The sequence below is a fragment of the Strongylocentrotus purpuratus genome, unplaced genomic scaffold, assembly GCF_000002235.5.
Source record: "Strongylocentrotus purpuratus isolate Spur 01 unplaced genomic scaffold, Spur_5.0 spur5_scaffold_5, whole genome shotgun sequence".
NCBI classification, from domain to species: Eukaryota; Metazoa; Echinodermata; class Echinoidea; order Camarodonta; family Strongylocentrotidae; genus Strongylocentrotus; species Strongylocentrotus purpuratus.
Genome location: NW_022145611.1, coordinates 5,471,276 through 5,593,325, shown reverse-complemented (window position 1 = coordinate 5,593,325; position 122,050 = coordinate 5,471,276). Strand labels below are relative to the sequence as shown.

The window sequence follows — 122,050 nt, the reverse complement described above, 5'->3', positions numbered from 1 at the left end:
CCCCCCCCCCCCCCCCCCCCCCCCCCCACTACTGAGCGACTTTTCGGTTGGCTGAGTCGTTGCGATTTTTTTTTGGACTACCAAACAAAAACAAAAAAAATGTCCGCTTACCCCCCCCCCCCCCCCCCCCCCCCCCCCCCCCCCCACTGAGCGACTTTTCGGCCGGCACGATTTTCAAATTAGCAAAATATTTTGGGCCAGATTTTAAAACCCCCCCCTTGAAAAAATCCTGCGTACGCCCCTGAGTTGGCATGTATAATTATGGCAAAGAAATGCCGGGTTATAAGGCGTATGTCAAAATGACGGACATTTAATGAGTTGAGCAATATTCTAAAATGTCATCCGCAAACAAATTTGTCTCCTAATCCTGTTTTTGTCATACATGTCAATCGACACAAATTCAGATATTCAGTAAAAAAAAAATGACGGACATTTAATGAGTTGAGCAATATTCTAAAATGTCATCCGCAAACAAATTTGTCTCCTAATCCTGTCTTTGTCATACATGCCAATCGACACAAATTCAGATATTCAGTAAAAAAAAAAAAAATTAAGTCTGGGATGCAGCAAAGGTTAGAAAAAACAGTAATGGGCTGCATCCCTAATGATACAAGTAAAAAAATATATACCAAGATACAAGATCATAGAATCACTATTTGAAACAATGAAATACATCTTTAAAAAAATAATTAAGCAGGCAATGTTTCAAATATGAATACAAACACTCAATCAAATTGCATAGAATGCAAATATATCAGAATATCAATATAAGAAAACAAACATTAAACTGATGACAGCAAAAGTTAGCACTATAAATTACTTAAAGAAATGGTCATTGAATTGCAAGAAGAGGTCATTATTATCACGTAGTATTATTTCAGATAATTTATGAGTAGATGAATGGATAACTGAGTATATGAATACAATGTGAGAGAAAATATAATAGTATTATTTCAACAAGAGGAATTCGTCCCTATTTTCACGAAGTGACGGTAGTGAGGAAAATCGTAACGCAAAGTGAATGCAATTTTTTTTTCACTACCGTCACTTCGTGAAAACAGCGACGAATTATGTAATTACTTCTATCAAGATATCCTTATATAATATTATGAAGGTGGATTTTTAGAGATGTTTTGAAAGTTGAGAGAGTTGGGCTATTTATTACATTAGATGTGAGCATGTTTCAATCGTTGGCAGTTCTTACGTAAAACGAGTTCTTGTAGTCAGTCATTAGGGGGGGGGGGGTGGCACCAGTCTTTATTCTACTTCATCAGTGTTTGCCAACCCTTTGTGTGTTTGTGGGTGTGTGTTTAGTCACGGCACCCTTTTAGTAGTTGCAGTAATTAATCACTTTCTGCAAAAGGTACGAACATCACCTTGGTTTGGTCATTTCTAACATTTTAAAGGAATGTATTCTGGCGATTCATTAAAGAGTTAAATCAATATCTGTTAACTGCTTCTTTACATGCCTTGTCTTGATTTGATATTATGATTGCAGTGGTATCTCTATTTGGCAGTGCGACCATAAACTTAAACACGGTCGCAGCGACCTTCATAAAGTCGTTACCATTTGTGTTTTCTATTGAAGTCACGTTCGGATTTACGTAATAATCATTGCCATGTTCGCATATTTTCATAATGATGCACACGGCTATTGAATTATTGAGAGTCTTTGCGACTCCGTTCTTTTCAGAATGAACTGTTACCCGGATGTAAATGCATATGAGTTCTGGGATGCTGGATGGTCATGATGGTAGTCATCGTCACTTCTGTCAGATAAAATTAAGATCTTGTTCCATTACAAGGGTTTCAAATTTGGTCAAGTGGTGGACTAGCTCTCTGGTGCACACCATATAAACAACGACGTTGCAGACAGGGTTCGATTCAAGGACGGTGTTCAGGTGACTCCCATTTCCTCTCATCTTTACTTCGCCTCACCAACCTAGAATCTTAATCTTCAGATGATTCTTGACCGCTTTCCTCTATTTTACATCGCTGATGATGAGAATACCCATTTTACACATCCATAGAAAGAACGTAAGATCATTGACAAACAATATGGCATTATGATTTACATCTGCCAGGTAGAAATATGTAAACGTGGTGATCACCAGTGACATGATAAGCGACAGAAATCCAATTTTCACCAGGTAAACGACGTTTAAAAGCCCTCTGATTATGTTCACGATAAGCAGCAGATGCTCTGTCGCCATTGGAATGGTCGCGACCAGGAATGGTCAAAGCGACAACCTGACGATTCAAGCGACTTTGCTTGATGGCAATTGAAATAAGCGCAAAGTTCAAAGATAACGTCAGGATGTTTGGAAAGGCAAGAAATCCTACTCCCATACCCACGTAAGGCAAATGCGAATTCAATGTATTTCTTATACTGAGAAAGCCGAGTAACGAACATTCATCAGTCAGACCAGTAAAGTGAAAGTTTGTGAAAGGTAGAATGGCAACAGTATTGAGTGAGAATGCCCCGCTCATCGCGAAAAGGCAAACCATTCTTCGCAGTGTGACTATACGGAAGTACCTTAATGGGTACTTGATGAAGATGAAATTGTTCAAAGCGATGGCAAACAGCATCCAAGCAGACAAATTATAGCTTAGCAGATTCAGGAATGTCAGGCAAACTTCCTCACTTATATTTAAAAATCTTTCAGACAATCTGTATTTAAATTCCAAAAGTGTGATAGACAATGGCTAATACGATATGAATGGAAGCGAGAGTGTGGTATGAAGGGATGACCAAAGTTCGCACAGATTTTGACAATATCATAAAATGTGATATTCGATCTACACAAAATGATACACAAATGTTATTCATTTTAATTAATTACCAAATGGATGGCAAATCTTTGTACTTGTAATTCAGTCCAACTAAAGAAATTTATCGTCAAAGGATTTTGGAGATATCGCGATCTCAAAATTCGATTTCGGATCGGCGTACGCGCTGCACCTAAAAAAGTCATAAAAACAACGAGACCTAACTTCACGCACGGGGGTTTACAGCTTATTTATCAGAAAATGCGATCCATCAAAATGAGGTATTATCGTAATTTGCAAGGTAAGATATCATAATATCAGTTGGTACTACTTTTTACTTACAACTTTGAGGAAATCTGCTCTCAAAATGAAGATTTTCAGACCCTTGTCGGTAAATTAATAATTTTTCGGAACGGACGCAAATGACGGCAAAATTTGCCGATCTTTTGTCAATATCTTAATAATTCCCAACTCCAAAGAAACGTTTTATGTTTCTCTTTCCATTGGTGATATCAGATTTTCGAAATCTTACCAATTTTGAGATAGCGAACTTAGGTCACGCGCAAACTTTGGTCACACCGCCATACAGTATTTGTCCAATCTGCGTTGAATAAACGGCGATAATGATACTGTTCAAAGTCACTTCGATCACGAAATAAACTGACTTGCTAATAAGGAGTAAGATATCAACAGTATTCAGAACTGGAGGATCAGCTTCTGTTCCGTTAGCCATGTGAGAAAAAGTTTCGTCCATTCTGAAGCTTTGTCTTGTTAAACTGGAATGCTCCGGTCAGGTCATCGGTAAATAAGAATCGGTCGCCGCCAAAAGTTCAGTGTGCGAGATGGTAATCGGTCCCCTCGAATTACTTGTAAAGACCTGGGGGTGTTTCCCAACGATTCGAAGTCGAACTTAACTCTAAGTTGAACTTCAATATTATGGAGAGCCATTTGTAGCCTTAAAATACAATATATTCAAAAGCAAAATTTCAAGTATTTTAGACTCTTCATAAATTCCACACCTTGATGATATAAAATATGAATGATTTGATTCAACATTTTATGCCATTTAAAATAATTTTTTCTAAATATTTTCAAAGATGCTAACGTCTTTCCATAATTGTTAAGTCCAACTTACGATCTTTGTGAAACACCCCAGGAGTGTCAGATAATAAGGCCATAGAAAATGAGGGGGAGGGGGGGGGGTAGCTAAACAAATATACAGGACAGTGTCCATCCAGGAAAAGTCTATCAACGATGACCGTTGGCCATAAAGTCCATGTTCTGCCTAAGTTTTCCCCATGCGTGAAATTATGTGATACCATGAAGTAATCGTTGGTAGAATGTGTTCAATTTCGAAGTGAGTCAGACGAAAACTAATTCACTTGAGCAGAAATATAGATATCTTATCGATCAAAATGACTTCCAAAGCAACCATAATGGACATTCAGAACCTGATGTAAATCCTGCGTATAAGAGTTTGAGTTGAAACGAGTGGTAGCCGTCTGTAGATAAATTAGTGTGAGGTGTATTGTAAATGAAGATTGGAAAGCGTGTTCATTGATCACACAACATAACTCTATTTTTTTTAGCTACGAGGAAGCAAGGTTGCACAAACAATAAAAACACAAGATAAAATGTATTCCCTTTTCGTTATTTATTGAGGTACTGTATATCCTGTACACTTGCAAGTGGAGTCAGGCAATATAAATGACTCGGAATGAGAATGACATAAATGAGAAATGAGAATATTGCACGGAGTTAAATTCGTCATGTACTAATAAGATAGACATGAATATAATGCAGTGAATAAATTGAGCTTACGACAGAGTAGAAATGACGTCGAAAGTCCAATAAAGATGATAACGGGTGATGAACGAGGAAAGGGGCTCATGCGATGATAAAGCGGAGACTTGATGGCGGAAACGCGATTTCATTGTCGTGACTGAAAAGCCGCGAAGAACGCGATATGGACGCCGACGCTCGTGATGATGGTGAGGCTCTCGGACGAGAAGAAAAGTGAAGAAATGTGGCGCTCGGAGACGAAGCAGTGAGACGCTCGATGTCTGAGGCCAAAGTAGAAAAGATGAAACCAGAGTCGGTGCCGATGCGAAGCAGTGAGTCGCTCGATGAGTCGAACGTTGATGTGAAGTTCATCAGTGCTGCGGTGAGTCGAACTCGTTGGTGAATGTTCAGGCGAGCGGCGGTGAGTCGAACTCGTTGGTGAATGTTCAGGCGAGCTACGGTGAGTCGAACGTTGATGTAAAGTTCATCAGTGCTGCGGTGAGTCGAACTCTTTGGTGAATGTTCAGGCGAGCTACGGTGAGTCGAGCTCGTGAGGATGAAGAACTGCCGGACCAAAGTGACTGGCAGCTCCCAGTGGAGAATCAAGCGCCATGTCGGTCCTGATTATAACGTTCAACTGGAAGACTGCCATCCCACTGGAGAAGGCAGTGAAAAGGTTGACGTGCCATGCATGAGGTGCATGAGGCACGGAAGTGCGGAGAAAAAAATCACATAGATGTGCTGACTCGATTGTAGATGTTAGCAGGAGTTGTTGAATAGTATTAATGAAGATGATGAGAGTGAACATGTTAACGATAAAGCACTAAAAAGCAAATTCACAGTCGTAGTTATTATGTATATTCCTCTCTTATTCGGTTGAATACCTCTTTATCAAGTCTCAGCACTTAAGGATTTAAAAAAAATCGCGTGCTGGGGGCGGCAGTGCTATATTAACTTTGTACCAATTCTTGTAAAAATTATATTCAATCAAACTTCTAGACTTTTAACTTTAATCTTACAGTATTTTACCGATAAAAAAAATTCCTGGCTGCTTTTCGCATCTTCACATCACTGATCATCAGAACACCAACCTTACTAAACCACAACAGCTTTGGAATATCATACGCAAATAGAGCTGCCTTATAGCTCACATTTCCTGGCTGAAAGAATAAAATACAAGAAAGTATACCCGTCGAACTTAGTAAAATTGAGGCAGTGTTTAGAAGGTAAAGAACGTTAAGAAGGCCTCTGCGTTTAACACGGTTCCGTTCACGTTCGGCTCGAGTTTCCTTTTTACTTTTGTCAGGTTGAGTAGGAACCATCGCCGCTACCCGACGATTTGATCTAGCCTGTTTCAGGGCCACGGCAATGAGTGCAAAGTTTAGTAGGACTGTTGCGACGATGGGTATAGAGAAATCGAGTAGGATCAAAACGATGTAGACAAATAGGCCAGGTGTGCTGTTTCTGCCAAAAGATTGCAAAAAACCAGATACAGAACAACGGACCATGTCCGCAAATGGAAAACCCTCGAAGGGTAAAACACCAATTACACATAGGGACAGAATCCCGCCTGCAACTAGAAACCATATCACTCGACGCTTTGTCACCATACTGTAGTACCTCAAAGGATACTTGATGAAGAGGAATTTGTTCAAAGCAACTGCACATAATATCCAGGCAGACAGTTGTAAACAAAAGAAACACGTGGCCAAAAGTGTCATGCAGGCATCAGCATCGATATGAAAATACTGGCCCAAAATGAACGCAGAACTGAAGGCGTTGTATAAAAGTGACAACACGATATCTTGATAAGCGAGAAGTTTGTAGAGATATTTGTCGATCTGAATGAAATCGATGTCGCGATCACTTGCAAGGACTGCGACGATAAAAATGTTGAGAGCCACTTCAATCACGAAAGAGGACTGCAAGCTGAACAGTCGAGCTACATCGACGTGGTCGATGGTTGAACTTTCATCCTGTCCAACAGAATAATTCGAGCTGTTGGTTATTGCATCCATGTTATTGTCTAACTTGATATGACTGCTTGAAGATATTATATGGAACAAATCCGCAAAGCTCTCCAACTCGTCTAAAGGCCTTAATGACTTCGATGACGTTAGTTTGTACATATACAGTTGTGCATTATTCATATAGTTCTTATTTGGATAACGTGCAGACCAATCTTACCTTTAAAAAATACACAAAGTTGTCTGCTTCTTGCAAGTAAATGTAAAATCCTTAGGTTTAGATGAAGATATCTGTAAACTTTAGCCGAGGAAACATGCCGTCAAAGCTGATAAAATCTTTAGGTTCAGATGAAGATATTGACAAACATTGGGCAAAAGAATTATCTATCGATAATATCACATCGCTATAGATTAAAAGACTGTAAAAATAATGTGCAAATGTGACGAAGAAACATACTATTCAAACTGTTGAAATGGATAGGTTTCAGTGAAGATATCATATCAGACGAAGAAACATACGAACGAAAATTATTAAACCGTCAGGTTCAAATGATGATCGATGAATGTCACGTAGACTAACGAATGTTCCGTACGATTGATTAAATTCCTTACGGTTAGATATACAGTTCTATTCGTTCTTCAATCCTCCCTCGCAATTGGGATGCGACGGAAATCAAGGTTTTTTCATTACTATATTTTTTCCCCAATGAATTGTTTTCGTGATGTGGATTCATCACGTTTATGTAGTTGCCATGACGACAACCGACATAAAATGAAACTTTGAAGCGTTGGTCAATCCTCTTGTCAAACTTGGAGGTTTAATATGAGAAGAGATAAGTTTGATGAAGTGATGTTCGTGCATATTTGAGAGTCACCAACATGTCTTCCACTGCAATTTCCTGTTTAAACTAACCACTCCAATCACACAGCAATAGGCTCATCACCAGGTTGACAACCTAATGAATACATCTAGAGTATCATGATGCAGATTGTTTGCCAGAATTGAATAAAATTTACTTTTCTGCTTAATGAGCGATAAGACATAATCATGTCATACTCAATGAGTTACATGTATTTTCAAGTAAGTGACGTACATGTCACGAATCAGCAAATATCGCGTTCGTATTAAAGGAGAATGAAACCCAACAGACATTAGCTGATATTCTTATTCAAAATTGTTCATAAAGTTTCGTTTATTAAAGATAATGATGTCAGCGAAGTACACTTTGTGATGTACCCACTAAGCCTTATATTTTGGCACTCTCTTGCGAAATGCAGCTATAACAAAGGTTCCCTTATGATAGACCATTGCGGTAAATGAATGGATATTTCCTCTTAACATATTGTGACAAGATATTTGATTCAGGTGTTTCAAACAGTAGCACTTTCTTTTGTTAAGCAAAATTTTGCGTGCATAATTCGATGCTTGGTCAGGCAAAGCTCCGTCAATTATTCAAAAGAGGAACAAAGGCGTACATAGGCGAACTTATGATGGCTGCTTTTTGCATCGATGGCTCTGGTTGTACAATAATGCAACACCATATCCATCACAGAGGGTTTCTGAATGTTATAATCTAGTAAATGTAGCCGTACTCGTACTACTGGTAGCAAATATACGCCAGTTAATGTTGATCCTACGGCCAAAATATACACATTCTGAAGTATTGTTAGGTTTTAGTGATATCTCAAATTTTCTATGGATGAGTCAACTGGGTGTTCACGTTATCAGTGATGTAAAGTTACCGAAGAGCCGCAAAAAGGTTTGCCAGTAATGTGTTATTAAAGATAAACTTGAGTTCTGGTCGTGCTATTGCATTGTGAAAGAAAAGGTGTGGAATGGGTCAGAAAAAGTTGATCATGTAGCATGTAAGTATTGATGTGTACTGCAAGGTTCTGGATTCATCAAAATCATTATAGATTTGGCCCAGTCTTGGTAAAGAAGCACTGTACACAGAAAGATGTATATGGGACTACACAAATGGTGTCGGGGTTACCTACCTTGATTTCCTTATCTGTCTATGCTCATTATTAAGCCAGTTTACATTTTCTACCAAAATTGTTTGGCAAATAACATTTATTTATAATCTTGAACATTCAGTGTAAGTTTCATTTGATTTTGTGAGAAATATATATATATATATATATATATTTTTTTTTTTTACCAGAACTCAAGTTTATCTTTAACATTACTGGCAAACCCTTTTTGCGTGGTCTCTGAGACGGTAAAGAATAACGTTTAACTGCTGTTTTTTCGATGCTTTTTAACCCCCCCCCCCCCTGGTTCTTTCATTAGATCCCCTCCTGACTCCTTTAAGAGATCGGTATATTCCACTTCACAATTATTGCTTCTTCTTTGGCATGCGACTCGGCGATGATAATTATTCTCTGTGGTTGGTATACAAAACGATCAGTTCCAATTTGCAGTTTCCAGTCTGAGTCATTGAAAACATTTACTGCGTCGTGATTGTTAGACGCATATCTTTCTCTTATAGAGATTTGACATGTAATTTTCTTTCGTTGAGATTTGACATGTTATATGCTGGGTTTTTATGTTTTTGAAAGGTACACCTTTTTTCTTATAAAAAAAAAACATGTTTGTTAAGTATATTATTCTCCCGCTGACACTATACCTATCGATGCTTAGCGGAAATTGGCTCGTCAATTTGAAAGACGGAGAATCGTAGTTTGTCATAATCTCAATTGATAGGAAGTAATTACATATTATTGTGATCGAGGCAAAATTTTGCACGGACCTCGAGTATTGCGTAATACCTACAGGCGTCAGGTTTTTTATTTTTATTTTTTTGTTAAATCATTTTTTTAAATCATATGCATCATAATAATATTGTATGCACAAATTACATGCGTTTCAATAGGCATCACAAATTGTTTGTTTACATATTTTTATCATTTTGTATCATAACAGAAAAAAACAAAAACTGACAAACAATCCAACGTGTTATTCAAATATAGAGGTGTCGTGGTCTAGCGGATACGGCACTGGACTGCGGATCACAAGGTTCGCGGTTCGAGTCCTACCACTTTTACCACACTCGACCCAGGTGAGGTAAATGATTACCTGGCAGGAATTGATTCCTTGAAATGCTAGAGCGCTTTCTAAAGCCGGGCTAATAACCGTGGAGCACAAGGAGTGTACTGTCTGACAGACATAAGCACTGTGCAAGAACCCATTACATTTATATATTTCATATACACCAATTATTAATAGTATGGGCAAATGCATGATATAGATGTAGAACATGATAGATGCACAAGTTCCCTCGCAAATATAATGCGTAGACAAGCGGGATTTTTGCTTCAGTGAAAATCAACTTGAATTAACAGCAATCTATTTTAGTCCTCTTAAATCATCTACAGTGACGTTCCCCAACCTTTAACCCCGGCTTTAGCAGGCGCTCTAACATTTCAAGGAATCAATCCCTGCCAGGTAATCATTTACATCACCTGGGTCGAGTCACTCGAGTGTGACATGAGTGGTGGGACCCGAACCGCAAACCATGTGATCCGCAGTCCAGTGTCGTATCCACTAGGCCACGACACCTCTATATTTGAATAACACGTTGGATTGTTTGTCAGTTGTGTTATTTCTGTTACAAAATGATAATAACATGTAAACAAATAATCTGTGATACCTATAGAAACGCATGTATTTTTTGCATACAATAATTATGATGCATATAATTTAAAATAAAAAAATGATTTAACAAAAAGGACAACAAAAAAACTGACGGCTGTAGGTTTTTTACTCGAGGTCCTTGCTAAATTTTGCCTCAATCACAATAATGTCTAGTAACTTCCCATCAATTGAGATTATGACAATCCACGATTCACCGTCTTCCAAATTGATGAACCTATTTCCGCTAAGCATCGATAGGTATAGTGTCAGCGGGAGAATAATATATTTTACAAACATATATTTTTTTATAAGAAAAAAAGTGTACCTTTCAAAAATATGAAACCCAGCCTATAACATGTCAAATCTCGACAAAAGAAAATAACATGTCAAATCTTTATAAGAGAAAAATATGCGTTCAACAAACACGGCGCAGTAAATGAAGAGTACGGCTACATTTACTAGATTATAACATTCAGAAACCCTCTGTGATGGATATGGTGTTGCATTGTTGTACAACCAGAGCCATCGATGCAAAAAGCAGCCATCAGAAGTTCTATGTACGGCCTTTGTCCCTCATTTGAATAATTGGCGAAGCTTTGCCTGACCAAGCACCAAATTATGCACGCAAAATGTTAGATAGTGCTTGCTGTTTAAAACAGCTGAATCACAATATGTTGATAGGAAATATCAATTCATTTTAAATTATTACCGAAATGGTCCATTATAAGGGAACCTTTGTTATAGCTGCATTTCACAGGAGAGTGCCAAAATATAAGGCTTAGTGGGTACATCACAAAGTGTACTTCGCTGACATCATTATCTTTAATAAACAAAACTTTTTGAACAATTTTGAATAAGAATATCAGCTAATGTCTGTTGGGTTTCATTCTCCTTTAACACGAACGCGATATTTGCTGATTCGTGACATGTACGTCACTTACTTGAACAAACATGTAACTCATTGGCCCGAATTCACAAAGCAAGGTTTGAGCTCAGACCAAGGTTTGAGCTCAAACCTCCTTTTGTTTCGCCAAACCTCCTTTTGTTCTTTACAAACCAGGTTTGTAAAAAACGCGTAAAACGCGTCATATGACGTACGAAAACCAAGGTTTGTCGACAAACCTCCTTTGTGAATTCGGGCCAATGAGTATGACATGATTATGTCTGATCGCTCATTAAGCAGAAAAATAAATTTTAGTTCAATTCTGGCAAACAATCTGCATCATGATACTCTAGATGTATTCATTAGGTTGTCAACTTGGTGATGAGCCTATTGGAGTGATTAGTTTAAACAGGAAATTGCAGTGGAAAAACATGTTGGTGACTATCAAATATGCATGAACATCACCCTCGTCAAACTCATCTCTTCTCATATTAAACCTCCAAGTTTGACAAGAGGATTGACCAACGCTTCAAATTTTCATCCATCATCAGCAAAGCTTTTAATTTTATTTCGGTTGGCGTCATGGCAACTACATCAACGTGATGAGTCCACATCACGAAAATAATTATTTTGGGGAAAAATCTGGTAATGAGAAAACCTTGATCTCCGTCGCATCCCACTTGCGAGGGAGGATTGAAGAAAGAATAGAACTGTATATCTAACCGTAAGGAATTTAATCAATCGTACGGAACATTCGTTAGTCTACGTGACATTCATCGATCATCATTTGAACCTGACGGTTTAATAATTTTCGTTCGTATGTTTCTTCGTCTGATATTATATCTTCACTGAAACCTATCCATTTCAACAGTTTGAATAGTATGTTTCTTCGTCACATTTGCACATTATTTTTACAGTCTTTTAATCCTATCGATTAGATATTGTCGATAGATAATTCTTTTGCCCAATGTTTATCAATATCTTCATCTGAACCTAAAGATTTTATCAGCTTTGACGGCATGTTTCCTCGGCTAAAGTTAACAGATATCTTCATCTAAACCTAAGGATTTTCCATTTGCTTGCAAGAAGCAGACTACTTTGTGTATACGGTTTTAAAGGTAACATTTGTCAGCACGTTATCCAAATAAGAACTATATAAATAATGCACAACTGTATATGTACAAAAACGTAATCTAAGTCATTAGGGCCTTTAGACGAGTTGGAGAGCCTTGCGGATTTGTTCCATATATCTTCAAGCAGTCATATCAAGTTAGACAATAACATGGATGCAATGACCAACAGTTCGAATTATTCTGCTGGACAGGATGTAAGTTCAACCATCAACCACGTCGATGTAGCTCGACTGTTCAGCTTGCAGTCTTTTTTCGTGATCGAAGTAGCTCTTAATATTTTCATCGTCGCAGTCCTTGCAAGTGATCGCGACATCGATTTCATTCAGATCGACAAATATCTCTACAAATTTCTCGCTTATCAAGATATCGTGTTGTCACTCGTATACAACGTCTTCAGTTCTGCGTTCATTTTGGGCCAGTATTTTCATATCGATGATGATGCCTGCATGACGCTTTTGGCCACGTGTATCTTTTGTTTTCAACTGTCTGCCTGGATATTATGTGCAGTTGCTTTGAACAAATTCCTCTTCATCAAGTATCCTTTGAGGTACTACAGTATGGTGACAAAGCGTCGAGTGATGGGGTTTCTCGTTGCAGGCGGGATTCTCTCCCTGTGTGTAATTGGTCTTTTACCCTTTGAGGGTTTTCCATATGCGAACATTGGTCATTGTTCTGTAGCTGGTATTTTGCAATCTTTGGGCGGAATCACCACATCTGGCCTATTTTTCTACATCGTTTTCCTCTTTCTCGATTTCTCTATTCACCAACGAGTTCGACGTACCGCAGCTCGCCTGAACATTCACCAACGAGTTCGACTTACCGTAGCTCGCCTGAACATTTACCAACGAGTTCGACTCACCGCAGCTCGCCTGAACATTCACCAACGAGTTCGACTCACCGCAGCTCGCCTGAACATACACCAACGAGTTCAACTCACCGCAGCTCTGATGAACTTCACATCAACGTTCGACTCATCGAGCGACTCACTGCTTCGCATCGGCACCGACTCTGATGTCATCATTTATTCTTTGGTCTCAGATATCGAGCGACTCACTGCTTCGTCTCGAGCGCCACATTTCTTCACTTCTCTTCTCGTCCGAGAGCCTCACCATCCCGCCCCCCCCCCCACTCAGTGTTATTTAGGGTACGCATATGCTCGTTCCCTGTTTTTGAAAGCACCCCCTATCTGAGGACTGCCAACATTTCCGAACCCCCCTTTCGCGGGCTTTTCGCGGGCTTTTCCTGCCTTGGAGACCCCCCTAAATCATGAAAAATGGTCAATGTACCCCCCTTAATTCGGAATAATTTCTTAGGAGTGCACAGAGATGAGAGAGAAAAAGAAAAAAACACCCCCTTTTTAAAGAAATCTCCGGGTGAAAAGTCAAATACACCCCTTTTTTTTACAATTCTCGGGCCGGACTTTGTCGCACGAAAAGTACCCCTTTACCGGACATTTTGGCAACACACATGCGGTCATTTCGAACCTTGAGTGGGGGGGGGGGGGGCCGGGCTCACCATCATCTCGAGCGTCGATATCGCGTTCTTCACGGCTTTTCAGTCACGCCATCAAGTCTCCGCTTTATCATCGCATGAGCCCCTTTCCTCGTTCATCACCCGTTATCATCTTTATTGGACTTTCGACGTCATTGCTACTCTGTCGTAAGCTTAATTTATTCACTGCATTTTATTCATGTCCATCTTATTAGTACATGACGAATTTAACTCCTTGCAATATTCTCATTTCTTATTTATGTCATTCTCATTCCGAGTCATTTATATTGCCTGACTTCACTTGCAAGTGTACAGATTATACAGTACCTCAATAAATAACGAAAAGGGAATACAATTTATCTTGTATTTTATTGCCTGTGCAACCTTGCTTCCTCGTAGCTAACAAAAAATTGAGTTATGTTGTGTGATCAATGAACACGCTTTTCAATCTTCATTAACAATGCATCTCACATTAACTTATCTACAGACGGCTATCACTTGTTTCAACTCAAACTGTTATACGCAGATGATAATCTCGATGAGATATCTATATTTCTACGCCAGTGATTTTTTTTCTTCATCTGACTCCCTTTGGAATTGAACACGTTCTACCAACGATTACTTCATGGGATCACAGAATTTCACGCATGGGGAAAACTTAGGCAGAACATGGACTTCATGTTCAACAGTCATCGTTAATAGACTTTTCCTGGATGGACACTTTCCTGTACAGGCGCGTACGCAGGATTTTTCCAAGGGGGGGGGGTTAACATTTATAAATCGAACCGAAAATTTCGCAACGACTCAGCCAGCCGCTGAATAAGCGGGGGGGGGGGGGGTGGGGTAAGAGGACACTTTTTTTGTGTGTGTGTCTCGAAATTTGAAAATTTGACATTTCGCTCCACTGAGGGGGGGGGGGGGGGGTAAGGTCACCTTTTTAGGTCAGCCATGGGAATAACTTTTTCTTTTTTTTTTGTCTTGAAATTTGAAAATTTGACATTTCGCTCCACTGGGGGGGGGGGGGGGGGGGGTAAGGTAACCTTTTTAGGTCAGCCATGGGAATAATTTTTTGTTTTCTTCTTTTTTTAATAATTAAAAAAAAAACCAAAGGGGGGGGGGTTTAGGGGGGTGATGGGGGGGGGGGTTACACACATACAAATACCAAAGGGGGGGGTTTAACCCCCAAAACACCCCCCCCCCCTGTGTACGCGCCTGGTCCTGTATATTTGTTTAGCTACCCGCCCTCATTTTCTAGGGCCTTATTATCTGACACTCCTGGGGGTGTTTCACAGAGATCGTAAGTTGGACCTAACAATTATGGAAAGCCGTTAGCATCTTTGAAATATTTTGAAAAAAGTTATTTTAGAATGCATAAAATGTTGTATCAAATCATTCATATGTTTTATCATCAAGGAAATTTCATGTTCTTGATGTGGAATTTATGAAAAGTCTAAAATACTTGAAATTTTGCTTTGGAATATATTTTTTTAAGGCTACAAATGGCTCTCCATAATATTGAAGTCCAACTTAGAGTTAAGTTTGACTTATAATCGTTGTGAAAGACCCCCAAGGTCTTTACAATTAATTCGAAGGGACCGATCACCTTCTCGCACACTGAATTTTTGGCGGCGACCATTCTTCTATACCGATGTCCTGACCGCGGAGTATTCAAGTTTAACCGAGACGAAGCTTCAGAATGGCCGAAACTGTTTCCTACCTGCCTAATGGAACAGAAGCTGATCCTCCAGTTCTGAATACCGTTGATATCTTACTCCTTATTAGTAAGTCACTTTATTTCGTGATCGAAGTGACTTTGAACAGTTTCATCATCGCCGTTCTAGCACATGAACAAGTCTCGAGTCCACGCAGATTGGACAAATACTGTATGGCGGTGTGACCAAAGTTCGCACGTGACCTAAGTTTGCTATCTCAAAATTGGTAAGATTTCGAAAATCTGAAATCACCAATGGAAAGAGAAACATAAGACGTTTCTTTGGAGTTGAGGGGGGGGGGGGGAGAATTATTAAGATATTGACAAAATGATCGGCAAATTTTGCCGTCATTTGCGTCCGTTCCGAAAAATTATTAACTTACCGACAAGGGTCTGAAAATCTTATTTTGAGAGCAGATTTCTCAAAGTTGTAAGTAAAAAGTGGTACCAACTGATTTTAAGATATCTTACCTTGCAAATTACGATAATACCTGATTTTGATGGATCGCATTTTTTGATAAATCAGCTGTAAACCCCCGTGTGTAAAGTTAGGTCTCGTTGTTTTTATGACTTTTTAGGTGCAGCGCGCACGCCGATTCGAAATCGAATTTTAAGATCGCGATGTCTCCGGAATCCGTTAACGATAAATTTCTTTAGTTGGACTGAATTTGTAGTAAAAAGATTTGCCGTCCATTCGGTAATAACTAAAATAAATACAATTTGTGTAGAATATGAGAAATCAAAGATCGAATATCACATTTTATGATATTGTCAAAATCTGCGCGAACTTTGGTCACCCCTTCATACCACTGTCTCGCATCCATTCATATCGTATTAGCCATTGTCTATCACACTTTTGGAATTTATATACAGATTGTCCGAAAGATTTTTAAACACAAGCGAGGAAGTTTTCCTGACATTCCTGAATCTGCTAAGCTATAATTTGTCTGCTTGGATGCTGTTTACCATCGCTTTGAACAAGTTCATCTTCATCAAGTACCCATTAAGGTACTTCCGTATAGTGTGAGCATTAGCAGATAATAGGGACTTTTAGATTCGCACGAAGACAATGTGGATTGCTACGATCGACGTCCTTTTAATGCACTGCTTTGAATGGACGTCACACGTATCAGTCCACGCAAATCTAAAAGTCCCTCATGGTTTGCCTTTTCGCGATGTGCGGGGCATTCTTACTCAATTAGCCAGTTCACGGTTGCAGTCTGAGCATGAGCAGATAAAGGTCATTGCAGAACAAATTGTGAAATACACGGAGACGGAATACTGGGTACGTTCTCATCATTATTCATTATTCATTCATGCACAAGCAGAGCACTCCATGATACACAGGTGGAAGTATTCTTTGAAAAGGGGAAACAAAGGCTAAGTATGTAGCATCTCCATCGCTGTAGGAATGATTATTTCAAAATGTACAAATTGGGACCTCTTCATATTTTGAAGATCTGTGGATATTCGAGGTCATTGCAGCCATGTGCTAACCGTGAACTGGTCTATTGCTTCAGGCTTTATTTTTTAACAGATATAGGTTAGGGTTAATATTACAATTTAGTAAGGTTAGGTTTAGGGTTAAGGCTAAGTGTAATGTTTGGTCCGGGTTGCATTCATGAATTTGGTTAGTATAGTATATTGGCTGTGGAACAATGTGGGGGGGGGGTGGGGGCGGGGGAGCATGTTCCTACAGCCGAAATTTCAGTTTCTGCCAATAGACATCAAATTGGCAACGTTATTACATAACGCAAGTAATAATCTTTATTCCTTTAAATCCCTTTTTAAATGACAGTCTGCTAATGCAGTGGGTGCGTCTCTAAGTCAAGTCAGCGGTACAGTAGACTATGTGGTAAACGTCGCTCAGATCTTACGAGAAGACGCGGTCAGGACCGCGGATGCCAAGGCACGGGGACCAATAGCACCGAGGGGACCAATGGCACCGAGGTGACCAATGGCACCAACGGGACAAATGGCACCAACCGGACAAACGGCACCAAGGTGTCTACTGTGGAAGTAAGCATGATTGAATAATTGATGTCTTGTAAATGATCATTATCCTTGTCCTTGTTCTTTGTTTTGATTTTTTGATCGTTCAATTAACAAGCAAGGATTATTGTTTAGCAATTATGGTTTAATACCTGATACCTTAGAAAAAACAGAGCTATCATGTAATATGGCTCCGGATAGACTAATCCAGTTTTCTCTTTTATTGTTGATTTGTATATTTTCAGCATCCTTGTCCATTACCCATTGGAATACAAGAACATTATAATGACATAATGGGAATGTTATTATAAAGGCGATACAATTGAGTATTGAACTTACCCAGGCTTTTATTCCTTGAAAGTCTTTGTGATCATGAGGTATTTGTTTTCCTTTCATTGACTTGAGTTACAGATCTTATATTGATAGGATGAGGATATCAACATTTTTCACCAAAGCTCCTGTTAGAGGCTTTGTCGGCAAATTACAAAAATCAAATCACCTCTTTTTTTCCCTTAACAATTATTTTCACCCTCTGTCGGCCAATTAAAAAATCTGATTCTTTTTCTTCTTTTTGTCTTTAAATACGAAAATCTAAAGAATGACCCTTTGGCGGTGGGGGGGGGGGGGGGTTGCGTTGAAAAGATTTTCAACTAACTTCCAGCTAACAAACCAGTCTGACAGCCACCCTCCCCTTCCCACTTTTAAAATAATCCAGCAACGCTCTGTGTGTATTGTTATTTTTTTATTTTTTTATTTTTGTTTGTTTGTTTTGTTAGATGTTCCTTCCCTCGATTCACAAGAAACCCTTGTATCCTGCAGTCTTGGTTAGTGACGGTAGTCAACAGTCCATGATAACTGAGGCAGCAAACTCAGTTCAGGTTGAAAACTGTTTTCGTAATGTCGTCGGAGGTCAAATGGGGTAAGGCTAAACGTTAATCCACTTTTTGTTTGCCATCTGTTTGCCATCGACAATGTCGATCTCGTGGGCTTTAAGTGGTGTGGGCTTTTGATCTGCTGGAAGGCCCATCTTTAAATCACTGGTAGTCTGGTACTATTGAAACCATATAGCCTAGTTCTTTAAATTGAGTAGAATTTTGAATGGGAGCTGCAATCAACACAAAGTTAATAGGTCTTTAAAAGGAAAAAGAAGTCTGTGATGATGTGTAGGCCTATTTATTCCCCGGGTTTATCTGTACTTTTATCTAGTTTCTTTAAACAAGGTAGCTCCATTTTCAGCCTACCCAAACTTGACATCTAGTCAAGAAGTGCCTAAAATACAATTGTTTAAAGATTAAAGTTGTAACACTTTCTCAATTCAGTTGTCGATGTTTAGTTCCAATTTCTTGTCAATTGTGACGATAACCGGGCGAAAAAAATTAATCCGCATTGCACTGATTTGCTTTCTGTTATCAATATTCACAAAGATGTTTGGGAGGAGTGGCCTTTGCACCACTGAGCGCAGAGGATATTTTAGCCACAACTGTACCATACTCCTACAGCCGTGCCTGGCATCTGGGTCATGTAGTGATGTCGTCCCAAAGCTCTAGCTCTGACCCGATCCAGGCCATCGCCCGGGCTGGCAACGGGGTGCTACTCATCAGGGGCAAGGTGAGAACGGGTGGTTTTCTGTCAGTTATGTCACATACAGTTATCAACTATTAAAATTCCTCACACCCTTACCAAATTTTGTTTTTAAAAATTTAGTAATGAAAAATTGACTTGTCCCGATTCATGTTTATTGAGAATGTGATATATTAAAGCTTACATCTAAAAGTAATCAACAAAGGCCCTAATTCAACCAGTCCACCTTTCAACCTTAAAGATAAACTCCAGTACTGGTAAAAAAAAAAAAAAAAATTCTCACAGAATCAAACGAAACTTACACTGAATGTTCAAGATTACAAATAAATGACATGTGCCCAACAATTTTGGAAGAAAATGTATACTGGCTAAGTAATGAGCATAGAAAGACAATGAAATCAAGGTAGTACTAGCCCCGACACCATGTGTGTTGTCCCATATATAGCTTTCTATGTGAGTGCTTGTTACTTTACCAAGACTCGGTCAAATTTATTATGATTCTGATGACTCCAGAACCTTGCAGTGCACACCAATACTTACATGCTACATGATCAACTGTTTCTGATCCTTTCCACACCTTTTCTTTCACAATGCAATCGCATTACCAGTACTAAAGTTTATCTTTAACTTACGAAACACAAACAAAAATCTAATCAAAAAGGGGAATGAATAATTTAGTTGTCTTGCAGTGGCAGATGCCGGCCCCACCCACTGCCCTCCGAATGAAAATGAATTTATCTGTTTTTCGTTTTCATCTTTCATTTGCCTTCTTTTTCCATTTGTCTTATAATTTATAGCCCCCTAGTAAAAATGTAAACCCTTTTTTTTTTTTTTTTTACAGGGTTCGTTCCTTTCCTTTTGTTGCTTTTGATACTTTACCCATCATGTTTATTCTAGTCAATAAAGCTAATAATATTTGAAGACAAAGTTGTTGCTTTTATCAGAAGAATTTCAATACTCAAGCAAAATTTGTGGAATCACGTCCCCATTTCAACTGGTTAATGATCTAATGAATTCTATACTACAGTTAAATTACTCTTGAAAGAAATGTGGTGTTCATAAAAATTCATACTCCACAAGTGATGCCGAAATAATGATAATAAATAGTAACGTCAAATGTTGAAAACAAGTCAATAAGACTTACTATGTGTAAAATTGCGACGTTTCACGTCTACTCTGGGACGCTTCATCAGGCGGATTGGTCTTTGGCGGCAGTTGGTTAATAAATGGTGTTATTGATTGATATTCCACCAAAGATGTACTAAATTATCTTTGCTATCACTTGCAGATAACCAACGTAAATCGCGAGACTACAGGGGGTTTTGATAAGGGAAATGTGCTGGTAGAAGGATCAGGAGAGTACTCGGGAGTTTCCTTTCTCGTTTGTTTCAATAACGAGAATTTTGTTGCTAAGGAACGGAAAATCGTTGACGGCGTGCTCCAAGAAAAGGTGTGTATTATTTCGTTTGTGAAGGAAATGTTAAAATTCGGCATTCAAAATTGCTCTCATTTTTCAAAGGTTTTCTTTCTTTCCGAAGAGTCATAATTCTAGAATGATATAGGGGCAATTATTCCAAAGGTTTGTTATTCTGAAACCAACAACTTATTTAATCTAAATTTCGAACGTTCATAAGAACGAGCCTTCGTTCAATTACAAACCTTCGAAAATAACATGCAACCTAATGAATGACAAAACAGTAAGGTTCCTTTCAAATGTAATATTTATTTGGCAAACACAAGACAAGATTAGTAATAAAATGATTAATACGATTGGATAATGCAATAAATCGTTTGGGTATGAAAAGGAAAGAAATTGTTCACATTCTTTATTGAATTAAGATGTAGCACTATGTGCAGTAATACTGATGTCATTCACATGTCAAATATTGATGAAGTTTCTCCTTTTCTCAATGTTTTACTATTGAAAAATACAATTATGAAAACAATTTTGATGCACTGTACAGTTCCACGGTATCATTTGTAGTTGTCATTCATCTATTAATAAAATATTCCTGTTTATCAAAATGTTCCGCAAGTAAATGAGTTGAAACATACATTCTGTACAGGTCGTTGCCATGACACCTGACATCATCACCATTACCGACGCTGACAAGGGTCATGCTGTCCAAACAGAAGAGTTTCGTTACGGTCTCCGTGTAGCCGTCATCGCCCTGCCCAGCCCTACAGCTCTACGATCACCACAGGCCCTAGAATTCATCGGCCCCACAGCGTTCAATTACGATGTTGATTTTGTTCCCATAGCCGAATATGTGCCACCTACCCCCATTCCTCCCCTACCGTAAAAAGGGGCAAGCTCTTTCAACCTTTTGTAAGGATAAAACCTTTTTTAAACTTAAAAATATATAACAAAGCAGATTAACATTGAATTTTATCTGAAATATTTGCTGTTATATTTTCGAGGAAAAACTCTTTTAACATTTTTTAAGGATAAAACCTTTTTTAAAACTTAAAAATATATATATAAAGCAGATTAAGATTGAATTATATCAGAAATATCGGCCGTTTATATTTTCGAGTAAGGTTTTGGAGAGACTGTAAATTGTAGATTTCGGATTTAACTTTAATAGACAGCTCAAACTTTGTACACGAGTTGTGAATCATTTTTAATATGAGGCTGAAGATTATGCCTGTATTGAAGATATATTCTGTATTTTATTTTATTTTCTACTTTAAAAAAAAGATGTATGTGTATTTTGCATAATTTTATTGTATTACTTTCAAGATAACTAATGTCCTTTGGCAAGAAATTGATCTACATTTGCCACACTCAACCCAGGTGATGTAAATGGGTACCTGGCAGGAATTAATTCCTTGAAATGCTAGAGCGCCGCAGTGGCTGCCTTGCTAAAGCCAGGGTAATAATCGGGGCAGCGCCAGGAGCGTCACAACGTGACGCACATTTGCGCTATATAAGAAGCCACCATTATTGTTATTATTATTATTATTATTATTATTATAACCAAAAAGACTCCTTTGTCTTCTTGTTGGCGTACCATGCAATCGTGTGTTTTTTCTTCAGAATTCTGGAGAAAAACTGGAGTACATCATTTCATTTCATGAATCATGTATTTTACTTATTTTACTTGTTATCAGAAAATATTCTGAAAAACAATGAACAAAATGTTTTTGATTTCATAAAATGATATGGAACTATGTACTTGTCATGGATTAAGAAAGAGGTTTAGAAACAGACTGACACTCGAAAGTGTTACCGAAGTACTGATCTGCATTTTGGCTTGAAACAATCGATTTGCAGTTCAACTCAATTCGATTCCGTTCTCGTTTCTGTAGGCATCCCCCTTTTCCCCCTATTTGTAGTTCCTTTTTGTAGTTACGAATTTGCTAATTTAATTACTCATTATTCCTTAGTATAATTTGAGGGGTCCACAATTGTACAATCATTTCAATATTTATTTCTTAATTGTTGTAAATGAAAAAAATTGAATTGAAATTAATTAAATTGAAAATTGCTAAAGGTTGAATTGTATTTCCCAGTTTGCATTAGCCGTCATAATGTTCTGGTTGTATATTCATATTCTTTTTATTTTACGACAAAATGGTGTACTCATCGCGTTATGTCATTTTTATATTTATAAAATGTTATCTAGACTGGTGAATTTGATCAATGAAGATAAAAATTTGTATTTTTGGAACAATACTTTTTAGCCATTTGTAATGTGGTCATTGTACGATGAAATAAAATATATAGGCATTTGTAAACAAGAAATCTAGATTATGAAGCTACTGTAAACTGCAGGATGTTTAGGACAAAATCATTTAAGTCCTTTTTTCAAGTACAACCAATGCTCACCAAAATATTGTAAATGACATCATTAATTTTCAAAGCGCATAACAGTGATTGTTTTAAGCCAAAAAGACAAAGTCAAAAAGACAAAGTCAAGAACTCTCAGACAAAATGAATAATGTAGCATTCAAATACTTCAATGGGATATTGATTTTTTTCCTTCTAATAAGATTAAGTCTGGCTGTCTTTACCGTTCCATTTTCGTAGCTTTTCTTGGTATTGCACATATTTTGAAGCGATAGGGGCTGTGCGTTATTCCGGGGCGGCCTTCGAGGCATGGTTGGCGTTCGTTTGGCGCGAAGCTGACGTCGTACTTGATGAAGATATGAGTGAATGCGAGAAAGAGCTCCATGCGGGCCAACTGCTCTCCAAGACACATGCGACGACCTGAAAAAATATATATATTTAGGCCAAAACAATTGCAAAGGAATCATTGATTGCTCTATATTTTTTCCAATGGGAAAAAAATTAAGAAAATAACTAATTTTATTCGAGTTCGGTTTGCGTTTCACGGGTGACATAGTATGGCAAATTATATTCATTGTTTTTCATGTCTACTTTTTAATGATAAATATGGGGATTAATGTGATAACGCTCATAATGAGGGTGATTACTGTGAGCTTATGGATCGTGTTATCCTAAAGTGGGATCGGCAGATACCCATGGGCATAGAATGGAGTATGTACATGTATCACCTCCCCCCCCCCCCCCCCAGGAACCAGAGACAAAAATAATTTGCATCTCTACACATGGACATATGGCTAGTAGGTATTTAGAAATATTTGAACGCACCACTGGGATGGGGTAAATTGTGCTTGGGACCAACACATCAACTGCGGCATCTTTACCTATTGAAAAGGGCATGAAGTGATCAAATCGCTTTGGATTGCCCTCCGAATCTAGGAACCTCTCCGTCCGGAACTCCCTGGGGCTTTCCCAGGCACTAGGGTCCATGTGACAAGCGTAGAGGTTGGACAAGACAGTGGTCCCTTGGGGGAGATGACATCCATTAGACATTGTGACGTCACGGGTGGTCACATGAGGAATCGCAATGGGGATGACGTTGCCGAGGCGAAGGATCTCCTGCAGACAAGCCTTTATCATAGAAGAAATAAGAAAAGATCCTTGTGTATATGCAATGATTTTAGAGTGGCTGTAGGAATTGTAGGAATTGCAAGAATATTTCCTTAATATAGGCAACTTTATTGCAGAGGATTGTCTTGAGTAGATCTGAAATTAGTACAATGTACTACCTGTAGGCTATACCCATCGTGACCTAGGGATCTTCAAAAGCATTTTGAGGCCGAATCGGCAGCGCTAACAAGCTGTTCTTTTAAAAAAAACCTTCTGAGATTTGATATAAGTAGAAACTTTATGATATTCATCATTTATCCTTATAATATTAGTTCTTTAATAAATTCAATTACTTTGACAACTTTGGTATGATCTCAGCGTCACTTCCTTTCTTGTAATATCAGAAATTAAAGCCCGTGAAACAAAATTGAATACGATAGGTTTGACAAAAACATAAAATTATTATGAATCTTGAGTCTTAAATTCATTTACTGCAGAATTTAAGAAAAAATCAACATGACATTAATCCCAGTGACTGTGCTTGTGGACACTTTTATGCAATGGTGCCCATGGTAGTACAGAACTTACCTGCGTGTATGGAAGATGATGTCGATCGCTCCAAACCGGCAGATGTTGGTCACCAACCATATCATCAAGTTCCTTTTGCACCCTAATCTGAATGTCTGGGTAGAGCACCATGAAGGCAATAGACCACATCACGCCTGCATGTGTTGTTTCGGCTCCTCCTATAAACATATCGGTCGCTACGTATGTCACATCTTCGCAGATGACTCGTCGACTGTACTCGTCAAGTGTCTCGAGGACATCATTCTCGTCGTCGTTGTCCATTTCTTTGCATGCCGTGCCGTTGCCACATGGTTGATGACAATGGGAATCTGCAGAAGATATGGAGTCATTTTTGTTGTCATTTGTAGTCTCGGCATTTCGATCAATATTTCTGCCTGGCATATCTGCAGAAGTCTTCTTTGATTTCATCTTTACAACATCACAGTTCTTCTTTGATTTGGTCTCATCTAAGCACACATCAATAAACCCACGGTCCTGCATCCTCCCTACTCCATCTTGCTTCTCTTCCACGAGATTCTTCACAAAACCAAAGATACCCTCGTATCCTTCTGCTACAGCCTTGTTTGCTTTCAGCGGCAAGTACCAAAGAATCGGGAAGAAATTCACAGCACTGGCACTTGAAAGGTAGCGGAAGAACTTGTCCGCCATTTTGAGTAGGTGCTGAAAGTCGAGGTCATCGTACGAGAAGCTCTTCCCGAAGCATAAAGAACAGATGATGTTGCATAGAGCCATATGTACTGTCTTGGAGACATCGATTGGATGTCCTTGACTAGACTCTAAGACAGAGAGGATGCGGTCAATGTCATGTGATATCTTGCCCTCCATGTCAAGGTCATAGGAGGTTAAACTTCGCGTGACCTTTGACCACGCCTTGCGATGGGCTTGCCACTTTTTGGTGGGTTGCTCGTTGGCTATACCTGTGTATTAAAGTGGAAAGATTACATGCATCTCTATATCCTAGTTTAGACAGTAATCGATATTATGTTTCCAGCTGCCTTTGGATAAATAGGTATCATCATTTTTTGCAAAGGATCAGCATGATTTTTTTAATTTGAAGGAAGAAAATAACATTTAAAAGAAAAAAGATAATAATACATCTAGCTCTTTCATGTTTTACTTCCCCTGTAATGGCATGAACAATTGTCATTAAACACTTATATATCCAAAATCAATGATATCTGAATCAAAATGTGGTCGCCCTTCCTTCATTTTCGATATGGCATATGCTTAGGCAAAAATGGGCATATTACACATTTTGAAAAAAATTAGTCCCAAACAGTATTGTGCTGTATCATCAGCGAACGTCAAATTGGTAATTATATGTGCTGTGTCCTATCGGATTCATCGATGATGTTTGTTTAAAAATGAGGGAGAGAGAGAAGTAGAATAATATAATGGTATATAAGAAGGAGCATGTGTTAGGCTGATGATAAAAATAACAAAGAATCCTTCACCTCTTCCTTGGTTAACCTTGTTCAGCATCCATACCGGTCGTCCATCAAAACTCGTCGCTTTCCCAACCAAACACTCCCTGATGACGTTAGCGCTATTCAGAACCACGACCGTCTGCGCGCCGATCTTGAGAGAGAAAACGTTGCCATAGCGACGGCCAAGGCTCATCAAGCTCTGATGGAGTCGTCGGCAGTCCAAGAATGGGAGGTATCCCAAGACCGGCACGCCGAGAGGACCCGCGGGGAAACGAGATCCTCTAGGAAAACAGGATTGTTAGAGCCGTATTAATTTTTCATGGGTTTTTTTTTTGGGGGGGGGGGGGGTGTCAGGGGCGGGTCATTGGCGATTATTAATTCACTCCAGTCATTATCAAAAAGCACTACATTTCACTACAGATGTCTGATAAATTAATCGAATACTTAGCTAAATAAATGATGACAAATTAAACACGAATATATGAATGGATTCAAGATAGAGCATATGTAAAATCCATAGATACATGTACTTGATGTATGTGTGTATTGGTAATGATAACGACTTTAGGGGAGCAATCGTATTTGGGAGGAGAAATGTATACTAGATGACAAGATATTTCGCTCTTTATAAAAATAATAATAATAATATTCATTTGTAAAGCGCAATAACTATGTGGATATATTCTATTGCGCTGCAAGAGCTTGTAAATGCTGTGCTATACATACTATTATGAACAAGTGAGTTTTCAGTTTTGATTTAAAATTATCTAGTGATGGGGTTTTCCTTATTTATAGTGGTAATTTATTCCATAATCTAGGGGCAGCACAGAGAAATGACCGGTCCCCGAGGGTTACTTTGGTTTTATATGGAGGTATTTGCAACATAAATGTGTCTTGTGTACTACGAAGGTTACGACCATGAGTTTGAGACTTGATATGCAACAATTGTGACAAACAACCCTGAAGTTAAACAGCAACCAGAGTTGTTCTTTTAGTGATTTACACCAAAAATGTTACATCATTATGAAAACAAGAAAATCCAAAGTGAATTCGACAAAATTAAAAAAAATTAAACAAAGATAGGCCTATATTATAAATGTTTTTAATACTCCTTTAAAAAAGCTGTTCATTAAGCATAATTTAAAAATTTGTGCGAGATTTTTATCTAAAAAGTTTGTCGTTTCATGACAGCATGAATAAAAAGATGAAAATAAAATAATTACCTTGTCTTGATGAAATATCCAACAGCTAATAGGCTGATCATGACCATCAAAATAAAAACTGAGGATAGATTGACAAATCCAACACAGATTGAATATAGATGTGACATATTTCGATCCGACTCATGTAAACGAAACTTTAAAAATGATGCGAGGTTTGATGAACCATGCGAAAGTATACCAGGAATTAATCTGCCGATGCCACTTCGCGAGTTTCTAGATGCAGAATGTTTAGGTAGTCACATAGAAATAAGTAACAAAAGCAGAACCTAGTTGAGAGATGATCACTATTCGCTGAACATCTTAGTCTAATTCATACAGGCAGCTATACAGCTCGTTTTTGCTGTTAAGGTCTGTGGAATATGATAATTCTGTTTATGCTTTACTGAAGTATACAGCTGTAAATAAAAAGCAGCAACAACAGAAAACAAACATGCGTGAGAAAAATTCTAGCTATGCTTTCATGGCCATTAATGGGGAATTGTTTTCAAGTTTTGATGTCCCAAGTGGGCCATATTTCTGAATTACTCTTGAACAGAATCCAGTGGCGTATTCATAAGTTTATAAACAGAGGGAGGACATTCTCCTTACGACAGGGCGAGGTAATTCCGTATACCGATTGCAAGTTTTATTGACGTATTAGGGTCTCAAAAGAGAGGGGAGGGGACTAGTACACCGAATCCAGCCAATGTTGGATTCGCGTCTGATGTTTTAAGGCCATTACTGATGAGCCTTGTTCAAATCCAGGGGCGAATCAAGGATTCTATAGGAGAACAAAAAAGGGGGAACAAAACGGTCTTCAGATTGATTTTAATCACTCATGAGTGAAATATGCATCAAATGAGTTGCATCCAATGAAAGAAGAGGATCTAAGCTTTACAAATATGAGTCATTTATTAATTATGATTGTGATTAAGTTATGATAAAACATCAATTATTCTCGGTTTTTTTTCTTTTCTTGTACGCATTGTATAATATATTAAACATGATATCATTTTGTCAACCTCGAATTCGTTCTGTTGTTGGCTGTCAAAAAAAGTGTTTTCCCCTCTGCAGAAAAATCCACCTTTTCTTTGAAATTTGTCATTCTGTATTATTCTACTCTTTCACCACATCTTTTAGTTTTCATATCGTATATTGAGATTCAGAAGATTTAAAATACGAAATTAACACCTTATATTATTGGCTCTCGGCTCTCTGTTCCATCTATTGACAATCAAGTTCTTTTATTAGCAGCAGGTAGGCCTAAATACATTGATCTATCACTGAGATGTAGGAAATTGTTGATTTATTAATATATCGTGATCCATTGCTGATTGAGATACAAAGAAATTAGATTCTTATAATTATGTTTGTAATAAAAAACAATGCATGAACAGAAATTGTCTTGAAATGCTACTGTGTTTTATTAAATGTACTTCAGGAGTATTCAAAACTAATATGTATGTATTGAATTGGAAGTTATCTTGAGAATAAAATTTATGCAGCATTATTTTGTGCATGCCACTGAAGCAGTCAGCTGAGATTTGAATCCATAACTTAATGTGTCACATCAAGCAGTTCCACCGCTGGACTTTTTAAGCATTTAATAATGAGGAACAGGGGTGGATCTAGGATTCAATCAAATTTGGAAGGGGCACATTCCAGATTCGAAACAAGAAAAACAATAAGAAAAAGAACATCAAAGAAAATTACCACATTTCTAGGTGGCTCTTGGTTCCAAGACATTTGGAGGGGGGGGGGGGCTAAGGAGCTAAGGCATATGAGACGCTATTTGTGCCCCACCCCTGCACACTAATCACGATGAAAAGAGAAGAAACAGATACAATAGGGACTTTTAGATTTGCACAACGACAGCGTGGATTGCTACGATCGACGTCCTTTTAATGCACTGCCTTGAATGGACGTCTAACGTATCAGTCCACACAAATCTAAAAGTCCCTAATGATACGAGAACTACGACGTATTGATAGATTGAAAGAAGGATGGAACGGAGAGAGAGATAGGTAAATGAAGAGATGAGATGATGAATAGAAAGGTTTAATTTATGACTACATGAAAGAAAGAATGCGAATGAGTTGGTTTGGGCATAAGAATGTTAAACTATAGTAGAGGGTGTAGAAGAAAGTATTATTCAATCGTGCTTTAGAACATTTAGAAAGAAGCTCCTGAATACGCCGGATCAATGAATGAATGAATAACTACACAATGATGAAACGCATGTGCTTTGACGAATTCCTGAATGAAATGGAGGTGACAGGTGTATCTTTTTCAGTCTCATTCTTACACAAATAACCTCTCATGAATATGCAAACTTTCAAATGGGTGATTTTTTTAATTAACTATACACAAAATATACAACTAAATACTATATAATCAAACATTTTCTAAGAATGCTTATCTGCGAAATTAAAAAGACATGAATCATTTACAGCACTTTGATTAAGAACAATGTCGTTTCACTTTCACTCCAGCAGTTAATGTGTAATAAAAGTGCCCCTACCCTGAGAAGGGAGGCATTTGAAGGCAGACTTGTATCATCGCCTTGCGTTTATATGCAAAATCTACCATAAATGACAACGGAGTTATTGGAAATTAATTGATCAGTAATGATGCAATGATCAAATCTAAAGAGTTTTGTTGCACATCAAGTATTATCAAAGAAAGTATCTTAAGGAGTTGCAGTTCAAAAGTAAAGTCTCCTCAATGATCATAGTCAAAAGAGCAACCTTCAAAATTCTAGTAGTAGCCATTCCTCCCAACCGCTAGACATGATTGAGAGTAATATAGTATTGGTAGCAGTTTTTTGTTGCAGGTATTAAAAGATATCACCCCTCTGATATTTGCATATCTTCAATAGAATAACAAAACGTATGACCTATGTGTTTGTTATGTTAATTAAAATATTCAAACATCTGCTGACGTATGTGCAAACCTTTCTGAGGGGTGATATTGTTTAATTAACTATACACAAAATATACAACTAAATACTATATAATCAAACATTTTCTAAGAATGCTTATCTGCGAAATTAAAAAGACATGAATCATTTACAGCACTTTGACTAGGACCGATGTCTTTTCACTTTCAGCAGTTAATGTGTAATGAAAGTGCCCCTACCCTGACAAGTAAGGCATTCGAAGGCAGACTTGTATCATCGACTTGTGTTTATATGCAAAATCTACTATGAATGACAACGGAGTTATAGGTATTTTACCATATTGGAAAAAAATTGATCAGTAATGATGTAATGATCAAATCTAAAGAGTGTTGTTGCACATCAAGTATTATCATAGAAAGTATCTTAAGGAGTTGCAGTTCAAAAGCAAAGTCTCCTCAATGATCATAATAACTAACTTTCTAAAAGAACAACCTTCAAAATTCTAGTAGTTGCCATTCCTCACACCTGCTAGACTTGTTTGAGAGTAATATAGTATTGATAGCAGTTTTTTGTTGCAGGTACTAAAAGATGTCACCCCTCTGATATTTGCATATCTTCATTAGAATAACAAAACGTATGACCTATGTGTTTGTTATTTTAATTAAAATATTCAAACATCTGCTGACGTATGTGCAAACGTTTCTGAGGGGTGATTTTTTTAAATTAACTACACACAAAGTTTTCAACTAAATACTATATAATCAAACATTTTCTAAGAATGTTTATCTGCGTAATTAAAAAGGCATGAATGATTTATAGCACTTTGACTAGGATCAATGTCGTTTCACTTTCAGCAGTTAATGTGTAAAGAAGTGCCCCTACCCTGACAAGTAAGGCATTCGAGTAAGGCTTGCGTTTATATGCAAAATCTACTATAAATAACAACGAAGTTATTGGTATTTTACCATATTGGAAGCAAATTTGATCAGTAATGACGCAATGATCAAGTCTAAAGAGTGTTGTTGCACATCAAGTATTATCATAGAAAGTATTACAAAAGAAAGTATCTTAAGGAGTTGCAGTTTCAAAAGTAAAGTCTTCTCAATGATCATAATAACTAACTTTCAAAAGAACAACCTTCAAAATTCTAGTAGTTGCCATTCCTCCCAACCGCTAGACTTGTTTGAGAGTAATATAGTATCGAGAGCAGTTTTTTGTTGCAGGTACTAAAAGAAATCACCCCTCTGATATTTGCATATCTTCATTAGAATAACAAAACATATGACCTATTTGTTTGTTATTTTCATTAAAATATTCAAACATCTGCTGACGTATGTGCAAACCTTTCTGAGGGGTGATATTGTTTAATTAACTATACACAAAATATACAACTAAATACTATATAATCAAATATTTTCAAAGAATGTTTATCTGCGAAATTAAAAAGACATAAATCATTTACAGCACTTTGACTAGGAACAATGTCTTTTCACTTTCAGCAGTTATAATGAAAGTGCCCCTACCCTGACAAGTAAGGCATTCGAAGGCAGACTTGAATCAACGCCTTGCGTTTATATGCAAAATCTACTATAAATGACAACGGAGTTATTGGTATTTTACCAAATTGGAAGTCTAAAAAGTGTTGTTGCACATCAAGTATTATCAAAGCAAGTATCTTAAGGAGTTGCAGTTCAAAAGCAAAGTCTCCTCAATGTTCATAATAACTAACTTTCTAAAAGATCAACCTTCAAAATTCTAGTAGTAGCCATTCCTCCCAACCGCTAGACTTGTTCGAAAGTAATATAGTATTGGTAGCAGTTTTTTGTTGCAGGTACTAAAAGATATCACCCCTCTGATATTTGCATATCTTCATTAGAATAACAAAACGTATGACCTACGTGTTTGTTATTTTAATTGAAATATTCAAACATCTGCAGACGTATGTGCAAACGTTTCTGAGGGGTGATTTTTTTAATTAACTACACACAAAATTTTCAACTAAATACTATATAATCAAACATTTTCTAAGAATGATTATCTGCGTAATTAAAAAGGCATGCATGATTTATAGCACTTTGACTAGGATCAATGTCTTTTAATTTTCAGCAGTTAATAATGAAAGTGTGGTCACCTTGTCTCCAGATCACCGACAGACAGGCAAACAGCTAATAGGGAAGGGCGATTCGTGCTGCCCGGAAATGATGAAAAAATTAATCCGAACCTATGTTTAATTTTGATAGATCCTGATCCTGTTTAAGATAAATCTTTTGTCTTTGATACATTTTACTTTCTGAGAGACTTTCTAACATTTACCATTAGGATAGTATAAACATTTCAAAGATACAGAATAGATTCTAAACCAAAAGTAGCTTGGAAAGAATTAACCTTCTCAAATCTCTGAAAAGCCATCCCACCCACCATCTAGCGAATTTTACTTGATTAATATTAGGATATAATTTTTGTTGCACAGTTAGTAAAACCTCTATCCCTAATTTGTAAATGCTGGCATATTCATCAGAATGAATTTGAATATCGTCTATCATTGGTCGTTGCTGCTCAGTATATTCATCATCATTGTTCTTTCTTGCTTATGATTGGACATGGCTAGAGGTACATGCAAATATCTGTGAATAAATGTGCATACCATTAGAAGAGGTGGCAAAATGTAGTAACTGGTAAACTTAAATGATATGTAAACCATATATAACCAAAAAATTGTAAACTGGTGGGAGGGTTGGTCTACAGCAATTACCCATATAGATAAAGATAATATTCTCTCAGATATTTTCAAACATTGAAGATGATTAAGATTGAAAACTCTTTGAAGAGACTTCTTGTTCAAAACTGATTAGATTTGATCATTGAATGTGACCTTCATAACTTGTTGATTCTCTTCCTCGGAAGATATTTTCTCTTGTTCATAAACATGAATTTGCATAGATGGAAACTCTAGTTCATATCTGACTTGTTGAGTATTACTTGATAGGCTACAGGATAGGGGCACTTCGCATTCACCTCATCTACTGAGTGCCAGAGAGTCACTCATTTGTACAATGTAAAAGCTCATAACTTTTTAGACGTGACTGCATTTTAATTAATTAAGGTAAACCTAATTTAATATAATATTTTGTTGTATATTGTGTGTAAAGTTACTAAAAAATCTCACCCCTCCAAAACGGTGGCATATAGACGAACATATATTTGCATGTTTTGGTCAGAATAATAATACCTTTCCACTAGCATGTATTTGTAATTTAACCAATCAACTACTACATTACAAGTTATGCAGATGAGGAAGCAATGAATATGCAAAGTTGTGCGAGAGGGGTCGGCCTTTTTAGTAACTGTAACAAAAAATTGCTATAAATTATATAATTAAAAAACAGAAGCACAATGAGATTTCTTTCTCTCTTTCTCTCTCATACACACTTTCAAACAATTCCAATTTTGATAGTAAGTAATGAAGAATAAACGAAGTAATCGAAAGCAGGAAAAGAGGCGACCCTTTTACAATTATTGTATGATAACCATCCCATGTCCGAATTGGATTTCTACAGACGTGTATCATCAAGGAGATATGAATATTTCCGTCTGGGGACCGACCTTTTACGTCAACCGTCCGAAGGACGTGACTCGGTTTTAAGCCGGGGTCGCCTGAGCAAGTTTGTAGGCGAAGACAGAGAACTGACTTAGTGCACGTGCTACTGGACCAACCAAGATGCATGCTCTAAAAATATACTTTAGATATCATTTTTGTTTCACAGGTAGTAAACGCTCCACTTTTCAAGCTTAAAGACATCCCACTCGCGAGACTTGTTTGAGAGTAATAGCATTGATAGCAGTTTTTTGTTGCAGGTACTAAAAGATATCACCCCTCTGATATTTGCATTTTTTCATTAGAATAACAAAACGTATGACCTATTTGTTTGTTATTTTAATTAAAATATTCAAACATCTGCTGACGTATGTGCAAACCTTTCTGAGGGGTGATTTTTCTTAATTAACTACACACAAAGTTTTCAACTAAATAACTATAATCAAACATTTTCTAAGAATGTTTATCTGCGAAATTAAAAAGACATGAATCATTTACAGCACTTTGACTAGGACCGATGTCTTTTCACTTTCAGCAGTTAATGTGTAATGAAAGTGCCTGTACCCTGACAAGTAAGGCATTCGAAGGCAGACTTGTATCGTCGCCTTGCGTTTATATGCAAAATCTACTATAAATGACAACGGAGTTATTGGTATTTTACCATATTGGAAGTCTAAAGAGTGTTGTTGCACATCAAGTATATCAAAGAAATTATCTTAAGGAGTTGCAGTTCAAAAGAAAAGTCTTCTCAATGATCATTATAACTAACTTTCAAAAGAACAACCTTCAAAATTCTAGTAGTAGCCATTCCTCCCACCCGCTAGACTTGTTTGAGAGTAATATAGCATTGATAGCAGTTTTTTGTTGCAGGTACTAAAAGATATCACCCCTCTGATATTTGCATATTTTCATTAGAATAACAAAACGTATGACCTATTTGTTTGTTATTTTAATTAAAATATTCAAACATCTGCTGACGTATGTGCAAACGTTTCTGAGGGGTGATTTTTTTAATTAACTACACACAAATTTTTCAACTAAATACTATATAATCAAACATTTTCTAAGAATGTTTATCTGCGTAATTAAAAAGGCATGAATGATTTATAGCACTTTGACTAGGATCAATGTCTTTTGACTTTCAGCAGTTAATGGGTAATGAAAGTGCGGTCACCTTGTCTCCAAATCACCGACAGAGAGACAAACAGCTAATAGCGAAGGGCGATTCGTGTTGCCCGGAAATGATGAAAAAAATAATCCGAACCTATGTTTAATTTTGATAGATCCTGATTAAGATAAATCTTTTGTCTTTTATACAATATACTTTCTCAGACATTTTCAAACATTTACCAATATGATAGTATAAACATTTCAAAGATACAGAATAGATTCTAAACCAAAAATAGTTTGGAAAGAATCAACCTTCTCAAATCTCTGTAAAGCCATCCCACCCACCAACTGGCTATTTGGACTAGATTATTATAGGATATCATTTTTGTTGCACAGTTAGTGAAACCTCTAACCCTGGTTTGTAAATGCTGGCATATTCATTAGAATGTATTTAAATATCGTCTGTCATTGGTCGTTGCTGTTCAGTATATCCATCATCATTGTTCTTTCTTGCTTATGATTGGACATGGCTAGAGGTACATGCAAATATCTGTGAATAAATGTGCATGCCATTAGAAGAGGTGGGAATATGTAGTAACTGGTAAACTTAAATGATATGTAAACCATATATAACCAAAAAATTGTAAACCGGTGGGAGGGTTGGTCTACAGCAATTACCCATATAGATAAAGATAATATTCTCTCAGATATTTTCAAACATTGAATTTAGGAAGTCGTTTTTAGAAAGTTAATTTTGATGATTGAAGATTGAAAACTCTTTGAGGAGACTTCTTGTTCAAGAGTACATTGTGTTCAAAACTGATTAGATTTGATCATTGAATGTGACCTTCATAACTTGTAGATCTCTTCCTCGGAAGATATTTTCTCTTGTTCATAAACATGTATTTGCATAGATGGAAACTCTAGTTCATATCTGACTTGTTGAGTATATTACTTGATTGATAGGCTACAGGATAGGGGCACTTCGCATTCACCTCATCTGATGAGTGCCGCAGAGAGTCACTCATTTGTACAATGTAAAAGTTCATAACTTTTTAGACGTGACTGCATTTTAATTAATTATGGTAAACCTAATTTAATATAATATTTTGTTGTATATTGTGTGTAAAGTTACTAAAAAATCCCACCCCTCCAAAACGGTGGCATATAGACGAACATATATTTGCATGTTTTGGTTAGAATAACAATACCTTTCCACTAGCATGTATTTGTAATTTAACCAATCATCTACTACATTACAAGTTATGCAGATGAGGAAGCAATGAATATGCAAAGTTGTGCGAGAGGGGTCGGCCTTTTTTAGTAACTGTAACAAAAAATTGCTATAAATTATTATAATGAAAAAACTGTAGCCCAATGAGATTTCTTTCTCTCTTTCTCTCTCATTCACACTTCCTTCTCTCTCCCTGTAGTTTATATTGTCTCACATATTTTCAAAAAATTCCAATTTTGATAGTAAGTCATGAAGAATAAACGAAGTAATCGAAAGCAGGAAAAAGAGGCACCCTTTTACAATCGTATGTTAACCATCCCATGTCCGAATTGGATTTCTACAGACGTGTATCATGAACGAGATATGATTATTTCCGTCTGGGGACCGACCTTTTACGTCAACCATCCGAAGGACGTGACTCGGATTCAAGCCGGGGTCGCCTGAGCAAGCTTGTAGGCGAAGACAGAGAACTGACTTAGTGCACGTACTACTGGACCAACCAATAATTAGATGCATGTTCTAAAAATATACTTTAGATATCATTTTTGTTTCACAGTTAGTAAAACGCTCCACTTTTCAAGCTTAAATACATCCATATTCATCAGAAGCTATTTGAATATGTTTTATGATTGATCGTCACGTGACTTCAGATACTCGCAAACGTATGCTAATGAATATGCATGCATGTTGTTTGAGTAGAAGAGATGGAATTTTCAACAAACTGTGCGACAAATGAGATATCTCATCTTCATAAACTTACATCCGGTTCGAAACTTACCATATTGGAAAGAAATTGATCAGCGGCAATGACGCAATGATCAAGTCTAAACAGAGTTGATGCACATCAAATATTATCATAGAAAGTATTACAAAAGAAAGTTTTTCAAGGAGTTGCAGTTCAAAAGAAAAGTCTCCTCAATGATCATAACTAACTTTCTAAAAGAACAACCTTCAAAATTCTAGTAGTTGACATTCCTCCCAACGGCGTGTGTATTGGGTTTTTACAGACGTGTATCCCGGCGTGTATCATCAATCAGATATGATTATTTACCGTCTGGGACGGACCTTTCAACGTCACCATCCGAAAGACGTGACTTAGTTTCGAAACTGCGTCCTCGCCTGAATAAGTTTGTTATTTCCACTGTTAACTGGATTACAGGCGCACGCCACAACGCCTAGACTTGTTTGAGAGTAATATAGTATTGAGAGCAGTTTTTTGTTGCAGGTACTAAAAGATATCACCCCTCTGATATTTGCATATTTTCATTTGAATAACAAAACGTATGACCGATTTGTTTGTTATTTTAATTAAAATATTCAAACATCTGCTGACGTATGTGCAAACGTTTCTGAGGGGTGATTTTTTTAATTAACTACACACAAAGTTTTCAACTAAATACTATATAATCAAACATTTTCTAAGAATGTTTATCTGCGTAATTAAAAAGGCATGAATGATTTATAGCACTTTGACTAGGATCAATGTCTTTTGACTTTCAGCAGTAATGAAAGTGCGGTCACCTCGTCTCCAAATCACCGACAGAGAGACAAACAGCTAATAGCGAAGGGCGATTCGGGTTGCCCGGAAATGATGAAAAAAATACTCCGAACCTATGTTTAATTTTGATAGATCCTGATATAGATAAATCTTTTGTCTTTTATACAATATACTTTCTCAGACATTTTCAAACATTTACTATTATGATAGTATAAACATTTCAAAGATACAGAATAGATTCTAGACCAAAAGTAGCTTATATTATAGCTTCTGATGAATATAGGATAGTATAAACATTTCAAAGATACAAAATAGTTTAGAAAGAATCAACCTTCTCAAATCTCTGTAAAGCCATCCCACCCACCAACTGGCTATTTTGACTAGATTATTATAGGATATCATTTTTGTTGCACAGTTAGTGAAACCTCTAACCCTGGTTTGTAAATGCTGCATATTCATCAAATTGTATTTGAATATCTTCTATCATTGGTCGTTGCTGTTCAGTATATCTATCATCATTGTTCTTTCTTGCTTATGATTGGACATGGCTAGAGGTACATGCAAATATCTGTGAATAAATCGTCGCTGTTTTCACGAAGTGACGGTGGTGAAAAAAAATTGCATTCACTTTGCGTTACGATTTTCCTCGCTACCGTCACTTCGTGAAAACAGGGACGAAATGTGCATGCCATTAGAAGAGGTGGCAAAATGTAGTAACTGGTAAACTTAAATGATATGTAAACCATATATAACCAAAAAATTGTAAACTGGTGGGAGGGTTGGTCTACAGCAATTACCCATATAGATAAAGATAATATTCTCTCAGATATTTTCAAACATTGAAGATGATTAAGATTGAAAACTCTTTGAAGAGACTTCTCGTTCAAAACTGATTAGATTTGATCATTGAATGTGACCTTCATAACTTGTTGATTCTCTTCCTCGGAAGATATTTTCTCTTGTTCATAAACATGTATTTGCATAGATGGAAACTCTAGTTCATGTCTGACTTGTTGAGTATTACTTGATAGGCTACAGGATAGGGGCACTTCGCATTCACCTCATCTACTGAGTGCCAGAGAGAGTCACTCATTATTTTGTACAATGTGCTTAAAAGCTCATAACTTTTTAGGCGTGACTGCATTTTAATTAATTGTGGTAAACCTAATTTAATATAATATTTTGTTGTATATTGTGTGTAAAGTTACTAAAAAATCTCACCCCTCCAAAACGGTGGCATATAGACGAACATATATTTGCATGTTTTGGTCAAAATAACAATACCTTTCCACTAGCATGTATTTGTAATTCAACCAATCATCTACTACATTACAAGTTATGCAGATGAGGAAGCAATGAATATGCAAAGTTGTGCGAGAGGGGTCTGCCTTTTTAGTAACTGTAACAAAAATTGCTATAAATTATGTAATTAAAAAACAGTAGCACAATGAGATTTCTTTCTCTCTTTCTCTCTCATACACACTTCTTCCTCTCTCCCTGTAGTTTATATTGTCTCAGATATGTTCAAACAATTTTGATAGTAAGTAATGAAGAATAAACGAAGTAATCGAACGCAGGAAAAAGAGGCGACCTTTTACAATTGTATGATAACCATGATCATCCCATGTCCGAATTGGACTTCTACAGACGTGTATCATCAACGAGATATGATTATTTCCGTCTGGGGACCGACCTTTAACGTCAACCATCCGAAGGACGTGACTCGGTTTTAAGCCGGGGTCGCCTGAGCAAGTTTGTAGGCGAAGCCAGAGAACGAACTAAGTGCACGTACTACTAGACCAACCAAGATGCATGTTCTAAAAATATACTTTAGATATTATTTTTGTTTCACAGTTAGTAAAACGCTCCACTTTTCAAGCTTAAAGACATCCATATTCATCAGAAGCTATTTGAATATGTTTTGTCATTGGTCGTCACGTGACTTCAGATACTCGCAAACGTATGCTAATGAATATGCATGCATGTTGTTTGAGTAGAAGAGATGGAATTTTCAACAAACTGTGCGACAAATGAGATATCTCATCTTCATAAACTTACATCCTCCTAGTCAATACCCGACATCTGACCCACTGGGTCAGCTCTAGCTCTGTCTACGCCTACACACTGGCTCAGGTGACCCCGGTTCGAAACTTACCATATTGGAAAGAAATTGATCAGCGGCAATGACGCAATGATCAAGTCTAAAGAGTGTTGTTGCACATCAAGTATTATCATAGAAAGTATTACAAAAGAAAGTTTCTTAAGGAGTTGCAGTTTCAAAAGAAAAGTCTCCTGACTATGTCCTCAATGATCATAACTAACTTTAAAAGAACAAATTTCAAAATTGTAGTAGTTGACATTCCTCCCACCGGCGTGTGTATTGGGTTTTTACAGACGTAAAAACGGGGGTGTATCAATCAGATATGAATATTTACGTCTGGGGACCGACCTTTAAACATTACAATCCGAAAGACGTGACTCAGTTTCGAACCTGCGTCCTCGCCTGAATCAGTTTGTAACTTCCACTGTTAGCTGGATTACAGGCGCACGCCACAATTAACACCTAGACTTGTTTTAGAGTAATATAGTATTGAGAGCAGTTTTTTGTTGCAGGTACTAAAAGATATCAACCCTCTGATATTTGAATATTTTCATTAGAATAACAAAACTTATGACCTTTTTGTTTGTTATTTTAATTAAAATATTCAAACATCTGCTGACGTATGTGCAAACGTTTCTGAGGGGTGATATTTGTTTAGCACGTGTAACAAGATGATCAATATTTACAGGGGATTTATGCTTTACATATAAGGAGACAGAGAGGGAAACAGAAGTTTTGGGGAAAATAATGGTGACACAATGAAGAACAAAATATTTCTCTGATAAGATGGCTTCACTTTCAAAAATAATTTATTATACATAATTTCAATCTTATTTACAAAATATTTACAAGCACTCTTAATAATGTGACATCTGTTACACTGATAAGAATAGCACATACATGAAAGGTTTATTGTAGCCTTCTTCCTATATATGCCGTAGTAAACTGCCAGGGTTTTATTTTTTATGACGTAAATCATAAATTCAAGAAAACAATGTACTTTATTATAGACATGTTCAATCTCATTAAAGGTAATACAAAGTTTTGGGAAATTTTGAAAATTGGCTGGATAGTGATTCTTTACAATTTTGATATATTTCGACTCCCATGTGGATGTTTTATTAGCACTAGAAAATTTAGCCCCAAGTACACTTCTGCTTTAAAACAAAATTGAATACCAAAATTTACCGGTGCTCCAGGTAAGTTTTTGTGATAAATTTCAAAAAGCGCCTATGGCCTTACAATAGTAGCTGCGACCATGAAAATCTCAGAATATGTAGTTGTGATATATAATTTCCAAATGGGAATAGCCAATCGGTCAATTATAGTCCAGAAACATTGTTTTATAGTTAAATTAATATCTTGACCTTGAGAGGGAGCTATACAACATAAAGAGTTAATTATTTACAATTTCATCACTTTAGACTCGATTTCAACCGCGACAACGATCACTGAATATTGTAGGATCGCATATGCTTCCAATATGTTCATTCGAATCAAATACCAATACCAAAACTTTTGTATTACCTTTAACAGAATATTCACAAGCTCTCTTTAAATTGTTTAAGTTAGAGTGAGATTTGTTTTACTGTTAAAGTAGCACACATATAAAAGATTAATTATAGCCTTCTTCCCATATGCCCTTTCAAATTGCCAGGTGATTTTTTAATGACATAAAGCGTAATATGCTTTATATTGTTGGATTCTATTAAAGGGATCCGGTAACTTTGTCTCAGATTCCGAAATAAAATTCTGGATTTAGCTCATGATGCAATGATAATTATAAACCTTTAGGTCAGTCAGGAACCCCATGACTTTTACAAGCCGATCGCCTGTCTGATTATCAAGATATTTACGATTGGAATTACATATTTTGAAAAATATTCATTATATATATTATTTATTATATATTAATTATATTCATTATAATTCGCCTGACGGTAAAACCGGTCACTCAAAGATTTTTACTTTTTGAGGCACTTCTTGATCATTTTGAAGCGCAATTTTTTTTAGGGCTTCAATATTACACCATATCACAGACACTGATAACACGTAAGGCTGTGTATCTCAGATTTAACATTGTTAAAGGATCCCTTTAAGACAATGTGCTATGTCATTTGTAACTAAACCCACAGTTGGAATCAAATTCAGTTGTACTAAGCAAAAATTACATGCTAAGCCATGGTAATATTGCGTGAAACTACACCACAATATCTTTTCCTTGATGTAGCAAACTACAACAAGTACTAGAACAGGGGAGTGTTTCACAAAGACTAAGATCGACTTTAAGTCGGATTTACTGTAACTATGGCAGGCCATTCATGCCACTGGTTGCTCTCACTATTGGTCTCCCAATTATAATTTAAAAATAATATTTCTTCCTTCAATAATGAACTCGAAAAATGTAAATTCTTTAGATTTGCAAGAAATTGCAACCACGATTGGTACTTCCCTTGAGAAACCAATGCCAGTGAGTGATGAGAGAAAATGGTGGCATGAACAGCCTGCCATAGTTAAGTCAGACTTAAAGTCAATCTTAGTCTTTGAGAAACACCCCTATGGTGTGACACAAGGAAAGCCCTGGAAAAACATAAGATACAGATCCTTTCAGAAGGGTATTTAATGACGCATACATGTCATTAAGAAAATTGAATTTGTATTTGTACATCCTCAAATCAATACCATACCCTTGCACTAGTTTGGCCAGGAGGGACTAGACCTCCCTGCATGATCACCGACAGGTGGCTATCTCATCAAATCAGCTCTAATTAACATAAGAAAAAGGGTACCATATGGGGGAACTAACGGTCACCGCTTAGGCATTGTTTGCTATATAGAGGGCGCAAGTAGCTATAAGTAGTGCAGTGGGGCTTTAAAGCAATTGCACTATGCCAATTGGGAGATAGAGAACTATGCTAATACACTATTTCTTCTTTTTACCACAGAAATAACAGAAGTGACCTTTCTTGGTTAATTCTTTTTCCATTGCTGCAGCTGCAGTATACCATCTTTACGGCAATAAGGTTTCTAACAAACAACTTGGGGTAGCGGTGGATCCATTTTTGAAATTCAAATATTGTTTTTTGTTTGTCGACAGTCACAACGGAAACAATATTAATTTTACTTGAAATAAAAATGTATAGCTCAAGATGTTATTCATATATTGTCATATCCGTTGCCATCGCTACCTAAATCTCACAGTGATTATCTCAGTCTTGCTCATTCTTCGTTCCTCTGCAAGAGGTTTCTTGGTCCAGTCAAAGTGTGAATACTCCATGATGGATCGCTGCACCGCCCTCTCTGCTACAGCATCCTCAGGTGTCCCCCGGGGAGGGCTGGAGAAGGGAGAGAGAGAGAGAGAGTGGGAGGATGAGAATGGGAGAGCAAGAACATTTTCAATTGGGACATCAATAAGGAATTTGGAGAGAGAGCAAGAGCAAAAGGGGGGAGGAGACAGATGGAAAATGATAGAGAGAGCAAGAGAGAGAGGGGGGTGATGAGAATGACAGATAGAGAGAGAGAGAGTGGGAGGATGATAATGGGAGAGCAAGAACTTTTTTCAATTGGGACATCAATAAGGAATTATGGAGAGAGGGAGAAGGGGGGGGGCAGGGGCGTCGCCAAAGGGGGGTGTGGGGGGGTGCGACACCCCCACCTGTCAGGATATTGTCGGTAAAATTGCGCTGCCGTCGGGAAAAGAGAAAAGGGGGAGGGAAAAAAAGAGAGGGAAAAAAAGAGAGGGGAAGGGAAAGAAAAGAAAAAAAGAAAAGGGAAAGAAAAGAAAGAAAGGAAAAGAAAGGAAAGAAAGGAAAAGAAAGGAAAGAAAAGAGAAGAAAGAAAGAGAAAAAAGAAAAAGAGGGGGAGAGGAAAGAAAGGAAAAGAAAGAAAAGAAAGAAAAGGAAAAAAGAAGAAAAAAGAGTGAAAGGGAAACAAAAGAAACGGGGGATGAAAGAGAGGAGAGAGAGGGGAGGTAAGAGTCTGAGAGAGGAGGAGTGGGAGTAAAAGAGAAAAGGGGGTTGTTGGGTGGAGTCGTCTCGTCGAGGGAGCAAGAAAGACACGGGTAAATATGTTGCTGTGTCGGGTCAGCTGTGTCGGTATTCTTGCTCGATCCTCATCAATGCATAAGTTTGAAGTGAAAGGGAAACAAAAGAAACGGGGGATGAAAGAGAGGAGAGAGAGTGGAGGTAAGAGTCTGAGAGAGGAGGAGTGGGAGTAAAAGAGAAAAGGGGGTTGTTGGGTGGAGTCGTCTTGTCGAGGGAGCAAGAAAGACACGGGTAAATATGTTGCTGTGTCGGGTCAGCTGTGTCGGTATTCTTGCTCGATCCTCATCAATGCATAAGTTTGAAGTCGGTGAGATGTATATTGTCGGTCGGCCGACAAGTTTTTTTCCCTACGAACTGCGACTTCTTATCCGCTGTGACGACTTCGAGAGTGACTACAACTACAATACTTGTATTTTCTCGAAGTTTCACTTTCCTATAATATCAGCTAAAGAAATCAGAGGTTTAAAATTTTCGGGGAAACTAAATTCAAACAAGGTTAAAGAGTCAACAACGGTACGACGAATCATTTTTCCTTTCTTTATATTGTGATGAAACGCCAAAAAGAGGAAAGAAGGGAAAACTTCATTTAGACGAATCGAGAACGGTACAACGAATCGTGTTCTTTCTCTAATAATTTAAGGAAACGTCAAAGCTTCCGCGCTTCGCGCGAAAGTGGGAAACTGAATTCAGACAAATAGGGCTTACTAAAAGTCGAAAACGTTACAACGAATCGTGTTCTTTCTCTAATAATTTAAGGAAACGTCAAAGCTTTCGTGCTTCGCGCGAGAGGGGGAAACTGAATTCAGATGAATAGGGCTTAATAATAAGATTCGAAAACGGTATGAGGAATCGTCTTCCTTTCTCTATATTGTGATGAAACCCCGGAAGGGGAAAACTTCATTTAGACGAGTCGAGAACAGTACGACGAATCGTCTTCTTTCTCTAATAATTTAAGGAAACGTCAAAGCTTCTGCGCTTCGCGCGAGAGGGGGAAACTGAATTCAGACAAAATTAATAGGGCTCATTTAGAGTCAAAAACGGTACAACGAATCGTGTTCTTTCTCTAATAATTTGAGGAAACATCAAAGCTTTCGCGCTTCGCGCGAGAGGGGTAAACTGAATTCAGATGAATAGGGCTTACTAAAAGTCGAAAACGTTACAACGAATCGTCTTCTTTCTCTAATAATTTAAGGAAACGTCAAAGCTTCCGCGCTTCGCGCGAAAGTGGGAAACTGAATTCAGATGAATAGGGCTTAATAATAATAAGATTCGAAAACGGTATGAGGAATCGTCTTCCTTTCTCTATATTGTGATGAAACCCCGGAAGGGGAAAACTTCATTTAGACGAGTCGAGAACAGTACGACGAATCGTCTTCTTTCTCTAATAATTTAAGGAAACGTCAAAGCTTCCGCGCTTCGCGCGAGAGGGGGAAACTGAATTCAGACAAAATTAATAGGGCTTATTTAGAGTCGAAAACGGTACAACGAATCGTGTTCTTTCTCTAATAATTTAAGGAAACGTCAGAGCTTCCGCGCTTCGCGCGAGAGGGGGAAACTGAATTCAGACAAAATTAATGGGGTTTATTAAAAGTCGAAAACTGTACAACGAATCGTGTTCTTTCTCTAATGATATGAGGAAACGTAAAAGCTTGGGGGAAACTGAATTCAGATGAATAGGGCTTATTAAGAGTCGAAAACGATACAACGAATCGTCTTCTTTCTCTAATAATTTAATAAAACCAAAACTTCCGCCTTTCGCGCGGGTGGGGGAAGCTTCATTCAGATTAGGATTAAGAGTCGAGAACAGTACACCGAATCGTCTGCTTTTTCTCATAATGTAAGGAAAAGTCCAAGCTTCCGCGCTTCGCGCGAGAGGGGGAAACTGAATTCAGACAAAATTAATAGGGCTTATTTAAAGTCGAAAACGGTACAACAAATCGTGTTCTTTCTCTAATGATATGAGGAAACGTCAAAGCTTTCGCGCTTCGCACGAGAGGGGGAAACTGAATTCAGATGAGTAGGGCTTATTAAGAGTCGAAAACGGTACGACTAATTGTCTTCTTTCTCTAATAATTTAATGAAACGTCAAAACTTCCGCGCTCCACGCGGGAGGGGGAAGCTTCATTCAGATTAGGATTAAGAGTCGAGAACAGTACACCGAATCGTCTGCTTTTTCTCATAATTTAATGAAACGTCAAAGCTTCCGCGCTTTGCGCGGGGGGGAATACTGAATTCAGAAAAGGATAAACAGTTGAGAATGGTACAGCAAATCGTCTTCTTTTTTATAATAATTTAATGAAACGTCAAAGCTTTCGCGCTTCGCGCGGGAGGGGGGGGGGGAAACTTCTTTCAGCCTAGGATTACCAGTCGAAAACGGTACAATAAAATTAATCGTCTTCTTTTCCTAATAATTTAAGGAAACGTCTAAGCTTTCGCGCTTCGCGCGGGAGGCTCATCACCCACACCCCCTTATGAGCGCGCTTTTAAGTGATTCTCTTGCTCACTACCGCAGTGGCGGATCCAGGGGGGCCGAAACGGCCGCGGCCCCCCCCCCCTATTGGCGGCGCAAAAAAAGGCCGAAAAAAAGAGGAAGAAAAGAAGAGAAAAAAAAAGGAGAAGAGGAGAAGAAAAAAAGGAGAAAAGAAAAGAAAGGAGAAGGGAAAAGAAAAAGGAAGAGAAGAGAAAAGAGAAAAGAAAAGATAAAGAAGAAAGCCCAACCCCCCCCCCCCCCCCTCCCCCTCCCTCCCACTCCGGGGTCGGAGGGACCGAATATGTGTTCCCAAAATTTCCGATAAAGAGTTACTTTTCACGCAACAAGGTCCGGCCCGTAATACACAAAAATCCGGCCCGTACTGACTTACACCGGAGACAGAGGGGTGCTTTCAAAGAGAGCTAGGAACATACATGTGCGTACCCTATAGTAAGTGGGTGGGGGGGGATTCGGTGAGAAAGGGGGAAAGACAAGGAAATGGCGCTATTAAAGTGACAGTAACGACGAATAAGGGAGAACTGTAATCGGGAGATTTGGGGTCATTCCAGAAGGTTTGGCAAACGTTATTGAATAGAGGGGGCCGGGCCGGCCGCATAAAATCTCGAGCCGCGGATTCAAAGTTAAACGTGAAAAAAAAGCCCCCTGCGCTACAAAGGTCATCACTCTTTAGTGAGAAATTTGAAAAGGGCACAATATTTTGGATGTCTTTTAAATAGAAGCTATATACTCAACAGTCAAATTTTAAATTAACGGTTGGGCCGCTTCATTACTCTTATTTTGCCCTTCATTTGGATTCAGCTCATACCAACTCGCTCGTGTTTGTATTTGAACTCATGTTGGTAGTAATCATGGACAGGGGCGGCAATCCTGGGCCCGATAGGGAGACACGTCCCCCAGGAAATTTAGAAATATAGCTAGAAAGAAATATAGCGGAATTTTCTAGAATGCATAATTTCAACATTGCAAAATCTTGCTTGGTTGCTACGCCCCGGCCCTCGCCCGATAACACAAAACTATGATATGACGCTCCCGGCCGTAATTTATCCATGGTTAGTGTAATAGATCTTTTCTCCCTTTCATTTCTACTAACCTAATTGTGTGCTATCACAATCATGATTGTTTCATTTTCCCTTTAAAGCAGGCGCGTAGCCAGGGGCGGTAGGGGCAGGAAGAGGACATAGGACGAAAAAGGAGCAGACAAAGAAAAAAAAAATTCTGACAAGTCGAGTACGGTACAACGAATCGTCTTCTTTAGGCTCTAATAATTTAATGTAATGTCAAAGCTTCCGCGCTTCGCTCGGGAGGGGGGCAACTGAAATCAGACAAGGAATGGTAAAACGAATCGTCTTCTTTGTCTAATAAGTTAATAAAACGTCAGAAGTTTACGCGCTACGCGCGGGCGGGGAAAAACTGAATTCAGCCAAGGATTTATAGAGTCGAGAATGGAACAACGAATCATCTTCTTTCTCTAATAATTCAATGAAACGTCAAAGCTTCCGCGCTTCGCGAGGGAGGGGAAAAACTGAATTCAAACAAGGATTAAGAGACGAGAATGGTACAACGATTAGTCGTCTTCCTCTAATAATGTAATGAACCGTCAAAGCTTACGCGCTACGCGCGGGCGGGGAAAAACTGAATTCAGACAAGGATTAAGAGTCGAGAATGGTACAAAGAATCGTCTCCTTTCCCCTTATAATTTAATGAAACGACAAAGCTTCCGCGCTTCGCGCGGGAGGGGGGGGGGGGGGAACTCAATTCAGACAAGGATTAAGAGTTACGAATCGTCTTCTTTCTCTAATAATTTAACGAAACGTCAAAGCTTCCGCGCTTCGCGCGGGAGGGGGGAGGGGCACTCAATTCAGACAAGGATAAAGAGTCGAGGATGGTACAAAGAATCGTCTTCTTTCTCTAATAATTTAATGAAACGTCAAAGCTTCCGCGGTTCGCGCGGAAGGGGGGGGGAACTCAATTCAGAGAAGGATTAAGAGTCGAAAATGGAACAACGAATCATCTTTCTCTAATAATTTCATTAAACTATGAAAGGCCAAAGTTTCCGTGCTTCGCGCGGGAGGCGGGGGGCTGAATTCCGTCAAGTAATAAGAGTCGAGAATGGTACTACAAATCTTCTTCTTTCTCTAATAATTAATGAAACGTCAAAGCTTCCGCGCTTCGCGCGGGAGGGGGAAAACTGCATTCAAACAAGAATTAAGAGACGAGAATGGTACAACGATTCGTCTTCTTCCTCTAATAATTTAATAAACCGTCAAAGCTTACGCGCTACGCGCGGGCGGGGGAAATTTGAATTCAGACAAGGATAAAATGTCGAGATTAGTACAAAGAATCGTCTCCTTTCCCTTATAATTTAATGAAACGCCAAAGCTTCCGCGCTTCGCGCGGGAGGGGGGGGGGGAACTTAATTCAGAGAAGGATTAAGGGTCGAAAATGGAACAACGAATCATCGTTCTCTAATAACTTCATTAGACTATGAAAAGCCTAAGTTTCCGTGCTTCGCGCGGGAAGGGGGGGGGGGCTGAATTCAGCCAAGTAATAAGACAGAGTCGAGAATGGTACAACAAATTTTCTTCTTTCTCTAATAATTAATGAAAGGCCAAAGCTTTGAAAAGCCAAAGCTTCCGCGCTTCGCGCGGGCGGGAGGAAACTGAATTCAGACAAGGATTAAGAGTCGAGAATGGTACAACAAATCGTCTTCCTTCTCTAGTAACAATTAATGAAGGGTCAAAGCTTACGCGCTTCACGCGTAATGGAGGGGGGGGGGGGACAGCGAGCTGCCCGAATATGAGTTTTTGATATCTTTTCTCGTTTATTTTGGTGATAAATAACATTTTCACAAATTATTGTTGCTCGCTCGCTTCGCTCACTATTTCGAATTGTGAAACCAGAAAATTACTTTCCGGGCAAGAGGCTATAGCCCCCCCCCCCCCCCCCGATGAAAATGTCAAAAATTCTACCGGTATCGTGCTTCTAATATGACCTTGTCAGTATTGGTATTGGTATTGGTATTGGTTGAGCTGAAAAAATGGTCTGCGCAATTTTCAAATTTCCGGCCCCCCCTATTGGAAAATCCTGGATCCGCGCCTGCTACCGCCCCTCCCTAAAATAAGATCCTAGCTCCGCGCCTGCATTAAAATATATAGCTATGATGCTGACTAAATTTAAGAAATAATTCGTATATTAATGTCGTCGAGGAAAATGACCATTTTGCGCATATGCAAGTACTATAGATAGTCCATAGGAAAAACAATTTAGCCTTCGGCCCCAGGTTTATAGGGTTGACTTTGTAGATATTGGAAATTTAATTTTGTTGGTAATTGGTGGCTACTTTTGTCGGTAATCGTTGGCCTCTACACCCCCCCCCCCCCCACTGAAAAACGTCTAGCGACGCCCCTGGGGGGGGGGGGGGGAGAGCAAGAGCGAAGGACATAATGAAAGACTATAGACATATTGACTGACAGTCTCTGTTATAAGCTACTGAAATCCTTGTTTCTGATTGGTTAACAACAGATTTGTCAATGATTTTTGTCATTTGTCATTGAAAAAGGCTTTGTGTAACAGATCCCTGTGCCCTGTTTCATAAAACTTGTTATCAATGACCAATACTAAATTTCTGCGGCAAATTTGTGCTCTCAGCCAATCAAATGCCACAATTTTAGTAGCTCATAACAGTTATTGTAATCTGATAATTAGTTTAATGAAACTGGACCGGTGGACCCTGCTTAATTTGATATTTACCTGAGGAAATGGTTAGCCACCTCCCCATCGGAAACGGTGCTTGAGGAGAAGGAGTGTCTGGACTCGCTGACTACTCCCTGGTCCTTGGCCCTCTGGGCGGGGCACTGACACCGGCGTCCAAACGCGATGGTCTCTAAGAGGGAATGGCGGTCTTGCTGATACATCTTGGCCGCTTCCTCCCTCTCTGATTTTAATATCTCTAACGTTGAGAAAACGTGAAAATAACACAAATGTCAGAATTTTGTATACTGCAGAAAAAGAGTTGTCAATAAAAGTTGGTATTTTAATAATAATTTTGTTTAAATGTTATGGTAGGAATACAGGGTAAATGAATGTGTAAACTTGTAAACTTAATAGAGATGTTGCATGCTATTGCTTCTTCTTCTTATCCTCCGTCTTCTTCTCCTTGTATTCCTTTTTCTTCTTCATCTCCATCTTCTTCCTCCTCTTTTTTTTCTCCTCTTCTTTATCCTCTCTGTCTGTTATTTTCTCATTTATCTTGAAAAAAATTCATTCACTCATTAAAGGGAAAGTCCACCCCAAAAATAAGTTTGTTTCGATAGAGGCAGAATAATAAGAAAATCAGGTGAGTGAAAGTTTGAGCAAATTCTGAATGAAAATAAGAAAGTTATGAATTATTGAAGTTGTGATCGATCAAATACAAATTGGCAACTCTGTGACTTATTATACAAGCTCTCCTTCATTTGCTTTGTGCATAATATTCCATAAAACCATGTTTTCTTCGTTATTGATGACGGAATATATATTTGTTCCTTGCAGGGGGAGTATAGAAACATATTTGCAATTATTATATTTAGGGTGCATGTATGGTTGAAATTTTTCTTGAGGGAAAATGAAAATTTTAGATTTTTTTAGTACTGAGCAAATGGAAGTTGAGCTCGCATGATACGTCATAGAGTTGCCAATTTGTGTTTGATTGATCACAACTTCAAAAATCCTAACTAACGTGACTCAAATGAATTTAAGAAAACATCTTGAATTGACAAGTCAACATTAGAATCACATGTATATAATTCACTGAAAAATTGGTGAAAAACCGACTTAACATTTTCTCCTGATTCCAATATCCTTTCTTTATTTCGAATTTCTTTGATATATTTCTGTCTCGCATTATCCCGTTCATTTTGTGAAAGTATCCCGGTTTTTCTCCACCCTCTATAACATTCTCTCTTGAACGAATAAATTCCCCTTTTTCTTCTGCTGGTAAAAGTTGGCAAACTGGGCTTTATCCGCCATAATACATGAATCTTGATCCTTCAATCGGAGGCGTCTATCCCTTGACCGCCTCACCCCATGTATAAAACACAATTCTTTGATACGCTCTTTAACATTTTCCCACCAATCCCCAATCGACTCAAACCCCGATTTTAACGTTTGCCACAGAGAACATTGAAACGCAAGATAAAAACAAATCGTTCATGAGGCACCGTAATAACAGTATGAACAGCTTCGTGATCTGACAAAGGAAACGCGATTTTTGACGATTTAATTATGCTGAAACCTTCATGTACATAAATCCTATCCAGTCTCGAACTCTGATCCTTCCCGGCATGAAACCATGTGTGACCATTGTAAACTCTACCGAGTTGACTCTCAACCAAGAGTCCACCAACAAAAGAGACTGTATAACAGCACAAAACACCCTACGTCCATCAAAACAGGATGTATTCTGCGAATCACTGGACCGATCTGTGTCAAATGTGTGTCACGCAGTTAAAATCTCCTCCTAAAATTACCGTTGTATTTCCCCTCGTCCATGGGTGTCGATCCGTAACTGATACCTATTCATCAGGGGGGGGGGGGATGATCTATTCATTCACCCCCCCCTGATGAATAGGTATTACGTAAGGATCGACACCCATGCCCTCGTCACTTATACTCAATTATTGAAGAACAAAATACGTTTTCTCGGATTACACGGTGCATAAATATTTATATTACATATACGAACAGAAAATTCTGGAAATGAACATAAAACTGAGACTGAGCGTCCTTCAGAGTCGGACCTCACCTGAGAAAATGAACATGTTAGGCCATGTAAAAAATATGCATGTTTAGCGTCCCCGCCCGCTTCCTTTATGGGGGCCGCCTCCTATTTTTTTTTTAAAGAAAAAAAGCATTAAAAACACTGCTAAAATGGATCTATTTCTGATTTAAAAAACAAACAAAAAATGTCGGCGGCCATCTTGAAAAATAGCCCGATTGACAGGGGAAATGTACCGAGCGGCAATTTTGGGCGGCTATTTTGAAAGAAAGAAAAGAAAGAAAAAAAAGGGCCTCCTCCTTTCTATTTTTCAAAAAAACAAGACGCTAACATGTTTTTTTTTTTATTTGGCCCAAACTCAGGAGAAAAAGTAATTGAGACTCCGAAAAAGCTGAAGAAAAGAACACAGGTCCATTCCAAAGAGATTTGAACGTTTGGAAATCAGATAAATATAAATATGTTTCTTGTAATAAAATAACATCAACAGCAATAGGCGGTAGCGATGACCGGTTGCTCCTTCTGCAGTACTGGCATGAACCTGTCCTTGGCCTCTACTCCCTTGAACGTCACATCATACTTGCTGCCAGGCAAACCTTGTACCGCCGTCAGATAGCATGTCCCTGGTCAGATGCTCCGCCGGCTGGATACCGTTCCCCTTCAAGACCTCGAAAATATTGGCCTTTTCCTCCATCAAAACCACTATAGAACGCTACACCTTCGTTGAGTAGGCTGCATCCTGCTAACCGTTTCCTTGATGATTTAGCCAAAAGGCTCTGTCTTCCCTGAAATGAGCATATCACCCAGAAAGCATAATACTCCTCCCTCAAGACCCTGTAGAACTTGGTCCATGGCAGCTTGGAAAATAGGCACTCCAAAAGGATGTCGAGTATACTTTTAAAGCCCTCGATGAGTGTTGGTCGCCCCCCCCCCCCACTCAGTGTTATTTAGGGTACGCATAATTTATGCGTCTTCCCAGCACACCCCCCCCCCCCTTCAGCAAAAGTCCGGTGTGTAAAGTCAATACGGGTAGACCTTTTTCCTTTGTTACGACCCGGAGAGTTTGGGAACACGCAGGGGGGGGGGGGGGTTGATCGTCAGATATTTGCGAGAATCCTCCTCACGAGTCATCTGCTGATTCATAATGGAGTCCAATTATTCTCGTCGCCACTGTTGTATCTCTGATACACTATAACATGGGTGATTTACCTGAGATTTTAAGGGAGTGTCCTTTCTACTTGGCTGCTAGTAGTGAAGTTGCTTGGAAGTTCACATCAGTGACATTCTTCCTATAGTGGTTACGACATGCTATTCAGGTATCCATCTATTGTCCTAATGTCACTGGCTGGTATGTGTATTAAATTGTTATGTGCATTGTACAGCAGGCATATCTATCATGTTGTTCTATATACATAACATCACTCATTTATTTAAAAATTCTAAAACATACCAGTTGAAAAATCTGGTTTATTTATGTGAAACCTTCACCCCAGAACAGCACCACCTTATGTATGCAATTTGCGTTCTTGCAATTGGAGTACAAAGGATACTAACAGGTGAATGGAATGCTTCAATATCACAAACACCTGGGAAGAAAGCATCCATACAGTTGATAAACGAGTCCGCATAATAATAGTACGTCATGCAATCAAAAAAATGGCTGAGAAACTTTACTTTATTCTTGCTTTATGCCTTTCTCACACACTTTGGTGGAGAATCTTGTATATTGATGGGCAAAAATGCAATATATCTCTCAGAAAAACTAAAGTTACCTTTGGGGTTAGGTTTCCTTAAATAAGGGAGAGGTGGCATGGTGGAGAAAGAAAGAAAAAAAGAAGAAGACAAAATAGTGTGAAAAAGTATAACTACTATGTTAGGACGTTAATAAAGAGGGAATGGGGCCGAGGAGAGAAGGGTGGAGATGTACGAGGCTTAGGGAAAGGGATTCTTTCTTTGGTTTATTATTACCCCCTGAGGGGTGGGCCGATCCCGGAGGTACTGCAATACCGGGCCAACCCGTGACCAGGATGGAGCAAGCCCCTATTCCATGGTCTAGATTCAAAAATCAGTTTAATATACAAGCGACTCGGTGAGTCGCGTTTCAGATATTAAGCTGAAAAGAACAGATACTACACATGATCTTAGCCAAAAGGCCGAGAAGCGATAACGACAGGTAAATTTACCGGACAACACATGAAAAAAGTGTATCTTTTTAGTTCCAGTTGGAGAAAAACAGGAATAACCAAAATGCGCTCCACTTACGTCCACGTGGCGTAAAATGAAGGAAAATACCGACAATTCATCGTGATCTATCCAAAAGTAGATTTTAAAATGAATCGTTTGACAAACAGTTGAAATTAAATAAATCATTCATTCATCTGTTTTTTAGAAAAGTTTCTTAATAATTGTAAGAGACAGGAACGTCTATCAAACAGTTTACAACACGTTTTACATACTGGAGCACGTACGGAAATTAGTCTTAACAATAAGCCGCTATGATGATATCTTATTTTATCATTGGAACTGTTTCATCATGTTATCCTAATTATCCCAAGCAATCTTAGTACAAAATATATACTTGACACCACAAATTTACATTTTTATCTAATACATGTACAAATTATTTTGAATGATTGATATTCGTCCACAAATCTTGCATACAGCGTATGGTTTTGAATACAACACAAGTGAATGGTCGAATGAGCGACCGTTTTACGCACTATATGACGCACGCACAGCGCCGAGACAGCGAGCCGCTCAGGATGCATAACGTGTACGATGCGCTATTCATATGGTAATACAAATCATGCATATGCATTAGTACGACCGCATGGCGATGATGCGTGCGACCCACAGAGATCTATATATCTCATAGAGATATATACTTAATATTAGTAGTATCTCTATGATATATCTCTATGGTGCGACCTCATAATTCCAGCGAATAATTAGATTCACATGCTGCCACATGACAATTTCTCAGACATTAAAGGGGAAGTCCACCCTGAAATTAAGTTAGTTTTAATAGGAGTAGAAAAATGAGAGAAACAAGTCAGTGAAAGTTTGAGCAAATTCCGATTAAAAATAAGGAAGTTAGGATTTTTGAAGTTGTGATCAATCAAACACAAATTGGCAACTCTATGACGTATCATGCGAGCTCAACTTCCATTTGCTCAGTACTAAAAAAATCTAAAATTTTCATTTTCCCTCAAGAAAAATTTCAACCATACATGCACCCTAAATATAATAATTGCAAATATGTTTCTATACTCCCCCTGCAAGGAACAAATATATATTCCGTCAATAACGAAGAAAACATGATTTTATGGAATATTATGCACAAAGCAAATGAAGGAGAGCTCGTAGGCCTATAATAAGTCACAGAGTTGCCAATTTGTATTTGATTGATCACAACTTCAATAATTCATAACTTTCTTATTTTCATTCAGAATTTGCTCAAACTTTCACTCACCTGATTTTCTTATTATTCTGGCTCTATCGAAACAAATTTATTTTGGGGGTGGACTTTCCCTTTAAGTTCCCCTTTATGATCATGACATATATTTTTGTTCAGATTTCATTTTAATAACGAAAGATAGTGTCATACTGGTAGCCTATACCAGGAAGCTGTAATTAATGGAGATCCCGTCCAAGAGGCCCCTTTGAAGTCATCCGTGGCACCGCGCGTCTTTTGTTTCCCCTACCGTAATCCCCTTAACCCCCCTCCGAAACCGTACAGCTCCCTAGTAGCACTAAGTCTTCCCTTTTCACACACAGCCCAGCCCAGCGAGCACGGCGGCTTTTGCTTTGCCGGCCCGTACTGGGGTGAATAGTGGTGATAACTTGACAACTTCTAGCTTTAAATCAATACATGCGCAAACATATAACACAATTTCATTTAGTTCTTTAGGAAGACAAACCTTTGGACTACCTTCCTAGCTATATGTACACATTTCGGAAATTTTCGGAAAATGTAAATAATTAGATGAGAAATCATGATGATGAAAACCTTTTATTTGCTCTAACTCATGATTTCCTAGGTCGATTTCGCTGGCTGAAATGGCAATGTCTTTAGTAGAGCTATCCGAGAACGGAAAAAGCATTTGATGACTAATAGAAAGTTGCATTGGTCATATGTTGTGAATTCTGTATTTTATATGATATAGCTAAATACATCTTCACTGAACATGACTTTATTTTTCGGTGCCACGCATGGCTTCAAAGCCCGATGCTTGCATATTTTTGCAAAAGAGTGAATAGAAAACTTAGGGAAGCAGATGGCGTTGCGTAACATTTCGTACTATTTGGAATTGCAGAGAGGGACTGTGTATTGATATGGACAGCTGTTGATGGAAATGATGCCTGGAGAGGGTTATATTTCTTTTTGTTAAGCCAGGTTAATCTTGAATATTTTTCCCTCGGAAAATTCTTTCGAGACGATATCTCCATTCATTACAGCTTCCTGCCTATACTATAGGCTTACCAATAAGAACTGTTTATTTTCTTTAAAACAACCCGAGTAAACTGTCCTTTTCACCACTTTATCTAAACAATTAGCCTGTCTGGTTGTGCGTCCGGGTTCGGTTTACACATGCCAAATTGTGATACTAAAGTGTCGTAAAAAAAGAAGATATGCCAGCTGTTCATGCAATCTGCAGTTATAAGGGAAAGGGGGAAAAACGAGGAATAATTTCTCAAATATGATCCCTGATAATGTAATAAAAATCATGACGATGTAGGAGTATTTATACCAATGTCTAAAAATGGTTTATTTACAATTTGATCTCATAATAACTTCGTCTACTTATCGTTAATTTGGTCTAATGACCATTTAGGCTAATTGTCATTTGGGCTAATCTCCAATTAGTCTACTATACCATTTTGTCTACCGTCCATAAGGTCCATGCGACAATCATTGGATTATTATGATTAATGTTATGATTGAATGATTATTAGGCCACAAGAATAGTAGTAGACAAACTGGGCATTCGACCAGCTGGGAATAAGATCGAATGAATTTCAGACCAAATGATTAGTAGATTTATTGGACATTGGACCTAATGACTATAGTCCTAAGAGACAAGTGACAAGTAGACGGAATGATTATTAGACAATGCATGTTGGTTGGTTTATTTGTTTTTCCTCACTGCTAAGAAACCACGTTGTATATGCTAGTACGTAATTAGCAACAAGATAGTGGACGTGGATATATATACATGAAGTAGACTTTCGACTTGTTTTTGACCATATGGAAATAGACATTGGTTACTAGACTAACTGGTTGTAGGCCAAACGGCTATAAACCGTCATGCCTATGTGTGTAAGTGTACCTCGCGCTTACATGTATATACATCTGCAGATTGAGGTTAATATGCAGCTATATACATTCGGGAGAATATCTCACAATAATAGGTTTAGTGTCTGTGGTTATTTGTACCAAGTGGATTTATTTAGTGTTGTTTTTTTAATACATGTAGCAGTTTAGACGCCTTCGGCGATTCTTATTGTCTAGTCTCTCGAAGAATCTTCGCATGAGGGAAATGTAAAATATTGAATTAACCCGGGGGTTGGTGAAAAAAAATACCGTTGGCCAATATGTGAAAAAAGAAAGAAAAAGAAGCCTAATCATTGGTTAAACGCCCGAACGGTGTCAAAATCCCCGCGAGAGCCCACGTATACGTGACTTTATGGAAGCATTTGCGATGTCATCAGAAAATGAAATGGTGAATTGTTTAAACTTGCTTAAAAATATGCTTTTCGAAGGTTTGCAAAACTACATGTACATGTAACACATGAACAGTGTATATATTATATAATATATAGTTTGCTGTTCGAAGACAACGTTTTCTTTACGATTCTTTTAAAAGACAAATGTCATCCTTGGGTCTTATTGGGCTCTTACTATATCTAACAAAAGATTACTTAACAAAACAAATCATGAAGTCATATCCAGTCAGTGGCTGGATCGGCAAAAATGGGTAACGATATATCATTTAGGAAGTCTTTTTTTTTTGGGGGGGGGGCAAAGATGTCCGTGTGTCGTGTTAAAGAGGTCTATTCACTCGACTCTAAATATAAGGGTCAGGTTCTAGAATTTCAGGCCAGCACTAATGTTCTTTGGCAAGAAATTTATTCACATTTGACACTCTCCATCCTTGTGTAATCTAGCAATTGCTGGGGTAATAATAATATTGGAGGACCCTATAAGAACAGCATTGATGCTGATGAGGCTTCTCTGGGTAAATAACATTATTGTTATTACATGTACACTATCATCCGGTGTGTTTATATATTAAGCCTACCCTTTGCTTTTTCCAGAGAATCATTAATAGATGCGGAGTAGTCTTTAAAAATCCTGTTTTTGAGAGAAATATACCTCGATGCTTTTGTTAGTCAAGTTTCATTACCAGAATGTTCGTGATTGGTTATCTATATTGTAAGTAGAATTTATTTAAAAATGAATACTTGTATGGTATCGAATGTCTATACAGCCTCTCTTCTATCATAATTAAATATACATGTACCAATGATCTTGTATTATCATGCTTACATAGGCCTAGCGTGTTAATGTCATTTGGCATTTGGCATCACCTTTGCATGGGAGAGAAAAGGCGAAATGTATCACTTTGAGCCCCGTGTCTCTCCTCCCGGTATAATTACTGATTGGGGTGCGAAGGTGGACCACAACTACTCCGGGGTTCCCCCTACACTTATACGAATAAGGTTAGGGAAATACATGTATATCTATCAACATGTACATATATATATATGTACATGTACATGAATGTGTATACATGTGAATAAGATGTAATATCTACATTTTACACGTATTATGTATAATAATACATGTAATTATAATAATACGGGGTTATAATACTGTATTAAGCACTTTTGCCGTCGGTTACGCTGTAACCGATAAAGCGCTAAAACGTATTACCCCCAGCGTCCAAATAAGTTTTAATTCACTCCAAAATAAATGAACATACACATAACGTTTCAGGCGTTTATTAAAGTGAGAATAGTGAAACAGAATAAAATTTCAAAGAATATTCACAAAAATAAAGTAGGCTGACAACAACATATACAGTAAATATACAATATAGTTACGAACAATCGGTCGAAAATAAAAGTCACTACTGCTAGTCCTACTCTTACTGCAGCTACTTCTATAACTGCTTCTTTCTTTTTTTTAATACTTGCTACTACTACGTCTACTACATGTACTACTACTACAACAACTACACAATGCGCAACATATCCGCCCAAAAGAGGGTGTTCAATAAGCTGAACAAGAAACGACGGGCTCACAACTGTACGTTTATTCAATTCTTATTTCCTTAAACAATACATCCCCTAACACTACTCTTTCTTATAACAGGAGATGAAACATGACTACTAACAGAATTTGTTTAAATAATAGGCCTTGTCAAGATAGATGTCTATTGGGTCTCAATAACAAAATCCTTTTTTCCTTTGGTCTAGTTTGACCTTCTATCTTTACGAGAAGGGAAATACATATACATGTATAAGGGATATTCCAGTCTAGCTCTTCCTTGGAAGAGACTCTTCCCTCATTTCTCTGTCACTGTTAACTTATTTGACGGCCTTTATTCAACTCGGTATTTGTTATAAGGTCTCTTTAAAAAAAGAAGACATTTTCCTTTCTATAGTCTAGTCTAGTCTGACCTCCTTTCTTCAGAAACAGAGAGTCATTAAACAACTTGTTCCTTGTAAAACAATCTTCCCCAAGTCTTAGTACCCGAATACATATTTGACCGTGACAATTCAGCTTGGTATTTGTTGTTGTTGCAAGGCAGGCATAAGTTTCTACTCTATAGTTCGTCGGAACTTCTATTGAGGTATAGCACAGAGTTCGTACATGTATATTTAATCGGGCCTGTTCCGAAAGTCTCGGTTTCTAATCACTACCTGCACACCTTTATACATGTATATCATCGGCATTTCTTCACATCGTGGCCCTGTTTCATAAAACTTGTTATCACTTACAAATACAAATTTATATCACAACAAAATTTGCTCACAGCTAATCAAATTCCATGCTTTAAGTAGGTTACAACACTTAATATCAATTGTTATTGATAACAAGTTTCATGAAGCAGGGCTCTGGCTGGGTCTTATTAAACGGCACCGGACCTATCTTTTATCAACGCTTTCCAGTTTCAGTCTCTGTCGTTATTAACGCCTTAGCTCGATCGGTCATTGACCTTTGGGGTTTTTGCATCCATGGTACAGGTAAGTTTCAACAAACTGAAAGTTGTTGGGTACAGCGGCTGATCCATGGCTCGCTGCTTCCGTGACGTCACTTAAGGACGATGTTATCCCTTGACCTTGATCCTGACCTCGATAGAGACAGCAGGGGGTGGACTGGTATCACGTGATGTAGACATGACAGTCCTAGTCTAAATCAAAGTCACAAGATACCCGGACCTAAAGCACAAAGGGAAGGTAAATTAGCAAAATTCTTTTGATCATTGTTACGATTATACCGTTGCTCCCATTTGGGTAGTTAGGCCGAATTACGCCTTTGAAGTTGAACTCTGGGGGTTATGTATGGTATTTTTTTAATCCTTAAAGGCTCCCAATACATAATGTTTTTTTTTAATTTTATATTAAAGGTAAAACTAGTCTTTTCCCCAGACAGTATTTTGAAAATAACCCTCAAAACTTCGGATCTGTTTTATTGGGCTAAAAACACTGATTTTCGAACAGTTAAAGGACAAGTGTCAGGTTTTTGGTCTGACCCAGGATTCCTTTAAAGGATCTCTCCTCGGAACTATCATCTCTATCAGTATTAAAGGTAAGACTAGCCTTTCCACCAGACCTACTCTTTGCAAATACTCATTTCAAGACGTTTTGAGGGCTAAAAACGTTAGTTTTAGGTCATTTTCAGTAGGGATTTCGGGAAATTATGAAAAAAATATTAATCTAAAACGCAAAAATATGGAACGCTTCACGATTTTGCGTGTCATCCTTGCGCAGGGGCCATGCTAATCTTCTCTGTATCGTTCCAATTTTAATAGATGTGTTGCCGAAGCGAACACGAAAGTACCTGAGAACAACTCTCTTTAAGAACTACCAATCCATAAACTCCGAATTTCGCGCAGTGTGCGTGTTTAAGCACGTTTCCCGTACGTAGCAGTCTCCCTCGATCAAGAAATCAATAATCTACTTTTGTTGTCTCTTCATGTGACCTGTAGTTCGACCAATAGGAAGGCACACACAATCCTTTGTGTGTGTGAAACGCTCACGCACGTGGAAACGCGGACACACTGCATAAGACTATATAAATCCCGTCGTCCGTGGCGCCCTTGAACTGTTAGATGACTACATAGTTGAGTCAGCACGTGGCTGTGTAGAGTGATTCAGACAGCATGTACTGAAAGACTTCTGTAATAGGGTGGCCACCATTCCATCATCTCCCGTCGATCTGGTCTTGGCCTGCAAACTAACAAAATATACATCACATTGGTTACAAAACTATATACTCAAAAAAGCATAATACATACATAACTGAATGTATATATATATAATTACATCTCATAATACATAGAGAGAGAGATTTGAGTATTCTTCCTCCAATATACAACTTTGGATCAACCAACATATTTGGAACATTTCACATACGAAACAGTGAATCAAGGGAATAGGACATACTAACCACAGGTTCAACAATTAGAAAATTACTTTTGGCATCTGTAAGACTAAGAACAGGAGGAGGGGATTCAATGGTTAACCCTTCCACAGGATTGAAGTATGCTGTTATGAGACATCATTGTGGTATCATAATCAAATGCATGGTGAAATGATAAAAGGGTGATGAGATTTGCGTGATATCTCGCTGCAAATTTCAAATCAAGTCTGCCACGCTGGAACATAAAGGCGTCCTATACTTTCAAAATAGAGATTATAATCCATATTATATGATATAACACATCGAAATTTATATAACTAATTAACTATTTAATAATCAGGAACACTGGTATCGCAACCCATGCTTTTATCAGTCTTAATACGGGTCAGCTCTCTGTGTCGGCCTACAAACAGATCGATCAGCGTAGTCCGGTTTTAGTCACGCCTTAATTGTGATGGTGACGTTTAAAGGTCGATTACCATACGTACATGAAATAAATAATCATATCTTGTTGATAGTTGATACACGTCTGTGTGAACCAAAAGTACACAGAAATTTCATACACATTACAGACACGGCCATGTAGGCTTACTCTTAAAGTCTTAAACCAATCAAAGAAGCAGTTCCACCCCATCCCACCCGAAGGCGTTTGTAGGCTAAAATTAAAATCACCCATGGTTTGATTTGGTATTACACCATAGAATAGACCTACCACCATTACACTCACCTTTCGTGTTGCCATTAGTGAAGTACATGGTGACTTTGGATTTGGAGGGGTCTGTTAACACTGCACAGTGAGGAATGACCAACTTTAAAGGCTTCTCAAACGTGGTCCCTGAAGGTTCACACACTACACCAGGGGAGACGATAGCTTCATTCTCGGCGAAAAGGACACTTGATGGCTGACGCAGAACCTTAGAGAAATAGCAACAAAGCAGGTACATGAGATTAGGTATCGATACTATTTCTATCAAATCTTACCTCTTTTTTTGATAGGCTTATCAAAATATGAAGTGATTTAAATAAGTGAATCTTAAACAAAACTAAATAGATGATTGGTATTACAAAAACGAAAAATAGGAACGAAAACAGACATCTCTAAAGCTTTTCGTCTTGCCCTCTTCGAAGTTAATTGCAAGAATAAGCAGAAATGTTGTTGTTGTTGGGATTGAGATGGCGCTCTTCAATCTTTAAAAAAGAAAGTCGCCACAAACTTCCAATATTAATTGCATAAAGATGAGTCCTTATAATCTGTTAATTTCTGTCCCATTTTAGCGTTTTCTTTTGGCATCGAATATCCTGTTCTTCTCGCAGTTTTACCTGTTTTGGACATCGTGCAAAGGGGGCTCAATGTATTAGATTACTCATCACTAGTAGCGCAATATTGTCACCTTTAGGGTAATTTTATAATCATCTTGTAGAGCTCAGATAGGTATTAAGAGAGAGAGACAGACAGAGACAGACAGAGACAGAGAGGGAGAGAGCGAGAGAAGGGGAAGGTGGAACCTCCACAAACCCTACAATATAACAACCCTACCTTATAATGGCTTCATATTAAAAATGAAAATCGCATTCTCAGTTTACCACTAAGATAATATTAGCCCTCTCATACGATTTTAGACCGTTTAGAACAAGACTGTATTCTGAACTCGAATCGAACACCTGTTTGACTCGTTCGCCCATGCAGCATTTGTTTTCTCACTCCACCCAGTCCACCGTAACTTTTATGGGAATGTCGCCCCCTACCGTCCGAGGTGCTTTACATCCAGTGGCGTACGCAGGATTTTTTTCAAGGGGGGGGGGGGTTAAAATCAAAAGGAGGGTGTTTTCCAAAAAAACATACATAAAACATACACATAAAAAACTCGAGGGGGGGGGGGGTTAACCCCAAAACCATCCCCTGCGTACGCGCCTGTTTACATCACATTCGTACCTATCAATAGAGGAACTACCGTCTTATCTCTCGGGTTTCTGAACTACCTCTGATGTCGAGAGTGGATTACAAAGAAAATACATTACAAAACTACATGTAATCCTTGACAACTTTGTAAAAGTAACTGAATATTTTTACGGATTCAGTGCTGGACTATTCAAGGATCAGGATCTTTACCGTGGCATTAGTAATGTTTATGCTGGTGAAGCGGGAATGGTCGCTGAGCAGAATGAAATGATTGTAAAAGCCGATCACCACTTACCGACTTAAGGCGTGCAGGGATACCCAGGCATGTATGCAGAAGAAAAAAATTAGACGTGTAGGGATGATGTTCTCAAAATACGTGTTCACTCGCTGAGAAACCTTTGAGACTGTGAGTGTACTTTTGAAGAGAGAAGTGAGGATGAGAAAGAAGATGTTGTTTTGCTCCTTATTGCGAAGCAGGATTAAAACAAAGAGAGTACTATACCAATTCTGGGAAGTGAGAGTGAGTCACTGGTAATAATAACAGTATACAGGGGCATTGGCGCCATTAAGCTGACACTTGTTGATCAATAGATAGGAGTGGTAGTGCCTGGTATATATCAGGGGGCAATGACCTCCCTAATCCATTTTGCAAAATAACAAATGAAATTGAGAAATGAAGGATGAACAGAGGAAATACTATAGGTCCATGATTTAATACACGCGTCAAAATGTAATACACCTGTTCACCTATCAAATTACACTGAGGAATTGAGACCAATAGTGCATTATGGTAATTAAGTGTTATATAGAAGGGGAGAGGGGGAGATGAAGGGAAAGATAACAGGAAGGTGAGAGAGGACGGGAAGACGAGATGATGAGGGAGGGTGAAGATACATGTACAAAGAGTGCAAAGGAGAGAATGATACTGATAGAAGAAACGGTAGGGAGGAGAGTGATCAGTGTGGATATACAAAATGAGTGGAAATAGAAAGGATGTAGGGAGAAAGATATAGGACAGAGAGATTGAAGGGCTAGAATGTGAAAGGGGCAGAACAAAAGAAAGGAAAGAAGAGAGTGAAAGAGAGACAGAGAATGTGAAAGAGAAAAGGATAGAGGGTAGGGAGGATGAGAGAAAGAGAGTGAAAGAGGGATATAATAGGGAGACAATGAGTGTGAAGAGAACGATAGACTGATGTAAAGAGATGAGAAAAAGAAAAGAAATATAGAGAGGTTTGGATAGAACAATATAAGTAAGAAAAGAGAGAAAAGAGGGGGAAGAGAGAGTTTGAAGGAAGGAATAGGAGAGAAGGATAGACAAATTGTAAAATGGAGAGAACGGTAGAACATGAAGAGAGGAGAGAAGAGAGTGAAAGAGGGACAGAGAGTAAGAAGGAGAAAACGACATATTAATGAAAGGGAGAGAAAGACAAAGACAGGGACATCGGATGTGAAGAGAATGATAGAGATAAGATGAGAAAGGAGAAAGGGAGGAAAGATAGAAAGTGTGAAGGAGCTAGAGAACAATATAAGATAGAAAACAGAGAGAGGGTGAAGAATGAGAGTATGAAGGAGCGGTAGAAAGTAAAGGGGGAATGACGGAGAGAAGAGAGGAGGAAAGACATCATGAAGGAGGAAAGGATAGAGGGAATGTGCAAGAGGAGGGATCGAGTCCGGGAAAACGAAACAAATGAAAGGGGGGGGGGGGGGGAGGAATATAGAAAATGTGAACGAGTGAACGAGAAACCGATGAGGAAATGGAAGAGGATAAAACGATATCTAGAGAGAGAGAGAGAGAGTGAGTGAGAGAGAGAAGAAAGCGCTAGAGAAAGGATTGAGAGACTGTGGAAAAGGCAATGGCAGGGAAAAGCGGAGAGAGGAAACATAGCGAAAGAGATTTAGAGGGCCGGAAAGAGAGAGAAAGAACTGAAGAGAGACTGAGAATGGGGAGAAGAGAACTTCCCAGAGAAGGAGAGAAAAAGACAGTGTTCCAACAGCTGGATCCTTATCAAGAGTATTTAATCCATTTTCAACTGTTTCAAAATTATATTAGCAACGAACTATAATCCTAAAGTCCCTGCTATTACATTCACAGCCTATATTTTTGCTCTTGTTTGGTGAAACCACGTGTTGGAGGTCCATGGTTAAACCAGGGATATTTATCCCTGGTTTAACCAAGTAATATCCTCCTTGGTTAAACACGCCTCCGCGTGAAGTTGGACCAGGAACCGGGAGGTTGGAGGGACCCTGGATACACTAAGCCGCGCGCGTTTTCTCGTTTCGCACCGCAGCATAAACACAATGAAAGTAGATTGTCTGCGGTATGTCAATCAGCTGTTCGCACAGCATCGAGGATTCTTCAAGTTCCACGTGTTTCGCACAATCATGATTGTTTATCATCAAAGTTACGGCACTGGCTACTATGAGCGTGCAAGATATACCTCAAACTCCCTCCTCCTTTCTCCCCGTTTCTCTAGCTCTTGAGCTCCGTCTTTCGAGCTCTCTCTCTCTTTTTCTCCCGGTTTAATGTGGGAAGTCGTATAGAGTAGGCCTATTAAAATGAAATGTTGTAATTCTTAAAAAAACTAATCCAGCATAGGGCTAGAAGCACGTACTTCATTTCTCGTGTCACGCAAAGATTAGTTTGAAAAGAGAACACAAGTTGAAGGATATCTTCGGCCAGTCAAACACCACACGTAAATTACAAAGGTTTTAGAAAAGAGAGGAGGTATATAGTCATAGTCATGTACAAAAATTAGTTGAAGGTCAAATACTATGAATAATTCTTCCAAAATAGGAATGGTTAAAGCATATAGAAGGTGTATGTGTCGCATGAGATCTTATAATATCGTAACTTATCCGAGAGAGAGAGGGAGCGAGAGCGCGTGCAGAGAGATGATTAGGCCTGTATTTAATAGCTCATAAATGCAGATCATTACAGTTTTAAAATTATACTTACTAGGCTAAATGCACAGTTGCACATGAGGGTATGACGTAACAACAAGTGATCGAATCATCAACTGAATCTCACCATGATCAATGTTGTATGATAATCTAAATAATACTCCCAAAAGATGTCATTTACTGTACATAAATGTACGAGGTAAATAAAGCGAGGCGCTCAACCACCAACTTTGAGCGGATAGTTGATCCTCCGCATCCCCGGAACGATCGGCCTGGAAGCGCGAAGAGTGCTTGATCATTCCTGCCGTATCACAGTGGTCACTCGATCGTTTGAAGTTTTAGAAGTTGGCAATGTTTTAAACATTGAAATTCTTGAACTTGAATGGCTGCTGCTTTAAAATACAATGTACATGCATCTCTAAACTATCTCCTTTGATTACAATTCTTCTATCCATCGTTCGAGCTGTATAGGTCAACCAGGAAGAGTGTTCCCTGGATTAACACTGAGCCTCCGAGAAACCATCATCAGCTAAGGCAGGAGATGAAAACATTAACAAGTTACGGACTGGTACGGTCCGTGCACGTGGACGACAATGTACTCAGGGGCGGATCCACGATTTTCCAGAGGGGGGGGGGGGGGGGGGGGGGCTGAAATGTATGAAACTGCGTGCGCAAAGCCTTTACGCCATTTCTGAATGATTAAACTGAACATTAATATGTGGACATTTCTTAGCATTTATCATGCTATTTCCTGATAAAAGGGGGAGGGCTTGCGCACCCGCCACGCTCCCGGTTCTTGAGAACCGGTTCTCGAAAGTTATCAGATTAGATAGGAGGGAGGGGTTCTTATTTCGACGAATCGACACCCATAATAGGCCTATCATTATCATAAATATCCCTCTTGGATGAGATATCAAACTAATGATGAAATATAATGAAATTGCAAATTTAAGAATGTTCACATTACGGGAATGGTTTAGGGGGCGGAGCACTGTCGTACTTGTGGGGGGGGGGGGGGGGGGGGGGGGCGCCCCCCTAAATAAAATTGAACCATGACTTATTTTAATTCCATATACAAGTGATGTATAAATGTTCGTGATATCACATGATTTTCAACAAAATGCGCGTTTCTCCATTTCTGTTGAAAACTGGTAGTGAGCACCAATTATTTTTGTTGGTCCTCGAAAATTTGAAAAATTGCACCCCCCCCCCTGGCCCTCCAAGGGGGGGGGGGGCATCTCAAGCAATCAATTTTGAAAATGAATTCAGACAAGGATTAAGAGTCGGAACCGGTATAATAACAAATCGGCTTCTTTCTCCAATAATTTAATGAAGTTCTTGTTCTTGTTTCTTGTTCTTGTTTCTTTTTTTTCCTGTAGGTGTGGTTTTAGGGGTAGGCTTTTATATAAGGAATTCCTCCTTTCTGCCTATCCCAAATGCTCTTATAAATTGCCATTGTTATCACTTTCTTGTTTTTTTTATTATTCCATCCTGTATTTGTATGTTTTAAATGTTTTTATGAAGAGTGTTGAATAGATTTTGAATTTGAAGTGTCAAAGCTTCCGTGCTTCGCGCGGAAGAGGGGGGAAACTGAATTCAGACAAGAACACGATACAACGAATCGTGTTCTTTCTCTAATAATGTAATGAAACGTGAAAGCTTCCGCGCTTCGCGCGGGATGGGCGAAATGAAATCAGACAAGGATTAAGAGTAATAGTTTAATGAAACGTCAGAGTTTCCGCGCTTCATGCGAGATGGGCGAAAATGAATTCAGACAAGGATTAAGAGTCGGAACCGGTACAATGAATCGTCTTCTTTCTCTAATTTAATGAAACGTGAAAGCTTCCGCGCTTCGCGCGGGATGGGCGAAAATGAATTCAGACAAGGATTAAGAGTAATAATTTACTGAAACGTCAAAACTGCCGCGCTTTGTGCGGGAGGTGGGAGGGGGGGGGGGGGAACAGGATCCAAACAAGAATTAAGAGTCGAGAACGGTACAACGGATCGTCTTCTTTCTCTAATAATTTAATGAAGTGTCAAAGTTTCCCCGCTTTGCGCGGGAGGGGGGAGACTGAAAAATAACTTAATTCCCGTCCCTGGGTTTATAATTTGTAGACATTTGGACATTGGCATTTATATATTTGTCGGTATATTTGTTGCTCGTTTTGTCGGTAATCGCGTGCCTCTATATACACCCTCCCCACTCCCCCACTGACACAGATCTAGCGACGCCCCTGATAACGAAACAGTTTATACACTCGAGAAATGTTTTGCAAGTACTACTGATGAAGTACCGGACCACCGTCTTTGTGCATTGTGCGGCATCAAAGCATATACAACGTCTCAAGACGTGACAGATCACTTTTCTCCAACTTCGAGCGGATAGTTGACCCTCCGCATCGCCTGAACGATGGGGCTGGACAAGCGGAGAGTGCACGGTCTTTCCTGTCGCATCACATTGGGCGCTCGATCGTTTGAAGTTTTAGAGGTTGGCGATGTTTTAAACATCGTTATTCTTGAATTTGCATGGCTACAGCTATCAAAGATATATAGCCTAAACAATCTCCTTTCCAAATATTAAAATCCATCTATCGAGCGTTCGAGCTGTTGGCCAACATCCGGGCCAACATTTTCCTGATCGAGGTGGAATCATCAGCTGGGGTAGGCTTGTAATCTGAGATGAACAAATTAACAAGTTACGGACCGGTCCGTGCACGTACACTTGGATGATAATGTACTGAATCAATGGAAAGTGAAACAAAATCTAGTCCCGGTGCAGTGCTAGTGAGGAAGGAGGCAAGTGATTCTTATTTTGACGATAGGCCTAAACTATTCTTTGCGACCGACCCCAAAATGTTTAAAAAATAAGTTTTAAAAAAAGCATTAAAAACTGAAAAATATCAGCCCAAGAGGGGGGGGGGGGGGGGGGATCAGGAGCGTACATAAGGGGGGGGGGGGTTAAACCCCCCTTTGGTATTTTTTTGTATGTAAACCCCCCCCCCCTAACCCCCCTAACCCCCCCCCCTTTGGATTTTTAAAAATTTTATTTATTTAAAAAAAAAAAATTCCCATGGCTGACCTAAAAAAGCTGACCTTACCCCCCCCCCCCCCCCCAAGGGAGCAAAATGTCAAATTTTCAAATTTCGAGACCCCCCCCCCCCCCCCCCCGCTTATTCAGCGGTCGGCTGAGTCGTTGCGATTTTTTTTGGGACCAAAAAAAAAAGTGACCTCTTCCCCCCCCCCCCCCCCCCCCCTTTAAAATATCCTGCGTACGCGCCAGGGGGGATATAGATTTCCGACCGACCGACCCATGTTTTGGCAATACAACTAGGTCTAATGTTGTAGAAGTGAACAGAACAGGGCGTAACAAGCCTTTGTATAAGTTGGAGGGGTGAGGGTAATAGGTGAGCAACCAATTAACAGGCATTTTTTAAATTCAATTCTAAAACTAAGAAGAAAAATCAGAGAAGCAGACTAGGGAAAGTATGAACGAATACTGAGAACAAAATGAAAAATTAAGAAATTTTGAGAGTTGAATAATCACAATTAGGGGTTAACTCATCGTTTTTGCCCCAAAAGTGAAAATTTCCCCTTTGTTTATTTGGTAAAAATAATTATCCCGGAACATCATTAGCTTGGTAAATCCCCAATTATAATAGTCCCCTCTAGGGGCGTTTTAGCATATTTGGGAAAATGTGGAGGGAAAAAAACATCAATTTTTTTGCCAAAATGGCAAGGGGTAAGCTCCAGGGCGGATCCAGCCGGCGGCAGGGGAGGGGGCCCAATATTTAGCGGCGAAATAGGCAGCCGGTGAATAAGCGGGGGGGGGGGGGGGGTAGTGAGCACTGACGTGTTTTTAACTGTATTTTCCCCAGTCCCCCCCCCCCCCCCTGGATCCGTCACTGGTTAGTTCATCGTTTTTGCCAAACAGGGACAATTTTCTCCTTTGTTTATTTGGTCTGAATGAACATCCCGGCACATCATTAGCTTGGTCTTGGGGTCTTAGCATATTTGGGAAAATGTGGAGATTCATAAAATTTGACCAAAATGCCAAAGGGGTTAGCTCATCGTTTTTGCCCATTGGCTCATTATCATTGTATCTTGTAATTATGTATGCTTACATGCATTTCAGTGCTAGCCATTCACACCCTATTTCGAACCCCCTTTTCTCTCTCTCTCTCTCTCTCTCTTTATCTCCCGTTCATATTTTCTTCCCTTAATACCTTTCATTTTCAATGCTATGTAGCCTAAAACATTCACCACTGGTTCATTATTATCAATGTATTGTTTGCACGATCATCATCACCATCATCATCATCACCATCATCACCATCATCATAATCACCATCATCACCATCATCATCACCATCATCATCACCATCATCATCACCATCTCACAATCATCACCATCATCATCATCATCATCACCATCATCACCATCATCATCACCATCATCATCTTCATCACCATCATCATCACCATCATCACCATCATCATCATTATCATCGCCATCATCATCTTCTTCATTATTCTATTCATACAAATTTCAAAACCTTGTTCTTCAAGCATGATTATCATAATCTGATAATTTTCTCCTCATATAACGACTTTTCAACCAGAAAACAAGATGGGGTGAGAAAAATGTAAACATTACAGGTAATATATAGATGATTAAATTTATTTTCAACAGCAATTAAGATCGTAAGAAGTTACATGCGATATAAATATTCCATTATAAAGAAAATACTATCATGAATGCACTTAAATTTGCATAGTTAAGTTGTTTCAACCGTACAGTAGCATGTACACTAAGAAGACTAAGGATTGTTCAACTTCCCATCTCCAAAATAAAAGTACAACTCTGCACCTTCAACCAATGGACGGAATATATATATATATATATATTGATACAAAATAATGCTTATATCTTAAACATTTCATCTTCTAACATTACATGGTGTACAAAACTGGAAAGAAAGAAAGAAGTCAAAAGAAACAATTAATTCCTCTTCCGTTCCCTCAAAGTTAACATACTTTTTTCGTATTCCTCTCTTGAAAAAAGTAAATCTATCAATGAATTACATTTCTCATGAAAGACTTTTTTGACAGGTCAAAGGAGTGTGTTAAAGTATGCCACCTTTGCAACAATATCACATATCAAATTTTGCCCAGAGGACCACAATAAGGGGCACATTTTATTCTTTCTACTTAATAGTTATTCACATGTAAGATATACCAATATTAATTTTGGCAGGGTGTGCTCCCTGTGCCTATCACTGAGTAAAATAGAAATGTCAATAATCATATCCACTTAACACAAATTCTTAAGTTGTAAAATATGTCCAATATACATGAACTTTGGCAAGATAACATATCAAAGTAAAAGAAAGTCCCATTAAAGAGCTTAATCACAAGTTGAACATGTTTCTCAACACCTCTAGAATTAGTCTAAATGACTGCTGATTGTTTAAAATAAATTAAAGGTAAAGACCAGTATTGGAAACGCCCCAATTTCAAAAAATGAAATGGAAGCTCTCATTACCAATCATGTGAAAGAATATGTTTCAACTAATACATGATAAAAAATTTGCCGGAAACCGCCTACTAATTCATATATTTGGTAAATTTATTTCTCTCATGGTCTTTGAGAGATATAGGGTAGTCCCATATACATCTTTCTGTGTATAGTGCTTGTAACTTTACAAAGAATGGGCCAAATTTCTTATCATTTTGATGATTCCAGAACCTTGCAGATGCTAGATGCTAGATGATCAACCTTTTCTGATCGATTCCACAACGTTTCTTTCACAATGCAATCGCATGACCATAACTGGTCTTTACCTTTAAGGTCTAGATGTATGAAGATTCTGAGATAAGAAGAAATTTGATTCAAGTGAATGCAGGAAACAAATCGAGACGTGTAGAGATGACGTTGTCATATTTACGTGTTGACTCGATGAGTACAGTTTTAGAAGTGTGTTTTTGAAGAGAGAAGCAATGATAAAGAAGAACATGTTTAATTGTTCCTTCTTTTGGAGCAAGAGGAAGACAAAGATAGTGCTGATAGAGTGAGTTATTAGTGAGTGCAGTGCACAGGGCCTTTATTTAAGCCGAACACTTGTTGATGAATAGCATGGCAATGTCCTCCCAAATTAGTTTTGTAAAGTTGAGAAATGAAGAAGGATGAAATGAGGAAAATACAAGAGATCCATGACAATTGATCATGTTGATGACAATCCATTCATTCCCATGCTCAGGCAGAAGCAGGTGGTGGTAACCCCTCCCTAAAAAAAAAATGAAATGAAATGGGGGCCGGAAAAAAAAGGGGGAGGGTTTAGTTTGAAGAGGAACATGTAATTAATGATTGGTCTGAGAAGCAAGGCACGTTTTAAGGGGAGGGGGGGGGGGGGGGGGGGTAGGCATTGTCAAAGCTAACTGTTGCCCCCATTATTATAGGGTCCTTGTTATCCTACACTCCTAGCTACACTTCTTTTAAGTAATATGTGAGATTGTACTGTTTAACATGTTGTTGTTTATCTTTTCTCTCGACAGCCTTTTCAAGTGTTCAGGTTCTGAGTGTGCCAATTCTACAACCAATTCACTAGGAGGACATCTACCAACCCATCAGGAGAACTCTGCACATCGTTTTTTCTTCTTTTTTGCTTTCCTTTCCAAGCTCTCTTTTATACAGGTAGATAGTTCTACAGTTTCCATGATGTCAGCACGCAAAATGATATCAAGGCTCGTGGCTAGAGACAGGAAGACATTGGAGGAGGAGACACTTTCCAGAGGGAGCAAGTCTGGACCCGAGCCCCAATCATTTCGAGCAAAAAACCCAACAAGGGAGATGTAAGACCAGGTACGTACTACATAGAAGTTGAATGAGTGGCATTATGAAGGTGATCATTGAGTCTCTATAAAATTAAAATGGTATGAATTGTCATAGGAAACTGCAACTTCTCATTGGATACTGTCATATACAGAAAAGTGCATATGTTTGTTTATATACATATAACATATATATTGTCATTTATCAAGAGAAGTCATACATTTATTTGTTTTATAAACATTTTAATTAGAAATCAATCTGTTGGACATTAAAAGTTGTGATCATGATTAAAATTCCAGCTTCAAATTCATTCGTGATGTCATGAAGGGCAACATGATATATTATTTTTTTTTTTAAACTCTAGTTGAATATGAAGTTGTTATTTTAATTTTTTTTTTTTCTCTCTTCAGGAGTAAACACCCCTCGTTTCCGGTGCCGTCAAGAAGGGGAACTGGAACTGGTAGCTTTCAAAGAGGCGAGAGTGGTGAAGTCGAGTAGGAGAGCGACTGCGGCTGCCAAAGCTGACATCATCGTGCACCGTGAGGCCGTTCAATGCATGCGAAGAGAGGGAGGCGATCCAGCCGACAAGGTGGCCGTTCTGGGGAGCTTCGAGCTTCAGTTTGGCCAGTACTAGGGGTCAACCTTCAAGTGGCTCCTCGAAAACGACCTAGGCTACGCAACGTTTATCGTCAACAGCCTGGTATGTGAGAGGCGTTCGGACAAGCCACTCAGCATGAGCAAGTTCAACTTCAAAGACCACATTGAGCTGTTCAAGGAGGGAAAGAACGCATTGCAGCTGAAGGCAAGGAAGGACACGGAGCAGCAGAAAGCCCTAGCCAAAGCAACACCAGTCGCTTCAACAGCAGCTCCAAATGCGAGTGCTGTGTGTAGGCTTCATACTGTTCTGAAGCCTTCTAGCGCAGTATCTAAGCCGCCTCCAGGTGATTTTAATCATTTTATATTTCTTCATACCTTACACATGTATGCATTTAAATATTCATTCCTGTAAGAGATTTAGACTGATCGAGAGTTTTCAATTAATTAACCTCCATTTCTCCCTCTCAATTTCATAAAATACTTCACTTTTAATAGTGTGGAAATATGTTCGACCTCTAATGAAAAATGTTCAGCAGTTAGTATATATATATATATATTTATTTATACATATATATGTATATATATATATATATATATATATATATTTATTGCTCTTTTGTATTCCCAATAATGCATTCACTAATCCATCCTTTGTTTTTTCTATTTCTCGATAGTGTCTTATGAAGAGATAACAGACGCTGAACTCCAAGCAGACTCTGATCTCATGGAGACCCTGGCAGTTTGCTCTCTTAAAGATGATTCAGGTAATGAAAATGTTTACATTTTTTTCTTCAGAAGACTATATGAATTATTAGACCATTAACATTCCAGCACTTGAGGCATATTGATTGTTTGTCATGACACATGAAAGAAAAAGAAGTGAAAATAAATTCATGATTCATTTCTGTTTTTCAAACTTTGTTATTTCATGTTTTTTTACATAGAATTTGTTTCTTGACCACAAAGGTTCATTTTCATATTTTTCTATTCCTCTTGTATATGCTTTGCCTCCTCTAGAATTATGCACCCTCAAGGATGGATGGAGAGCCACCCTGCCAAAGACCGATCACCAGTGGGTGTCTCGGGCCCTGTTTCACCGTTCAACTAAGGGAAGTTTAAAGTGGACTACAGCAAAGTAAACAGGCTCTGGTACTATCCTCGCCAAACTCCACTGATCTGCAGCCAACCTCCAAAGATGGCGCAGTATTTCACCAGACGACTTCTGCTGTGGATGCCCCGGAAGCTTTGGGCCGTCAAGCTTCTGTGCCCGACTGCAACATGCGCTGGACAGGAACTGACATCAGCAGGGATGCACACCATAGTCAGTCACGTTCTGGACATCGACGGTTGGTACATGGCTTCCGAGTACCTGGAGTGCAAGACATGCAAGAAGTACATCAGCTGGAGCAATGAGATCCTGAAGCAGCTTGACATTGGTCACCGAGTGCAGTTTCCAGCAGTTCTCACGTACCGCTATACCTGTGACCTGAGGTAGTGAGGCTTCTTCGAATGCGGGGTGTAGGGAATAGCTCTCACCTACTCCGCCGCAAACTGGTAGAACAGCACAGCGAGGCGTGGCTTCACAAGACTGCATGTTACCTGACAGACTGCCAGACGTTTCACCAGGCCAGCAGCAGAGGGCTGGTAAACAGACCCACTTTTGAGAAGCCAGTGGAGATGCCAAACTACCAACCACGGCATGGCTTCTTACTGTCTTCTGCAGCGACGTCTTGTCTTGGATAGAAGAGGTGAAGGCTTCCATATCACCTCCATCTTCGGCAGGGTGCTGAAATAGGATTCCATGAAGAAGGTGAGTACATTTAAAATCATTTTCGCAGTGTTTGAAAAATTTAATCAAATTGTGTGTTTTTTTTGGCAGAAAACAAGAAACTTTTCATCTTTAAACTGCCATATTTTGTCCAATATATATATATATATATATGTTACATCCAGGCACCTAGATCCAAGATATGCATTTGAGATGATTTTTCCAAAACTACATTTTGCACTTTTCTATTTTTTAATAGGAAAATTTATTATCAATGTTTATTCCCATGTTCTAACACAGATGGTGAAGAAAATGGCTGGCCATGCAGACAAGACAGCAGCCTGGGTCACAAACGTTGGGAACGAGTACGGGCAGGTGCTGATGTCGGTGCTCACAGAAGGAGAAGGAGATAGCCTTGACCTCATGCTACTAGGTATCATCCGTCGCTACGCAGATGCGGGTGTCGCACCTTAGCTGCTCTACGTGGACAGAGACTGCTGCAATACCAATTCCTGGCTGCAAAGGAAGTTTGAAGCCTGGCCAGACATGACGATTCGATTAGACATCTGGCATCTGATGCGAAGGCTTGCTACCGGGTGCTCGACAGACTCCCATCAACTCTACAGCGTCTTTCTCGGTCGGCTGTCGGCCTGCATCTTCGAGTGGAGTGGGGAGGACCTCAGGCTCCTCATGGAGGCAAAGAGAGCAGTACTCGTTGGACAGCACATCTTTAATCCAACAGACCAGGATGTCATCTCCAGCATCTCACCGAAGGAGATGGCACAACACTGCAGGAGGAAGACCAGGGGAGCCGAAGAGACCACATGGCTCATCAGAGATCTGATTGCAGCCCTGGACAGAGAGCAGGGACTCGACACCCTTCGAGTGCCCCTGTTCGACCATGACCGCATCTGGCACGAGTGGGACAAGCAGAAGAACCACATGGAATGCATCCACGATCCAGATGACATCAGTCTCTACACCAAGATAGGCGAGATGGTCAAAGGCGGGGTCAGTCTCCTGGTCTTCAGGTGTGCGAGGGGATCAACCTCATTGGAGTCTTTCCACTTGCACATCAATTCCTTCATTCCAGGTAAGCATAATTGAATACTAGACTGAATCATTTAATTCTCATTATTAACAACTACAATGTTAAATATAATTCATGAAAGTTACAGTTTTAATACAAGCAACACTTCCAGAATGTTAAGAGTTAAAAATATGTAATATTACACCATCTATATATAATTGTTAATTGCTATCTCAAATTGTAATGAATGCAATAATAATAACATTCTTCCTTATCTTCCTTGTTTTCTTAAACAGGAACTCGTGCGAGTGGCGTCCACTTCCAAGCCTACCTATTGGAAGGAGTATCTAGCTGGAATCAAGACCGCAGCACAAGCCATAAGCATAAGGGGCAGCGGACCCCGTGTGAACACCTACAGTGGTCTGCTGCGACATGCAGTCAACGTTCTTGCGGAGGAAATTCTTCACATGAAGATCGACCCATCCTTTGTTGCCCCCCAGGAGTACACAGGTAGATTTTGATACATTTCCCATTCTTGCAGAAATGGTGAATAAAGCATCAAAATTTAAACAACAAATTATCTGTGATGTAATCATTAGATCAAATGGGGAGCTCTAAAAATATGTCATTTTGTTTTATTTTTACTTATGTGGCAATGAATGAACGAATGAATATAATATTTCATTGCCTTTCGGTTGTTTGCAGTAAATATAGATATATGTATTTATATATTTATTTTAAATTACTCCGTAGGAGAACTCATCAGAGTGGAGTACCTCTATGCTCAGACAAATGCAGTTCTGGGGCTCACAGAGCCAGAATGCATGGAGGAAGCTGTCGTAGTAGACGAGGACTTTGATGAAGGATTTGAGGATGCGAGTGAGGTAGAGGATCTCACACAACCTGGGATCTCTGCTACATCGGCAAGCACCCGCCATTCTGTCAGAGCAGCACCTCCTGAAGATCAACAGACATCTTCACTCGGTAAGTCCTGACTCTAAGTGAATTACAATCTTTAAAAACTGTTTCTAGGGAAACGCACTGAAAGGAAATGAGAATGGTAGTAAAGTGTCTAGAATTTATCTCTTGCAATATTGCCTAATTTATAGAACACATTTAAGTATGATTACGTCTATGCTCATGTATATGTATATACCTAAAAACAAATTCAATGATGTATTTCAGTATATAGTATAACAATAAGCTTCTTCTTTTCATTTCTTTAATGCAGAACACAATGTCAGGAAAAGACCTTACGGAGTCAACCCAGCGATGGAGACTGCTGGAGCATCTTTGGATTCCATCATGGATGAAAGTAGTTCAAGATGTCGCCATCGACAGAAAGTCGCCCCAACCCCCAGGGTAGCCACAACGGCACCCAAAGTCTTTATCGCAATTCCAACGGGTACACCACCTCCACCACCACCACTTCCACGATTCTTCACCCCGAGGGGGGCCGCTCTAGCAGTGCAAAGTGGGGCTACACCATCACCAGCAGAAGAGGTCGAGAGACACACCCCTGTAGGACCAATGGAGACTACTACACCATCACCAGCAGAAAAACAAAGAAGTACAAGCCAAGAACCAGGGGGACCACTTGCTGAAAGTGCTAGAAGCTTCGAGACAACACCACACAAAGTCAGTACTACGTAGTGTGGTTTTGTGAAGAGACTGCAACGGAATCGAAGGAACAGTGGTTAAGGAGTCAAGAAGAGAGGAGACGAGCAAAGAAAGAAGAGAAGGCAGTAGCAGAAGCTATAAGAAGATATAAACCATTGTTTTTAAATTATAAACGTGCCATCATTCAGCTGCAGTAGTGAAATTAGCAAAGACAAGAAAGTGATGCTGGAAATGTCTTGAGATTCATGTGATTGGACCAGTTCTACAGTTTCCACGATGTCAGCACGCAAAAGGATATCAAGGCTCGTGGCTAGAGACAGGAAGACGTTGGAGGAGACACTTTCTGCAGGGAGTAAGTCTGGACTCGAAGCCCCAATCAGTTCGAGCAAGAAACCCAACAAGGGAGATGTAAAACCAGGTACGTACTACATAGAAGTTGAATGAGTGGCATTATGAAGGTGATCATTGAGTCTCTATAAAATTGAAATTATATGAATAGTCATAGTAACTGCAACTTCTCATTGGATACTGTCATATATAGAAGAGGTGAAGGCTTCCATCACCTCCATCTTCGGCAGGGTGCTGAAATTGGATTCCACAAAGAAGGTGATTACATTTAAAATCATTTTTCCAGTGTTTGAAAAATTTGTTTCAAATTGTATTTTTTTTTGCAGAAAACAAGAAACTTCATCTTTAAACTGTAACATTTTCTACAATGTATATGTTACATCCAGGCACCTAGATCCAAGATACGCATTTTTCTATTTTTTAATAGGAAAATTTATTATTAATGTTTCTTCCCATGTTCTAACACAGATGGTGAAGAAACTGGCTGGCCATGCAGACAAGACAGCAGCCTGGGTCACAAACGTTGGGAACGAGTACGTGCAGGTACTGATGTCGGTGCTCACAGAAGGAGATAGCCTTGACCTCATGCTACAAGGTATCATCCGTCGCTACGCAGATACGGGTGTCGAACCTCCTGAGCTGCTCTTCGTTGACAGAGACTGCTGCAATACCAATTCCAATACTTCATTGCCTTTCGGTTGTTTGCAGTAAATATAGATGTATGTATGTATGTATTTTAAATTACTTTGTAGGAGAACTCATCGGAGTGGAGTACCTCTATGCTCAGACGATTGCAGTTCTGGAGGAATCACAGAGCCAGAATGCATGGAAGAAGCTGTCGTAGACGAGGAGGATTTCAGGATGCGAGCGAGGTAGAGGATCTCACACAACCTGGGATCTCTGCTACATCGGCAAGCACCCGTCATTCCGTCAGAGCAGCACCTCCTGAAGATCAACAGACATCTTCACTCAGTAAGTCCTGACTCTAAGTGAATTACAATCTTTAAAAACTGTTTCTAAGAAAAAGCACTGAAAGGAAATGAGAATGGTGGTAAAGTGTCTAGAATTTATATCTTGCAATATTGCTGAATTTATAGAACACATATGATTACGTCTATGCTCATGTATATGTATATACCTAAAATTAAATTCAATGATGTATTTCAGTATATAGTATAACAATAAACTTCTTCTTTTCATTTCTTTAATGCAGAACACGATGTCAGGAAAAGACCTCACAGAGTCTACCGAGCAATGCAGACTACTCGAGCATCGTCAGACTCCATCATGGATAAAAGTAGTCCAAGATGTCGTCATCTCACCGTCTCAGTTAGAGACATCTCCCCACGGCGACGGAAAGTCACCCCGACCCCCAGGGGAGCCACAACGGCACCCAAAGTCTTCATCGCAATTCCAACGGGTACACCACCTCCACCACCACCACTTCCACGATTCTTCACCCCGAGGGGGGCCGCTCTCTAGCAGAGCTAAGTGAGGCTACACCATCACCAGCAGAAGAGGTCAAGAGACACACCCCTGTAGGACCAATGGAGACTACTACACCATCACCAGCAGAAAAACAAAGAAGTACAAGCCAAGAACCAGGGGGACCACTTGCGGAAAGTGCAAGAAGCTACTAGACAACACCACACAAAGTCAGTACTACGGAGTGTGGTTTTGTGAAGAGACTGCAACGGAATCGAAGGAACAGTGGTTAAGGAGTCAAGAAGAGAGGAGACGAGCAAAGAAAGAAGAGAAGGCAGTAGCAGAAGCTATAAGAAGATATAAACCATTTTTTTAAATTATAAACGTGCCATCATTCAGCTGCAGTAGTGAAATTAGCAAAGACAAGAAAGTAATGCTGGAAATGTATTGAGATACATGTGATTGGACCAGTTCTACAGTTTCCACGATGTCAGCACGCAAAAGGATATCAAGGCTCGTGGCTAGAGACAGGAAGACATTGGAGGAGACACTTTCTGCAGGGAGCAAGTCTGGACTCAAAGCCCCAATCAGTTCGAGCAAGAAACCCAACAAGGGAGATGTAAAACCAGGTACGTACTACATAGAAGTTGAATGAGTGGCATTATGAAAGTGATCATTGAGTCTCTATAAAATTGAAATTATATGAATAGTCATAGTAACTGCAACTTCTCATTGGATACTGTCATATATAGAAGAGGTGAAGGCTTCCATCACCTCCATCTTCGACAGGGTGCTGAAATTGGCTTCCACGAAGAAGGTGATTACATTTAAAATCATTTTCCCAGTGTTTGAAAAATTTGAATTAAATTGTGTGTTTTTTTTGCAGAAAACACGAAACTTTTCATCTTTAAACTGTAACATTTTCTCCAATATATATGTTACATCCAGGCACATAGATCCAAGATATGCATTTGAGATAATTTTTCCAAAAATACATTTTGCACTTTTCTATTTTTTAATAGGAAAATTTATTATTAATGTTTCTTCCCATGTTCTAACACAGATGGTGAAGAAACTGGCTGGCCATGCAGACAAGACAGCAGCCTGGGTCACAAACGTTGGGAACGAGTACGGGCAGGTGCTGATGTCGGTGCTCACAGAAGGAGAAGGAGATAGCCTTGACCTCATGCTACTAGGTATCATCCGTCGCTACGCAGATGCGGGTGTCGCACCTCCAGAGCTGCTCTACGTGGACAGAGACTGCTGCAATACCAATTCCCGGCTGCGAAGGAAGTTCGAAGCCTTGCAAGACATGACGATTCGATCGGACATCTGGCATCGGATGCGAAGGCTTGCCACTGGCTGCTCGACAGACTCCCATCAACTCTACAATGACCATCGTCGAGTAAGCACGCTCTTTTCACCGCCTCTCCCCCTTCCGTATCTTCCGCGTATCTTCCGCGTATCTTCCGCGTTATGTCGAAAGCAACCAAAGCAGCCAAGAGGCCACGCGTTGAGACGCCGCCCAGCCCAACCGATACAAGCGCTCTAATACCAGTGATACGAAGACTTTTAGATGCCCAAATGGAAAAATTCGAGAGTCGATTCAAGAACTTTGAAAGCTCGTTATTTACTAAAATTAAAGAGTTGGACAATGACCTTAATGACATTAGAGCTATGCTGGAGTTTCAAAGCCACGAAACAGACCAGCTAAAAGTAAAAATGGCTGACATGGAAACAAACTTTAAACGAAAAGACGAGGAACTTCGAGAGGAAGTCGACAGATTAGCTACGTATGTTGCTAGAGAGAATTTAGTCATCTTGGGATTGAAAGAAGTGAAGGACGAAAATCTCTCCAGCGAGCTGAGTAAATTGTACAAAGATAAGCTAAAAATGGAGGACGATGTTATACAACGAATTGAGTACCAGAGAGTACACAGGGTGGCTGCAGCGGGTGGGGGACCCCGCCCTATTAAAGCGCGATTTACTCGATATGCGGACAAACTCTTGGTGCAGAAAAACGCCAAACTTCTCAAAGGCTCCGACATTTATTTGGCGGATGACCTACCTAAGCATGTGAGGGAGCTAAGGAGGGTGCAGGTACCTACCCTAAAAGCAGCCCAGAGCGCAGGGAAACTAGCGTTTTTTGGTCGTGCGGAGCCAACGAAGCTTTTCGTAGACCATGTCCTAGTTCCAATCGGGGAACAGAAGAGCCTTATAAACAAATTGGAGAAGAGCGCTATTGGAGTTCAAGTCAAGGTGGGGCATACGGCAGCGATCAATGTCCGGGACAACAAGGAAAACGAGGAAACGAAACTGACCGAGCAGGCTGAAGGAAATGTTCTACGAAACCGAGAGGAACAGAGGGAAACGAATGTGACAGGAAATCCTATCAGAGGAGCGGAGGCGCCAATAGAGGTGATGGACACAAGGATGTAACGACCAAGGGAAACATCATTGCAGCGACCAACGTCAGTGGTGACAGGAAGGAGCATGAAGACAAGAAACAGAGGGAGAATAACCGTTTAAGATAAGTAAAAATTCCATATTGATTATTTCAAAAACCAATGTGAGCTGAAATGAGGATGGAGATGGAAACAGAAGGAAAACAGCCATCAAGATGAATGAAATCTATTATTAAATATTTGAGCAGCCAATATGATCTGAAATGGAAACGAAAAAGAGAAGAAGAAGCAAGCAGCTGAACTTAACAATGCATTTGAAAAAAAAAAGAACAACAATAATACCAAATATCTCATTCGGTATTTATGAAGAAGAAAACTTTTAAGAAAAGAAAGACTTTAATGAGATGTTCGAAAATAATTATATTTTGGCTATAGTATGTAGAGCAGAAATGGTTTATTGATAAATGCAAGAGATGCGTTAATGTTATGCTTTGTAATGGATAAGAAAAGACCAAAATTCTAATTTCGATGGTATCCGACTCATTTGAAACATTGAGTAATTTGAAGATAATATTGCCAAGGGCTAATTCATTCTGATGAAAAGAAAAGAAAGAAAGAAAAGGTGAGGTTCGAATATAAGTATGAACTTTGGTTTTTATTATTTTGCAAAAAAAAAAAAAAAAAGTTATGCCATACAAGATTTCTAATGGATGTTTGGAAGGAAAGACTTTAATGAGATGTTCAAAAAATAATCATATTTAGGCTAACTAGTATGTCGAGCAGAGTAGTTAGGAAACATAAAAAGAAAGACTTCAATGAGATGTTTCAAATATAATTTAATTTTGGATACCTAGGTTCGAACACAAGCATGAACTTTGATATTCATTATTTTGCAGGAAAGGTTATGAAGAAGAGAACTGTTAAGAAAAGGAAAGACTTTAATGAGATGTTCAAAATAATTATATTTTGGTTAACTAGTATACAGTAGTAATGGTTCATTGATGAATGCAAGAGATGCGTTAATGTTATGCTTTGTAATGGTTAAGTAAGAAAAGACCAAATTCTTTTCTATGGTATCCGACTCATTTGAAACATTGAGTAATTTGAAGATAATATTGCCAAGGGCTAATTCATTCTGATGAAAGAAAAGAAGGAAAAAAAGTGAGGTTCGAATAAAAGTATGAACCTTGGTTTTTATTATTTTGCAGAAAAGGTCATGCCATACAAGTTTTCTAACGGATATTTGGTAGTTAGGAAACATAAAAAGAAAGACTTCAATGAGATGTTTCAAATATAATTATATTTTTGGATACCTAGGTTCGAATACACGCATGAAATTTGATATTCATTATTTTGCAGAAAAGGTTATGAAGAAGAGAACTGTTAAGAAAAGGAAAGATTTTAATGAGATGTTCAAAATAATTATATTTGGGCTAACTAGTATGTAGAGCAGAAATGGTTCATTGATGAATGCAAGAGATGCGTTAATGTTATGCTTTGTAATGGTTAAGTAAGAAAAGACCAAAGTTCTTTTCGGTGGTATCCGACTCATTTGAAACATTGAGTAATTTGAAGATAATATTGCGAAGGGCTAATTCATTCTGATGAAAAGAAAAGACAAAAAATGAGGTTCGAATAAAAGTATGAACCTTGGTTTTTATTATTTTGCAGAAAAGGTCATGCCATACAAGTTTTCTAACGGATATTTGGTAGTTAGGAAACATAAAAAGAAAAACTTTATGAGATGTTTCAAATATAATTATATTCTTGGATACCTAGAATATAGAGGAAAAAAAGCGGTTTATTAATGAATGCAAGAGATGTGTCAATGTTATGCTTTGTTTAGGATAAGCAAGAAGTAAACCACAATTCATTTCGATGGTATCTGACCTATTTGAAACATTGGGTAATATGACAAAAATATTGCCAAGGGTTATTTTACTCTGATGGAGGGGGGGGGGGGGGGGAAGCGAGAATAGGAGGTTCGAATACAAGCATGATCTTTTATATTTATCATTTTGATGAAAAGGTTAAGCCATACAAGGTTTCTAATGGATGTTTTGGTTAATACCATTATGCACACTGTCATCCATTTATAGAATTGGTTACGTCATCTAAGATGTCTAATGATTGTTTTGGTTTAAGGAAGGTCTTCTGTATTAAGAGAGAGTTTTATGTTTATACGATTAAAGAATGCCTGGGATTGATTAGTATTGGTTGGTATTTTGACCCATAGGAATCTTGAGATCTTTTATATTGAGAGCATGTATAGACAATTAAAGAATGCCCGGGAATCTTGAGTAGTCAGGTTTGAAGATTTATTGCCAAGGGTTTTTCCATTTAAATGAAGGAAAATAAAAGAAAGAAAAGAAAGGTTTCATTGTGATGGTCGAAGTACTAGCATGAATAGTGACATACATGTAAATTCATAGATTTGGTTACTTCATACAAAGGTCTAATGATTGTTTTGGTCTGTAAAGATCTTTTATATTAAGGGTGTGTCTTAGACGATGAAAGAATACCCGGGATTCAATAGAATAGTTAGGTCTCTTGACCCATAGAAATCTTGATGTATTTTATATTAAGAGCATGTATTATGTTTAGACAATTAAAGAATGCCCGGGATTGAAAAAAAAAAAAAACACACAAAAAAAAACTCTACAGCGTCTTCCTCGGTCGGCTGTCGGCCTGCATCTTCGAGTGGAGTGGGGAGGACCTCAGGCTCCTCATGGAGGCAAAGAGAGCGGTACTCGATGGACAGCACATCTTGAATCCAACAGACCAGTATGTCATCTCCAGCATCTCACAGAAGGAGATGGCCCGACACTGCAAGAGGAAGACCAGGGGAGCCGAAGAGACCACACGGCTCATTGGAGACCTGATTGAAGCCCTGGACAGAGAGCAGGGACTCGACACCATTGGAGTGCCCCTGTTCGACCATGATCGCATCTGGCACGAGTGGGACAAGCAGAACCACATGGAATGCATCCACGGTCCAGATGACATCAATCTCTGCACCAAGATATGCGAGATGGTCAAAGGCGGAGTCACTCTCCCGGTCTTCAGGTGTGCGAGGGGATCAACCTCATGAGAGTCTTTCCACTTGCACATCAATACCTTCATTCCAGGTAAGCATAATTGAATACTAGATTGAATCATTTAATTCTCATTATTAACAACTCCAATGTTAAATATAATTCATGACAGTTTTAATACAAGCAACACTTCCAGAATGTTAAGCAAGAGTTAACAATATGTAATATTACACCATTTATATATAATTGTTAATTGCTATCTCAAATTGTAATGAATGCAATAATAATTACATTCTTCCTTATGTTCCTTCTTCTCTTAAACAGGAACTCGTGCGAGTGGCGTCCGCTTCCAAGCCTCCCTATTGGAAGAAGTATCTCGCTGGAATCAAGACCGGGCAGCACAAGCCGTAAACGTAAGGGCAGCGGACCCCGTGTGAACACCTACAGTGGTCTGCTGCGACATGCAGCCAACGTTCTTGGGAAATTTTTCACATGAAGATCGACCCATCCTTTGTTGCCCCCCCCCCCCCCCCCCCCCCCCCCCCCCCCCCCCCCCGAGTACACAGGGAGATTTTGATAGATTTCCCATTCTTACACAAATGGTGAATAAAGCATCAAAATTTATACCATAAATTATCTGTGATGTAATCATTAGATCAAATGGGGAGCTCTAAAAATATGTCATTTTGGTTTCCTCTTACTTATGTGGCCATGAACGAATAAATATAATATTTCATTACCTTAATTTTCCAGTAAATATAGATGTACGTACAAGCCGAGAACCAAGGGGACCACTTGCGGAAAGTGCAAGAAGCTACGAGACAACCACACACAGTCAGTACTACGGAGTGTGGTTTTGTGAAGAAACTGCAACGGAATCGAAGGAACAGTGGTTAAGGAGTCAAGAAGAGAGGAGACGAGCAAAGAAAGAAGAGAAGGCAGTAGCAGCAGCTAAGAAGATATAGACTATTTTTTAAAATTATAAACGTGACATCATTCAGCTGCAGTAGTGAAATTAGCAAGGACAAGAAAGTAATGCTGGAAATGTATTAAGAATCATGTGATTGGACCAGAAATAGGAAACAAGTGAAAGAAGATTGAACGGCTGTTTGTTTGTGATATATGAGACACACAGGGACCTCCCTGTCTGCACCTGAGAGACATAGGAAAGATAATCTTTCTGAGAAGCCCTCTTAAGGTACCTCGAGCGGGTTGTCAGGATGGTGCCGTTTGGAGTGACAGGGTAGGAACCCACCATGACGACAAGTATCACAAAGAAAATGAGGAGAGCAATGTTGATCTGGACTACAGCAGAGTCAACAAGCTCTGGTACTATCCTCCCCAAACTAAAGAGAGTGAATATATGGCAGTGGAGTGAGGAGGCAAAGAGAGTGAAGATATGGCAGTGGAGTGAGGCAAACACATGCAAGAAGTACATATCTGGAGCAAAGAGTGAGGAGGCAAAGAGAGCGAAGATATGGCAGTGAAGGGAGTGAGGAGGCAAAGAGAGTGGAGATATGGCAGTGGAGGGAGGGAGGAGGCAAAGAGAGTGGAGATATGGCAGTGGAGGGAGGGAGGAGGCAAAGAGAGTGGAGATATGGCAGTGGAGGGAGGGAGGAGGCAAAGAGAGTGGAGATATGGCAGTGGAGGGAGGGAGGAGGCAAAGAGAGTGGAGATATGGCAGTGGAGGGAGGGAGGAGGCAAAGAGAGTGGAGATATGGCAGTGGAGGGAGTGAGGAGGCAAAGAGAGTGGAGATATGGCAGTGGAGGGAGGGAGGAGGCAAAGAGAGTGGAGATATGGCAGTGGAGGGAGGGAGGAGGCAAAGAGAGTGGAGATATGGCAGTGGAGGGAGGGAGGAGGCAAAGAGAGTGGAGATATGGCAGTGGAGGGAGTGAGGAGGCAAAGAGAGTGAAGATATGGCAGTGGAGGGAGTGAGGAGGCAAAGAGAGTGGAGATATGGCAGTGGAGTCAGGCAAAGAGAGTGGAGTGAGGAGGACCTCCAAAGATGGCGCAGTATTAGTGGAGTGAGGAGGACCTCAGGCTCCTCACGCAATCTTGACAAACTTCAACATGCTCAGAATGCAGCTGTTAGGGTTTTATCAGGGACATCTAAATATGATCACATTTCTCCTGCTCTCAAAAAGCTGCACTGGTTGCCAATCCGCAAGCGCATAGAATTCAAAATCCTTCTCCTCACATGGAAGGCTGTAAACGGATTAGCACCAAACTATTTACAAAACCTGGTTATGCCTTATACACCAGCGCGTAGTCTAAGATCATCACACCAGCATCTTCTTAAGATCCCAAAGACATGAGTAGCCTGTGGTGATAAAGGGCTTTTTCATCTGCAGCACCTTGTCTTTGGAATAATTTACCATTTAATTTGAGAATTATAACTTCCTTAGAGACTTTAAATCCAAGCTGAAATCTTATCTTTTCTAACAATACCTGTACTTGGCACTATGACTCTCATCTGATCTTTCTCGTCCAAACTTTCTCATTCTTTCTATTGTTCTTGTGCGCCTCGGAATAGCATTGTCTAGATAGACGGCGCTATAAAAATGCCTATTATTATTATTATTACTTGTAGAACAGCACATCTTGACCACGATGTTCAACATTTTTTAAACATTTCTAATCTACAGTTACAAATATTTAATGCCAAAAGGCAATAACCGTGTCAATTACAGTACACAAATATTACACATGAACTATACAGTCTAATGTTTTAAACACTTTTTGTAAGATAATGTCAACAGAATAATTCCTTCTCATCAAATTGAAAAATGATACTTCTCTGATAGCTTAAAGCTATATAAAGCTTGAAGGATATGATATATGATTACATATATATTTATTAAGAATTGACAGTCGTCGCCTTGGTGATGGTGTGATCCCTCATGGTGTTGGGAATGCTCTGCTCTGCGTTCTGCATTGAAGAAATGAAAAGAACATGGATGGTTTAAAGACCGTCACCACTACTGGGCAAGAAGGGATTAGACCACACAGCGAGCCGTCGAGGTCACTGTGACAGGTGGCTATCTCATTAACTCAGCTCTCATTTAACATAAGAAAAAGAGGATCATGGGGGACCAACAGGCACCGATTGGGGAAGTTTTCTATATAGAGGGAGCAAGTAGCTACAAGTATGGCAGTGTACCTTTAAAGGTCACAAGTATTGACAACATTTCACACAAGTCAAAAACTCTAGGATACAATCGAGCGCTCTTAATTTCTCTCTATCTCTCCCTTTATCTCTCTCTCTCTCTACTTTTCCCTCTGCCGTTCTCTATCTCTCCCTTTCTCTCTCTTTCTCTATCTATTTATCTATCCCTCAGTCCTTTTTTCTTCTTACTTTGTCTGTAATTTCACTCCTTACCTCTCTACTTCACTTTCCTCCTCTTTCTTATAATTGTGGAATAGATTGTTTACCTTTATTAAGTTATTAACTTTATTAATTTTCTGAAATTTAAATCATAAAAACCATCACCATTAATTATATATATCAAGAATTGACAGTCGTCACCTTGGTGACGGTGGGATCCCTCATGGTGTTGGGGATGATCTGCTCTGCGTTCTGCATTGAAGAAATGAAAAGAACGAGGATGGTTTAAAGGTCACAAGTATTGACATTTCAAAAAAGTCACAAACTCTAGGATACAATGGAGCGCTCTTTATTTCTTTCTATCTCTCCCTTTATCTCTCTCTCTCTCTCTCTACTTTTCCCTCTGCCGTTCTCTCTCTATCTCTCTATCTCTACTTTTCCCGCTGCCGTTCTCTCATTATCTCTCCCTTTATCTCTCTTTCTCTATGTATCTATCTATTTATCTAGTTATTTACTTTATTAATTTCTGAAATTTAAATCACAAAAACCATTACCATTAATTATATATATTAAGAATTGACAGTCGTCGCCTTGGTGATGGTGTGATCCCTCATGGTGTTGGGGATGCTCTGCTCTGCATTCTGCATTGAAGAAATGAAAAAGAACAAGGATGGTTTAAAGGTCGCAAGTATTGACAACATTTCACACAAGTCACAAACTCTAGGGTACAATGAAGCGCTCTTTATTTCTTTCTATCTCTCCTTTTATCTCTCTCTCTCTCTCTCTACTTTTCCCTCTGCCGTTCTCTCTCTATCTCTCCCTTATCTCTCTCTACTTTTCCCTCTGCCGTTCTCTCTTCTTACTTTGTCTGTAATTTCACTCCTTACCTCTCTACTTTACTTTACTCGTCTTTCTTATAATTAAGAATTGAAAGTCGTCGCCTTGATGATGTGATCCCTCGTGGTGTTGGGGAGGCTCTGCGTTCTACATTGTTGAAGAAATGAAAAGAACAAGGATGGTTTAAAGGTCACAAGTATTGACAACATTTCAAAAAAGTCACAAACTCTAGGATACAATGGAGCGCTCTTTTTTTCTATCTCTCCCTTTATCTCTCTCTCTCTCTCTCTACTTTTCCCTCTGTTGTTCTCTCTCTATCTCTCTATCTCTACTTTTCCCTCTGCCATTCTCTCTTTATCTCTCCCTTTATCTCTCTTTCTCTCTCTCTCTTTCTCTATCTATCTATCTATTTATCTATCCCTCAGTCCTTTCTTTCTCCTTACTTTGTCTGTAATTTCACTCTTTACCTCTCTACTTCATTTTCCTCCTCTTTCTTATAATTGTGGAATAGATTGTTTACCTTTATTAAGTTATTAACTTTATTAATTGTCTGAAGTTTAAATCATAAAAACCATTAGGCCTACCATTAATTATATATATTAAGAATTGACAGTCGTCACCTTGGTGACGGTGGGATCCCTCATGGTGTTGGGGATGATCTGCTCTGCGTTCTGCATTGAAGAAATGAAAAGAACAAGGATGGTTTAAAGGTCACAAGTATTGACAACATTTCAAAAAAGTCACAAACTCTAGGATACAATGGAGCGCTCTTTATTTTTCTCTATCTCTCCCTTTATCTCTCTCTCTCTATCTACTTTTCCCTCTACCGTTCTCTCTTTATATATATATATATCTCTCTCTCTCTCTCTTTCTCTATTTATCTATCTATTTATCTTTCCCTCAGTCCATTTTTCTTATTACTTTGTCTGTAATTTCACTCCTTACCTCTCTACTTTACTTTACTCCTCTTTCTTATAATTAAGAATTGACAGTCGTCGCCTTGATGATGTGATCCCTCCCTGTATTTGGGAGGCTCTGCATTCTGCATTGATGAAGAAATGAAAAGAACAAGGATGGTTTAAAGCTGCACAAACTCTAGGATACCATGGAGCGCTCTTTAAAGGGACACTGCATGCATACCACCACCTATGATTACACTCACCTTTCGTATTGCCATTAGTGAAGTACATGGTGAGTTTGGCTTTGGAGGGGTCTGTTAACACTGCACAGTGAGGGATGACCAACTTTAAAGGCTTCTCAAACGTGGTCCCTGAAGGTTCACACACTACACCAGGGGAGACGATAGCTTCATTCTCGGCGAAAAGGACACTTGATGGCTGATGCAGAACCTGAGAGAAATAGCAACAAAGCAGGTGCATGAGATTAGGTATCGATACTATTTCTTTCAAATCTTTTTTTTTTTTTTGATAGGCTTATCAAAATATGAAGTGATTAAATAAAACAAGTGAAACTTAAACAAAACTAAATAGATGATTGGTATTACAAAAAAGAAAAATAGCAATGACAACAGACATCTCTAAAGCTTTTCGTCTTGCCCTCTTCGAAGTTAATTGCAAGAATAAGCAGAAATGTTGTTGGGACTGAGATGGCGCTCTTCAATCTTTAAAAAAGAAAGTCGCCACAAACTTCCAATATTAATTGCATAAAGATGAGTCCTTATAATCTGTTAATTTCTGTCCCATTTTAGCATTTTCTTTTGGCATCGAATATCTGGTTCTTCTCGCAGTTTTACCTGTTTTGGACATCGAGCAAAGGGGCTCAATGTATTAGTGTACTCATCACTAGTAGTGCAATATTGTCACCTTTAGGGTAATTTTATAATCATCTTGTAGAGCTCAGATAGGTATGAAGAGAGAGAGAGACAGACAGAGAGAGACAGACAGACAGAGACAGAGAGACAGAGAGACAGAGAGGGAGAGAGCGAGAGAAGGGAAGGGGGAACCTCCGCAAACCTACCATACAACAACCCTGCCTTATAATGGCTTCATATTAAAAATGAAAATCGAATTCTCAGTTTACTACCAAGATAATACTAGCCCTCTCATATGATTTTAAACCGTTTAGAACAAGACTGTATTCTGAACTCGAATCGAACATCTGTTTGACCTCGTTCTTGATCACCCAAGCAGCATTTTTTCCACTCCACCCAGTCCACTTTTATGGGAATGTCGCCCCCTAACGTCCGAGGTGCTTTATATCACATTCATACCTATCAATAAAGAAACTACCGTCTCATCTCTTGGGTTTCTGAAGCAAGCGCGTAGCCAGGATTTCATTTTAGGGGGGGCGGTAGTGAGCACGCGAAGCGTGCGAATCACTTACAGAGCGCGCATAGCGCGCTCCCTAGGGGGGAGGGTGCAGCGCGAAAGCTTTGAGGTTTCATCAAATTATAAGAGAATGAAGACGATTCGTAGGACCATTCTCGACTCTTAATCCTTGTCTGAATTCAGTTTCCCCCTCCCCTCCCGCGGAAGCTTTGACGTTTCATAAATTATTAGAGAAAGAAGACGATTTGTTGTACCGTTCTCGATTCTTAATCCTTATCTGAATTCAGTTTCCCCCCCCTCCCCTCCCGCGCGAAGCGCGGAAGCTTAGACGTTTCATTAAATTATTAGAGAAAGAAGACGATTCGTTGTACCGTTCTCGACTCTTAATCCTTTTTCTTCCTACGTCCTCTTCCTTTCTTCTTTTTTCTCTCTTTTTTTTTTTTTTTTTTGGCCGGCGTTTTGGGGGGGGGGCGACTGCCCCCACCGCCCCCCTGGCTACGCGCCTGTTCTGAAGTACCTCTAAAGTCGAGTGCGGATTACAAAGTAAATACATTACACAACTACATGTAATCCTTGACAGGTTTGTAAAAGCAGCTGAATATTGTTACGGATTCAGTGCTGTTACTATTCAAGGATCAATATCTACACCGTGGCATTAGTAATGTTTATGATGGTGATGTAGGAGAGAAAGATATAGGAAAGAGAGGAGGAATAGAATGTGAAAGGGGCAGAACAAAAGAAAGTGGAGAGAAGAGAGTGAAAGATAATGTGAAAGAGAAATGGATAGAGGGTAGGGAGGATGACAGAAAGAGGGTAAAAGAGGGATATAATACGGAGACAATGAGAACAATAGATGTAAGGCCATGTAAAATTGATTACATGTTGATCGTCCGGATTTTTTGAAAAAGAGGAGGAGGGTGTACCATGTTATTTGATATTTGATATTTCAAAATGGCCGCTCAAAATGGCCGCTCGGTACATTTTCCCTGACAGTCGAGGCTATTTTTTTTCAAGATGGCCGCCAACAATTTTTTTTTTTTAAATCAGAAATAGAGCCATTCTAGCAGTGTTTTTCATGTTTTTTTTCTTTCAAAAAAAAAAAAAAAATCAAAAAAAATTTCAAAAAAAAAAAAAAAAAAAAAAAAAAAAATAACAAATAACAAAAAATAGGAGGCGGCCCCCAAAAAGGAAGCGGGCGGGGACGATCAACATGAAATCAATTTTACATGGCCTAAGAGATGAGAAAAAGAAAAGAATTATAGACAGGTTTGGATATAACAATATGAGTGAGAAAAGAGAGAAAAGAGGGAGAATAGAGATTGTGAAGGAGGGAATAGTAGTGGCAATATAAGAGAAGGATAGACAAATTGTGAAATGGAGAGAACGGTAGAACATGATGAAGAGAGAAAAGAGAGTGAAAGAGGGACAGAGAGTAAGACGGAGAAAACGACAGAATGAAGGGGAGAGAAAGACAAAGAGACAGCGGATGTGAAGAGAAGATAGAGATATTAGATGAGACAGCGGAGAAAGAGAGGAAAGATAGAACGTGTGAAGGAGCTAGAGAACAATATAAGAACGAAAATAGAGAGAGTGGGAGATTGAGAGTATGAAGGAGAAATAGGTAGAGGAGAGAAGGAGCGATAGACTCAGTAAAGAGGGAATGACGGAGAGAAGAGAGGAGAAAAGACAACATGAATGAGACAAGGATAGAGGGAATGTGCAAGAGGAGGGATCGACTCCGGGAAAAAGAAACAAATGAAAGGGGGGGGAGGAATATAAAAAATGTGAACGAGTGAACGAGAAACCGATGAGGAAATGGAAGAGGATAAAATGATATCTAGAGAGAGAGAGAGTGAGTGAGAGAGAGAGAAGAGAGCGCTAGGGAGAGAGAGTGTGGAAAAGGCAATGCCAGGGAAAAGCGGAGAGGGGAAATATACCGAAAGAAATATGTAGAAAACAAAATTTAGAGGGAAGGAGAGAAAGAACAGAAGAGAGACTGAGCATGTGGAGAAAAGAACTTCCCAGAGAAGGAGAGAAAAAGACAAGAGTGTTCCAACAGCTGGATCCTAATTGCCTGGATCTCTCCTTTATCAAATAGAAAAGAATGATGAACGATTTAAGTACATAAACTTAAAAGGCCTACACAAAGCCGCACACAATCGTGATCAATTAAGAGTATTAATCCATTTTCAACTGTTTCAAAATTATATTAGCAACGAGTTAATTACATTCACAGCCTATATTTTTGCATCATTTACTGCGCTATGCAGATCAAACCACGTGTAGTTTGTAGTAGGTTCATTGTCAAACAAACGCGAAGTTGCACCAGGGACCGGGAGGTTGGAGGGACCCTGGATACACTAAGCCGCGCGCATGTAGAGCCTATTGTTTGTAAACAAAATGAAAGTAGATGTCTGCGCTATGTCAATCAGCTGTTCGCACAGCCTCGCGGCTTCTTCCAGTTGCACGTGTTTCGCACAATCATGATTGTTTATCATCTCAGTTACGGCACAGATCTGTGCGAAAAGGAGCGTGCAATATATGAACCCCAAAATTGACTGAATGGAACCATAGACTAGTTGGTGGTAGGTCTATGATGGAACCTACTCCCTTCTATCACCCTATCCCCTTTCTCTCCGTCTCTCCAGGCCTTGAACTCCGTTTTTCGAGCTCTCTCTCTTTCTCCCGGTCTAATAGATACTGGAAGTCGTATAGAGTAAAGTACCCGGTAATCGGTCAGCTCCGGTTTTCGGCCAATTGGTTGGATACATGGTAAAATCACTTTAAAATACATCGCATAATAGCATAACACATATCCCACACATACCATACCATGCCAGTGTCACTGAAGAACCACATTTGCAATGAAAAATATATCCTAAAATATCACATTTTAGCGATGTAATCGGCGGTCCCGCTACCCAAATCTGAAAAATCGAGTTTCTTACGCGTGTATGTAAGAAATATGGGTACCATAAAATGAGCTTTATTTCAAGTATTTTTCAGATATAGAGCCCGATTTTGTGCTGGTCGCAAGCTCAAAAGTATCTCATCGCATGTATTAAATCAATGCAGCCGCACACCGCGACGCACACACGATATGTCCGTCTAATTCAGATTCCAACTTCCGATCACCGCTGTGCCTGTATTCGGTCAGGCGAGCACCCGGGAGCTCCGGCGTGGGATACCTGCTCCGCCCGCGTGTGCTATACATCAGCGCAGAAACGCACGGCGCGCGCGAGCGCTTCCGATTGACTTTGTACATGCGGCCGTAAACTGAAACGCTCGGCCGATAACCGGCTCCAAAACAGTGAAAATTGAAATGAATATTGTCATGGCAATTCGTGATTTTTTTTGGGGATTCTTTTTTTGTTTAAATAATAATAATATTTGCTTCATGATTTGAACAAGAAATGATAATAAATAGGAAGTAAAGAGTCCAATAAATAGGATTTTGTCTTAAGTGGCCGAAAACCGGGTACTTTACTCTAGACTAGCTAAAAATGCTCAAATCTGTAGGCCTAGAAATATTTGTGAAATTTTGTGATTCATAAATGTTAACATCCAGCATGGGGCTAGAAGCACGTACTTCATTTCTCGTGTCACGCAAAGATTAGTTGAAATAGAACAAAAGTTGAAGGATATCTGTCGGCCAGTCAAACACCACAAGTAAATTAGAAAGGTTTTATAAAAGAGAGGAGGTTACAGTCATAAACAAAATTAGTTTGAAGGTCAAATACTAATAATAGTTCTTCCAAAATAGGACTGGTTAAAGCACATAGTAGGTGTATGTATCGAAGGAGATCTAATTTCGTAACTGGACCGAAATAGAGAGAGAGAAGGCGCGCGCAGAGAGATGAATAGGCCTGTAATTAGCTCATAAATACAGGTCTTTGCAGTTTTAAAATCATACTTACTAGGCTTAATGCACAGTGACAGTAGCACATGAGGGTATGACGTAACAACAAGATAAATCAACTGAATCTCACCATGATCAACGTTGTATGATAATCCAAAATGAAATAATAATCCAAAACTGTGTTCATCCCAAAAGATGCCCTTCACCATATGAGGTAAATAAAGCGAGGCGCTCAACCACCAACTTCGAGCGGATAGATTATCCTCCGCAACGCCAGAACGATGGGCCTGGAAACTCAGAGAGTGCATGACCATTCCTACCGCATCACATTAGTCGCTCGTTTAAAGTTTTAGAAGTTGGCAATGCTTCGAACATCGAATTTCTTGAACTTGAATGGCTGCTGCTTTCATAGACAATGTACATTCATTGTATCTCTAAACTATCTCATTTGATTACAAATTTACAATCCTTCTATCCAGCGTTCGAGCTGTGGGCCAACATAACTGAGCCAGTCTGAGGAACCATCATCAGCTAAGGCAGGCTTGTAATCCGAGATGAAAAAATTAACAAGTCACGAACCGGAAGGGTCCGTGCACGTGGATGATAATGTACTCATGGTACAATGTACTCGATTTTCTAGGGGGAGGGGGGGGGGGGCGTGAAATGTATGAAACTGCGTGCGCAAAGCCTTTACGCCATTTCTGAATGATTAAACTGAACATTTATGTGGAAATTTCTTAGCATTTATCCTGCTATTTCCTGATAAAAGGGGGAGGGCTTGCGCCCCCACTACGCTCCCCCTTGATCCGCTCCCGGTTCTTGAGTTAAAGAAAGTTATCAGATTAGATAGGAGGGAGGGGTTCCTATTTCGACGAATCGACACCCATAATAGGCCTATCATTATCATAAATATCCCTTTTGGATGAGATATCAAACTAATGATGAATTATGATGAAATTGCAAATTTAAGAATGTTCACATTGCGGGAATTATTAAGGGGGGGAGGGGGCGGAGCATAAGGAAAACAAAAACTGCATGTGTTAAAGCTTACTGACAAATAGTGCAGACATACATTTACATGTTTGTTTTCTAAACTTCGTCATCTGCAATATTCAACAATGCTCATACATGTATTAAAATTTTGAAGACTCATAGATTTTAATCAGAAGACTAGCAGATCGATTAACAGTCCACAAGATTGACAATGAGGAGGTAGACCCTAACAGTGACCCCCCCCCCCCCCCTCCTGGAAAAAATGTGTAAAAACACGTGATTTTTACCTTTTGGGGGAGATGGGAACCCCCCCCCCCCCCCGGCGCTCAAGGGCGGCGGGGGGTGCAAATTTTCACATTTTCGAGGGCCAAAAAAAATGTGCTCACTACTCCTTCCCCCCCCCCCCCCCCTCCCCCAATTTTTTTTCAGCGACTTTTCGGCCGGCACGATTTTCAAATTTTCGGGAGAAAAAAAAAAGAAGAAAGTTGGGCCCCCTCCCCTAAGAAATCCTGGATCCGCGCCTGGGCCATAAGTCTAAATATTAAAAAAATTGTTTGGAGGTCAAATACTATGAATAATTGTTAAAGAATGGGAATTTTTGGCACCTACAAATAGTAGGTCCGGGCCTATATGGTAGGTCCAGGCCTATATGGTAGTTCCAGGGCTATACTAGGCCTAGTATGAGGCTATATGTGTCGAATTAGGAGCTCTAAAATCGCAACTTGGCCGGGCTGAGGGATAGAGAGAGAGAGAGCAGAGAGATGACTAAAATATACTTGTACATCAAATGAACCTCACCATGGCTAACGTTGTATAATCCAAATGATAATCCTAAAGTGAGTTCATCCTCAAGAAACAACGAGGCGCTCATTCAGGAATCACCAACTTCGAGTGGATAGTTGTTCCTCCGCATCGTTTGGCTAGCGGAGAGTGCACGGTCTTTCCTGCCCCATCACATTGGGCCCTCGCCTCGATCGTTTGAGGTTTTAGAAGTTGATAATTAATGTAACATGTATTATATACAGATTGACATTCTTAAATGTGCATGGCTGCAGCTTTCAAAAATATGTATATGTATCTCTTAACTATTATCCTTTGGTTAAAATCCTTCTATCGAGCGTTTGAGCTGTAGATCTAGATTAAGATATCTAGGCATATTTACTGAGGAAGACAGGCTTGTAATCCGAGATGAACAATAATTTAACAAAAGTTACAAAACGTTCCGTGCACGTGGAAGATTTGTACATGGATTTATATGGAAAGTTATGTCATTAAGAAAAGGGTGTGTTTCTTTTTCGACGAATCTATAAGAGAGAAACTCATATACTAGGCTACCGCTAGGCCTATAATTAATATCCCTTTTGGATCAGATGTCGAACTGATAATGATGACATATAAATTATAATGATAATTGATATTGAAAAGTTTAGAATGTTAAAATTTCAGAAATGGTTAGTTAAGGGGGGGGGGGCCTATGTCGATACAACAAAATATATCAAACGAATCTCACCATGTTCAACGTTGTATGATAATCCAAACAATAATCCCAAACTGTGTTCATTTCCAAACGACGCGATGCCCTTGACTGTATCAAGATAAGGCTCATTCAGAAAACTACCAACTTCGAGCGGATAGTTGATCCTCCGCAACGCCAGAACGATGGGCCTGGACAAGCCTGAGAGTGCATGAGCTTTCCTGCCGCAATACATTGGTCGCTCCATCGTTTGAAGTTTTAGAAGTTGACAATGTATTGAAAACCCAAAATCTTGAATTTGCAATATTGCAGCTTCAATGGCACTCTATATGCATCTCTAAACTATATCCTTTGATTAAATTCCTTTTATCCAGCGTTTGAGCTGTAATAGACCTATGCTGCCCACATTATACTGAGGAGGCTGGTGCACGTGAGCTGTCAGCGCAGGCTTGTAATCCGAGATTACTAAAATTAATAAGTTACGGACTGGTCGTGCGCGCACTTGCACGTTAGATGATAATGTACTCAATCAATGGAAAGTGAAACAAATCCAGTGAGGAAGGCGAGTGATTCTTATTTTGACGATAAGGCCTAAACAAAAAAGAGATTGTATTACCCTTTGCGACCGACATAAACAATTAAAACTGAAAAATATCAGCCCAAAGAGAGAGAAAAAAAAGTAAAACAAAAGAATTCCGACCGACCGACCAATGTTTTGGCACCCAAAGTAAAGGGCAATATGCCTACAACATCTCTTCGTTTTTTGGTCTAAAATCGAAGAAGTGAACAGAACAAGTAACACGTAACAAGCCTTTGTGGGAGGGTTGAGGGTAGGTAAGCAACCAATTAACAGGCTTTTTTTTTTTTTTTTACCTAATAGCAAACAATTCTAAAATTAAGAAGAAAAATCAGAGAAGCAGACTAGGGAAAGTATGAACGAATACTGAGAACAAAATGAAAAATTATGAATTTTTGAGAGTTGAATAATCACTAATTAGGGGTTAGCTCATCGTTTTTGCCCCCAAAATAAAAATTTCCCCTTTGTTTATTTGGTAAAATTAAAAATCCCGGAACATCATCAGCTCGGTAAAACCCCAATTATAGTCCCCTCTATCTATAGGGGCGTTTTAGCATATTTGGGAACATGTGAAAAAAATCATCAATTTTTGCCCAAAATGGCAAGTGCCAAGGGGGTTAGCTAATTGTTTTTTTGCAAAAATTTCTCAATTTCTCCCTTTGCTTATTTGGGCTAAAAGAACATCCCTGCACATCATTAGCTCGGTCAAACCCGGATTAGTGTCTTTGAAGGGCGTTTTGGCATATTTGTGAAATTGTGGAAATTCATAAAATTTTGACCGAAATGGCAAGGGGTTAGCTCATCGTTTTTGCCCATTGGCTCATTATCATTGTATCTTGTAATTATGTATGCTTACATGCATTACAGTGCTAGCCATTCACACCCTATTTCGCACCCCCTTTTCTCTCTCTCTCTCTCTCTCTCTCTCTCTCTCTTTATCTCCCGTTCATTATTTTCTTCCCTTAATACCTTTCATTTTCAATGCTATGTAGTCTTAAACATTCACCACTGGTGTATTATTATCAATGTATTGTTTGCACGATCATCATCACCATCATCATCACTATCATCATCACCATCATCATCACCATCATCATCACCATCATCATCATCACCATCATCATCACCATCATCATCACCATCATCATCACCATCATCATCACCATCATTACCATCATCATCACCATCATCATCATTACCATCATCATCACCATCATCATCACCATCATCACAATCATCATCACCATCATCATCACCATCATCATCACCATCATCATCATCACCATCATCATCACCATCATCATCACCATCATTACCATCATCATCACCATCATCATCATTACCATCATCATCATCATCACCATCATCATCACCATCATCACAATCATCATCACCATCATCATCACTGCCATCATCACCATCATCATCCTCACCATCATTGCCATCATCATCACCATCATCATCATCACCATCATCATCATCATCACCATCATCATCACAATCATCATCATTACCATCATCATTATCATCACCATCATCATCACCATCATCACAATCATCATCACCATCATCATTACCATCATCATCATCACCATCATCATCCTCACCATCATTGCCATCATCATCACCATCATCACCACCATCATCATCACCATCATCATCTTCATCACCATCATCATCACCATCATCATCATCACCATCATCATCACCATCATCATCACCATCATCATCACCATCATTACCATCATCATCACCATCATCATCATTACCATCATCATCATCATCACCATCATCATCACCATCATCACAATCATCATCACCATCATCATCACTGCCATCATCACCATCATCATCCTCACCATCATTGCCATCATCATCACCATCATCATCACCATCATCATCATCATCACCATCATCATCACCATCATCACAATCATCATCATTACCATCATCATCATCACCATCATCATCACCATCATCACAATCATCATCACCATCATCATCATTACCATCATCATCATCACCATCATAATCCTCACCATCATTGCCATCATCATCACCATCATCACCACCATCATCATCATCACCATCATCATCTTCATCACCATCATCATCACCATCATCACCATCATCATCACCATCATTATCATCATCTTCTTCATTATTCTATTCATACAAATTTCAAAACCTTGTTCTTCAAGCATGGTTATCATAATCTGATAATTTTCTCCTCATATAACGACTTTTAAACCAGAAAACAAGATAGGGTGAGAATAATGTGAACATTACAGGTAATATATAGATGATTAAATTTATTTTCAACAGCAATACAAATCGTAAAAAGTTACATCCGATATAAATATTCCATCATAAAGACAATACTATCATGAATGCACTTAAATTTGCATAGTTAAGTTGTTTCAACCGTACAGTAGCATGTACACTAAGAAGACTAAGGATTGTTCAACTTCCCATCTCCAAAATAAACCTTCAGCCAATGGACGGAATATATATATATATATATATATTGATACAAAATAATGCTTATCATATCTTAAACATGTCATCTTCTAACAATTAATTCCTCTTCCGTTCCCTCAAAGTTAACATACTTTTTTCGTGTTCCTCACTTGAAAAAAAGTAAATCTTTCAATGAATTACATTTCTCATGAAAGACGTTGTTGACAGATCAAAGGAGTGTGTGAAAAGTATGCCACCTTTGCAACAATATCACATTTCAAATTTTGCCCAGAGGACCAGGGGGCACATTTTTTTATTTCTACTACTGTACATGTGTAAATAGTTATTCACATGTAAGATATATATCAATATTAATTTTGACATGGGGTGTGCTTCCTGTGCCTGTCACTGAGTAAAATAGAAATTTCAATAATCATATCCACTTAACACAAAATCTAAAATTGTAAAATATGTCCAATATACATGAACTTTGGCAAGATAACATATCAAAGTAAAAAGAAAGTCCCATTAAAGAGTTTGATCACAAGATGCAACATAAATACTTCTAGAATTGAGCTTATACCTCTTAGATTATGCACAGAAAAATATATATTCACATTTTTGTACAACTAGTATCCATCTTAAAATAATGTAGTTGAATCTTTAAAATCCTGCTTTAAACAAACAATGCGACAGTTCAAAGCCAAGGCTACATGCCAGCATCATTATTGACTTTTAAATAAAAACTACACTGTATATCAAAAAGTGTCTGTTTAAGTGTTTATCAGCCTCATATATCTCCACATATAAGTCCCTGTTTTACTTCATCATAGAAGCAATATAACAGGTGCTATTTCAGATCAGTAGAATATAAATGCTTCCGTCTCCTTTCAAATGTCAAGGCAGAAAGTTCCTTGTCGAGCCATTGCTCGAAAGATTACAAATGCAAGACTTATTTACATAATTAACAATTTAATGATTCAACTTTTTTGATATAAACATATTTAGCTCACCACTAGCAATTATTTTGTTTATTCCAAGTTGGTCCATTAAACGTCAATTAAACATGTATATGCCGTGGATGTGAGAAAAATTGAGTGGCAGTTCAAATGTTAGCCTCGTTGCGATAATAAAGACAATGACCACAACACTTAAAGATAAAGTTGAGTTCTGGTCATACAATCGCATTTTGAAAGAAATGGTTGATCACCTAGCATAATTGGTGTGTGCTGCAAGGTTCTGGAATCATCAAAATGAGACGAAATTTGGCCCCGTCTTGGTAAAGTTACAAGTACTGTACACAGAAAGGTGTAATATGGGACTACACGAACATGTGGCATAAAAGTCTGTCCGATTTTCATGCTGTTACATGCCATGTGTAGAATATTAAGGCACTTGAAGAGCCATGCTTTTCAGGGAACATTTGTTGTCTGATGTTCTTCCACACTTGAATAATAACAATCATAATGCTCACAAATTATTTTCCACCTCTTCCCAGAACTCGACCTTCTCTTTAAAGTATTGGAAGTCTGATCTGAATCACGTCCACAGATTGAAGCACCCTTCGTGAAGCATTCAACTCCATCATTAGACAGTCGTCACAAATAAATAAAAACCATGTCCTACATATTTGTGCCTATGGGAGGGAGTGTCGGCATCGTATCGTGTCTGAGCCCGGCACTTGGTATGTCCGTCGCAAAAATCCTGTCCTCTTGAGGTCCTCCGATCTTTCCCGAGATCGGCTTCAGCGGTCGATGTTGACCGGGAAATCGCGCGTCCCTGACGGCCCGGTTGGGTTCGGACGTGAGGTCATGCATCATGATGTTGTGCATACCCTTGCTGCCCCGCCCTGGACGATCGGGTCTCGGTCTTGTAGGGGTATCCTTAACATCTGGTTGTGTGGTCGGGTGAAATGCATCCCATACAAAGTTTCCATGGAGCTGGTTAGAAGAAAAAAGAATACCATGATTAAATTTCCATTCTTACAACTATGCAAAATGATATCGATTGATCATATTAAAAGAAATCTGTACAGATTCTACTTTTAAACATATAGAAATAAAACTTGATACACTCATCGTAAAAAAGTTTTAAGCGTTAAACATTCCTCATATTCTCAATTTCAAATTTAATTTAATGACACTTGATAAAAGATAATTAGACACAGACTACATTATCTGCTTAGAGCCTTAAAGGTAAAGACCAGTATTGGAAACGCCCCAATTTCCAAAAATGAAATGGAAGCTCTTATTACCAATCATGTGAAAGGATATGTTTTGACTAATACATGATGATAAAAAATTTGCCGGGAAACCGCCTACTAATTCATATATTTGGTAAATTTGTTTCTCTCATGGTCTGTGAGAGATATAGGGTAGTCCCATATACATCTTTCTCTGTATAGTGCTTGTAACTTTACGAAGAATGGGCCGAATTTCTTATCATTTTGATGATTCCAGAACCTTGCAGATGCTAGATGCTAGATGATCAACCTTTTCTGATCGATTCCACAACGTTTCTTTCACAATGCAATCGCATGACCATAACTGGTCTTTACCTTTAAGCTCATTTACCCGTAATCTTTTACAAAGAGCTAAAACCCTTCCGGATCCCAATAGATGATATGTCTTGTTTACATAGAAGCTTTTAAATTCTCATTCTTTGAACAAACACCAAACATACTACAAGTTTATAGACCTACAAATGTACACAGCCAGTCTGTCACAATCTTTAATTGTTATCAGATTATCCTCTTAGACATACCTTGCCCCTCTGTTGAAGATTGTTGTCTTTACGGCTATCATAGCCATGCTGATAAGAGATGCGCTCCATCAGAAGTCTGGGCCCGGTTGGGTTCGCTAATTGAGTAACTGGAACTGAAAAAGAAAACAATTTGGTTTGATTAAATTTATTTATTATCAACAAAACTATCAATGACAAACATACAGTATATGAATATTTTGTATGTAATATTGAATCACAGACAAAATCTACACGTATATATTTGCTGCTGCTACATTGTATATCATTGTTTGAGTTCCCATTTTATTCCTTGTTTAATTTACCTTGGGTTGATTATGATAGAATAAGAACAATATTATACAATCTCTGTTCAGATTTCTGAGTAAAACTGATGTAAAAATTTCACCCGAATATCCTTTGTAGCCCAGCTATTTGTGCCAAGATATCAACCAACAGTTATGTCATTTGCAGGTCTCTGTCATTTGTCCATTATGAAAGGCAAACAAGAAGACACTGGGGCAGGTCTAGAATTTTGTAGGGGGCGGGGGCACAAAGCAAGAAAATCTGAAATGTAAAAATTAGAAATATGATGTGCCCATAAGAAATGCCAGATTGGGTTTTAAATTAAAGGGGGAGGAGGGAGAAGGGAGGGGTGGGAATAAATGCTGATGACTTACCTGGCCCTTGAGCAGGTACTGTGTGAGGGTTACTGCCATGTCTGGTCTGCCCCTTTGGTCTATCCTTATACGTCTTAAAGTCACTCCTATTGATCGTGTCCTTGGTATAGACTGGGTTCTTGTTGGTGTTGGGGTTCTCTCTTGAAGGCCACCAGTGAGCATCGTTGGGGTTGACCTTGGTCTTCACATCGCAGATGGGGTCATGGAGGGTCGCGACGTCCTGCATGAGAAAGCCGACACCCTCCGGATGGGGATTGTTGTGCCTGGTGGCAGAAGTTAGCCTGGGTTTTGGCTGGGAAGGGTGCTTCTCTCCCTTGAAGGTTCTAGCATAGTGGGAACCATTGTACATGGTGCGTGTGTTCTTCTCATCGTAGTTTCCAAAGACTCGATTTGTCAAATCTAGGCTGTAAAGAACAGATGGATCATAAAAAGGGTTTAATAACTTGCTGACCTTCTGACTTAGAATCTTGACAAATGTTCAGATTAATTCTACAAACTACACCTTCTCTAAACAGAATAGACAGGCTCTTTCAAAGATGGGTCTCTTTTTCTTGTGTAATATACTCAGATACCAAGTGTCCTGTTTAGAATATCTAGCTCTAAACTTATTGTAAAAAACAAATACAACAACAACAACTACAATATTTATAGAGACACAGGTTTGTCAACAATAACAGCTGACAAAACTCAGTCAACATGGACAACTTTTTAATCATTGCAAATAAATTTGTTGATAAAAATAAAAGTTACATTTGATTTAGAATGAAAGGATATGGTTTTTATTTGTAAAAGAGAACACGTACTGGGAGTAAGATCGGCGAAATTCCATTATACACACACAGCAAATTGTAATTGAGAGCCATTTCAACTTCATGAAACTTCATGATTTCAATAAAACCTTGACTTTGAAGGAGGCAGATCGATGAACACAGCCTCACAAATGTGGTTACAATTTATACAAACGTTAGGTTTAGAAGAAGAAAAATATAAACAACTTACCCAGGTGGTGGGGCTTTTTCTGCCCTTCCCCTCGTCTGCATCGGTGGCATGTACGTAGTCATGATTTCTAGTTGATTTTCAAGTAAATTTGAGTTAATAATCCGTCCAACAACTCGTTACGCAGTTGTATCAGCTGAAGGTATACACAGCGCAGTGAGCTTCAATCCAGCGGTACGCGGTCTCTATACAGCCCATATACCGAGAGTGATTGCGTTGACTACTGGAGATGCACTCCCGTTGACTACCACTTCAAATGACGTGGGCACAGTACATGCATTCAACTGTCGCCAAGCGATTGTCAACAATGCCTCAATCGATATAGTCTTTGTCCAAGTCTCCATTGTTGCGCGCTTTGCCATTGTGCATGATACAAGAGTAAAAATAGACGAATACAAAGAAAGAAAGAAAGAAGAAAAACAAAACAAAACATAAATCAATCAATAGGAATTTGGGGAGGTCAAGCAAATAAGGAAATAAGCATATTAACAAAATACGTGATTGATTTCTACGAAAAAAGGCTTCATCATAGAAAGGGCTAAGCGACCCCCCCCCCCAAGAAAAAATAATATGAAGCATACTGAAACAGAATTCAACCGCTTGAGTAAAATATCTAAAAATGTTAAAATTAGTATTTTATAACGGAAAGGGGTAAAAGAAATGTGGAATTGAAAATGAATATTTTTTTCCGCAGTAATAATGAGGCCTACCGGCCGTACATAAAATTAAAAAAAAAAAAAAACACTACGTAAAAGATCATAGCCATAGGTCTATGGGACGGAGGGAGGGCAAGGCGGAGGCAATTAACAGCAGAGACTCTAACAGAGGTCGCCCTTCCGGAGCGGGATGGTGAAGGGGCGTCAGTTCCCCCACTTTTCAGATATCTCCAAAGTAGACAATTTTTACTAAGGAAGGTCCCTTTTTATAGGTGGGTCTTAAGTATGGCTTTGAAAGATTGGAGGTTGGTGTTACGTAGATTACAATAAATTGGCCATTTTAATATAATTTAAAGAAACATAAGGTTCAAGACAAAATAAAAATAACGTCAAGATTTCCTAGCTCGATCTGCACGAGATACTCAGCCAAATCCAATTCGAACATGAAAAACATTAATCTCACTATGAAGCTCTCTACTATTCCCAAGCAGAAGAAATTCTGTCTTGTTCAAAATGACCCTCGATCATCCATTCCATTACAATCATAAGGGCCCTGTCTAATAACAAGTTGCGATTGATCCAAATCAATCGAAAATCCTCTAATCAATCACTAGTTTACAGTCTCCTATCTCGTATGTAGGTCTACATAGTTGCGATTGATATCAATCTTGCTTTTGATTATAGCACAGGTCATGTTCAAATAATGTAATGTAGTCTTTGTCAAACTGCGGGTAGAAGATAATCATGACCAAAATTATTAGGGGATGAAGAATAATAATAGGATAAGGTGAAATATCATGCCTCAAAATCCTACATTTCATTGTCTTGATTTACTGCATATAAAAATAGTTCACGTCATAATATCTTTTGGTCTTCGTGGTTTGACTTAATCTGCATACTGATTCTGTCTGTCATTATTGGCCGTGAGAGCTAACCTCAACTCATTGAGTGCCCAAAGTTGTATACCGCCATCACTCGGCAGTGATTGGACACGGGTCATTGCATGCTCAATATCTTGTCATTATAGGCCATGTATTGAAGGGACTGACTTTTCTCAATACCTTCTTCAAAGTTTGTTTGTTTGTTAGTTTTTATTTCTGCGTTTTCAAAATAGAACATAATCATATACATAAAGTAACAATTTTTTCTTCATTTTACATAATTATACATTTTTAGGTACATTAAATAAGATGCATACAAACACAAATATTTGTCAATGAAATCAAAATAGATATTTACAGAAGACGCAGGTGAAGATGTATTACCTCAAAACATTGATGTATATCATTACTTTTAAAATGCTAGGCTTCCTGGGAAAAGTTTCAGTTGTTTTAAAGAAATTATTTGGCTTGCACCCAGTAAATAAAGATCGTGTGCTAATTCTTGTAATTAAAAAACAAATCAGAAAAATTCTTGGAACCAGCAGGATTTAAACCTGTCATCTACTGCTTGCCGGGCAGTGACAATTATTTATTTGTTCCCAGTTCATCGTGACTGTGCCATGGACCAATTATGGCCTTGTGGTAGAGTCGCTGCCCGGCAAGCATTTTTTAAATAAATCAAAGGGTATCTATATTAATTCAAGAGGGGGAAAAAATATTTTTAATCATATTCATTGAAAAGAGGAATATAAGTGGAAAGCATTCTACACGAGAGATGTAATATTGAGTTGTCATTTCTCGTTTTCAAAACCTCACTCGCAAATAAAACAAAAACTGGACTGAAAGCATGCAATTATGTTCCTACAAGATTTGCTTGAATGAAATGCATTATATTTTTCCTAATGATCTTTATTATTTTATTTTATTTTATGTTTCCAAGCTGACGTTTGTATAAAAGTGTTCATTCCTGTTTTTTTGTTTTTGTTTTTTTTAAATCCTAATTACTTTGGATTTCCATTATCACATTATACCATTAATATGGGGTTTTTGTTTCAGCAAAATTGTATCACATATTGTTCATTAAATAAGCAATAGTCATATTGATTTAATGCTACGTTATTCTAGTAAAACACGATGTATCTGAAAACAATGTTTATGGGTAGGGATTTTGTTGAATAGTTGAAGAAAAAAAGCAAAATGACAAAATATGAACCGCTTGTCCCGAAGGGGTTATGTCAGAACACGCATCTCACCACCCCCCTCCCCCATCTCTCTCTCTCTCTCTCTCACACCCTCCCCCTACCCCCCCCCCCCCCTCCCCCTCTCTCTCTCTCTCTCTCTCTCTCTCTCTTCCTCTCCCTCCCCCCTCTCTCTCTCTCTTTCTCTCTCTCTCTTTCTTTCTCTCTCGCCTCCCTCCCTCTCTCTCTCTCTCTCTCTCTCTCTCTCTTCCTCTCTCTCTCTTTCTCTCTTCTTCTCGTACTCACGAGTTTCCACCAAGCTTAATAATGGGATTTTAATAGTGAAGAAGAATATAAAACGTGCTAACACAGGATTTGTGTACTTGCTTTTCAATATCCTCTAGAAATTGTACCATCTTTGGAACAAACTCGGGTTCTTTGAACAAAATGCTTTAGAATAATGAATGAAACCTTCCCCGTGTGCTCACACACTCACGCACACACACACACACACACACACACACACACGCACACGCACACCTGCACTCCTCTTGCGTTGGATGAGCCCATGACGAAAAAAAAAGTAAAATCCCGCTTCTTTTACTTATTGCGGGATTATTGAATATTGAATGGATCAAGAAAATAACAAAAATAATATACCTTTCAGATCCTCCCGCCCACCTATACCTCAAACAAAGATACACGGGGCGAATATCTGGGGCACAATGAAGTGGGCCAGCTCAGCTGTAATTTCAACTGAGTTGTGGCAGCAGTGTGTTCTCTTGTATACGCCGCACTTTTCACCTTCAAGTTTTGAAAGCTCCATCGCGACTCTTTCGTGTTCTTAACCTTGCGTTATCAAGCCGTCTGCTTAAAGCCCCACTGTACTACTTGTAGCTACTTGCTCTCTCTAGGTAGAAAACAATGCCTAATCGGTGCTTGTTGGTCCCCCAAGATCCTCTTTTCCTTATGTTAATTGGGAGCTGAGTTGATGAGATAGCCCCCCTGTCAGCGACCTTGTTGGTTGGTCTAACTCCCCTGGCCAAACTAGTACAGACGGGCTTTAAACACTTTTATTATGATTAAAAAACTGATCTCAAAATCACTAAGCTGTGATTTTTTAATTTTTTTTATCAATGTGGTTTAGCGTGGATACAGCCATTTAGAGGGCGCTATCATCATTTAGGAGACCAGTATTCCTCTGTAAAAGAAATACGAATTAACAACGCCTATGGTTTCGAGGGAGGATGCGGGAGAGGTTCCTACTATCAATCCTGTCTATTAAGGCTACCCAAGGGAAACAGTAATAGTAGCCAATGTCGACAGATGGCCTTTCTAGACAGGTTCTACAACACAAATTTTGTTTTATCTCAAGAGAGACAAGGTGCACGGCCAAGATAGAGAGGTGGCCACTCAGACATGTTTGAATATAATCATCCCCCTCCCCATCATCCTTCCCCTTTCTTTTGTATCATTTCATCTCTTTACTCTTTTAAAAATAAAAAGTACTTTTATTTGAATCTTGGTCTATATCACAATGTTCAAGTTTAACATTTGATTTTCATGATTTATCCGTCATCGATAAGTATTGCGCTTTAAATGCCCGAGAATCATATTACGTATGAACTACACACGAATGCACTCAATAATTAAAGTCTTTAACATAGTTTCTGAAGGATTCTTCTAAAATCAAATTTTAATTTCAAAATCATTATCAATGTTTATCTGGAAAAACATACGATATTCAATTTTGTATTTAAAAAAAAGGGGGGAATTTTATTTGAATACATAAATATTTACCCCATATCCTTACACGTACTTATTAGTGCATGCGCGCTTGTGTGTGTGTGCGGGAGGGGTACAGATCACAAACCACGTTGAGATTCTATAGACATGCTTCCGAATAAATCAATTCAAGTCTATGCCAAAGCAAATCTGCCTCAATAAAACAAATTGAGATCGATTGAGATTGGAGTCCGACGAACAACCACCCGAAAAAAAATGCCTTGAGTCAGCAGAGCACTTTCAAAATTAAAAAGAAGAGATATAAAGCAAATATCTCGAAATTCATATCCACCCAAATGTCATCTATATCTGTGGCTGTGAGTAGGAGGCAACATTATTTATGACTCGGAGGAAGAGAATAGAACAAAGAGTTGATTCCCCCGAGACGACTGAGTCTGAAATTGATGTTCTACGATATAATAGACAGCAGTACTTTGGGAGAGAATGTATACAGCGAATAATGAAAGGCATTTGAATGAGTAAGGTTAGGTTTAATCAACAATTTTATAAGCGTATGAAAGGTATATTGTAAAATTAACTTTATCATATTCTGCATCATCTCTTGATATATACAATGTTAATGTGCATGAACGAGGAATTGATATGATGACTTTAACGATTTGCATAATTCGCATTGATGCTTAGGAATAGCCTAACATTCAAATGAAATGAACAAACGATTCTAATTACTATAAAATGCCATGAAATAATCACATTTTGTATTATACAATACTCTACAGGCATGCATAAAGATATTTTGAATGACAAAATAACTGATCACGATCAATCTTTTTTAAATTTAGTCTAGTAAAATTCAAAAGTAGGTTCAATGTAGAAAAGAGAAGAAGAAACTATCACTATCACTCATTCAACAATTGATTTATCATAATGAGTAAACAGCTATTGTGTCCAATATTATTGACGTCACCTATTTCTCCACAAAACCCTCACTCTATGCCCCCATTTTCTACAGATTTTAAAAACCTGGCCGTGCCCACGGCTATTGTGATGTCATGAGATACAGCCCCGATCGTTGAAGAGTAGGAATGAAAATGTCATGATATCAAATGTTATTCCATCCCAGGTGCATTGTAAGACAAGAGTGGTTTTCACGAGAGTCGGTTTTATTAAGGTCGGCTTTCAAAATTGCTTTGAATATAAAAAGCGGAACATCTGGGGGGTTTTGTTATAAAAAAAAACATCACAAGGTTTTATGTCTCAATCACTTTGTCTGTTATAAAGCTGAAAATGGTATACGCAAGATTAAAAAAATAGAGAAAGTCGAAAAGAACATGAGCTCTGATTTAATAGGATAGTGATTTTAGTATTACCGTGTTGAACGATGTGAGCGTTATCCACAGTAAACGATTTTCTTTTTAACGTAAAGATGAGAATGATGAGAAAGACAAAAAGGGATGAATAAATAGAGAGAAGGAATAAAATAAAGAGAGAGAGAGAGAAATAGGGGGACCTTAAAAGAGCGAGAGATGGAGAAAAGAGAATGCAAACTGATACAAAAAAAACAACCTGCAAACTGCTAGTCATTGTCAGTTGCACGTTCTTTAAAGAATTATATTTACAAGGTCGAATAAAAACAAACAAGAAAACAAAGTCCATTAACAACAAAAAAATCATACGGTCTCCGGTCAAAGTGATAGGCGAAATATTTTTGAATAAAAGCATACCGCGTGCGTATAGGAGGGGGGGGGGGTAGAAACAGGTAAAGATGAAATGATTGAGGAGTAAACTGAATGTTGATAATTAAGTCAAGAAACTCGATTGACGCACACAACTTACAGACGAAAGCGAGCATGAAATGAAAGGATGGTCAAATAAAAAAAATACTAATAATCGTTCATAATGTTGGATGTTATAAGCCGCTAAGCGTGTCGTGCTAACTCTGTTACATACATCTATTTGTCGATGTATAGCACCAGATGCGAACGAGTCAAGTTCAGTTGAATTTGACACAAATCAACCCCCATAGCCGTGGGGAATGACCTTCCATAGGCATACGAGCCCGGGAACGTCAGGGGCTCCAGCCCCCGCCCCTACCCCCTCCCCACCCCTAGAATTTTGAAATAAGAAACATTCGGTCAACCGCGACCTCATATTTTGCAGCGAGGTCGTCTGTCTGTACTTTGTTTTATTCATCGCTAATTATGATATAGAGTAAACATGCATTTAGATAATAATGAGACGACAGACGTCAGCCACACCCCCACCCACCCCCCCCCCCCCCCCCCCCCCCCCCCATAGAATGGAGCTTTACCTATACACTTGTTTCCTATGGCCTGTGTGTACTTCAACCCTGTGAAATTACTTACCGTCAGCAGTAGATTATTCCTATATGGAAAACGTGCTATTTTAGATTTCGTAATGTCAGCCACCAGTCGGCACTTAAAAGTATGCAATTAAGGCTCGTTTAGATATGGAGCTGTCAGCTGTAAACCGCTGCGTTAAAAATAAAAGAACGTGTACAAATGGCGAAAAATGTCAACTACGCTTAACAATGGTCCTACGCGTATTAATGATCTGTGTTAGAATAAACATAAACGTGAAGCGGCTTACGTCATCATTGAGAAAAAGAAGGATAAACCGCCGGATGTTTTGTTTTCCTTCATATCTGAACAATGGACTTTTCTGCCAGCTCTTCAATATTTCATAGGTGTCCTTATAGGCATGTTCAGACTTCCCCTTTCTTCCATTCTCTATATATAATATCCAGGCACAGGTCTCTCATCTTGGATAATTTATACTTAATATTTCTCATACCTGCTCCTATACATCATTGTTGTCTTAGTCCTCTTCTCCTTCCTCTTCGGCATGGTATGAAGTACAAAGTAAACCACCCTGTCATATCATCTGTAAACCCAAGGCATGAATGGGAGGCTTTCCATGATCGAGTACACCTTTCCTCTTACAAAAATCTTGAGTGCAAGAAAAAGTTCACCTTGGTATCACGGGTGAAGGACTTGATCAATAGAGATGCCCTCTTAGCTCAAGAGATAGGGTCGTGCACTTTTTACCTTTTAATAAAGCTGGTGTCTCTGTCACACGGCCTTGTCTTGTTCATTTTCACCTGTCTCGTAACCTTTACCTTGAGACTTGAATCCAAGACATGGGCAATTACAGAATATTTGGTCTCGGGGGGGGGGGGGGCGAGGGGTGGGGTTAATGTCAGAGCAGTGGAACAACTGTATAATACCCCGCCACAAAAGAAACACTAACTTGAACACTGACTGTATAATGGCCCAACCGTGACCTAAACCCTAACCCTAATCTTGACTCTAATCCTAACCTTAACCCTAAACCTGACTTTGGCCCTATTCATAACACTAGGCTAATCCTAAATCTAACCATAATGTACCATTCTAACAAGACAGTGATATGGTTTTCAGAACACATTTGTTTCCCGACAAATTTGTCTAAAACCAACCGACAAGATTAAAAATAAGTAATTTAAAGATCCTCACTTAAGTCAATCAAAGAAGTACATTTTACTAGCGAGGGATGTTAAAAAGGTTTTCTAATTCACAAAATTCTCGATTTGCCGATACAATGGGGGTGTCCCCTCCCCCACCCAACCCTACCCCCTTTAGCAGCGCCTCTGATCAGAACTTGTGTTTGCACTCGTGATATCTGTTGCTCGTTTAGCGTTTACCCCGCTGCCATCATGTCTGTTTGTCCCGCTGTGTGGCTTTAAACAAGACCTGGAAAATGCATGATCAGATATCTTCCACCGCGAACGGCACCACCTTTCATGGTTTACTTTTAGGACAAGAAAGAAAAGAGAGACATGCAAGAGCATGTGGGAGATCATTTTAATGGTGTATGATGTACCTTCATGCTTAGAACACCTCACATGTTGAGTTTTGACACCATGTTCTCCTCTTTTTGTCATGTTTGTATGTTTATAATCACGGTAAAACCATTAGCCCTAAGGACGCACTCACTGATTTTCATCAGAAGGAGTGGCTTAGGTTTCCCCGCAGTGGGTTTTCTTTGCAATCTGCATGGCCCTGTAGTAAATAAAAACTTCAGAATATCGGATCTAACGATGGTCTTCACTTTTTGATGATAGAAAAAGTTTCCAAATTTTGCATGACTGTTTCTATCTCCCCAATAATGGCAAATTCGCTACGTACATAAATTGTGTGTCCTTATTTTCTTTGTTGATACCCGTGTATGTCATGAATTTATAACCATGACGGTACAAATAAGTGGTTCTCATGGTTCGAGGAAACAACCCCCCCCCCCCCCCCACCCCTCCCGCCAATAAAAAAAATGGTTGAGCGTAACGCAGACAGAAAGTTTAATCTTTGTAATGATTTTCGTGTGTTTGTATGTATTTATTTGTTTTGTTTTGTTGTATTGTTACCCTTGTGAAAATGTTCTTACATAATTAGGATTTGGTCACCATCATCATCACCATCACCACCACCACCACCATCATCATCACCAGCACAATAACCATCACTACCATCATTATCGGGCGTCCCCCCCCCCCCCCCCCCCCTAATTGAGCCAGACTGTCCCTTTTTGCAGAACAAAACGTCTTCACCCCTTTTCTACGATGTCATCGACCCGTGGTCCACTGCTTCATTGCGTCCCATATCCATATCATAACGATCTTAATGAGTACTCACCGACAGATATGGGATCTATCTTCTTTTACCACCACGTCAAAGATAATTCATTTCTTTTTCTAAAGGCAATCGCGAACAGGCAATTATGTAAGGTTTGGTCAGCAGCATTATATTTCGTTGGATTTTGTCAGATTCCTGTAATTGCGTGTACTTGGATTTAGACGTCATTACTCATGGAACGTGGGAATTAGCCTCTATTTGATAGAAAAGGAGGGGGAGGAGGAGGGGGGGGGGGGTCTCACCAAATTACCTAATTTCCAAACAATTTATTCCTATAATAGCTATTTAGCCGGGGAAAATCGATCCCCTAAAATTAGGAAGTTTCAGATATTTACTTATTCTTCGTTCATATTACGAGGATAGGTTTATAGGCTTAAAATTGAAATCAAACATAGTTATGTTGTGCTTTGTAACCCTATCTTAACATTAGAAAAGAGTCAAAGTATGTTGCAAAGGGTAAAATGTAATAATTTCGATGAATTGTGAAGTAGTAGCACTTCGTCTACTCTGTTTTGCCTTTTCTTTAATGTTTATAGTTCGTTTAGATGGATTCCCAATCATTATGACCTCAAGATAAATTTATACACTCATCTTTTGAAAATTTAAGGAATGGCTGCTCTAGCAGATATTTTTCATTATCTAGCTTGGAATGTCAACTATTATTGCTGGCATGTTTAAAAATACCCTGTCTCGTACATAAAATGTGACTATAGCTTACCAGTACTGGTAAAAAAAAAAAAAATCTTACAGAATCAAACGAAACTTACACTGAATGTACAAGATTACAAATAAATGACATGTGCCAAACAATTTTGGAAGAAAATGTATACTGGCTGAGTAATGAGCATAGAAAGACAAGGAAATCAAGGTAGTACTAGCCCCGACACCATGTGTGTTGTCCCATATATAGCTTTCTATGTGAGTGCTTGTTACTTTACCAAGACTCGGTCAAATTTATTATGATTTTGATGACTCCAGAACCTTGCAGTGCACACCAATACTTACATGCTACATGATCAACTGTTTCTGATCCTTTCCACACCTTTTCTTTCACAATGCAATCGCATTACCAGTACTAAAGTTTATCTTTAATGACGAGCATATCGTTCCAATTTTGTTATACCTGAGAATTCATCCCTGGTTATACAAATAGATGTGAAGTCACTATAATTATGTGGAGGAAAATCTTGCTCATTATTCAAGCTATTTTTGTAGCCTTATATTTCTTTCTCTCGAGCATCGGATCATGGCGTCGCAAGTTTATGTCAGCGATGTTTGTGAGGAGAGATGCGGCCTTGTCATGTCTTGCATGTTTCATATCACCGAGACATCGCTTCTGGAATGTGAAATGTTTTGACATTTCAATTTCCATGGATTTAGTTACATCGTTTAGATGGGGATGCCACTATTGAGGGGGCGATTTATCAGTGGATAAAGATATGAATTGGGCGAGGTTTAGACCTTAATCCCTGCGTGCAAGACCTCGGTACTGACACGCAGACAGGCGTACATGGTATGCAGGAGATACGATAGTGTTACAAAACTGTATTAGTCAGGATTTTTAAAAGCATAACATAATTTTCTTGTGATATCTTTGCTCCAAGTACATCAATTTTTGATGGAACCTGGCTTTGACATGATACATATCATAGAGAACAGTATTCGACAGCTAGTCTAGTTTTGCCGAACGAGGGAGGGGGTGGGGTGGGATGCAACATAGATTATTGTTCTCCTTTAAATGAACATTGACTACTGCTTTTTTACGACGGCTATTATTCTTTAATCTAATGCATAATTACATAATCTCATTTGGTAAGGTTTGGACTACAGAGTCCATTAGAAAATGAAAAAGTAGGACAGTGTATTGCTCTTTCATCCATTTCATGCTGACATCTATTATTTGTCCATATTAATCGTTCGTAGATAGATTATTGTTCTCCTTTAAATGAACATTGAGTACTGTTTTTACGACGGCTATCACTTTTAATCTAATGCATAGATACATAATCCCATTTGGTAATGTGTGGACTAGACAGTCCATTAGAAAATGAAAAAGTAGGACGGAGCATCCGTTTTATGCTGAGTCAGAAATCTAGTAATTTTCCATATTCGCTCGTAGGTATATTTTTGTTCTCCTTTAAATGAACATTAAGGTCTGCTTTTTGATGACGGCTATAATAATCTCATTTGGTAATGTGTGGACTAAAAAGTTAATAATGGTAAATGAAAAAGTAGAACAGTGTATTGCTCTGTCATCCGTTTCATGCTGACATCTATTAACTTTCCATAATCGTTTGTTGTTCCCTCCCTCCTATGTTTGTCTCTCTCTCTCTCTCTCTCTCTCTCTTTCTTTCTTTCTCTCCCTCTCTCTCTCTCTCTCTCTCTGTATCCCCCCCCCTTCTCTGTGACCGTATCATTCATATAAAACAAATAACATCACCCGTTCTTGTTCGTGTCTTAAGTTTGTTAGGCTCCCTTCCGTATCCCTTCACCCCCCCCCCCCCTCTCTCTCTCTCTCTCTCCTCTTTTCATTCTGTCTTCAACTTTGCAAGCTTGTTATCCCTATATCAATTCACCATTTTGCCTCTCCTTTTCCATTTTTTGTTCTCTCTCTCTCTCTCTCTATAGTAATTGCAGCATTCTACTTTGGACATAATCCTGTTTCCAGCACCTTAATGAGAGCAGTGAACATGAATCTCTGGTGAGATGACTCCAGTACATTCAATCGTCTTTATACGGTTTCTCCGTATTACAGTAATGTTTATCTTTTAGAAGACACCGTACATAAGCAAGGCGCCATGACTTTACTCAACATGATGACTGTCGTTGTTCTTATTCTTCTTTATATTCTTGTTCTTCTTGTTATTCTTGTTCTTCTTGCTCTTCATGTTTTTCTTGTTTTTCTTCTTGTTCTTCTTGTTCTTCTTTTTTTTTCTTCTTTTTCTTCTTGTTCTTCTAGTTCTTCTTTTTTCTTCTTGTTCTTCTTGTTCTTCTTTTTTTCTTCTTGTTTTTCTTCATGTTCTTCTTGTTATTCTTGTTCTTCTTGTTCTTCTTTTTTTTTTCTTGTTTTTCTTCTTGTTCTTCTTGTTCTTCTTGTTCTTCTTGTTCTTCTTGTTCTTCTTGTTCTTCTTGTTCTTCTCGTTCTTCTTGTTATTCTTGTTCTTCTTGTTCTTCTTTTTTTTTCTTGTTTTTCTTCTTGTTCTTCTTGTTCTTCTTTTTTTTCTTGTTATTCTTGTTCTTCTTGTTCTTCTTGTTCTTCTTGTTCTTCTTGTTCTTCTTTTTTTTCTTGTTTTTCTTCTTGTTCTTCTTGTTCTTCTTTTTTTCTTGTTATTCTTGTTCTTCTTGTTCTTCTTTTTTTCTTCTTGTTTTTCTTCTTGTTCTTCTTGTTCTTCTTGTTCTTCTTTTTTTTCTTGTTTTTCTTCTTGTTCTTCTTGTTCTTCTTGTTCTTCTTGTTCTTCTTGTTCTTCTTGTTCTTCTTGTTCTTCTTGTTCTTCATGTTTTTCTTGTTTTTCTTCTTGTTCTTCTTGTTCTTCTTTTTTTTTCGTCTACTTAGTCTGTTCCTTCTATTTCTTTTTCCTTCTCCTTTTTCTTCTTCATCATCTTCATCTTCTTCTTTCTCTTCTATTTTCTCTTCGTTTTTCTTCTTTGTTGTTGTTGTACTTCTTCTTGTTCTTCTTCCTCTTTTTCTTAATTTTTCTCCTTTTTTCCCCTTCTTCTTCTCCTTTGTCTACTTCTTCTCCTTCTTCCGCTACTACAACAACTACTATACTTCTAAACTCTAAAGTTGTTTGTCTGTTAAATCTACCTGGCACTTCCCCGAGATTTCTTTCAAATCAAGACAAGATAGGTAATGCAGTTTAGGGGATAAGATCTAAATAATAATATTTTAAAAAATTATTCATTTGATTCTTCTAAACATCTTTCAGACTCTTTTATTCCACTTAGTATTTGCCAGCTGCATTTATTATGACAGCTATATAGGGACTTGAGTCTCTATTTTCCTTCTGTTTTCACTAATATTATACTTTGATATGCCATCCTTCACCACTTAATACTAACACAACTTTTAGTTCGTGAACACCCATTTTTTTAATATGTATTCACATGAAAAATTGGGAAATAGGTTAACGGAGATGGCAGAAATCTATTGCACTTTTTTCTGAAACCAATTTCAACCCTTTAGTATGGAGCTCAGAACTTTCAAATTGGGAAAGTAGGGGATAAAGCAAATCTCATAACTGGTGTAAGCCTAATCACCAACAAATTATTGTTTTTTAATGAGACATATGGAAATATGAAACTTGGGTATATTGCCAATGCAAATCAACTCGTTTGACATATCTTTGAAATGTGTAGAAAGTCAATCAGATTAGTCAATTTACCTTTAACTTCTTTTAACAGAAGATAATGTTTTTTCAGTAAATGTGATATCTTCCTAGGTGTTGACTGAAATAAAACAATTTTCTTGATTTCGTTTATCATTTTACCCCTATCAAACGCAGGAAACAGATATACTATCGTATGCAGAAGCGATAGACTCCCTGTATAATCGTTTTGTCAGTCATGTTCTGCGAAACATTCCCGATTTTCAGTAATGGCGGAAACTACGGCATTACAGACTCGCCTTGCGATGGCTTGCTTGCCTGCCATCGGATACAGCTGCTGTTCGGCACACACGCTTCACTCCTCTCCTTTTAATCTCATCATTACTACATCACGTGCCGACGAGATATAAATAAAAACTCGATGCAAAACACAACAAGCTACCAGATTTAGAGTCAATGAACTCTGATGTCAATCGGCAACGTCTTGATTTTCCCCGTAGTTTAAAGAAAACATCGCTGCATTTATTGTGTTGGCCAAAGCAAATTTCATATTACATGTATATACATGTATCATGGATGTGCACATATTATTATATGTAATCTTGGATCCAATTTTTATATTACAATTTTAGATTGAATAAAGATATTCTTGTTTTCACAAAATGACTCATCAGGTAACAAGAAAAGGCTTTGTGATGAAATAATTTTACAATATTGATGTGAACGTTTTAACATTATAAAATTGAAATACATATACAAACAACATAATGCATGAATGAAAGCATTCTATAGTACTTTACAACAAGACTCACCAGAGAATAAGAGAAGGCTTCGTGATGTAAAAATAATAAACTGCCTGTAGACCTGTTACAATATTGAACGTTTGAACATTCTGATTTAGAATACGTAAAGTGCACCAACATCATTACAAATGGTCATAAACTTAGGAAGATGGACGTTTCCAGGCACTAATTTAAAACAAATTGTAAGAACACAACTAACACCTTTATAGAATCATCGTCAATCAAATGTTCTATTATCGTTATTTACAAAAAGGTAAGACATGAAAACTGAATGAAATTCGTCATTGTTTAGGGAAAAGGATATTCAACCGCGCCGAAAATAGCTGGAAAATAAGGTATAATATAGAAACATCCCTCCCTTTTCCTTACAAAATGTAGAAATTATCTTTCTTTAACATGAATACGTTCACCTTCTATTTCATTGTCTTAATGTGTCGGTAATTGACCCTACTTCTTGAGTCAATATGATTGTAGATCCAATTATTAACAATAGGCAGATGTGACATATAAAAATGAACACCAGGGACCCGTTTCACAATGCCACTAAGTTTTGTCATTTGTCATTATGAAAAATGACAAAAATAAGTGACCAATCTGCGGACAACTAATCAGAAGCAAAGATTTCAGTAGTTTATAACAAAGACAGTCATTAAATGACTGTCAAATTTGTCAATTTTGACAAGTTTTGACAAATTTTGTCGCTGATGACATGTTTTGTGAAATGGGGTCCACTTGTATGGGATCTGTTTACCCACTGGGTATTTTCTCCATGTCTACCTCCTAAATAAAAAGCCTTGTGGCTTACACTGTCTTTAACTTCAGAATGACGAACTCTCGAATATGCCGTCAAAATATTATTGCACAGAGATGAAATTGCACCAGCAGTCTCTGAGCAACAAACTTTCATGACAGGATACACGCTGCGAGTATGATTCATATACAGCGTGCGTGGTGCTTGTGTAAACTATGACTGAAAAGCAGCATATCATCATCGTCGCGCGCGGTTTCTCGGTTTGCGACGTATATTTGTTTTGTTTTCCTTGAAACGAATAGTCATCTGTCACAGAGGTAGTCAGTCAATGAACAGTGTTCGGTTTATATTTGGTTCTTAAATTGGTTCAGTTTGGATTTCATAATGAAAACTGCTATTATCTCTAATGAACAGCGAGCTACGGGTAGATAGAGATACTGATACTATTTTCCGCCCCATATACCGATTCTGCGTATGTTACACATCTCAGTATGATTTTACAAGTATGTTTGTCTTGCATTCCAAGAAAATCCAATTACATGATTCTGAACATGCGCTAAATGTATACTGGGGCTTCACGGCTGAAGAAGAAAATTCCACGTAGCTCCCAGATATGATCTTAAGATAAACGTATGCTTTACATTTTCACCTTCTTGTTTACCATTTGTTGACATGATTACGTCCAATCTGAGATAAAACAGAAGCAGAAAACAAAGATGAATCTAATGAATTGCCACTGTGTGAAAGTTTTGATACTGTTGTGATATTTTGAAGATAGATAAGCCTGAACAAGGAACTGTTTACCACGTAACAACGGATCGCTGTTAAATTTTCATAAAATTGGTGTTTATCAGCATTATTGATTCTACGAATTGTTAAGTATAAAGATTTTGCGTTCATGTTTTAACATAGTTTTAATACTGTTATGATATTTTGAAACAGATAAGCCTGAACAAGACCTGTTTACCCCCGGTGTTTACCACGTAACAACGGATTGCTGTTAAATATCAAATTTCAAATTGGTGCACGTCAACATGATTGATTCTACGAATTGTTATGCGTTCCGTTAATAACAAGATTATAATATTCACAGTCAAGAAACAAACAACTGTTATTAAGGCCTAGACTCCTTAGAGTTTTAATTGATACTGAAAACTTTTCTATTTACAGATCTTGAGTTCCTAATTTTATGATATTTTGAAGACATGTTTACTTGTAGTCTGTTCTTAAATTTTAATGAGGATGGCCAAAAGTGGTATTTTGTTTTTTGGATGATATAGCCAGGCTTTGGAAGAAAATAAATGCTTGGGTTTAAATATTGGCATCAATCCGAATATCATCCTTTAGAAATTCATACAGTACACATGAAAATCACATAGTGAAAATGAAAACAACTTTAATACCAGCCCGGCCCCCCACTCAGTGTTATTTAGGGTACGCATATGCTCGTACCCTCTTTTTGAAAGCACCCCCTATCTGAGGACTGCCAACATTTCC

The 122,050-nt window shown here is 38.7% G+C and overlaps 6 protein-coding genes and 2 non-coding genes across 10 annotated transcripts; 4 read left to right on the top strand and 4 right to left on the bottom strand.

The window, feature by feature from the left end:
* Nucleotides 1-22,959: 22,959 nt before the first annotated feature.
* Nucleotides 22,960-49,993, bottom strand: LOC591028 (cytochrome P450 2U1-like). Its single transcript, XM_030998493.1, has 6 exons — nucleotides 49,785-49,993; nucleotides 42,700-42,835; nucleotides 25,889-26,159; nucleotides 24,435-25,351; nucleotides 23,621-23,867; nucleotides 22,960-23,159 (listed from the first exon to the last, which is right to left on the bottom strand). Exons 1-6 carry the CDS (start codon nucleotides 49,946-49,948, stop codon nucleotides 22,960-22,962), a joined length of 1,935 nt encoding a protein of 644 aa, XP_030854353.1. The 5' UTR covers nucleotides 49,949-49,993.
* Nucleotides 49,994-53,759: 3,766 nt separating this feature from the next.
* Nucleotides 53,760-53,951, bottom strand: LOC115917862. The gene has a single exon (XR_004066736.1). It is a non-coding gene; the product is annotated as a U2 spliceosomal RNA (small nuclear RNA).
* A 6,790-nt stretch (nucleotides 53,952-60,741) lies between these two features.
* LOC115929804 lies at nucleotides 60,742-60,848 on the bottom strand. The gene has a single exon (XR_004066747.1). It is a non-coding gene; the product is annotated as a U6 spliceosomal RNA (small nuclear RNA).
* Nucleotides 60,849-72,449: 11,601 nt separating this feature from the next.
* Nucleotides 72,450-73,905, top strand: LOC105438868. Its single transcript, XM_030998492.1, has 3 exons — nucleotides 72,450-72,512; nucleotides 72,993-73,098; nucleotides 73,479-73,905. Exons 1-3 carry the CDS (start codon nucleotides 72,450-72,452, stop codon nucleotides 73,700-73,702), a joined length of 393 nt encoding a protein of 130 aa, XP_030854352.1. The 3' UTR covers nucleotides 73,703-73,905.
* Nucleotides 73,906-75,979: 2,074 nt separating this feature from the next.
* On the top strand, nucleotides 75,980-78,116 carry LOC100889002. Its single transcript, XM_030998490.1, has 4 exons — nucleotides 75,980-76,444; nucleotides 76,760-76,973; nucleotides 77,217-77,447; nucleotides 77,695-78,116. The coding sequence occupies exons 1-4, from the start codon at nucleotides 75,980-75,982 to the stop codon at nucleotides 78,114-78,116; spliced, it is 1,332 nt and encodes a 443-aa protein (XP_030854350.1).
* Nucleotides 78,117-80,007: 1,891 nt separating this feature from the next.
* LOC105438869 lies at nucleotides 80,008-82,465 on the top strand. 3 transcript variants are annotated; one of them, XM_030999555.1, is made up of 2 exons: nucleotides 80,008-80,485; nucleotides 80,920-82,465. In XM_030999555.1, the coding sequence occupies exons 1-2, from the start codon at nucleotides 80,344-80,346 to the stop codon at nucleotides 81,030-81,032; spliced, it is 255 nt and encodes an 84-aa protein (XP_030855415.1). In that variant the 5' UTR covers nucleotides 80,008-80,343; the 3' UTR covers nucleotides 81,033-82,465. The 3 variants fall into 3 exon arrangements, with proteins under 3 accessions (XP_030855415.1, XP_030855414.1, XP_030855413.1); XM_030999554.1 differs by having other exon boundaries at nucleotides 80,010-80,485; XM_030999553.1 differs by having other exon boundaries at nucleotides 80,010-80,673.
* Nucleotides 82,466-84,526: 2,061 nt separating this feature from the next.
* Nucleotides 84,527-85,772, top strand: LOC115929700. Its single transcript, XM_030999552.1, has 2 exons — nucleotides 84,527-85,389; nucleotides 85,621-85,772. Exon 1 carries the CDS (start codon nucleotides 84,990-84,992, stop codon nucleotides 85,350-85,352), a length of 363 nt encoding a protein of 120 aa, XP_030855412.1. The 5' UTR covers nucleotides 84,527-84,989; the 3' UTR covers nucleotides 85,353-85,389; nucleotides 85,621-85,772.
* A 16,824-nt stretch (nucleotides 85,773-102,596) lies between these two features.
* Nucleotides 102,597-105,811, bottom strand: LOC574562 (uncharacterized protein C2orf73 homolog). Its single transcript, XM_774878.5, has 4 exons — nucleotides 105,529-105,811; nucleotides 104,530-104,933; nucleotides 103,874-103,986; nucleotides 102,597-103,050 (listed from the first exon to the last, which is right to left on the bottom strand). The coding sequence occupies exons 1-4, from the start codon at nucleotides 105,588-105,590 to the stop codon at nucleotides 102,733-102,735; spliced, it is 897 nt and encodes a 298-aa protein (XP_779971.3). The 5' UTR covers nucleotides 105,591-105,811; the 3' UTR covers nucleotides 102,597-102,732.
* Nucleotides 105,812-122,050: the final 16,239 nt, after the last annotated feature.

Bases quoted from the DNA above. Each gene is read 5' to 3' on its own strand.
- LOC574562 (XM_774878.5), bottom strand. From the start codon at position 105,590: ATGACTACGTACATGCCACCGATGCAGACGAGGGGAAGGGCAGAAAAA. The intron at 104,934-105,528 runs GTAAGTTGTTTA...TGTTCTTTACAG, and splicing joins GAAAAAGCCCCACCACCTGG to CCTAGATTTGACAAATCGAG. The intron at 103,051-103,873 runs GTATGTCTAAGA...TCTTCTAACCAG, and splicing joins ATCTTCAACAGAGGGGCAAG to CTCCATGGAAACTTTGTATG.
- LOC591028 (XM_030998493.1), bottom strand. From the start codon at position 49,948: ATGTATCAGCAAGACCGCCATTCCCTCTTAGAGACCATCGCGTTTGGA. The intron at 26,160-42,699 runs GTGAGATTTAGG...ATACGGCTCTAA, and splicing joins GCAAGACTGAGATAATCACT to CAATCCTGTTTTCCTAGAGG. The intron at 25,352-25,888 runs GTGAAGGATTCT...TTTAATACACAG, and splicing joins CAAGGTTAACCAAGGAAGAG to GTATAGCCAACGAGCAACCC.
- LOC115929700 (XM_030999552.1), top strand. From the start codon at position 84,990: ATGGAGGCAAAGAGAGCGGTACTCGATGGACAGCACATCTTGAATCCA.
- LOC100889002 (XM_030998490.1), top strand. From the start codon at position 75,980: ATGACGATTCGATTAGACATCTGGCATCTGATGCGAAGGCTTGCTACC. The intron at 76,445-76,759 runs GTCAGTCTCCTG...TTTCTTAAACAG, and splicing joins GCGAGATGGTCAAAGGCGGG to GAACTCGTGCGAGTGGCGTC. The intron at 76,974-77,216 runs GTAGATTTTGAT...ATTACTCCGTAG, and splicing joins TGCCCCCCAGGAGTACACAG to GAGAACTCATCAGAGTGGAG.
- LOC105438868 (XM_030998492.1), top strand. From the start codon at position 72,450: ATGACAATTGATCATGTTGATGACAATCCATTCATTCCCATGCTCAGG. The intron at 72,513-72,992 runs GTAACCCCTCCC...GCTCGTGGCTAG, and splicing joins TCAGGCAGAAGCAGGTGGTG to AGACAGGAAGACATTGGAGG. The intron at 73,099-73,478 runs GTACGTACTACA...TTCTCTCTTCAG, and splicing joins CAAGGGAGATGTAAGACCAG to GAGTAAACACCCCTCGTTTC.
- LOC105438869 (XM_030999554.1), top strand. From the start codon at position 81,333: ATGTCGAAAGCAACCAAAGCAGCCAAGAGGCCACGCGTTGAGACGCCG.